The 133,776-nt window shown below is 32.0% G+C and overlaps 13 protein-coding genes and 2 long non-coding RNA genes across 27 annotated transcripts; 7 read left to right on the top strand and 8 right to left on the bottom strand.

The window, feature by feature from the left end:
- The first annotated feature begins 12,092 nt into the window (after positions 1–12,092).
- LOC126843542 (dual specificity protein phosphatase 10-like) lies at positions 12,093–47,794 on the top strand. 3 transcript variants are annotated; one of them, XM_050581131.1, is made up of 6 exons: positions 12,093–12,449; positions 17,236–17,334; positions 28,099–28,364; positions 28,833–29,187; positions 44,333–44,686; positions 46,641–47,794. In XM_050581131.1, the coding sequence occupies exons 1-6, from the start codon at positions 12,329–12,331 to the stop codon at positions 46,949–46,951; spliced, it is 1,506 nt and encodes a 501-aa protein (XP_050437088.1). In that variant the 5' UTR covers positions 12,093–12,328; the 3' UTR covers positions 46,952–47,794. The 3 variants fall into 3 exon arrangements, with proteins under 3 accessions (XP_050437088.1, XP_050437089.1, XP_050437090.1); XM_050581132.1 differs by lacking the exon at positions 12,093–12,449 and adding an exon at positions 15,375–15,516; XM_050581133.1 differs by lacking the exons at positions 12,093–12,449; positions 17,236–17,334 and adding an exon at positions 24,195–24,489.
- On the bottom strand, positions 21,465–31,742 carry LOC126843595 (uncharacterized). The gene is made up of 3 exons (XR_007686444.1): positions 31,377–31,742; positions 28,695–29,223; positions 21,465–21,720 (listed from the first exon to the last, which is right to left on the bottom strand). It is a non-coding gene; the product is annotated as an uncharacterized LOC126843595 (long non-coding RNA).
- A 2,145-nt stretch (positions 47,795–49,939) lies between the features above and the next one.
- LOC126843017 (uncharacterized) lies at positions 49,940–51,230 on the top strand. Its single transcript, XM_050580311.1, has 3 exons — positions 49,940–50,169; positions 50,330–50,498; positions 50,955–51,230. The coding sequence occupies exons 1-3, from the start codon at positions 49,940–49,942 to the stop codon at positions 51,228–51,230; spliced, it is 675 nt and encodes a 224-aa protein (XP_050436268.1).
- A 5,252-nt stretch (positions 51,231–56,482) lies between these two features.
- On the top strand, positions 56,483–63,858 carry LOC126843569 (retinol dehydrogenase 12-like). 2 transcript variants are annotated; one of them, XM_050581172.1, is made up of 6 exons: positions 56,483–56,727; positions 60,975–61,175; positions 61,318–61,476; positions 61,817–61,939; positions 63,156–63,363; positions 63,436–63,858. In XM_050581172.1, exons 1-6 carry the CDS (start codon positions 56,616–56,618, stop codon positions 63,584–63,586), a joined length of 954 nt encoding a protein of 317 aa, XP_050437129.1. In that variant the 5' UTR covers positions 56,483–56,615; the 3' UTR covers positions 63,587–63,858. The 2 variants fall into 2 exon arrangements, with proteins under 2 accessions (XP_050437129.1, XP_050437130.1); XM_050581173.1 differs by having other exon boundaries at positions 56,640–56,727; positions 60,954–61,175.
- Positions 63,859–64,423: 565 nt separating this feature from the next.
- Positions 64,424–65,343, top strand: LOC126843016 (V-type proton ATPase subunit E-like). Its single transcript, XM_050580309.1, has 4 exons — positions 64,424–64,453; positions 64,509–64,684; positions 64,750–64,918; positions 64,980–65,343. Exons 1-4 carry the CDS (start codon positions 64,424–64,426, stop codon positions 65,289–65,291), a joined length of 687 nt encoding a protein of 228 aa, XP_050436266.1. The 3' UTR covers positions 65,292–65,343.
- LOC126843552 (palmitoyltransferase ZDHHC2-like) lies at positions 65,334–70,363 on the bottom strand. 5 transcript variants are annotated; one of them, XM_050581146.1, is made up of 9 exons: positions 70,268–70,363; positions 69,940–70,132; positions 69,549–69,872; positions 69,234–69,487; positions 69,024–69,153; positions 68,833–68,959; positions 66,017–66,114; positions 65,879–65,915; positions 65,334–65,460 (listed from the first exon to the last, which is right to left on the bottom strand). In XM_050581146.1, exons 2-9 carry the CDS (start codon positions 70,067–70,069, stop codon positions 65,391–65,393), a joined length of 1,170 nt encoding a protein of 389 aa, XP_050437103.1. In that variant the 5' UTR covers positions 70,070–70,132; positions 70,268–70,363; the 3' UTR covers positions 65,334–65,390. The 5 variants fall into 5 exon arrangements, with proteins under 5 accessions (XP_050437103.1, XP_050437104.1, XP_050437105.1 ...); XM_050581148.1 differs by lacking the exon at positions 70,268–70,363 and having other exon boundaries at positions 65,342–65,460; positions 69,549–69,672; positions 69,751–69,872; positions 69,940–70,261; XM_050581149.1 differs by lacking the exon at positions 70,268–70,363 and having other exon boundaries at positions 65,347–65,460; positions 69,234–69,472; positions 69,549–69,672; positions 69,751–69,872; positions 69,940–70,261.
- Positions 70,364–71,600: 1,237 nt separating this feature from the next.
- LOC126842950 (cleavage stimulation factor subunit 1) lies at positions 71,601–75,775 on the bottom strand. The gene is made up of 9 exons (XM_050580193.1): positions 75,535–75,775; positions 75,253–75,452; positions 75,028–75,182; positions 74,734–74,964; positions 73,832–73,992; positions 73,442–73,592; positions 73,277–73,370; positions 72,663–72,794; positions 71,601–72,070 (listed from the first exon to the last, which is right to left on the bottom strand). The coding sequence occupies exons 1-9, from the start codon at positions 75,600–75,602 to the stop codon at positions 71,955–71,957; spliced, it is 1,308 nt and encodes a 435-aa protein (XP_050436150.1). The 5' UTR covers positions 75,603–75,775; the 3' UTR covers positions 71,601–71,954.
- Positions 75,776–76,508: 733 nt separating this feature from the next.
- Positions 76,509–79,034, bottom strand: LOC126843334 (uncharacterized). Its single transcript, XR_007686413.1, has 3 exons — positions 78,840–79,034; positions 77,134–77,211; positions 76,509–77,067 (listed from the first exon to the last, which is right to left on the bottom strand). It is a non-coding gene; the product is annotated as an uncharacterized LOC126843334 (long non-coding RNA).
- LOC126843332 (inhibitor of growth protein 1-like) lies at positions 77,631–78,833 on the bottom strand. The gene has a single exon (XM_050580775.1). The coding sequence runs from the start codon at positions 78,739–78,741 to the stop codon at positions 77,755–77,757; it is 987 nt and encodes a 328-aa protein (XP_050436732.1). The 5' UTR covers positions 78,742–78,833; the 3' UTR covers positions 77,631–77,754.
- A 1,327-nt stretch (positions 79,035–80,361) lies between the features above and the next one.
- On the top strand, positions 80,362–81,163 carry LOC126843333 (protein YIPF3-like). The gene has a single exon (XM_050580776.1). The coding sequence runs from the start codon at positions 80,474–80,476 to the stop codon at positions 81,095–81,097; it is 624 nt and encodes a 207-aa protein (XP_050436733.1). The 5' UTR covers positions 80,362–80,473; the 3' UTR covers positions 81,098–81,163.
- A 1,180-nt stretch (positions 81,164–82,343) lies between these two features.
- On the top strand, positions 82,344–86,561 carry LOC126843809 (tRNA pseudouridine(38/39) synthase). 2 transcript variants are annotated; one of them, XM_050581606.1, is made up of 9 exons: positions 82,344–82,362; positions 82,449–82,547; positions 82,754–82,854; positions 83,346–83,547; positions 84,205–84,399; positions 85,049–85,353; positions 85,411–85,554; positions 85,951–86,084; positions 86,466–86,561. In XM_050581606.1, the coding sequence occupies exons 2-9, from the start codon at positions 82,482–82,484 to the stop codon at positions 86,537–86,539; spliced, it is 1,221 nt and encodes a 406-aa protein (XP_050437563.1). In that variant the 5' UTR covers positions 82,344–82,362; positions 82,449–82,481; the 3' UTR covers positions 86,540–86,561. The 2 variants fall into 2 exon arrangements, with proteins under 2 accessions (XP_050437563.1, XP_050437562.1); XM_050581605.1 differs by lacking the exon at positions 82,344–82,362 and having other exon boundaries at positions 82,371–82,547.
- LOC126843808 (lethal(2)neighbour of Tid protein) lies at positions 85,742–88,124 on the bottom strand. Its single transcript, XM_050581604.1, has one exon. The coding sequence runs from the start codon at positions 87,834–87,836 to the stop codon at positions 86,571–86,573; it is 1,266 nt and encodes a 421-aa protein (XP_050437561.1). The 5' UTR covers positions 87,837–88,124; the 3' UTR covers positions 85,742–86,570.
- On the top strand, positions 86,680–95,988 carry LOC126843807 (cilia- and flagella-associated protein 206-like). 4 transcript variants are annotated; one of them, XM_050581601.1, is made up of 13 exons: positions 86,680–88,315; positions 91,607–91,750; positions 92,211–92,385; positions 92,459–92,647; positions 93,067–93,225; positions 93,465–93,699; positions 93,849–93,990; positions 94,048–94,167; positions 94,803–94,964; positions 95,052–95,200; positions 95,266–95,370; positions 95,437–95,560; positions 95,622–95,988. In XM_050581601.1, exons 2-13 carry the CDS (start codon positions 91,658–91,660, stop codon positions 95,862–95,864), a joined length of 1,896 nt encoding a protein of 631 aa, XP_050437558.1. In that variant the 5' UTR covers positions 86,680–88,315; positions 91,607–91,657; the 3' UTR covers positions 95,865–95,988. The 4 variants fall into 4 exon arrangements, with proteins under 4 accessions (XP_050437558.1, XP_050437557.1, XP_050437556.1 ...); XM_050581600.1 differs by lacking the exon at positions 86,680–88,315 and adding an exon at positions 90,879–91,421; XM_050581599.1 differs by lacking the exon at positions 86,680–88,315 and having other exon boundaries at positions 91,408–91,750.
- Positions 89,150–92,256, bottom strand: LOC126843811 (ADP-ribosylation factor-like protein 3). Its single transcript, XM_050581609.1, has 4 exons — positions 91,335–92,256; positions 90,975–91,235; positions 89,452–89,688; positions 89,150–89,361 (listed from the first exon to the last, which is right to left on the bottom strand). The coding sequence occupies exons 1-4, from the start codon at positions 91,335–91,337 to the stop codon at positions 89,320–89,322; spliced, it is 543 nt and encodes a 180-aa protein (XP_050437566.1). The 5' UTR covers positions 91,338–92,256; the 3' UTR covers positions 89,150–89,319.
- On the bottom strand, positions 95,861–102,140 carry LOC126843810 (uncharacterized). Of its 2 annotated transcripts, XM_050581607.1 has the most exons (7): positions 102,105–102,140; positions 101,990–102,038; positions 97,940–98,030; positions 97,654–97,879; positions 96,748–96,894; positions 96,528–96,671; positions 95,861–96,451 (listed from the first exon to the last, which is right to left on the bottom strand). In XM_050581607.1, the coding sequence occupies exons 1-7, from the start codon at positions 102,129–102,131 to the stop codon at positions 96,335–96,337; spliced, it is 801 nt and encodes a 266-aa protein (XP_050437564.1). In that variant the 5' UTR covers positions 102,132–102,140; the 3' UTR covers positions 95,861–96,334. The 2 variants fall into 2 exon arrangements, with proteins under 2 accessions (XP_050437564.1, XP_050437565.1); XM_050581608.1 differs by lacking the exons at positions 101,990–102,038; positions 102,105–102,140 and adding an exon at positions 99,783–100,038.
- Positions 102,141–133,776: the final 31,636 nt, after the last annotated feature.

The raw sequence follows: 133,776 nt of genomic DNA, 5'->3' as shown, positions 1-133,776 counted from the left end.
TAGTGTTTTTCCTAATTCTTAACTTGTTAAATAATAATAATTTATTGACCATCAGAGAATTACATTTTAAAAACATGTTTACTTTAACTTTACTATAAACCTAAATTAACAAAATGGCCCAATTCACCACTGAGAAAAACCTCTTTTCCGTGAAATTGGAGTACTATTGAAGACATATACGGATGAGTAAAAATAAAAAGATAATATTAATATTTGGTTAAATACCTTTTATGTACGATTTCTGATCTATACGCTTGTTGTATGAAAAAAATCGGTTTAGCGGTTTAAGAATTAAGATTTTACAATGATCATCAAAATATCATTTTTACAATGATATAGTTATCATTGTAAAAACAATATTTTCTCAACTCCTCCAATCGAATCTAAATATTACTAATAAACATAAATATTTATTTATTTGTTGCGATTTATGATCTTTATTTAACAACATCAAAGTGTAAACAAGTAGGCGGTTTGTATGTTTTTGTTATGTTTTTGGTTTCCATACATATACCGAGTTCAAAACAAATGAAATATTTATGCAGTGCTATCAACTGTAGATATAATTTAAGTTATAATACAGTTCACAGTGACATTTTATAAACTGTAGTATTTACATTATACTAAAATGTGTGTACGACCTCATATGCATTATCTTACTTAACGATTTGTTTTCGGTGATTATAAAATACAGTAAATAATATAGTAAGGCAATTAAATTTACTATTTCACACTTTATTTGTCAAATAGTTATTTTATTAAAAATACAAGTGAATAGCCTCAACTTCAGGTGTATAATAAAAGCTAATATTTTTATAAATTATTAAATATATTCTGTTTATTGAAATGGCAAAAACTTTCATTGTATTGACAAAATGGCACAAAGAATACGCTTTAATGTCAAATGTTTGAGAAACAAGCTTTTAGTATAAATTATTGTTTTCATTGTGTACTTTTTATTACCTAGTTAATACATAGATGATAAATATATAGCAATGTTAACCATTGTCTACAAACGTTTATTGTATGAAAACATGTTATTAACATTTAACGGTGTGTCAGACCATAGATTAAACATGCATAGGTATCTGTTTTATAGTCAATCTAACTACTAACCACATACATTTACTATATTTTTTATATCAACCGGTTTGCCAAAAAAGTAAACCGGGACAGACTATTGGTGCAGGTTTATCTAAGGCTAGGCTCCAATTAATTTTATTCAGTAGTTTTTTTTATACTAATGCAACTACAATTTTATTAATTTGTTTAATTTTAATAAATTGTTGTCGAGTATCAAACTAAAGGTTGACGCATAGATTAAATAAACATTTATGTATATTTAATCTATGGTTGACGTTTACTTATAATTAGTAATTTATGTTCGACTAACTGACATTCTGCGTGTGAGGTAAAATGGTTTATTTGTTATGATGTAAACGGATTCACTATTTATAAATACAACAAAAATATCTCCAGAGTTATTAATCTATAAGAGTACCTGCTGTATTATATCTCAATATAACATCTGATCGATGATTAAAGCGTTGGTTTCTGGTACGGATAACGGAAACAGCTCACCAAGGAAACTTACTATTCGGTGGGCGGAACGGATGTTTATGGCAATCCAATGGGACTCTTTTTATTTTGCCACCCTGTGTTTTGCACCCCCAAGTCCATCCCTTGATTTAACGCATTCGCGTTTCTCGCTTCAGCTCGTTGTTTTTTGTTACATTATTAAAACATTACTGACATGTTATTCGTGAGTTATGTAAAACGTTAAAACAAATAAAAAACCGCAAATGATTTACTTATAGTATTACTACTAATAAGTTAATTTATATAAGTATACTATATAGTATTTTTATAAAACGATGCAGCCTGCTAAACGTCACTGGCCTACCAAAAATATAAACTGATAAGCTGATGTTTTCTAATAAATTCTATTGGTTATTTTGTCAACTGTTTTGTTCTCATTGGACATTTCGACCTTTCTACTTTCTGCTTAAATCGTACCGCTATTATTCAATAACAAATAGTTAACAATAGCGTTATCCTGACATAACTGAAATAGGCAACAAAACATGCAGTTTAACATTTGAATATATTTTTTATGTTTAGCTGTGCGCTAATTAAAGCATCCATATATTACAAACATGTATGTATATAAAAAGGCAATAACTTTTTGCACTTGTTTAATAGTTATCTTAGTCTATTTAGAAACAAAACATAAATATTATTTCCTGAATAACAAAAAACAAAATAACACAATTTTTTATTAACAGAAAATAATTGTTAAAACTGTTTATAATATAAAGGATAAATACCAAAACGCTATAACTTACGCAATATGAAAATGTAAGTACTATTCGATTATATTAGGTACTCTTGTAATATTATTTAGGCGATTTATAAAAGTACAATCAATTTTCTATTGGAAGACTTGGCTACTTAGAACGGGTATTACTTGTTCCATAATGGATTTAGAGTAACATGAAGGAGTTTAAATCGAAGGAATATAACATACCTCCATATCGGAAGGAATTTTGTATCAGTTTTTAAAAATAATTCTTACAACAAAAGTTATTAATGTTGTTTTTCAATATATGTTAAGCGAATAAATGAATATAATATTGAAAAAAAGTATAACACTCCCTACAAAATGTTATCATGTTTCGATTTTAAAATTTCTATGTTTGTCCAAAAAACCTTCATGGACCGAGTAAAACGAAATCTGAAAAGCTATGTTTTGGTAAAAAATAATGAAAAACGTAGTCAACGGACGCTGAGATGGACCGACAAAAAAATTAACTAGCAATAAACAATCTTAATTATTGTACAAATAAATATACACAATAAATTCAGATTTAATTACAATATTTTCGAAAACTCTCCTATTTCGAAGTCCTTAATAAGTAAGTTGTATAACGTCTTCTTAAACGGTCTCCCTTGGGTCTTGTTTATTACATTATTCAGTGTAGGTATACGGTATTGTTTATGGTAGTTTTTTATAGCACAACCATTAATTACCGAAGACCCGGAATGTCCCTGTATATTATTTATTTAATTATGCACTTTAAAGGGATAAAAAAATACAATAATAATGCAAACACTAGGCTGTAATAAATTTACAACAAAATGCTAGGATTAAAATGGGTGAAAGTAAATCCCGGATGCGCGCAATCTCTACAAAATATAAATGGTATATTTCCCCAGGGACGAATCCGGCCGTTGGTTACACGCACTACGGCGGTCCTGTTCGTATATTAATGGAGTGTTTAAAAATTAGGCCTCAGTTGTTGGGGTTTCGTGGGTGTTAACATAGCCCATTAGTCATATAGACCGTGCAAGTGCACCCTTTTTGAGTTACACGCAGTAGCCCCGAGCAAATGGGGTGGATGACTTCATAATAGAATTATGACCCTCGGGGCGCAATAAAGATATGGTGGCTGTAAAAAAACCGTACAGCTTTTAAATTGCAAAAATCAACCGCAGGAACGTGATTAATTTACGGGAGCAAATAAAATAAACAAATACTATTAAAGGCAGGCATTTTATGGGTACTCAATATGAAAGTATCGCCGCATGTTGACGGTAAAGTAAGTTTCATAAGATGTAACTGTAAGTTGCTGCTGTTAAAAGCTATAACCAGTATGCCGCCATTATCGATTTTGCCTAAGCTGTACACTAATCATCTTTACTCGTCTCGTTAAAGAAATATATATTATATCAACCCAAGGTAATACTATAATCGCATTTTGTGTGCCAGTAGGACATTATCATTTGTGCAACTAACCTGAAAATCAACGTCTAAGTCTAGTACTGTCACTTGTCATGGTTGTATCGAATTTTTAAAAAAAGGTGTAAAAACGACCTTACAATATATCATATTATACTCTTAGAAGTCCTACAACGTTCTTCGTAGGTATACACCGTAATATATTACACTGTCTACTTAAAATCCAAAATACTTAGATAGAACATTTTTAAGTACGGTTGTCTTTTCATACCTTCGTATATTTACATTTGTTTGGGGTGGGTGAAAGAGAGCCGAAGTATTATATTTCGTTTTGATTAAAAATCAATAGCTCTAGAATTTTAAGTCATAAGTATATATAGGTTGCATGTGAAGTCATTTGAAGGAGCACAATAAGTCACCAGTCGTACAATACACAGATTTTTCTATTATCCCGGAAAATCCTTGACACCGATCGTCATTTACAATGTAAGTGTCAACCTAACTGGCATACAAAAGTTAAAAATAACTATGGCTGTTTTATGTTTGTTTGATCGAAAAATTCTAATTTTTTTTGTAATTTGTATTTACCTCTTTTTTGTTATTATTAAAAGGAAGATTTGTGCTAAAAATGTACTTTATAATCATAGAATAATGCACAAAAAAAAAAAAATAATAATACTTCACTCCATCTTTCCTCTCATCCTAAACTTTACACTTTGATAAATTTAAAAGTAATTATTCAAAACTGGTTGTCGACCAGTCAAAATTGTCAGCAAATTATTCTTATCTCAAAAAGTCCATTACCTATGTACTTTCCCATTAATGTGTCAAAATTGTATGGCCCCGTGTAAAATGCTAAACCTTTTTTTTAAAAACTTGGTTATTTTATAATATTGTACATTAATATAAGTACAAATAATTGGAAAAATAAAAAAAACTACAAATTTGTACAATTACTTTAGGAAAAAACGAGTGTCTTACGTTAAACGGATCACTCGGTATAATATGTTATATCAAATTAAAAAAAAGTCAATATCAAAATCGGGTTTTAGCGTCGAAGCTAAAAATCAAAATAGACAACCGTGTTATGACGGAAAGCGCGTTTTTTCGTCGACTCATATTATGCACACGTCACGTGTTTATGCCTAAGTGTGTGTGTGTGTGTGTTGTGTGTTTGTGTGTATATTTTTAAAAGGCGAACCTCCCTTGTTGCACACGCTTGATGAGTCATTATTGCGGCGGGTTGGCACTCTTCCTCGTTATTTGTCCTGCCGTTGGCGAGAAGAGCTTACACGTGCACCAGACAAACCGACACGTGCCGTCCGTGTATGTGTACGTTCATTCCGATTTGCGATAACCCAAACTGTCGGCTTGTCATAAATACTTTAATGTCTGACCGCAGATAAGTATAACACACACACACACACACAAAACAAATGACACTAACTGCGTTGTATCAAAGTCGCGGGCGATAACACCTAACGGCCGGATGCAATTGAATTTCGCAAAATATAATGTAATCTCGTTTCCCATTTTTGCCGGTCGGGGGACGTTGTCGAACCGACCACCCTCCCCGTGTAACGCGGTACCGAATGAGTTCAACAAACTAAAATGTGTCGACAGACACCCGTGTAGAATCATATACAGTACATACACGGTTTAGGCACCGGTCGTGCAGATAACTTTGAGAAAATAATGGGCCTGTCTTGCACAACGAGGAATCGCAAACGGTCTTGTAGCTTGGCGCATTTTCCTTATGAGGCATTGGCTTTTCGTTTTACTCATTAATTTAGATCCTAAAAAAGCAATTATCCCAGGGTTGACATCAATTGACATCAATGGTAATCTAACAAATGCTAAGAGGCCATAATATAGCCCCATTTGTTAAGGATTTTTTTTTGAAAAAATAGTATCCGTTTGGAATGTAAATAGCATTTAACGTGCAATTTATTTATACATTAAACTATTTCGCCAAGTATGTTAATACTAATAGATAATATGTAGTTTTTTTAAAAATATATAATATGTATGACATTTAAAAAAAAAAACTTATTTTAAGTCGTACGGTTTTAAAAACAAAACAATTGATCAGTTGTATATATACTTAGTTGTAGTATATATTTATTTACCAAATTGTTGCTGCAAGTAATGCATAATTAGTTAAAAATGAAAAACCATATTTTTTAACCCAATTATATTTTAATTTAATGGTTACTGTTTCGTCGCTTAATGTTTAACGTTTGGCGCCACACAAAAAGTATTTTCAGCTGTTTTAGGTACACTAGTTTAAATAATCCGCTGTACAGTTTGAAAACTTCTTAATATATTTTGTACTATTTACAAACTTATGCACACATTATTCCTAAACATGTGTTTAACGCCTGATATGTATATGTTATTATGTTTACAGTGTACATAAATACAGAGTACGTTCAAAACGGTATTATAGTGAATTAAAAAAAATGGGAAGACGATATTTCTGGGCATATCATTAATATTGCCTGGTTTTCAAAAATATTAACAAAAACATAACTATTGACCAATAAAGTTTTTTCAACAATTTTAAACGCAAATCTTTGCGTAAGCTTGATAATGAATTAACAAATTGCAACACATTTTGTTTAACTTTGACATAATTGTAATGTTGCTTAAAAATATTTACAACTTGGCAACCGAAAAGAATTGTAAATTAAAATGAATTACGACACATAAATTAATTGAGCAACAATTAATTAAAATAATATTATATGTTTAATATTTGCACTTACAACTATTTTGTGTTGTTGTGCTATAATGTTAATAGAAAATTGAAATATTTTCAATATTCTATAATAATGCAGTTTATTAAGTTGATAATGATTTACAACGTAAACTTAGTTGTTTTCGATCTATTTTAAAAAGTGTATGAAACCAAGCAAAATGCGTAAATAGTGTTTTTTTTTATATTTTTGCATACCTACAAATTATGTATAAATAGAAATTAAATTATGTAAAAACTCAGACTACAAGAACACGTTTCTACAGTACACTGTTGTTATGTAATGCAAAGTAACTGGCAAATTATGTTTTTAAGCAAATTAATATTATATACATATTATAAGACTTACTAACTAATATGATGAATTTTCCGTTTTTCAATTTTTTTATAAACGGTTATAGATTGTAAAACACACTTATGATCTTGCAATTTCAGGAAAGTGTTCAGCTCTACCTTCTACTGGTAAAAGTAAAATAATACCCAAAAGACCAATTGTGTTTTTGTATATAACATAAAATGAGCCCATTTACACGGGTTTTACTAGTAGAATAATAAATAAAAGTTAATTGGAAGTATGTCGTTGTGTTTAACTAACAAGCCATAAATCTACAATATTTATTTTCCCACTTCGAACACAAAGGTCTGTAAAAATTGCTGGTAGACTATTTGTTAACGTACAGAATGATACTTTCTGTATTTGTGTAGACATTAAGCCTGTTTTTATTCTTGTAAATCTCACAATTTACATTAATTTTCATGAGCATTGTAAAATGGAAAAACAAATTATTTCATGTGGCGCCATTGCCAGAATGTCGCATCAATGATATTTGCTTTTAAAATTATGTTAAAGAACTTGATATTTGAACTTGCTATTCGTACAATCGGTATAGTTTTTTTTTCACGATTTGAATGTTTCTTAGTGTTCACATACCATTTCGGAATTCAAAATAATTATCTAATATAATGATCAGCTTGATATTTTATTAAAATTTGCTTATATTTTAAGGAAAATTATACAATTATAATCATTTAGCGAGTATAGGCATAGTGGCGGGACGAGTTTAAATTAAATATGATGTTATGCGTTGTATCATATTTTTTTACAACTGGTTTTGGTATTTTAACTGAAAAAAACACAAATGGTCTCAATTCTTATAACATTATATACTTATATACATAGGTATTATGTTAAATCGAAATGATCGCTTCAAGAATACAAGGTATGTCCTTAGGACGTATTTGTTAAGAGTTTTAAATTCTTGTATCCGTGCAAACTATCAAAACATGTTTTAAATCATACAGACTTTATTTAGAGAAGACATAGTTATACTTATGAGTTATGACATATATTATTGTGTCACACAGAGAGAGGTGACTCTAATGAAATGGTTTAATACATTTTAATGATAAATGACACGGTATTTATATAAACCCAAAAAGTACTGTGTAGCATAAGTAAAACATTTATGCATTTTTTAAAAATATTTTATTGCCTGTCAATCTGACAACAATTATTTAATGAAAACTAAAATGTCGAAGCTAAGAAAATATCACAAATAAACCGTTGTTGGCTCATAGAATTAAGGAATCATTCATTACTAGTTATTTTTGTTGCTTGACGTAACACGTGATAACTGAATGTCGCCACTTTTATTTAAAAATATAAATTCTCCGGCAAGCTATCCATAACAAAAAGGACCCAGGGTACTCGATCGCTTTAAAAGCCGTAACAATTATGTATGCTCGTTTTACATTGAACGATTCAATTGAAAAAAAGGAAATTCTAAGTGCGTAACCGTGTCTCAATAGTTTTGGTTCGGTTATTTTTTACCCGACTGTAATCAATCATCATACAATAAACCTATAAGCACCCCACACTAAAGGTCCAAAATGTAATTTTCCACAGCATCAGGAAGGCGAAAAGCGTGCGAAGTCGCCCAACAAACATAATCGCTTCGCCATAACTTGTTTTATTCTGTGCATGACTTATAACCCCATTTTGGCGTATTAGTCAAGGATTATACGCTAAAGGAACGATGCATTTTCTTCTTTTGTACTTCTATACTTAATAAATTACACCCCAGCGATATTATAATATTCGACTTTGAATAGCATATTGCATTGCTGCTGTGTATAGCTTACAACATTCTATTACATTATGATGTTTTGTAGGTCATAGTTTGGGAACTGTAGCGCGTTTATTTATAACTTCATAACAAAAACAATTAATTTTGTAACAAACGTTTTCTTACATGCGTTACAACAAATCTATAGTATAGTCACAATAGTAATCATTGTACTGGCAACATTTTATCAAAAACTTGATTATTACAGATTCGTTATCACTTTACTTAAACGCATCATTTCACGTTAAAACGGCTTTAGTCCCATTACTATCAAATTAGATACAAAATTATTGATTTTTGTAAAAAGGGTCCAAGTCCACTATACTTAAATGCTAATAATCTGGACTGCATTTGAAAATAATAATATTGTTTTACAGAATGTAATTTTACTGTTTAATACCTATTAACTTTGATAAAGCCCTAATATGTTTATGCATTTTGAAACATATCAAAAGTTTTTTTCATTTTTCCAAAAGTTTAAAGTTAAGGATCAAGGCCCTTTTTGCATGAAGCAATTCAAATCAGGTTATCAAATCCATTTTTTCGACAAAACGCCATGGCGATACACATTTTCTTTATTGTAATAATAATTTATCACTGAATCGAAAAACTTTTTGAGAAATGAATCGGTCATTTCAAAAACGACACAAAATTGAAATTTTACACTAGCCACAAAAAAACTTCATAACATCATAACTTGTTTTTGCAGTTATGAGTCTGATGAAATTAGTTTTCACACAGACTATGTAACTAAGTATATAATTATCAAATTTGACAAAAAGTCATTTTTGAAAAATCGGTGACTTATGTCGTTTTTGAAATGACCGATTCAAATGTTTCCCAAGCCAATCATGCAAACGAGCACAACAAAATAATATTTTTGCAATGACTATACCACGGACCAGGCTACTATCAGGCTGTACCTAATAGTAAACAAACAAATTATTTTATTTTAGTTTTACATACATTTATCTCTGTGGGCGGCAATAGTTGATAATATTATGTCACATTTTGTCAATTTTCTTTAAGTCGTTTTCTCCCTTCTTTGGACATAGTATTAACCAAAATTAATTTTTGGTTCAATTTTAAATTGTTGGTGTCCTAAGTAATGTTTTGAATGGCATCATCATTTAACTTGCAATTTATCGAAAGTTGTGAAAAAAATGATATGCTATCAACTTTTGCCATCCTGCCACAGACATTTTTAGGGTGCGTTATAGACGATTTAGAGATGCGCGGTAATTACCGTTTTTGTCATGCGACAGGAAATTACTATAAAAAAAAAAACCCGACATCATATTCGTTGAGCTGCTATTGTTTCATATTTTACGGGAAGTCATCACATCGAACAGCACAACGTGTCAACGAACTGTCATAACATAACTGAATTACGTGATAACCTAAATCGGATTAATAATAAATAATAAAAAACCGACGTCGTCCGACTAGTTGTGCAATTATTGTAGGTAATTAAAATTACGGATGTTGGTACAATATCAAATAATATAACGTCGAGTTCTATCAGAACAGTGGAATTTTCTGAAGAGGCTAGGCGGCTTTGAAGGGACATAATATTATAACATGTACACAATACTTAACAATACCGCTTTGTCTGGGCGCAGAATTCTTTTTGTTTTTATTTTGTCATCACTACGAGGGATTGACCGGAAGAGGTCCATTTATGTACATGACATTTCCCGTGATGCGTGCTCACGTGGGAGGTCCCTTCGGGTTCACTCTATTAATACTTACCGGAGGAGACCAGGCGGCGACGGCAGCGACCGATGACTCACGATATTTCCGTCTTAATCTGGAACAGAACCCCCGGCTAAGTTTTTGCTGTTGCTGTTGGTGTTTTTTTATTGTAGGATTATAAACGTCCGTTAAAGTGCAACGGACGACTTCCCACCATCAGCAACCCTCTTCAAAAGCCCTACGTGCGGAAAACACGGGGCCGGAAAAACAACAACATCGCCGCCGCGCCGGTCTGGCCAAAGATAAACACCGGCATTAGGCTTAAATACGTTCCCCTCTTCGCGTTTACCATTCTAATTTTTAAACACCGCCTTAGGATCCAAAATGTTTTATTGCGTTCGACCCGCCTTTATTCAATGTAGTCTCGTAGACTAACGCCACGAGGATTATTACTTTATAATAATACAACATATTAATATGTTTAAAGTTGTTTTACGATCAAACGGTATCGTTCGGGGTGATCATTTGAAGGCTTTCTAATTTATTTGTCATTAACCGCAGCAACGGTCCAGGTTTTTAATTTATAATCGAGGTTATTTTTTAATTTGTAAAAGTCATTGTAATTTATAGTCCGTTGTATGCAAAATGTGTACACATTTCATATGTTCCTCTCTACTAAAGGACAGAACAACAAAAATTGGAATTTTTTACAAAAAATATTTTTCTAGTACTTATTCAAAATATTGTATGATGATACATATCTCTGGTTTTGCTATAATTTAATTACTAAGCGATAGTCATTAGTCATGACTGTTTTGAGCACCTAATTTTTTAATTGCAAACCGTTAAAAATAGGTTTAATGTGTTCACTATTTAATCTAAATTACCCTATAATTTGATATAGCTTGTTTAAAAACACGTATTTTATTAAATAAAAAGGTATATTTGTAATAAAACTTTTAGGTACTATAAAAAATCATTCTGCACTATGTCAGGTTTAATAAAAGGCATTAAAACATGTGTTTATCGAAAGCTAATAATTAATTAATTAAATTACATTCGTTAAAAACAAATAATATTAGAACAATTAAGTGCAAAAAAAACAAAAATGTTTCTACTAATTGGGTATTTTGATTATACTTTATACCACAACGAAAAATTATTATTGCTAATTGTATTGTTATCATTTTTAAAAAGTGTACTTATGAATATTACCTTGAATTTATATATATATATATTATATTTTGCATTAGATCATCAACCCTTTAGTTTTGTTTTTAGAGTCAACGGTAGTGTCATAACCAGAATTCTAGAGCAAGCGCTTGTTAGTATGTACTATCCCTGGGCATTGAAAAAGAAAATTATAAAAAAAGAAAAAAAAAATTGTACATCAGACACAATACATAGGGAAACATGGAGTACCTACTACTATTTTGTAATGATATAAAAACACTCGACTCTTATACCAAATATAATTGTATATTTATATCATAAATTATTTTACTATTATTGATAATTTTTTTTTTTCTACTTTTAGTAAAATCCAAGTGTTCTTAAAACATCCCGCATACAAGCCGTTCTATCTGACGTATTTTTAACATATTCTAGCGCAAACTTAAATAAGCTGGGTAAATTTCATTAAGACACAATACTTATATATTGTGTATATATCTGGCACACGCTTGTTATCTTATCGCCGATTCGTGGACAAGTAATTATGGTTTACGTGAAACGAAAGCGCTCATACAAGTGCGATACCTACAACATTGAGAGTCAGTGAATCATGCAGTTTTGTCTGCACGCACGTTATAGTTAAAGCATAACAAGTTATTATTATTTTTTTTTTTTTGGAAAAATTAATTTATACATAACTCTTTTTGTAATTTTCTACAAAGTTTGTTTAATTAACATTGTTGTTCTCATGACCGCTAAGCGTGCTTGTGCCGTTTAGCGTTAAACACAGATAAATATTTTCTATATTTGTTTTATATACCTACCTACCATTGAAAAATGCGTCGCGACGCTTCGTCCTATATTGTCCAAAAGAGACCCAGAAAGATTTGGGGAATGAAAACTCTGAAAATGTGCTTCGGCAAAGGCCGCATGAAACGGCACGAATCCGTCGATCAAGGTAAATTATTATGATTATGATGATTGTTGTCGGTATTAAATAAATAGGTTTAAGGATGTTGTTTGAAAAACCACCGAAAACCGGTTCAGAATTAAATTACGGAATAGTGTTTAAAATTCTAAAGAAACATTGGTAACCTGTAAAATATATTTAAATACAAATATGTTTTACCTACTGCTACTATTTAACATTGTAAAAACCATCTGCATTCCCCATTAAAGTCCGAGTTAAAATCTATTTATAGATTTTAATTTTTACCCATCTCGGTGATACTAATATATTAATATTATCGTAATGTTTTATTTGTTTAAAAGTGTAATATTTTGTTTAGGAAAGAAAAATATTTGTTTTATTGATATTTGATTTCTTGCTAAAACATAAATGTACAAATATTGTAGCAGTTATTATTGTATAATTATAATTATTGTGTTAATGAAATATTATTCAAATATTTAAAAAATACATTATTTCTGTTATTATTGTTTTTAGAATAATAACAATGATAATTTTTACGTTTTAAAATTAAATAATATAATTCTTTAAGTTGACTCTGATCTGTCTTTCTAACAGAGTAATGGTAGAAACCTGCCCAGAATGGCGCCTATTTTTGTATACTATTATTAAACTGTACAAACTGTAATTTTCCTAACATATTATCAATGTTTTGGCAGTTTCATAGCTAATAATTTAAATACCTAATCGACAATCCTAATATTTCATTTTTTATGGAGTGCATCATTATTACCAAGCAACGTGTTTTTTTTTTAGTAAAATACTAGAGACACTTGTAGCAGATAAATAAGGCTGAAACTATCCATATGCAATCCTTATACTTTTAACTGTAGAGTTTGAACGTGCTCATTATAAATGTAGGTATGAAAGCCATTAGTGGTATCTATATTAGTATATTTCCCGACAACATAGAACATTGAATGCTAGAATTATTATTACTCAATTGTTTAACGTTATTGTTTTAAATAGCCATTGCGTCACCGACTGATTTGTAACTAATATTTAGAGTTAGCATATTTTTTTAAATGATATAACTATACTTTTTTTTATCACGGTTTTTGAGTAATGGAGTATTGACAGTACTGTCAGCTTCGAAAAAAAAGTAGTAATAACAATAACAATCATTAACAATGTTTATTTTCTCTATGGTTAAATTGTGCAATGGACAAATGTCATTATTAGATGTTTGAATTTAATTTTCATTACTTACAAATTATAAACGTGCTAGAGTATCGGACAAAATATCCACATCAACATTTTGATTTTTATGAACATGTAAATATAAACAATGTTTTAAAGCGTTTAGCCTATATGGCTATGTATAAACATCGATCGTCGACGAAATTCATTTCCGGAATATCAGGTTTGAAAAGAATACTATAAAAAACCTAAATCATTTTTAGTTTACAAAATATTTTACACACACAACGAGTAAGTAAACATAACAAAAATCACAAATTTACATTACGGTATGAAAACTTTAGTTCCAAATTAAATTAGTTCTATTCAAACATGACAATGGCTTAAGCCGAACCCGGTAGTGTGGTAATAATTTACTCGGTAAAATTAACAATTAGGTATTCAAATTGTTTATGGTGATTATTGAATTATTTCAATAATTAGGATTTATTTTGAAAATTTTCAGAAGGTAAAGGATATTTTTTAAACATAAACACCACCCTCACTATAGTTTACCAATCAAACAGAAACACAGCAATTAAAAAGTTTTAAAGTGAACAATAAAATCACGAATTTCGCATATGTTCGTACAAATATTTATACAAGATAACTTATCTGAATTTTATTGGTATTAAAAATTGCTTATAGTAAATATTTGAAGAAGAAACACTAGTGTTGTGTTTTTTGTCAACGCGCTGTTTTGGTTACATGCAGGCGAGTGACACTAAGAATTTCGACAAAGTCCTTTTGATTTTTACACGAGCCATAGCGTTTTTCTGTATACTAATCGGAAATAAATGAGTCAAGCATTAATCATGATTCCATAGAGCTATGATGATTTACAGTATGAATAACACAATGATTACACTCTATTACGTAACGGTATTCCATTAAACGCGCTCAGTATATAACATTATCTATGTACCACACAAAAAAATAATTTAAAAAAAAATGATCTATTATAAAATAAAGTATATGGTCATAACATAGCAATTGAACCATTTATGCCGGTAGCGATTTCAACGTTCCCTGTCTGTTTTGTACCTCAACCAAACCTTCTCAATGTAAAAAATATGATGGCATAAGTTTTCTCATGGTCACGTTAATTTTTATGAGAATAGTGCGTAGTATACAATATTATAATACGATATAACATAATATTTACGGTATACACCATTAAAATATTTAAAAATTTAAAATTAACTATTGCCTGTAAAACTAGTACTTATCAAAAAAATGTGAACAATCAAACCTTTTCTGGACGTGGAGGGTTCATACTTAAGTGTTACAGTGACGTTATTAGAGGCCGATATTTTATTACCGCTGTATTCTTTTAAATTTTATATAACGTAGCAATCACAAAGTATCACATTTACAAAAAAAATAACGGTAAGGTTGATCTGTTGGGGAGTATAGTCTAACCATGAATTCAACTTCTCTTTCTTTAACTAAACACACCGCTGCTCTTTGGTTCTCCAACCAAACTTGAAAATTAAACGTTTTCACATAATTTTTAGTTTTTTTTTTTACATAATATGGATGCTCCGTTTATATAAAGCCTGTCCTTCCGCTTGAACCACGTTTTTTAGTATATATATATATATTTTTTTTTACTATTAATATTTTGTATTTTTACCACAATAAGGTCAATCATGATATAGTGAATAGTAGTGTCTCAAGGCTATTATAGTTCCGCTGCGATTATGTATACTACTCTGCACTGGTGACAGAAAAATGAGCGTCACTCTTACTTATACCGTTGAACCGTGCTGATCGGTCGGATTGATATTTTTCGCTTCTGCAATAGTTGTTACTCCGTCGTGAATCAAACAACTGCCGTTCTTCTGGTATTGGTTAGCCGTATTTTACTCTCAAAGTAAGAAAACTATATATTTTTAAAATTGTTAACATAGTTTTTCCTGTATATTAACAATAAATTTGAATATAGTACATTGAATAGCACACTAGCAACATTTTAATTTAACAACTAATATTGTGTGATTTCTAGTTTCCAAATAATCCATCACTATCGTACGGTTTTTTAGCATTTTAATTCTTTACTCTGTCTTACAAATTTTGTAGTTGATCAAACATTTAATAGAATACGAACCAGATTATAATTTTTTTTTCGAGATGATAACACGAAGTGCTGGAACATTTTCCCACGTTTATTTAATAAAAATATAATTTTTAATTCGTAAAAACTGGCTTACATTTTATCCATAAAAATCCTTTTTGTATAAAACGTCAGTGTCCTGCAGAAAATACCAAATTGCGTGCACGTACCTGTAGTCTTTCCTCACACACTAATGCAACTGGAATGTATGTGTATTGTTGTATGGAACTCATTTTGACACTTAAAAACAGTTTGAAAAAAATTCCATTCGGATTATATCACAGTATACAATGTATTTTTAAGGCGAACGTTTTGCGCTTATCAAATGTTTAGGTCTTCACTCTTCTTTCCAAATGTTCACCCCTGACAACATATGAGTAACATGACGCGTTTGCACCAAAATTACTACCCGTTGTTTTTATGCTTATATTTAAGTGTATTGCAAAATCCAGGCCAATTTTATTGTATCTATAGAATACGAAATCTAAATTTAACTGTACTTCATTATTTATTTGTGTGGTTGACCTCTCATAAGTATTATTAGACGTGTGATTAATTAATCATAACAACTTCACTAATAGTCTAGTGGATTTATTAACATTATAAATCTTTTTTAGCATACTTATTCCCATCATTATTACTTTATGCAAAATGACCAACCTACTTAAATCAAGTATTTTTAGAGTAGGTAAGTAGGTTCGTCTGTTTCTCGTATACTATTCGTTGTGCCTGGACAGTATGAAAAAAACACTTAAGCAACACTTGTGGCTATATATTATAAAATAATAAAATATTTAAATAAAAACTTAACCTCAAAAATAATTCTATAAAGCGCTATGGAGTATTTTTGTGGTTAATGCTTTATTTAAATATTTAATTATTTTACTGTACAGTATGCTCCTATTGAATTGCAGTTTTTGTTTTTTTTTTCAAAAAATGTTACTTGGTGTTTTTATAATTTTATATCATTTACAATTATTTACCGGTAATACTTAGTAATTTAAAGAGTTATAAAAAGTAACTTTTAAAAATTAAATAGTAAGAATGTTGATTGGCCAATAACTAGTTACTTTTAAGTTGTTAGTATTTAATAGTCGGGCAACTAAATCAAATAATAAGAAAAGAATGTGCTTACATAATGTCAACAAAAAAGCTTTAATTATTTTTAGTGAAAATAAGTGGATTACTTTATAATGATTTTACGGATAGTCTGATAGTTTAATTAGTCATCTAAAAACTTTACTAGCAACCACAACAGTCAATAACTCATTAGTTATGCTCTATAACATATATAATTTAAAATTGACATATATTTGAAATAATAAAGCATGACTTAGCTTCGCTATCGATAGATTGGTAAGGCTTCTAATGTGCCAAACTTTAAATTCGATTTTATATATTCCGCTTGTATACATCATAGATGTATTAAAATATGAAAATTACAGATGACCATAAATGTTGTTTTATTGTTTTCTCCAGACGTGAACATGATTGGAATAGCTATGCCAAGACTGGCCATTCAGACATCTTCTAGGAAACGATCTTTGTCCATCAATAACAGCAAAACGCATGATCGCTGTAAGTACATTTCGATTTATAACGTCTTATAATATATCATAATATCATTAACCTTAAGCACCGTGTAAACATATTCTATTCGTATTTTAATAAAATAACATAAAATATTTTCAACAAAAAGAGTACTCGAACCCGGCCGATAGAGTGATAGGAATTAATTATAACAATTACAATTTTGTGACCATGAACAGTGAAGAATATTGTTTTGCTCTGTCATTAACATCTCTTCCGCCATAATGTGTACCTATTCGTACATTCGTAGTATATATATATATATATATGTACATCATACATGATGAGATGAAATAATAGTTGACGCATTTTATTTTTACTAATTTAACAACAACTAATTGAGTTTAATTAAAGTGTTTAAGCCTTAACAAGAGGACAGGGGCGTTTAATCAAAAATATTATTTTGAGAAACTACGAAAATACACATTCTTACTACACAATTACAGAGTAACTTATCAACTTCAATTGTATGTATGGTTAATGCATCTAATATTTTCGGCCTTCCAATTAACGTTTTACAAATATGAGATAATACACATCTATTAATCTTTTTTTTTTTTTATTTGAAAATATTTACAATCTGTATTAGTATATAATATACAATAAATAAGTAAAATTTAGAGCTAATTTATTTACAACGCTGGACGACTTCCTTTTTTTCTGCGAAAAATTCCAACTAATAATTAAAATAAATTGATTTTATAAAACGGAAATTATTATTTTTTTATCATTGGGAACTATAATTATGAACTTCCCGTGATTTCACTTATCGGCTTTTAGCTTTACTTGTGATAAAATTATATTTAACATTTTATATTATAACCAATATTATATTTAAATTGCAGTACTAACGTCGATTCAGTTGTTCTACTAGTAGACTGTTAGTTTTCATTTAATACACGTTTTGGTATACTATCGTCTATCCAGATGATATGTTCAAGTTTATAAGTCGTTACTTTGTCTACGATTCGAATGTCGACACAACACTCAATTGTGATTCAGTTTTTTTATAACCTAATCCGTGATATATTTAAAAATAAAACCAAAGGTTAAGTCATGTTGTATTTCCACGCGCAGTCATAATATTTTAGCATTTTATTGACGCGAATTCAACTTTAGGCGGTGGTAATATTAATAACTTTGCTGTCGGTTCTATTTAAATACAAAATTAAATAAACGTCCTTGACTTCACAAACGTCGAAGAACGAGAATGGAAAATGTCATTCCTATGATCGCATCGGTATATTTATGGCTTTCCCAAATGGACATATTTCTACTTGGCAACGCACAACGGTTTCCGTTCGTATACAGTTTTCCCCTCGATGAATATGACCGAGGTGTTTGACCTTTTTCACAAACAATTAGCCGTACATCTGTTTTCATTGGCAATCGTTTAGCCAAAGTCTAAATTGTTGTCGTTTCGAAAGCTCTGGAAAATCGATACACAGACGTCATGTGCGTTAATAACCAACCGATGCACATTGTACTCACCGTGTAATATTTCACCATAATATGTATATTAAAATATATTGAACGATATTTTTGTTTTACATAATAATAACAACAGTACGCCGGTGTATTGCGCGTGCATTGGCTGGCAGATAGTGTAATACAATTGAATAATGAATTTTTTAACCGAATTTAGGCGAACAATCGTTGTTTTCGATAACGGATCCGGACGGAATAAATTAGTAAAAGTATACAACACTAAATTACACCGCATTTTCTCAAACATAATGCATAACAATATACTAGTCGGGCATGTATTGCCTATTTTTTCATTAGTTTTTTTGCCCGGGGTCAACATGTACGACGCAACTAATCGTAATAATAAATAATCGGCCATCGCATGCTTGCAAGATGATACTATAATTATAATACTATTTAGCGTCAAGACGTACACCTACACCGACGTTATTAGCGTTCCGACATTATTGTTATTGTTCGAGCTTAACGGTGTACGCATTTTTTTTTTAAGTTGTGTACTCGACGAGTTGACCAACCAGAGGTCTCTCTCGGTTTGCCTGACGGTTCTTGACGTGAGTCATCAGCGTTTTTAAATTCGTACAAACGAGATTTGCACATACTCATTATAATGTGTACGGCTACGGTGGCACATGAGCGTAATGCAAAATCGGACCTTGAAAAGTTTGCTTCAGTATTTTCTCGCATATGTTCCTCTATATCAGCAAAGTGCAGATGTGTATGAAGTGACCTTTTCGGACCGCGTGCGCCTGTGTGTTTGTCCTTTTGTTATTATTTTATCATCGATTCGAAGAGACCTGATATACCACCTAATATAAATGGTCGTTTTCCGCACCCCGCGTTTTTGTACATGCCAGTGTAATGTTTTATGTGTTATTGTGATTTTTTTCAAACCGACCAAACTACCGGCAATAGAAAAGCTCCATGGGAGAGCCCCTACACAACAACTTCGTCCCCGTGATGAAAGATCAATATGTAGTCACAGGTGAGTCATCCGTCAGATTATCTTACCCCTTTGCTACCCGTCGTATTATCCTAATACGATATGTTAGTATGTATAATTATTGGTCGTAAAATTAAATAAAATAACATTCGTCCGGCCGTTGCGTTCTATGACATTATAATGACTTAATTAAGCAATTTAATATATAACATGTAGGTATGTGTATATTTGAGCTAATCATATATTTTGTTGAACGGCTTAAATTGCCTACCTACTTGAAAATTTCTTTTGTGCGCACAATGTGGTGGAGTTGTTAAGTAATTGATTTGTATGTGCACTTTTCTTAGTATCGAAATCAACTCGATCTGTTACCACTTATCAGAATGAAATATGAATAGCAGATGTTTACTATGTTAATACGCAACCGAAATTTTACACTCAAAGGTCACTATTAACTTATTTATATGACCGATTCATCTGTGAAAAATGAATATATAATGTTATTTAATATTTTTCAAATTTTTTAACGTAATACTAACGGATAATAATAATCGCAGTAATAAAAATAATATAGTATAAATTATCGCACTATGCGTCAGTTAAGACTAATCACACCTAGAATAAATTATTACTCCAAAGTATATTAATTCATTAGTCGTCCGTGACTCACAAACAGTAATAGTTTTATAATAATATTTTTTATAAATTATGATAATAATAATAATAATAATAATATAGTCAAAACAATCGGGGGTTTCTTTTAATGATTTTCTTTTTTAAAAATGGAGGTCCTTGGACCTTGGGTGTATTTAGGTTTCCCGACAATCGTCTATCGCAGTTTCCAACAACTAGTTTATTCGCACATAGATTTTCAACAATGAAAAATATTGGGCCTATATAATTAAATCTTGGTTTAGGTATAGATAATCGTTAGGCTGTATATATTGCATCTAAAAGGTGGAACTTAAATTGTTAATGTCGCCCATGTTGACCGTATTTATTGAGGTTTATTGCTGTGCGTGATAATTTAACAATATTAAAACCTAAGCGAGAAAAATACAATTATCTATGTTATATAACTGTAAAACTATAAATTATTATTTTAAGGTTGATCTGTGTACATTTTATTTTTATACAACGCGGATCTCTCGGCAATAATCTCGAGGGTATTACCGAGTCCCAAGTAATTAGAAATTAAAATTACTATTCAGATAAATATCAAAAGGTAACACAAATGAATTACTTTTTCGTGTTTACTATGTATGCACGCTTTAATATTATCCCCTGAGACTTGACCGAAATAAGCTTCCGTATTGTGTGATATAGTTAAAGTAGGATACAAGTTGAAAAATCGCATTTGTCCAGTTTTTATTTTACACGACATTTCACAGAGTTTAAACCGAAATATAGTATGTTCTGTGTAATACTACACAGCGTATAGGTGTTTAGGCCTAAGAGTAGTATAATATGTACACACGTGATCCGAAAAACGATTGGCCGAAACTTTCTCAGACGCATTAACGTCACCTTCGTCGTCTGTGAACTTTGGCCTTTGATAAGAACGACACGGAACGATCGTGGAAACGCATAATTTACATTACAAATGCCGTTGAGTAATTTTAAATTTATAATCATTAATACATATTGTATACAAGTATAATTATCACAAATGTCTATATATTTGAGTCACAATAGTTAAAAATATATTATGTGTACAGAAGTCGTGAACTACTATCACTGTATTATTATCTCTATACATAGTACAGAATTTTCGCAAATGTATATGACAGAGAAAATATTGTCGGCACACAAAACGATACAGATTTTGTTAGGCTTAAAAAAAACAACCATTACTACTTGTATAATATGGTCTGTAATCACTAAGTAAACCGTACCTCGCCTGGGCTTATATTTACTTTATTCAGCGTCCCACGTTATATTCTGTCCTGTTAAAATAATAACAAAAAAAATATTATTAGTTTGTTACGCTAACCTAGTGGTAGGTTTACTACATAGTACATAAGTACAACAACCGGTGTACGACGGGCTTGAACAAACTGCACGAAGCAGCTGATGCACACTATTGTGTGTTGGATTGTAAAACAGAAATGAGTAAAGTCAATAGTTCATTAAAATTTAATGGATCGATCGCAGGTCACTGTAATATTATTTGACGTTTAATCAGCCACTAAACGTTTAATAATTCGTTAAACGCTTGTGTTGTGCAAACCTGGGTGTCCATTAGATGGGTAGTTGACGTGTCTCTATTTAGTCACATACATTTTTATTGAAGACCACGGGGCGGCGTCTTCTGGACCTTCTAGTGGACGCCCAGGTTAACACTATGTGTAAAATAATTGAAGGGTCACGAAGAAAAAAGATCAATGTCCATTTTTGAAATTTACTAACTTATAAAATGACATTTCAGCAAGGGTTTGAGCAAGAGAAAAACAGATGTTGTCGGTAAACTAAATATATTTGAGTAAAAAAAAAAAAAATTTACTTATACAAAAAGTGAAAAATAAAATAGTATCTCATGTTCACAAAAAAATTGACATTGATCTTTTTTCCCCGTCACCCTTTAATTAAATAAGTTATACACTATGCATAAATACATGGATACATCATTAAAATTATTATTACATTTTAGAACAACTAAGATATTGAATGGTTATATTTTATTGTATTATAAAATAATTGAGTTTGGAGCTATCAAAAGAATAACATATCGATTGTAGGCGGTTAGGCATTGAAGGTTCGTGATAAGCTAGATACCATTAAAATTCGCCTTAAGTTGTGAATTTACATGTAAGAGCTGATGATTTTTTGCCACTATTCATTGAACGCGACTAGAGAAGTTAAATAGGGTTTCAGGTAAATTAATTATTGCATTAAATAGCTTTTAAACAAATAAGTGACCATTTATAGGTCTACGACTTTTTTGTTTATAGATTCAATCTTCTAATTATATCGTCGTTACTGTAACTTGTTACTTCAGTTACGTTACTACCAAAAACTTCAAATTAGTGTTTTAACCTATATTTTATGCGGACTCACAATTGTTAAAAACAAAATAAATACATATTTTTTTGAATCATCTAAATAAATAAGTGTAGGGTAACATATTTGTTCGGTCTTCTATGCAAAAAGCTGTAAGTAACTCGCAATTTTTCAAAAATGAGATGATTGCAAACTGTTGTTTATAACAAAGTATTTTGTGTTAAAATACAGTAAAACATCATTTAGACCCTCAAAATACGTTTTTTATATGGAATATTTACCCGTTGAAAACCCGTAAAATTAGTATTTACTAAATGATAAAGTAGTGTATACTTTGAAGTTACTGCACAAACGTTTAATACATTTATTTCGCGACACATAATATACTGTATACATTTTACTTAGTAATCCTAAACTAACTAATACAACAGTATCTACACAATATTAATATTTATTTTTTAACACACGATGTTCTAACACACGATTAGCGTTAAACACTTCAAATTAAATTTATTTTTCAATTAGTTCCTAACTTTGATGAAATACTCTTATGGTAAGTCGTCATTGAAACTATGTTATTAGTAGATAACTGTAACGCAGTATCCCGAAATTTATTTTGCTAAATTTTGGTGTTAATAATTGTTTTAGACAAAAAAAAAAAAAATTACCAAAAAAATGTTTTGAAGTAGATTATTACACGTCATTACAATTAAATTATTGTTATTGTATTATGTTGATATCGGCCGAACAACATTTGTGTAGGTTAAGCTCATCATTTCAGAAGGGCAATATAGTGTAAAAATATTCATAACATTGATTGTTTAATCAATGTTATTGTTTGTTTGTTTTTTTTTTTTTACTTTTTTACCTACCCGGCGTACATAAAAACGTACACGGGAGTTCGTGAGCAAGGTTGTGCTCGTCTCCCCTCCGCTTCCTCCCCCCCCCCAGGCCGGTGTTCCTGATCACGCAGACCGGTGGAGGCGCATGCCGCCGCTTCTACGGTTATGTGCCACCGAGTCGGTTTCGTAAGGTCGATTCGGGCCGCGTGCGTACCGTTCGCTTGGTTGTGTATAGGCATGTGATCGCATGACTCATCGCCGCCGCCGCCGCCGCGCCGTTCACCTCCACTGCCTGTAGGTACTATACAATAATAATAATAATAATACAACGCCTCTCTCCTGCCGGCCACTATCGATGGCGCTAAAATCGATGTTACCCGACTCCGGCGTTTCGGGATCGACTGACGGACAGTATTAAACATTGACACGAAAAAACGAAACGAGCGAAATCGGCGGCAAGACTTTTTATGGCTTTTGGTTAAAAAAAATATATGTACACCGGCAAACTCGACGGACGAACGGCCCGAACCCGGCGCGGAGGGGAAGTCGGCGGCTATCGATTGTTGTTGCGGGACTCGGGCGACGGCTGTGTACGACGGCCAGCAACACACGGCTGACTTCTGAAGCCAACGCGCGCGCTCGGCTACGGCGGCTCTATACACCTCACACGGGTTCATCCGTCTTACGCGTGCGGTTCGTGTGTACTGTGTGTCAGAAATAATCTATAATTAATAGTACAACAAAAAATAACTGTGCACCGGCCCGTTAAAAGTGTGTGTGTGTGTTTGTTATGATGGGTGCCGGTTACCGGAAATTTCGATCCAGAAAAGGATTAATGGAAAAACGAAAAAAATCTGTAGCTTAACTACCGTGGTAAGTGTTCGACTTGGTAAAACGATTAATTATTTTGTTTATTCATCGTCGATTTTTTAAGTTTTTTTTACAAAAAATGTATTAATATTTTTCGGACGACTCGCCGACTTTCACCGGTATAACGAGGCGACGGCGCGGTTGTTTCGGTTTTGTTTAAATATTATTGTACGTTTAACGAAAAAACGCATTTTAAAATAAAACTAACAATACTATTAAAATAAAACATTACCGTTTTTCTGTGTAGGTATATGCAATATTATGTAAATAGACACAGGGCATGTCTATAGTGTGTAATAAAGTATCCGTGGGTAAGATTACGAGATCGGAATTTTGGCGATAACGTAGCGTACGCTCGGTGTGGATAAATAATTTGATATATTGCGTAGATTATGTCTCATACACTAATTTGATAATTTTAAAGAGATTATGCGGTGTGTTATCAAGCAAGCATCTCCGAAAACTTTTTTTCGTGGTCGTCGAGTTTATTATTTTTTAGATCGTAAAAAACCTATGCGAGTAATTATTTCTTCGACGTCGCCTTATTTGCTATTTTAATATAATTAAATTATTTTTTTCTTTTAACCGTTTTTTATCAACTCTTTCGCCACAGTCGTGTGTTGGCGCGTCGACGTTATTGATTATATCGGGTTCGTGACGTTGTTGTTTTTTTTTGTACCTCATCGTCCGACTGCATTTGTCAGAGCACAATAACAATACATTATTTTGATAACAAATGACTCACACCGTTGTTTTAGGCGTAGGTGTTAAACTAGCGGCGGCGCGCGTTGAAGAGTCCGCTTGTTCGGTGGCACGACCCGTAAGCTTAATGCCGTTGGTTATCCGAAATAATTGTACTCCAGGCTTGGCAAATAAGTATCGTTGACGTGTCAGATGTTCATAGGGTCGTCAGGCGTATTCATTGCAAACAAACGGTGCAAAAGTAATTGCAATTTTTTTTTTTCGAGCACAAACATTTCAGCGAATAATTTAATTTAAATTCACAATTCTTAAGTTTTAATATTTTATAAACATGGCTTTAAACAAGTGATTAGAATTTTGGAGGGAGCTAAAATCAATACGAGGGGATGAGCTGTCCTCCCTCCACCTTGTTGCTTGTATGATAGCGGTTAAATAAAAATGAAAGCGTTTGTTGTTTATCTTACGTTTTCTCATTATATTGACAATCGCTCTACGTAATCCCGTTACGTAATGTTTACGTATATTCACCCTAACGATGAACCGTTTTCACGGAATGAGGGACGAGGCATAGTACCAATAATATTCATATTAATACGATTATAACAGTTCAGATTTTTTCGTTTATTCATATTTTTTTCTCAGGGCCAGTTCAATCCGGACAGGCTGTCGGTTGGGAAATTTCATGGCGGTCCACAAAATTTAAAACAAAAATATTTCACCAAAACCGCCCAACTTTACTGTAAACTTAACTAAACCTAAAACGCGAGTGACCCGGTTGGGCTTTGAAGTTTAAATGGCAGTCCATAAATTGAACATGTTGTTTAAAAATCACCTATTAAACCTAATGACTGGCCGATGACCAGTTTTGAATAATTTAAATTAAAAGTAGTAAGTACATGACGTTTAAAAAAAGTCCTTACAAATAACAATAGTACTGCGCTCCACCTACACGTATGTAGATGTTCAATGAAAATAACCCAAATGTAGTAATAATTATTCAAGTTATCGGCCAGTCATTAAATTTAGCAGATGATGGTTTTTTTAATCATCGCCGTTTTCAATGTTGGTATTATTGTTTAGTTTAGTTGATTAAGAAGGCATGAATAACACAAACATAAATTGATAATAGAATAACTATAGGTACGTAACAAAAGGTACACGAAAGCAAAAATATAAAATCATAAGTATTTCCAGAGAAAATCAGGGCCTTATTCTTGGTGAATATATATTTGTTTGAAGCCATATTTTCTCTCTGGTGTGTAAAATGTAAATACGCTGAAACGCTGAATTTACTAAATTGACTATTTTGGCTGATGTCGTGAGAACGTTTTCGAGAAATGCGTAACGCTAACGCCAGAGATTTAATCCCTTGCCTTCCTCTCTCCATCGAACGACCGGCTTAGTGTATACATTGCATACAGGCCGGTCAAACGCGTTTGAACGGAATTCGACCATTATTCGTTTTAAGGCCCATAACAAGTAGGTAGTTTGTGATGATGGCTATGTTTCCAAATTTTATGTTAAAACTATTCGATTCGTTAGAAACCAACCAAAAAGCTTTTCAGCTGTGATACTACAACTATTTACTAAGAAAAATATGCTAAAGTATGCTATGTAAGTGTTACGTTATTTTGCAAACAGATATTCGTATTGTAACTAAAATGATTATACATAATAAAATATAAGTAAAAAACGATATCTAAACGGTGTCCTGGCTCGTGATAGTAACAAGTTAAACAAAAGGCAAACGCTCGACGTTCTTATAATATAGTAGGTATACGTGAAATCGAATATTATTACCGAAACGCGTTATATAATCATTTGATTTCATTATACACATATACCTACATGATACGCGTAGTCATCTGCTTGGCCTGCGCTAGTAATTTTCGAGGTTGCGTTGAATTATTATTATACGTGTTTATTTATACTGCAAAATATACATAAAAATATGAAGGTAGGTATATAGTAGCTGTACAGTGTGTGTACTGTGTAGTGTGTACACATAAATAAATTTACGGACGGAGAACGGTTAAAAAAAACTAACAGACAAAATTATTATTGCGCGTTTGAAGTAGTTGCAGTAAAAAATTAATAATTCCAAACCTGTAATCAAACAATGATTATTTTTTATATTAAATACCCAATAGTGATTATATATTTATAACTATATTTGTATAATAGGCGACCTCGTTAGCGAATTCCGTCATTATATATTTATATTATTCCCCCCAAAAAACGAGTTTAATAAATAATAGGTAAATAAATCAGATACGCGTTTTCCGTGGGAAGTCGGTTTTATTCAACAGTAATTAAATCAAAACAGCTGTCATTTTAATAATTATTTAAAGCGCAGTTTTTATTTTGTTTTCATTAAATCAGTCTTTAATGCTCAATTTGGACTTCGTCGATTAAAGTCAAATAACGAAACCCTAAATTTAAGGAAACGCAACAGCGTTAGTTTACTTTTTTGTATCGTTCGTCAATTAACAGTTCCAGACTTTTATCACAAAGTTACCATCAAAAATTGTATCATATCCCATTATAATTACCAGTTATGTTTGCTATAAATTCTGGTTGGCCGACGTAATCACGCATTAAAAATTATTAAAACGCGCATTAGAGCATACCTATTTATATACATAATACATTAACAATACACTGTGTGAGTTGTCGATAATAATCCGTATCGATGATGATAATATAATAATAATAAAATATAATAAAAACGAAATTCATCAACCGACGAGTTCTGATAGCACATTACACCTTTGTCTGTTATTGAATATACCTCACTGTCCGTTTATTGTGTTGGCATTTAGTAATAGACAAGTGCATTTGTCCATCAAAGTCACAGGAGTGAACATTATTAGTATTTTGTTTTAAAAAGAAAAATGTGTATTTTTCCAGTGTGTCATTTGAGGACGCATCAGCAACGCTGCCCCATGTCGGCCGTTTGCTACGAAGGCGGCGTCGGCGGCAGATCCAGAGCAGGGCTCAGGCTCAGCCTGAACAGAAGCATCAGCGAACCCGGTCCGACGGTGCCAATCACCGTCACCACCCCGACCAACCCCAAACGGTTTCGGCTGGAACCCATACCCAGTTTGGCGGCCAGTTTACCGGCCAGTCCGAATTCCGACGGCTCCACTCTGAGCAGTGCGCTCGTACTCAACAAGGTATTTACACATAAAAAAAAAAAAAAAAAAACATATAACGACTTGCCCAGTGTAGACGTTACGAAATCTTACGTCAAATATTGGCTTATCAGTCGAGGAAATCATTACTCGAATCAATGAGAGTGCGTTTATAAAAATAAAACCGTACCAGAATGACATCACCGGGTAGATATAGGCACCGGCGTTTATCGAGCAGTAAGGTCGTAGGGTTCAACCGTTAATAATAATAATCGTATCGACCGACATTGATTGTATTGACATTACCTCTACCTATATTATATAGTGATCGATAGCGAGGTTTGGAATATGTTAAAACTTTGGGTCAATTACCTTATATGGGACACGTTCAAAGGGGGTTTTCGCACCTTTTTTCGAGTACACGTAGCCACAATTGTGTTTACAGATCCGGACATTCAGTTGGTCGTGCCATATCTCTAGTAGTTGTTTAAAAAAATATCTCATTTCCAGGTCAAGAGAATCGACGCGGATACACTGAGGCAAAAGCTGGAACTCCACGGGCCGGCCGTGTTGACCGTGGACTGTCGGTCGTTTGTGTGTTACAACACTGGTCACATCAGAGGGGCCGTCAACGTCAACGTGGCTGACCGGATCAACCGGAGGCGCCTGCAGAGCGGCAAAGCCACGCTGGTGGAGTTGGCGTCGTCAAGGGATGCCAAGGAAGCCCTGCGGAGACGCGGTTACCGGGAAGTGGTGGTCTACGACGACTCCACCGAAGATCTGGACCGAGTGGCCCACAACCACCCGCTGATGCTGATTCTTGCCTCTTTGGTTGAAGACGAAAGGGAGCCTTCGTTTCTCATAGGTAAGTCTGCACGCGAATTCAATTAATCCACGAGACCTGCGCATACAAAGCAAGTACAGGTTACCGTAGGGGAATGATACGGAGAATAAATATCGGCTATTCAAAATCCATAGGATGTGTTTTCTCGGACGAAATCTGACGACGGATGTGGAATTGGCTGCAATAGATTATGTTCGAGACTTGTGATTTGTGCGCAATTTAATCGGAGCGGATTAGAAATGTGTACGGGACGATTAAAATGATTTTACCGGAAAGAATTGCAATTTTTTTAATTACACTGCGTTTCTTAAGGTGTTTTTTGGGGAAAGTTCCTCGACCTAGTTCTACTCTCTCTGCTAGTGCGTTGTAACTTGTGCGGTATAGTGCTAGATTTTGGCTCTGTTCGACCGCTGTACATTGTGACAGCGGGTCCTCTACATTGTACTCCGGTTACTGGTTAGGTAAATTCATCAACTTTACTATAAATCCGAAAGTTAAAAATATAAATGTTGGACATTAGCTGTCTATAACATAACCTACTCTTATTAGGGTCGTCTCATAAACGTGTTTTTTTATTATAAAAAATATTATGTAATAACAATGACAAAATTATAAATATTTGTTTATGGAGTTTGAAGAGTAAATTTTAAATACAAATAGTGTAAATAAGATATGACTAATAGAAAAAACAAAATACTCGTCGACAACCAGTTTTGAATAAAATATTTAAGTTATTACTCATAAAGCTAAACAGGAATATAAGTGCGGTTAATTGGATAAAAGTAATATTTACTGCACCATTATTTTAGTGGTACATCCTTGAAAGGGGTCAAGGGTTGTAACTTGTATCCTACTCTTTTCTTAAAAGATATTTTGTTTTTATTCCTACTTTTTAAAATTGTATTTTGGCTTGACAATTGTCGTATATTTTTATTTTTAATTACTTTTACAATTTTTGTATCAAACGGTTTTTGTTAAAAAACATTGGTTTATGCATTTTGTTAGGCTCTGTTTGTATTTACGGTATCGATTTATAAATCTTGTGGGGGGAAATGGCAAATATTTATAGTTATAAAAAAACTAGTATAAATATTGTAATTTTAGGCAAGTTTTTGGATGGATATAAGTGTTTTTAACACTAACCGTTGAATCTCATATAAACTTTTTAGTAGTTTTAAAATTTAATGCTACCTTCAAACCTCTGGTGGTTTAATTACACTTCACGTCCTTGATGTGCCCGAAATAATTCTATTATTAGTAGACACACTATGAAGTGTCAACATAGTATGTTTAACAATAAATTTAAACAAACATATACCGAAATTTTATATACAACCGTATGTATGTTAATGAGTGTCGTGTCATATGTTGACGATGTTTATCGGTCGACGAGGGGGGAGACTTGTGCTTTCAGTTTCGTCTAGCGTTTTGTATATTATACGAGCTATTAACTCGATGTAAATAATATTATGCAAATCGACCAGTTGCGCATTTAACTTAATTTAGACACACTTAAAAACGCCATGAAACTGTTTTGGGCAGTAATCAATTAGGGTAGTAATGGGTTTTTTTTCTCGAGAAAGTTACTATCCAGATTAAAGTGAACATATTAATATATTATACTTACCAGCTTCATTTTTTTTTTGTCTTTACGGAGCGTTTCGAATGGGTATTTTCGCGAAGAAGTAGGGGAGGCTGTAACCCCGGTTAGGTCTCGTGACAGTTGCTCGTGTTAACGTTGACTGTGTAAATTTGAATGTAAACTCTTAATATAACCGATTGGAAGTGTATGATCTTTCGCACGTTGTAATTAAGCAATTATTATAATTACTGTCGACATTTATCCGAATGGCGTCGGTATTTTAATAACTCTATAGTAAACGGTCCATTTACTATACTCATCAGTCATCGGTTATTAATAAATGACGTTAAGCGTGTGAATAAGTGGTCGTCGAAACGTATAGCGCACAGGCCATCATCATCATCATCATCATCATCATATTAATATGTACACAAATAATATTTAGGACGTTGGACAACAAAGAGAGCCGAGTAGAAATAAAGAAAGAAAGACCACGTGCATGACGCAAAGACTGTTATTCAAATAATTATGCTTGAAGTTTTTCAATCGTTTTCGTCTCATTGGAAAGGGTAAAGTTGAAAAGCGATATCAATACATTCCCCCCCCCCCATCATACTATTATTATTACCTCGTACCTTCCGCGTGACGGACTTGGATCTCTGACTCGGCTGGGCAATCGTCATGACTATTATTTCCACTCGTTATCACCGCGTGTCTGTCGTTCAATATTGGTAGGTACACAATGTTATACATTAACAGTACAACTTTTGAAGCAGTCAAGTTTAGGATCGGCACGGCTTGTCGAGCGATCAAACAGAAACACACAATGTTTGGCTGGCCCCAAACGACATGCGATCGTTATCGACAATCAATCAGTCGCAGTATAACGAAAACAGCCATACATTGTTTCACAAATAATGGATGATTAAAAAACAGTAGCTGTTATATTTTTAGTCAGTGTTACTAGCCGGGTGTCGCTTGACTGTATGTATATAAATTAAAAGATTGTTGAACGTCGTCGACACACCAATCGATAAGGTTTATTTTCAGAGACCATTGGCACGGTAGCAGCTGTCCCATTTACGGGCAAACATCCCTTCCAGGTGAAGTGCATGTGTACACGACGACGCATAAATATACGTCGTTCGTAAGCACAAAGGAATTTCTTTTGGAGACAGACTACTAGGTCCTCACTCTTTTGTACATAATAGCATATCCGGCACGACCGAGATCAGCTGCTGTGTGTCGTCATAATATCTTCTGGAAAAATCTAGGAGGCTTTAAAAGACAAAAGGGAATTTTAATTATTTTTACTGGTCTTGAAGACGGAAAGAACGGTCCCGGTCGTGGCTATTTATTAAGGGGCAAAATATAGGCAATATTTTACAAAAACTCATTTAAATTGTCTATTGTTATGTATCTATTATGTAAATTTAATTTAATATTTATTTTTATTTGTTATACAAAAAAACAGACATAATAATACTTTTTCAACTTTGTATCGAAGCTAAAAATCAATCAATTAGTAGCTAATTTTTAGCAATGTTTTTAAGTCTAGTTTTCAGTTTTTATTTAGTTCTGCGAAGAAGATAAGCGCTTTTGCCTAAGCCTAACTCCTCAATAAACAGTGTTAAACATAGGGTGTGTAACGTCATGATTCTGTGGCCCAAATTTTTTTTAGCTATAAAACTAAAATTATAACCGTTATTTGAAGGTAATTTTGGAAAAGTTTAAAACTTCCTTTGATATTTGCAATAATAATAAAAAATAACATGAACTACCACAATAACTCAAACCATTTTATTAAAATATTTTATAAATAACAAAACAACAGCTATTTGACGTTTATCGTTTTACCTTTGTTTTTACAGACCAGGTGACTGTATTTTTTTTATTAGAAATAAATTACTTTTCCACACTGATTCATTGCTAAATAATTAATTACCTTCAACAGGAATAACTACTCAGTTTTCGCGTGTCAATGGTTGTTTATTTATGCGATGATTTTTTTTTAATTGAGGAAAACCCTTTCTTGGAAACAGATGAAACATGACTAACGATTTTTACTGCAAAAAACCTTGAAAGTGAATCATCCTTTTTCCAGACGGACGGTAATTGGTTGCTTTTAAAAATATTAATCTGCGAAATGTCCCAACTTTCATCTGCGAAAGGATCGAGGGGAAAAATCAATTGGTTATTAGTATTACGCTTTTAGGGTGGCCGTTTTTCTGGTGTAGGGTTTCTCCTAGTCGACACAAACGCATAGTTTGCTTTACAAACAATAAACAATAGTATTATAGCCAACCCTTCTACGATTTTCTAACTAAACTATATTTAGGGGAACGGTCGGACGCATCTCTTAGTTATTTCAATGTCATTTGCGCTAATGCACATCGAGTTATTTCCCGTTTGGATTCGATGAATAGTCGATTGAGTAATTGGACATTTGTGCCGTCCAGCAATACAATACCAATAATCGCTGTTAACTGCTGAAACGGTAAATCGCTGAATCATTTATTTAACGGCCTAAAACTATACAAACAGAATGTCGTGTCGCTACAATATAATTTACAAACGGACGAGACAATAAAAGTAAGTTTTCTAAACTATCCGACTTGTTTATACACAACCCGAATAAAAAGAATGTAGCTGTTATAACAGTCGGTGACAAAATGCATATTATTACTGCAATCATCAATATTGAATTAAATAGTATTATTATTATTATTATTATTATTATTATTATTATTACTGTTGTTATTTAATATGTAATATTTTTAAGGAAGTCGTTCGTTTGTTATGCTAACATGCGGTAAACGTCTATAGCGCAATTCGTGGTGTTTTTTATTTTTTCATTCGCATTAAACAAATATTATGCACTTCAAACGACCACTCCTTGTAAGCGATAAATGTGCATTTAATTTTTTTTTTTATTCGAATACGGTGACATAATATAATAGTATTATTGTTATTAATACGGCTTTTCGCGGAGGTTGTAAAACGACGGCAAGGGAAAGAAATCGGTTGGCCAAAATAAATTATTCAAAATAGATCGGCTTTTATAAAACATCTGGTTTGACGTCGGAGGGTTGTTAGACCGTCCGCGGTGTGTGTCCCTCCTAATTGAAAAATCCCTGTGGATTATACACTCATATACACACACACACGCCACCGGATACACAACGATGACTAACTATAAGCCTATATATCCCTTTTGTATTCGCCCGCACCCTTAGTCGATCCGTGTGGTAAAACTAGTAACGACATCTCAATGTAGTGTGTATAATAATATATTTATATCAATAGGGCCAATTAATAATTTCCGCACGCCTACGGCCACTGTACGTTATTCAATCAATAACGTTCCAAATAGAATGTGATCTAAATCGAATCTAAACGCCACACTGATGTGTCCCTTCCTGGCTTTGTCAATGCAGTTTATTATATTTTGTATCGTTTCTATCGTGTATATTATTATGTACCTATACTCTGGTTGACGCCTACTACGAGACAAACATAATCCGAATCCCGAAATCAAATTATACGCACAACTTTGGTCACAACAAAATTCAATGAGTTAATAAGCTAGGGATTTTTTTAATAACAAATACAATTTAAAAAAACCACTCATACGTCACTTATCGCACTGCTACAACGTTAGCCATAGACTGTTTTACTATTAATCGATTAAAATTCTGTGCTTAAGTATCTATATAGTACGGTCGCCTGTCCGAGTATGTATATTTCTACGAAATGCCCAATTTATTGCATACGCGGTTATCATCAGTATATAAAAAAATCAATGTCGAATTAAAACTACACTGTGTTCTAAGGAGTGTATGGGCGCTTTTAATCGATCCGCTTTATTCGTTTATTATAATATTACGAGTCGTTTAATGTTAAATTAATGGCGTCCACGCTGTGTGTTAATATTGTCTCTGAAATTGATTTCTCAAACGGATGAAACAAACGCAATCCTCAAGAAAAGCATTCACAATAGCAATGTAAAATAAAATCCATATAATTATTCTCTTAAAAATGCAATTAAGCACGTGTGTTGTGCGCAGTGGCGCCTTTGGAGGAAGAGATATAAGGGCCACGGGCCTCTTCCATAAACGGTCGAACCTTGTTTTCATCTTTTAAAATGTAGTAGAGACTAGAGTACATAAAATTGCTTAGTCACATTTTGTTAAGCTATAATAAGAAATGTTACGCAGCCACACGTTTTTGTTTGCACCTAAGCTACGAACAATTTAGTGAACCGATTATATAAAAAAAAAAAAAATGTTTGCGCGATGGATTAAAGCATTGAGAGAAAAACAACTTTTATTCATAACGGGTTGCCCACCATGTGGGGGTTGCCAAACTATACGGCATACTATAATACATAAAATAGGCTAATTTTCAATTTACAATACAAATAAACACCATTAACGGCGTAAAATTCAATAATATATCAGATTGCATAAATATGATTGTTTTATTTTTCTGTTTTAATAGAAAAGTGTTATATTTTTTGATTGGTTCAATTTTTTTTTTCGATTGACCAAAGCCACCGTTCTACTCGCATTAGATTCGATGAAACAAATGACGCGGTACCGGTTTTTGGCGGTTTATTCGCCCTGACCATGATCAGTTGTGCGTACTTAGGCCTTTGTTGTTATCGTTGCGTTCATGAGCCGATCGAAAGGGTTATCCGACCGATGATATCGCTCGTAGCTTAATTGTTATTATAATCATGGATACATTAACGTGCGGCGAGTGAGTCATTCGGATTTGAAATTTATCGGACTTTTATTGTTGTCAACAAATGCCGCCTGACGCCTGTGGTTGACTCATTGGTTCGCGGTGTTCTGTTTTCCAGATCGTGCACAATATAGTCAGCGCACCGAACAAACAAGTTCATGTGTTTATTCTAATATTTTAATATGTATATAATAATATATGTATTGTTGTATTGTTGCGCTTTATGTGTTGGCCAACAAAACAGACGTTTTTATATTGTGTATATTCGGCTAAAAATGTAACTCGACGCGAAAACATGACACACGAACCGACTCATTTGAAATTCATTTTTTAACCCCTACACCGAACAGACACAGCGTCGGACGACCTGTGCCACACATGGGTTGGGTTTAAGCAATAGTATTATTATTACTATTTTGCTCGTTTCCGTCCACTGTCTGCTCGCGTTCGGGTTGATACAATGTACTAAATGTAGATGTAATAAGTTACACCGTGAATCACTTGAGCGTTATTATATTATTTTCTTCTTTGGACTCGAATGATTCATGTCGCGACGCAGGATAGGCACTCCATCCATATACATAGGTGTGACCGAGGACGGAAGGAATCTGATACATATTATTACTGTTAGGACATTCGTCGGCGTGTGTGTAATTTTGTTTATCTTTGTCCAAGGTCGCACGGATCGATTAAAACAACAATAGTGTACAATAATAATTATTAATTATGTAAAATAAAATAAAAAGTGTATCGATTTTATCTCCGTTGTAGGTATAGGTACAGCGATTTTTTTAAATAATATTATATAGCTGCTAGCGGGGTCGACCGCGATGGTTGAAGGAGAATTTGAGGAATAATACCGCAGTTTCCAATCGAGCATTGTCTACACGGTACGGAGACTGCGAAACCGGGTGAAAGGCTGCTTTCGAGGAAGGATAATAACAACAATAATTGTTCTACAGTTACAAAACTATCCTTGCAACAATGGCGAGTAGCCGTGAAAGCGGTTCCGACGGGGTATCGGTGAAGCCGTACTCACCGCAACTGGCACACTGCGTGTGTGAAAATCTTGAACAAAAAAACTATTGTCTTATCGAGCTAAACCCGATCCTTAGTAAAGAAATTGCTCGCTTGACGCCTTACTGGGAAAATACCAGGAAAACAACGCCATCGGACATGTATTCATGGTCAGGTGATTCATTCGCATAATATAAACGCAAAACGGTCTAAACGCTTCTTGCAACAATTTTATTATAAAAAAAATCACTTCTTCACACAATCTCGTCGTCTTTGCGCCAAGGGTAGAAAATTTGATTTTGAGAGAGAGCTTAAATTAGTTATGGCAGTGCTCTAAGTTAACGATTTGCTTACTATTCTTTTTTAAATTTTTATCTACTCTGCGAGGCACCGCCGGTATTTAAGTATCTTTTTTTTTTTTTATGTACTCAGGCATCGCGCACTTAACGTTTTGGACACGCGACAATCAATCTCCGATGCGTAGAAATAAATAATAATCCGACCACGCCTTTACGCTATGTCTACTACTCATGCAATATCATGTTTACAATGAGTAGTTCGGTTTTCAGCGGAAAAGAATGTCTCATTAGATTCCACAGATTAAACGACTTGTCGGTGAATTTTAAATTGCATCGCCAAGGTGAAGTAAACACAACAATTTTTTTCGTTTGGTCGAGCAATTTAATTAAATAACATGATAAAATATTAGGTACCTACGGTTTAAGTATGCAACATTTTGTCGTGAAAAACATGTTATTAACGTTAGAGTTCCATCAAATCATCGAAAAAAATACGATTTCTCATCATGAGACTGTCGTTAATAAGATGTAATTAGTAAAATAACCAGTAGGGTAAGCCGGGTCAAGGGGTTCACCTGTACCGAAATCATCCTGCAGCAGCACAACCAGTTTTCTTTTTTTCTTAGGGCGGGGGGGGGGCGATGGAGTTAATACTTAATAGATGCTGACCTTTTGGTTGAAAGAGCGCTGGTAACTTGGCTAATAAAAGTTCACCACTAAGTATTAGTTCCCCGAAAAAAAAAAATAATAATAATGACACTTTAGGAGGTAATTGTCTGTTGTGACATCCACAGCATCCCTCTCAGTGGGGCCACTGGGTACTTTATGCCAGAAGTATATTATCCTTGTTGCGCCACAATTAAAAAATCGAACTGCCGGGCCATTTAATGGTTATTAGATTAGAATTTTTTTTGAATTTTCTATTGTCGGACGGTGACTCAGTCGTGGCTTCTCAAATCGGTTGTCTTCATTATATGTTGTAATCTCTTCAATCGGTACGGGTTGTGCATCCTAATCGACGTGTTATAAAAATATAAAGTACAGACACGGGTGGTATTTGTGCGCTTTATGACGGAATGGCGTTAACGCTGTACTACTTGGATAATAATTGTATTTATTATGCGGGTAAACTTCCGACGAGGACTTCGACAAGGCTACAGTGGAAGGTACTCGGTAAATGGGCCGCCGGTGATAATCGTGTACGTGTAATAGTAACAGCTAATACTTAAAACTTATAACTACCTAGTAATGTATAATTATTATTGTCCGCTGTAAACGGCACCCATACAATAGTGCTGTCACGTTGTGTGTGTGCACAATGACGAGCACGGTAAATAATGAAATACAGTAACGGTGTAAAAATAGTGAACATGATATCATGCTGGAAATATTACGTCATATTATGATGGAAGTCTTCGGTGGTGAGTCGCCGGGCACCGAGAAGAACACCCGGCAGGGAGGGTCTAAGCGTTTTTGTTCTTTTACTATTTGTGCTCTACGACTCGGCAGTTTAATATAAACTGCGAATCAGACGAACATTGTTACATAGTGACGCATTGTTGATTTTTCGAGAAATAAAACAGGTGGTTTTTAGAAAAATCTAAACCGTCCGCGAAAGCACTCGACACAGTCGGGCAAGTGGGTAACGACTTGCATGGGATTGCCGTTATCTAGTGTATCTATGCATAAAATGCCAACCTACAATATAGTGTCTAATATTAAATGGTACTATTGTTTACTCTTGCCAGTCATGAGTAATCCGTGATAACGTTTGTTCTTTTAAACTTCGACGCGGCAATCGCGTATATAATAATAATAAGAAGAAAGAAAAACAATATTGTATAATCAGTTGTAAATATTGTACTACGGTCGATAACTGATAACAGCAGCAGCTGTCCGTTTTCCGTACAGCACGTAAACCATGAGTATTAAATTTCTAATCGGTTTTAATCGGTATATATATTATATACATATATTTATTTATTATGTCTTTATATATTATTAAATGAAAGTATAGAATGTTTAGGAAATAGTGTGAGTAGATAGTTAAAACACCTAGAGGAAAATACAACTATAATCGTTTTCAATTTTAAATCAAATTTACAAAATTATATATATATGTATAATATTATCATCTCGTTTTTCCGGATCTGAAGGTCAAAGTTTCTGTACACAACTTGGGCGGTTCCTTTACAAAAACCGTATACCATAAGTGTACCTATCCCGAGTAATTCTACGACGTTTTTTTTTTGGTTTAAGGAGTGGCAACGGCGGACTCGCTTAAGTATTTTGTCCTGGTCGTGATTCACTTGTAACGTTATAATACATTAATGTTTGTAATACAGTGTACGTTTGGCAATTATATAATATAAATTGTCTCTCGACTCTCCTCGAACACTGGTCATTCCGATTCAGTGAGAAAGAAATGAGGAAACGTGTTTAAAGTCTTGCGGCCCTATCAAGGTCAAATAATTTTGTCATTCCACCATAACCGGTTTGCCGCCGTCGGTATAACGAAATCCTCTATTTTTTATATTTATATACATATATGTTATACACTAGCCGGTGACCGGTCATAGCTGTTGTACCACGGATTTTGCACACGAGAAGAAACATGTATTATATACAATTATATGTACCGTAGAAAACTCTAAAACTTTAGAACTCTTAAATTCCGAATGTTCTGTGTATGTAGTTCAACTTGTCTGCCGACAGCTCATAATCATATGTTTAATGTATATTCAATGACTCACCAAATCGTTTACAAGTCGCACGATAAAGAAGTGCCAGTTGAATTTAAAGGTCTGTTCGATTATTGTGGTATCTTTAAAAAAAAACCTTTTCTTAGTAGTATAATATTGATCACATGTGTAGTATTATGGTATTTGTCTCGTTGGGTCATCAAAAATAATTTCCAGCGATAAAAACAAAAATCGTTCTGATATATATAATATGGTAATACTAATCGCCGCTTACAAATTTTCATTTGTCAAACAAAAAAAAAATCATTCTTCGCGAAATGCCATCAATTGTCTGTGTCTCGCGCACTAAACTATTCGCTCCAATTATTGACATAATATAATTATGTGCTCCGCGTATGTATATAATATACTGTAAGTAGTATGTAAAGACCGTCGGAACTATTTACAAATATGCGCTGTAAAACTATTCGTATAGATTATCGGCCACAGCCGCCAATTGACAGACAATTCAAATATTATAATATTATTATGCTGTACAAAATATTATGGTCTAGACTGTCGTTTTAGTTCGTCAAGACATTACATAAATTGATTTTTATACTTGCAGTTTTAGTTTACTGACCATCGCATCGGTCGCACGTTGTCAGATAGTACTGGAATTTAAAAAAAAAATCCTTTTTTTTCCCCAAATCCTTTTATTACTGTCACAATCTTTTTTTTTTAATTACGCAGACCAACAATTATATTACTTTTTATTTGCTACCTTAGAAAATAGGCCGTACTATTATGCAACTATTTACAATTATGTATTTATTCGTAATCGCTCAAGTGCAATGAATACGTTGATTAAGCTTTTGGCTTTTTTAATGTACTTAAGCACTTGCTCGGATAGCCCTCTGCAAGGTCCAATAGCTCTGCTTTAATGGTTAACTTATACCAAACATTTAGTAACATTAGTAATCAATAATTCATCAACAAAATATCTCCAAATGAAACAAAAAAGCCATTTTTTGAGCCGAAGTCGTTATTTTGGTAAAAACAAAGTCATCTCGTAAGACAACAAAACGTGTGATTACCTGTATTATTTGTTATTTGTATAAATGTACTATGTAGTATGTTAAACATAATGGAGCAATATTAGTAATTTTACTATCTTAACGACGCATTCAAACCGTTACAAATACTTAAAAAATAATATTCAATGACTTGTTACGTTTTTAATAAATTCCATTTGGTTTTTGTGTCTAATCTGCATTTGTAATTTTTAATATGAAAACTAAAAAAAAATTTACATTAATTATTATTAATTGCATTTACATATAGATAGTTAGATGTTCCTACTTAACAAAGGGCATTCCAAATTCTGCCGATTGCAATACAGATATTATTACGAAATATTATGATAAGTCGATGGTTTTGATAATTAATTTTTTTCTTTTAATTGTTACAAATAATCGATTTTAACGCGCGGTTTTAACCTTGCGGAATAATCGTCCGAATTTCCACAACATGCACAGTGCAAATTTCATTCATAATCATTTTTACATTGTTAATATTATTATTGTTACCGAAAATTGCCGTGTAAACCGTGTCTTTGACGGTGATTATTTTTAACAATCGTTGTCGATTAAGCAGAAAACGATCTTGGCCATTAGAATTAATTTAACGGTATAACATCCGGAGTTGGAATCGCGAAATCCGACTCTGTCGGTTAGGTCCTAATCGAAAAAATACTTGTGTAATTTTTGTTTTTTATGCTGGAAATGACGTCGTTTGTAAACCATTTTGAATAAAAAACAAAAACTGTTTACCTAAACATGTTTACCGGCCGAAAGTAGTAATTATTTATTATTATTGGTCAACACCCCTCAAATAATAATATTGTAATGCGTATGGTCGATGACGTGTCTTAAAAGTAACGCCGCCGCTTGTTCTGCGACGTCAACAAATGTAGCATTTATCATTCATGAAGTGGTCTAAAAAAAATAAAAAAACAAATTATTAGTCGCAAAAAAAATGTATTATAGTAACAATGAAAATAACAACAACAATATTACACATATCTACTATGGTGTCCATTTAAGGATTCCGCAAAGAGGATAATATTATCCTTTTATGATTTTTTATTCACATAATATTATAATATTTTGTAAATAGGTATATAACTATTTACAAAATAGCGTTTATCAACAATTGCTAAATTCGTTTCTACACTCCACCTGACCCACTATTAGGTCGGAAATAATAGCAGTATTGACCATTCTTTTTTGTAATTTTAACTAGGATATTATATTTCCATATAGCGAAAAAAAAATGTTTATATTTTTAAAATGAAGTAGAAGTATTATTTGAATGTATTAAACCGCTTATGGAAAAATAAAAAAATAGCTTCAAATCGGGCAAATGTAAAATTATATTTATTTAATAAAATAGTTAATAATTTTCAATTTTTTATTTTAACTGCACAGTTTAAATTGTAAGATAGTTAACTGTTAATAAGGGATGTTAACTGTTTATACATTAAATACACTACAAACATTGTCGGTTCTTTGTTCGTTTACAACATATCTTTAGAAAAGTTTTGAAATATGTATTTCTTTTATAATTTGCTGGCTGTGTGTGTACCACAACCATTAATTGTTGAACATCAATTTATAGTGGTAATGATTTTTGATTCAGTCGTTAAGTCGTGATAATTGCTGAGCCCAGCCCCGACTCAGAAGACAATAAACAGTTCTGAGCTGGCTTGATATGGGTCCTTGTCATTTTTTTAATAATATCATCTTGACAAACCGCTACCGGTCGGGGTTCGTGCGGTTACACAATATGATACATAATATAGTATAGTATATACACATAGTATGATTGCCCGGAAGTGAGGGTGTTGATTTTTGTTAGATTTTCCCAAAACGAGAGGTGTTAAATCGAATCGTTTCCGATTAGCCGGCCCGAACGTCTAATGCGTATTATTATAAATGTTTTAAATATATTATTATTATTAAAATAATTATACTATGAGAAAACCGGCTTTGTTGTGTATAGTATGTTTATGATGGCTTACTCGCGGGGGTTGTATACACACTCATTCACGGTGTACGTGCGGCGGAAGCGGCGGCGGAGGGAGACAAGGTCGGATGACTAATACGAGAGGTTACGATACCCGCAGCCGGTTTGGCAGTATAATAATAATAATAATAGTAGTATAATATATGTATGTTTGTACATATATATTATGATGTGTTGATCCTCCCCACCACCGGCTCTCTATATCGCCCGGCTGCTCCGGAGGACCGCGTGCGACGTTCGCCGCCGCCACAGATTCGTTACTCGACTCATAGTTGTCGTCGAACCGTGTTGTCAGGCGCTTAAGTGGATTTTTATTTTCAAATGAACATTTTTCGTGTACGATTTTTTGGACTACCGACTGATTGGCCGTGCTCGTTCGCATTTTTGTGTCGTGTAATTGGATAGACAAAAATAAAACACTAGGCTTATACAGTATTATTTGTTTTATGTACGTTTTTGTTTTATCCTAGTAGTATATTACCGTTACTGCAATAGAAAAAATAAATAAAAAATATGACTGCCGCAATTGGACATAAAAAATTAACGTTGAAACTCAAGCTTTCTCTGGACCCTTGCCCCACATGGAGCAGAACTCGTTCAGGTACTTGTCCTTCGTTATTTATTATTTTTTCGCACCGTCGTCCTCAGTTTTAGGTTTTTATTATTATTGTTTTGTTTTCGAAATCTAACGCTCCATTGTGTTTTGTATTTAATCGTCCGTGTTTACCGTTTACAAGCACGGTTTTTTGTTTCAAACGCCAAAATATACACTAAAGTGTCCACTCTACAAATAATATGTAGAATTCGGAATGTATAACAGAGTGTCACTATTTCACCAAAGAAGTGTCGTTGATGTAGCGTTCATTTTTTTATCTTTGAAATTGTCCAAAATACAAATAAAATTTCGGTGAAGTCTTAAATGATGTTCTGCAGGGTTGTGTAGCTAATTGGGATGTTGCGAATAGGGAAAGGCGGTTATAGAGTTCTTATCTAAGTTCTATCGAATAATATTATTATTTTCCCCTGTACTATTATTATTGCTATTATTATTGTTGTGATAATTTAAAAGTATTACCTACTTAGAATCTAATACAAAATGAAAGTAGTTTTAAAAACACGAACTTTTATTTATACAAAGTGTATTATTTGATTTTTCAATCAAATGGTATCGTCACGGTGACAATTGGGTGACAAAATTCAGTGGCCCATAGCAAGTGGTTTTATGCTAAACTGGCAAGTTATTATCACTGTTTTTTTTCTAATTCGCGTTAGGTTTGTTTTCATTCTATAATATTTTTTCGGATTTACTACCGAATCCGAGATTGTTTACAAAACACGAGTCGCCCACTCGCGGTACTATTTACGCTCAAGAATTGAACTGGTTTCTAATTCAAACAGCGTACATTGGATGAAATGCTCTTGCAATGACTCACGTCCATTGCCGTCCCATACCTATATTATTAATTTAAGATTAACGCGAATTGTCTTGCCGACGTTGTGTTGGCTGCCATTCGCCAATTAATTAGCTGTAATTAGCGCGCGTTTCTTCCCGGACGATTAAGTCTAATCCATCCTATCATCAGACCTTCCGAGTCGGCTGTGAAGTCCCTTCGAGTTAGCTGCAAATTCTTTTTCATTGGTATCACATTGATGTAGGGGTATTGTTGATATTTTGTACCGTACTGCCTATAATCGAGTCCGAGTCCCCGGTAAATCTGACGGTGGTATTAATTATTTCTCGGTGTGTCTTGCAGGTGGTCACAAGGAGTTCCATTCGCGACACAAAGACCTATGCGACAACTCTCTGTTGCCGTCGCCTCTGGACGCCGGCTGTCCACCCGACTCCAACCGCGAGATGATGGACCAACATCCCCTGACCAAAGTGTTGCCTTTCCTATACTTGGGCAACAGCAAGGACGCTGACGACCACGAAGGTCTTTCCGCCATGGGAGTCACCCGAGTGCTGAACGTTACCACCAGTCAACAGTCTCCGTCTCCTCAGGCCGGCGACCACCGGACCGCAGGGATCCTGTACAAAAGGCTGTCCGCCCTGGACAACGGTCACGCCAACCTCAAACAGTACTTCGAGGAAGCTTTCGAGTTTATCGGTAAATTGATAAACCGTTTCTATAATAATTCGACGGCATTGTGCACGGGTGTCATAAGTGCATATTTTTTGAGAAATCGAGCTGTATATACCGACAGATAACTAAATAATATATCCTTGCACACAGATTTTAGCTACCGGAGATTAGTTCTGGTAAAATTAGAAAAGAAAACTGCACCTAATACGTCCGTGTACTACGTCATCGATATATTTATACATGCCGCGTTTTGTAATTCAATTATCCCGCAGTTTCTCTGCTAAACGACGCACCAATTATTGGTATTATTATATTATATATTACCGTTAGGTATTATTGTTATTGGCCGTTATTAAACCGTGTTACTCACCCGACCTTCCCCGTCGGGTCGGCGCTTACTACACACAAACCGTCAATCGCGTTAAACGATAGTGATCGTTTTGTTTGGTGTATACAACCTCATTTATATTACGTGTAATGCGATCGTTTCTGGAACGGGGAAAACGGCGGACGTGTATGGAAAAGAGCGGGAAAACGGTTCCGAACCTCCCCATTTTGGGCTGTGAGTCACACCGCGACAGCTGTATCGCGCGTTCGTTGACGTCATCCGTTTGACCGAGTTTCATTGTTGGTATTGTTTTCGAAAACTAGTCCCTCCCGTCCGGAAACGCCGTCGCAGCCCTTCCAGCCCTTTTCGGTGGAAACAACAATAACGTTTGTCCGACCGGTATTTAAAAAAAGAGCTTCACTACCGAAATCTATTAGGCCCGAACGGGGTGGTTCCAACTCGAGTGTACCAATAGGCATATACTTACTTTGAACCGCATCAAGTTAACGGGGAAACGTTTGTAGACGGTGTACACTGTAAACACACTCTATAAGCGGATCTCCGGACGAGCACGCCGCGGTCGCGTTTACCCATTTATAGCTCATCGGCGCACGACCTCTCGCCGTGAGTCATGTATGTACTACGCAGTGCTGTTCACACCAAGACGACCTGACGGGTTAGGTTGTTTTTTTTCAAAAACATATTATAGAAATCACTACCCGTGTACTCAAGTGTTGTCCTCTTTGGAAATTCGGTTAAAAAATGACTCATGCGCGCGACACTCGGTAATTATTGTCCCCGTGATTGTCGCACAACCCCTTTCGGCGCCGACAAGGCCCCTATTCCTATATGTAGACAATGTGTCTGTAATATTATTTTTGTGTATACATCGTGCACACGTGACCCGCGGCCGTCGTAGGACCCGCACAACGCCACGATGACGTCACGGAAGCTCCTGTTTCCAGGCCTATTAATTTGCCCGTGGGATCCCTTTTGTCCCGAATTAGAATTTTACGATCCGGTGTTGATAATATAACATCGGCGTAGCTCCCGAAATAGACACACGCGCGCCAAGCCAAGCCGAAATAAAAAAAAAAACCATTTATCAGTTCGGACGCCACACGCGCGTTCGATCTCAAAAACTCTGGACGTCTACCAGATCAGACCACGGCCGCGGTATACTTTTAACCAAATTCGGGCGACTCGTTTATTTCTGGCCCGTTGGTCCGCTATAATTATCCATACAAAACATACACACACAAACACGAGTCGCAGCTCGTATCAAAAACGCCGTTATTGATGTGACGGCGACACACCGCGGATGAGTCACTTGTAGGAACCGTTTTTAAATGTTTATGTACAGATGGCCGAGAGCGGCTGTTCGAGCTCCATCAATATTGATTCGGGATTAAACGAGAATACCGCCGTTCCAATTGTGTACGCCTGTATTCGGTACGATACAATACAAATATTGTGTACACACACTACGAAACGGCAACGGGGTCGCGTAAAGTGTGTAAAGTGATTTCTATATTTTCTGTACGAAAAAATTGTTTAAGTCTGGTTCAGAATGTCGGTAGAAATTAAAAACGTCACTTCAGAGCTATATTTGACTGGTTTTAATTTATTTTTAAAAATTTTGTTTTGCAGAAGGTGCTAGGAAAACTGGCGGAAGCGTGCTGATCCACTGTCAGGCCGGCATATCCCGTTCGCCGACTATAGCCATAGCGTACGTGATGCGCCACCACAAGTTGTCGATGGTAGACGCGTACAAGACGGTCAAGGCGGCCCGGCCCATCATCTCGCCCAATCTTAACTTTATGGGTCAACTCCTGGAACTGGAGCAGAGTCTGCAGCAGTACGAACAGCAGCAACAGCACCAGCCCAGGTGCGGCCAGTCTTGGGCGGCCGCCCAACAACAGTCCGCGGCAGACGAACTGTCGCCTGGATGCAGTACATGATAAGCCGCCGCCGCCGCTACCTCCCACCCTCCCTTGGGAATGCGCCCGGGAGGGGCCGGGTTCGCGTTTGTGTGTGTTTTTTTATAATATATATTTATACATATATGTATGTATACATATATATGTATAAATTATATGATATGTATACAACAGGACAGAGACAAGGTATCGTCCCCGCTTAGGGCATGTTAAGATAAAACTGCATCGAGATATTCCAACCTATTAATGTGTTCCTATAAATTAGTTAATGTAATAATATTATATAAATATATATATATATATATATATCATCCTCTCACGCGCAAATTTGTAAAATAACTAATAAAAAAAAGGCAAAAAAAATGTTTTTAACGAATGTACAAGAAAGTAAATGCGGAAATATTATATATTACGATGATAACATAACTATATAAATGTACTGTACACCCCTCCCCCCCCCATTCTCCATTAGAAAACTCAAGAGAAGTCTTCAGTTGGACACAATGGTAGACTTGACACGATTCGAGAAAAACGAGCATTATCTAGTCTTGCAAATTGTACATAAAATATACCGCTGAGACTATTATTATAATTTTTTTTTTTAATCACACCATTATTATTATAATATATACGTTAATATTGTCATTGTCGAGAAGTAAAAAAGAAGAAAGCAAGTGTGTACATATATATCTTTTTTTTTAACAAAAATTAAAGGCTGTGTTTATAGATATTAGAATTATGATGTATCCCAACTTATTATTATTACTATTTTTTTAAGTTCGAGTCAATGTAGTGATTTGTATTTTATATTTTACCATCAGAATACAAATATATAATAATAATGATAATATATGTATAATGAAACGACGTGTACTTTTTTTTTGATTATTTACAACCGCAGTTCTCTTCGCCCAAGGCTTTTATGTGCAGTTAAAAATCTTCAGGCGCAGGAAGTGCTGGACGGGAAGTGGACGTCCGGCTTGGAGCGTTGATAATGGTTGATGAAAAAGGGCCCGGCGTAGGCGGGAATCGGATGTTTTGATTGTCGACAGATAAATGATTGTAATAATGTTATTATTATGTTGTTGCGAGTAACCTCGCTGCTACGGTGTAATCGATCCGGAAACAATTTATCACACATAATAAAATATCCTACATTGATTGGTCTAGGTGTGTGTTGTCGATACACTACCGTGTGTGTGTCGATTGACCGCTAGTTGCTAATATAATATATATTACGAATCTCGCATAAGACATCATAAATACGTACAAACTAAATTTAGCTGCCATTAGTAATTATATCCCAAGTGTCGAGAACCAAATGGTACTTTTTTAAAAAACAATTTTTTGATTATACGCCATTCTCAAAGATACTTTTTTCCAGAGCAAAGACCTCAATATATGGCCTGTACACCTGCCACATTCACTTTTATTGAGTATAGCATGATTCACTATTTTATGAGAAGTATGGCTATAATTTTGTATAGTTACCCGCCATCATTCATAAGACAATACTAATTAAGAAATTTGAATATAAAATGAGGTGGCCATAGATTGGGAAAATACAATTTTAAGGTTGCTATAGGTAGGCTCGCCATCCTAACTTTACTCGTGTAATAAATACATTAATTAAAGATAAACCATAAGAACATATCGCACACCTACATCAAAACTGTATTATCTCAAAAAAGAAGTTTTTTCAACATTCCTAAAAAAAATTATTTTTGATATAATACGCAATTTTGATGTAGGTGTACGACATTGGAAATTGAGGATAGAACTTTAAAACTCCAGGTTTGCAAAAAACAATAAATATTAATATTTTCAAGTCTTGAAAATATACACTAGTAATAAACAAAATAGGGCCAAATAAAAATATAATAAAAACAAATTATGTAAAAAAAGTTTTAAATGAGAAAAACGATAAAATTTTTTATTTAAAATACATTGTAAATTTTATAGATTTTTATCAATCAGTTTTGACACGTGAGTAACTTTTTTAGTGAATATTTTAAATTTAGTTATCTACAAACTCTAGGTACATAAAATGGGTATTAAGTATTAACAAAACTAATATATACGGCTATATACTAACGAGTTATTTGTTTTGAAAATTTATTTGAATGATTTTATGAAGGTAAAATTTTTGTTTTGTTCCCCCTAGAAATTTTCAAATAGAAAATCATTTACTCTTTTGATTTGCATTAGTTGATTTACTAATCCATGTGAACGCCAACCCATTTCGAGTGGTTAATGTCTCTCGTCGCGTCGCGTCGGAGTCATTTCGTCACAGAGGCCGAGGAATAATTACTTATCTCACGAGATATGGTTTTCCTATCATGTAATTGTACTAACAGCTGTAAATGCAAGACGTGTAGGACAAGGATCCGAGTATTGTTTGCGCCTCCAGCCGCACTATTGTCGTTTACCCGTTGACAACTAGTTGTTTTCCCTCGTTCCTGTATTGTTTATTGGCCCTCAAAGTGTTTCCACAGCGGATTTGGGCGTCGGTCGCCGGCGATTGATTCTCGACAGGTTTTAATCCTGCGTTTACAGCCCGGTGCGCCGTACTCGCCAAGGGGGTCTGCGCCAAATGGGGGAGATGATGAGTCAAACCAAAAATCCCTTTCCAAACAACCGTGCGAGCGTGCGGCGTTCACCCATTCATACACTTTTTTACCCTTTGTGCCGGCTATTAGTCATCTCTCCTCTTTATTATTATTATTATGAGTACTGTACTCTAAACAGCAGCAGTCGGTTACGCCGCGGATTGCATCAATGACATCATCCGATAGGGAACGAGCGGGCGAAATTATGACTAATGGCGATAAATCGCGGAAAAGCCGAATTATCATTATTATTATTATTATTATTATTATCACCATATATACATCGAGAAATTGATTGATGTTGCTGAGAGTAGGAAATAATTCGACGTTACTTAGCGACCGCTTTGGCGTTGTGTTGGTTAAGTAATTAAGCGCATGCGATATTTTTCATACCGTCAAAATGTCTGATCGATTCTCGCCGTTCCTGACCAGCCTCGACGACATGGAAGCCGAAGCCAGGATACAGCAAATGATAGAGCACATCAACAAGGAATCCGATGCTCAGGTCAGGGAAATCTACAACGAAGGACTTAGCGACAGCAGCGCGGCCATTATACTGAGTAAAGGCCGGGAGAACGTCGACCGATATTACAAGGACAAGATCGTACAGTTGGAAAAGGAGACCGTCAGGCGAGTGTCTGAAACCTAACCTAACAGATTCGTGTTAGAAATTATAACCGAAGAACATTTCTTTTGGCATTTGATTGTACAGTAGGCTTGAAGCGCCAACAAACCGTACCGTGTGTGTTGTGCACGAGCCTTTTTTTAACGGGTTGTTATTTATTTACAGCGCAATAAGTGCGATGGCGCATGAGGGTAAAATGCGAATACTAAATGCTAAGAACGACCACGTCAAAGAGTTGGTGGACGAAGTTTACGAACGACTGCTCGGGTTGCAAAACAACAGCAAGAAGTACACATCTATCCTCGAGTCTCTGATAATGCAATCCTTATGCCGAGTAATCATATAATTCCATAATTTTTTGGTAATTTCACAGCTTCACATGATTCTGCAATTTATATATTATTTCTGGAAATTTTTTTATTTAAAAGCCCATATTACTTTACCAACTATTGTGAATAATATTTTTACTCTACCACCAAAACCACCTACTTTTTTACATGGGCTAACTTATGATATCATCGAAATTTTTGGACGACCGAAAGAATTATGTCCCAAAGAAGAACTGTGACGGTGACTATATAGCAAACTTAATTTTAAAAACTATCGAGTTACTGCTTTTTCCCGATTACCTCCATAGTGGCGAAATTCAACAAGTTGCATGCTAGATTGGGAACTTTACGGTTAATTGTTTTTGCCTGCCCTTGGAGTTGCCTTATCTGTTGACACTTACAGAATAACTTAATTACCTGAGAACTTTATGGAACTGTCTATGTGGTTGTTCTATTCACAGTTGCTGGAAAAGCGAGTGAACTTGGTGTTACGCCAAAAGGACGTGAAACTCGTCCAAACTTTCCTGGCCTCTCTCGAAAAAAATTACCAAAAAATGACCGGGTTGGAAGTGACCATTAAAGTAGACCCTGACATCACCTTACCGGAAAACCACGCCGGAGGTGTTTTAGTAAACGCAAAAAAGAAAACCATATTTGTCGATAACTCGCTGCTCATTCGACTACAGCACTTGACCACCGTCCGATTTCCGTTCGTGCACCGTAATCTGTTCCACTGAGAATATATTAATAAATACAGACAATACAGATGTTTCATCGTAGAAGATTTGGTAATGAATACAAAACTTATCAAAACAAAAAATTAACGTCGTACAAGTTTTTTATAGAATTAAATTGTTGACAAAGTGTTGATTGCCATGTAATTTTCTTAATAGTAATATATTATATATTTTTGTTAGTAAATAGGTAATATACTAACAAACACACTAGTAATTAAATTAACTCTTAACGAAATAAAATGTGTGATTTCCCGTGTAATTAACTGCATATACTAATACGTAATTTATATATATATGACATATACCTACAGCATATAGGTTTATATATATACTTATACACAAACGAATATTCCAAACAATTGTGAACCCGCGATATCGTAAAAAAAAATAATATATTTCATATTTTCCATATTGTAATAATTGTAGTTCGTTTGGCTTTACTCCAACTTCTAAACTAGAGCTACCGATTACAATATGTGTAAGTAAATACACGTGTAATACGTGTAGTTCGAATTGACGTGTAGAAGTTCGTGTAATTATAAACACGTGTAGAAGTTCGTGTAGTTATAAGTACACGTGTACCTGCAACTACACGTATTCTTACAACTGTATGTTTTTATAAGACTTCTAATTTTACGTGATACTATTCTTTAATTAATGGTTGTCACTAAGATAAAGTATTATAGCCATTGGATCAAGTTAGTTGAATCTCGGGTCCTACACGTGTATTAAATACACGAACTTCTACACGTCAGTTCGAACTACACGAACCTTGTCCTACACGTGTATTTAAAATACACGTGTAGAATCTTCGGCTCTATTTTAAACGGCCATATTTTATAATCATAAAAAAAAAACTACAATTGAGTGGCTAAAAAATACCACAAAAAAATGATGATAAAGTGTCACAAAACATAATTAAAATTAAAACCTCTAAAGGAATAATAAAATAAATAGCCAACAGTTGGTTCGTTTTTATACTTTATTTAATGATAATTGTACATCAATAGAGCAAAGGATATTTTGTATTGTAGGTAAAAAGGTGTAAATTTGGCTGTAGGTGAGTTGCGGCCCGAGGTGTTGTTTACAATGTTGGAGACCGGTGAATTGCGGCCCGGCAATTTTCGATGGACGTATGAGTTGCGGCCCGTGCAATCTTTTTTATCTTAAAACTTTTATCACCAATTTAGTTATACAGGATGATTTTTTTAAAGAGATCCACTCAATATCTTATAGTATTTAATTAGTTTAACTACATTTCACCAGACGCGACGTTCCCCCCCCAACATTTGGGCATAGTTTACTGGCAGCTATACAACCGTACCACAAACAGCTGTGAAAGTTTTCATTCAAAATTAAACGGTTCATTCTATACTAGCCTTCCAAATATTTATAACTTTGTTGATGTGCTACTTGAAATCAATCTGAAACGTATATAAAATTTAGAAGTAAATTATTAAGGGGGCTCCATGCGGACCATTTTTAAGGAGTTTTGTATAGGCAATATTTATGAAAAAATTGGTTTAAATAAATTTCGACCATGTCAATAAATTTACCGGTTAATTTGTATAAGCTTCAAGGTATTATTTTTAATTTAAATCATTTTGTCTATGAGTAAAAGCCATTTTAGTTAATATAATATACATTTTTTGTTCCATCCCACAGGCTCAACCAGTGATCCGATAAGTAATATAAAAACAGATTTGAATTCGTCATGAAATTTACTTGAGATCGGTCGACGTACTTTTTTGATATATTATTCCTACTATGTATAAAACACGTTTGAACATTTTATAAAATTTCAACATTTTAAATAAAATTTAGAAAGGGTTAAAATTAAAAATTGAAAAAAGTGCCTCGACCGATCCTAAGTAAACTTCATGACAAATTCAAATCTGTTTTTAGATTGCTTATCGGATCACTCGTTAGGCCTGTGCGATGGAATGAAAATTATGTGTTTTGAATGAAAAAAATGGTCTGTATGGAGCCCCCTTAAGAAAATGTGCGAGAAAGAAGCGTTTATTAGAAAACAAATGACAAAGCTAGAAAAAAAAGAGATCGGACAGTTTGAATTAGACAAAATTTTCCGAAAATTTGGTCTAGGTATGAAGATGACATTTTAGTTATAGTAGAAAAGGATTTCAATATTATAAGTTTTCCTTCGAGACACAAATTTTCATTATCCTTCCATTATGTATGAAATACAAATCTATGAAAATGACCTCTTCTTGATTTAATAATTAAAAGAATCGACAATAATTTAGATTTTGAGATTTACCGCAAAAAAACGCCCCCGTTTAGGTACATCCCTAAAGATTCAAATTACTTCTGGTAACATAAAATTCCAGATTAGTTAATCATAGCTTAAAAATAAGTAAAATAAAATAAAATTACTTAAAAATGAAAATAGTTCTAAAAAGCTTAATATTAGAGAAGCAATAGATATGTAAAAAATATGAACAATTTGTTAAACTAGGACTTAACCAAATATTTTAAGTTTATAAAAACCTGTATTGATGATGAGTCATCACTTCCGGTATAAAGCTTCTACATAAGTAAAGGCAGTTGTTTGCCCATAATCGGTCTCAGTCTGTTGTGAGCGCTGATGATGGATTGTTACCGAAAATATACGCTTAAGTGTATTGTTTTTTGTGGTTAAGGTTTTTTTTATATTATTATTCACTGTACAACCACAAGTATTTTTCCTTGATTAAATACAACACACAATCATTTTAAAACTTATACGTGTTATTTGAACAAATTAATTATATTTTGTTTATCATTTATGTTATAACTTATAAATATAGTTACTAACAAGCAACAAGCGTAATTATCATTAAGTCATCACTCATTTTATAGAGATAACGTCACTGTAATCATAGGCGGAGATTTCATTAACTTTTTGGACCCGAATTTTCGTTTAGAAGCCTTCTAATTTTAAATGATATAATTTAGTTATAGGACCTATGCCTACTGACGAATATTCATGTTAATAATATCTAACTAGTGAATATGAAATACATGCACTATAATATATTTAAAGATGATAACCAAATTAAAAATAACTAATTACAATTTTAAAATTATAAATACTTAATTTTTTTGCCGTTTTATAAGTGTAAGAGCCGTAAGCTACAAATTAGACTCAACATAACATAATGACAAATCAAAAACTATGAATATTTAAAACTTTTTATGTATGCAGCACACATTAAAGGCCTTTTATAAATGGGTTATAACTTATATCCATATAACTTATTACAATATAAAATAAGAGGGGTTGAACACCCATCACGCAATATCTGACCTGCCACAAACATTTGAATATATATTAGATAAGTTATCATAAGTCGTAAATTATAATTGTTCAAATACAATTTTAGTACATTCAAACCCCAGAATATATAACAACTATAACAATAAGTATAATCTAAAATTCTAAAGAAATAATATCTACTTATTCTACATTACCATTGATTATAAACTAATATTATACAGCAACGTAAACTGCAGGTAAATAAATGTATTTAAAATATAACTTTAAACCGACAAACGTATTTTAACAAAAACCACAATTATTCAATTTGTTTTTCAATAAATTAATATAATGGTTGAAAGTTTGATAAAAAAAACAGACCAGTATTATATATGGGGCATTCTGACCTCCTCAAATTTGTTTTTCAAACTTCTTTTAGTCTAATATAATACCCTTATTTTTGGGAAATTTTTATCACTAATTTTTGCCCCAAAATAGAGGTTTTTTAAGTTATTTTTCAAAAAAATCGATTTCGACCAGTTTTAAATTTCTGAAATTTTTATCATAAAATCAGAGACTTAAATCAAATCTTTTCGTCTAATAACTGGAGTGGGCTGAGATTTATTTTTTTTTTTTTTAATAAAAACATTTTCCCGGGTGGTCACCCATCCTGGATCAAGCAGCAACGGACACAGCTTAACCTCAGATGACGCGTGGCAGCTGAGGTCTCCACTGCGCCCACAGGCTCCACACTATGCCCTTGCGTATTATTTTTAATGTTATTCGTAAGGAACATTTTTCACTTTTTACTCCTAAAATATGCAAAAAATCAAAATTTACCATGACATGTTTTATTTTTTTAATAAGAAACTGAAATTAAAAAATTTTTTTTCAGATCTTGAAAAAAAAAATTTTTGTTGAAAATAAAATTGAAATAACGGGCCCACTCCCGTTATTAGACTAAAAGATTTGATTTTATGATAAAAATTTAAAAAATTTAAAACTGGTCGAAATCGATTTTTTTTGAAAAATAACTTAAAAAAACCTCTATTTTTGGGGCAAAAATTAGTGATAAAAATTTCCAAAAAATAAAGGTCTTATATTAGACTAAAGGAAGTTTGAAAAAAAAATTTGAGGAGGTCAGGCCGATGACCGCGTGATTTGACTCAGAATGCCCCATATATATATATATATTATTATTATCCATAAATGTAGATTTTTCTTTTAAATTAAACGATTGAATCAACCAATTCCAAGTATATTTTGTTATTATATAAAAGTTTAAAATAATATAAAACAATTATTCTTTTGCAGTATATTTTACTTATCATACGTTTTGTAATACTTCAGTTTTTAGTTCCCGTATTCTAAACACGTTTATTGCCATGGTGATCAAGCCTGTATTTACATATTATATTAATATGACATTCCACGTTCAGTAAAACATGGCCATCTGTACGCATGTGGTTGTATAGTAGTCAGTATATAGGTAGCGTTTGAAATACCTTCATGTTCCACGTAAGAACTATGAACTTAACGTTATTAAGATTTATGGTAATGAACGAATGGCCGGTGATCATTGATAAAATATATAAATAGGAAAATAAATTGCGTGATAATTTAGAATCGGTTCCGAAGTGGGATGACATTTTTCACGAGACACAAACCTACAAGGGCTTGGGCTACGAGTCCTCCTCCTTTTTAAAAAAATTAGTAAATAATATTACGATTTTAGAAAAAGTGTTATGCTCAATCGCGGTTGTCTCTTAAATAATTCGTTTATTAGATCCAGAGGGTTTCTGTGTTTAGACGACTTTGTAAGCCTGTATGGGTAAAGGTAACGGTTTGCCATCTTATTCCCCCTTCCCTCCCAGCTCTCTTCAGATGAATATTGTCCAATATTGTCGATAAAAGGAGGTAGTGCCGGTCGATGGTTAACCTTGAGACGGCACAGAGAAGTAATTGTCTACGGTGCACGTAGTACAGACGAATAATATCAAATATGGTGTATGGCGTCCAGTCGTACTGAGAGGTTCACCGTGTAAACGTCGAGTGTCCGAGGAAATTGTCGACTTCCTGAAAAGTTGGTTTTTTTGTTCGTTTCAATTTAAATACTTATAGTTTTAACAATGTTCAGCGTCAAATGCCAGAGCAAGGCGAGGTTGGACGACAAAGTAGCTGTGATAACCGGCTGCAACACTGGAATAGGAAAAATCACGGCTAGAGAATTCTACAAATTAGGTAAGGGTTGACATAGTTCCTGCCGCCCGGGGCGTATTAACGGGGTGGGTCCAGAGATATTGGTCACTGAACTTCCCGAGATACAAGAATTAATACAAGTAAATTATGGCATTATGCAGAGAGCAACCGTCCAACAAAAACATGAAAAATGACATTTCGATACTACTTGATAGAAAATGTCTTATTGTGCATTTTGCAAAATGCACAATAAAAAGTTTGATTGTGTCGCTGTTTGATAATGTTTCAAATATTAACAGAATGATATGCATTCAAAAAAAAAACTGTACAAAATCAAATTATTCCCAAACAGAGATTTATGGCATGGCTGATTCCACCCCTTAACGCCCTTCATTTGATAATATTGTTAGTTATTTTACGGTTTTCATCATTTTGACCCTCCATCCGAAAAAGTTTGAAAATAAGCCATCGAGGTCCGAGCTGTCCCCGCCTTAAAAGCTTTTGAAATTATTAGAAGTAAAAAAAATTACTTCATGCTCAAAGCGATTTTATTGGAGGCGGCACCACTTTTTCGGCCAAAAACCGGTAACTGCGATTCTCTTTCCGGCCTCACCAATTTAAACGCTAAACCAATAATAAAATATTTGAGCACCAATTAATAAATATATATTAAAAGTATGCAGCAGTAAAAAATATAATTACATGTGAATACTCCTCGTTTATATAACCTTAATAATGATTTATGATATTCAATTAAGCCCGATGGGAAATTGTTTCCCGCCGGTCAACTGATAATGGTTTGAAATGCAAGAACAAAGTTCAGTACCGCTATCGTTGCGTATGCGTTTATTTTGTTAAAACTATATTTTGTGTTTGTTATTAATGCCACTAACAGCGTATCGCAGAGACATTCATAGAAATTATCAACGAGATGATGTTGACATTTATTCGTTTTTAGTATTTTATTTAAAAAGAAAAACTTTAGTTATATAATAATAGGACATAGAATCTTTCCTTGGAATTTTAAATTATAATATATATATATATATATATATTTTTTTTTTTTAATTCATTACTTCCTAAATATTTTATTATCGGTTTAATGGTAAAACTGAAGTGGCCGAAAAGGTGTAGGTTTATTTTGGATGAATAGATTTCCGTCCATTATTGGCATGTCTGTTGTCCGATTAAGTACTCGATAAACAAACGTGCATAAAAATGTTAATGTTACATTAAGACAAAATCACTTATCCTTTTAGATTTTTAAGCGCAGGTACGATTTCTACTCGAGGAATTTTACTTTAGGACTAGCAGCTATGCTCCACTATGCATTTTAACGGTACCCTTTTAATGTCTTAAATATAATTGCTTATGATGAACGCTAGTCCATCGTAGTAAATAATTGATCGTTACACTTCTATTATGTATAAATTCAGACATACTATAACCTACACTAGGTATGTATAGGTATGTTATTAATTATTATTAATGAAACGCATTAAATCGCCCTAAAATGTATCGTTTCTAATTATTAAACGTTTTATTGGCACTACATAAATACCTACACCGAAAACAAGGAGATCGACTATCGAGTAGAAGCCGATCATTATATTATATTATTATAGTTCAAAGGTGGAAATTATGAAAATGTATTGTATATAATAAACGCCACCCCTCTTAAAGCGACTTAAGGGCTTTATGCAATTCTTAAAAAAGCATTTTGCACAATAGCAGTCGCGCTCTTAGTATAGGGCGTTAAGGTGGGCCCACTCTGCACTTTTGTAGAGTTTACACTTTAAGTTTAAAATTTACACAAGTTAAACATTGTTCAATATTCACTTTTTTTCACCGTCTCTATGGCGATGTTAGGGAAACGACCTTTTATGCAAACACATAAAATGTATTATTAAAAACGTTTTCTTTTGATTATACTGTATACATTGTTTCCTTTTCTTTACAATAATAACACTCTTGACGTTTAAACTATTCATACGTATTACCTCTAAACATGAATTATAAATTAAGTACTTATTAAAATTTGTTTGGCTTCAAATCACCTCACATATGCTTGGCGTTAGCTATACATTATCCTTGAATACGACCAAAAATAAATATGTACTATTTTGATTCACCTTGATACCAACAATACTGAAAACTGGTTATTTAATTCTAGGTCGGTTTATCACTTGGTTATTCAGACACTAAAATATGGCAACCAAAATAAATTGCACGTTTAAAGTTTATAATTATTGTAATGTACTTTTTACAAGATTTTCAAATATTAAGTACTTCTTTTTTTTCTACTCTTTTTATAAAACATATGATTTTACTGGTTTTATAATAAAGTAAAACGCATATTTGTATGCACACACATAATTACGCTAATTACCGCTCTCGCTAATTAAGTTAAAAATGAAGTACTGTTTAGCCTTTTATAATTTTAATATTGTAAAACTAAACTTAATTTTAAGCTAAACTGGAAACACACCTACTTGATTTTTGAAATAAATGCATTTTGTTCTACATTATATTATGAATAATAGGTATAGAAAATAGGAATCTAATTTTGTTTATAATGTTTCATTTTTTACAGTTTGTTTAGATACTAATATCTAAGTCTGTATAGGTATTTCATTGGAATAGTTATATAATATTATATATATTGTATTAAGCCAAAGGTCATTAGCCTGCAAACATTGTATTATAATCATTTGAAATTTGATACATCATGCTGTATTTATATTTAAACTATTTTGACTCGTTTAAACATAACTAATGGACCCATTGGATCAATTATTTTATTTGTGTCTGATTTCTAGGTAAAATTTTTGTATTATTATGTTAGACAAACATTTTAAAAACATTCTGGTAATCTTAAAAAATAATAAAAGCCGATTTTTTATAATGTTTTTGCTGTTAAGATATAAATTATGAATACATAAATCGTTTGCCAACCCTTGGCCATTACTATTGGTCACTGCGAGCTTCTGAGAAGTTTCAAATTTTAAAAGTCCGGTCAAAAGCAAATAAATAATTTAATAAAAATAGCAAAGACGTACTTAATTAATCGTCCATTGTTGTTTCTTTCTAAGTTCTACCATTAAATATATATTAATTGCTGATGGACTTTTAATAAGTTTATTATTTATTTTTAACGTTACAGTAATTTACAACTTTCAACAGTTAACTTTATTGCAAAATAAAAAAAATGGAACATATGTACTTTACCGGGCACCCTTTTTTTTCGTTTTTTTTTTTTTTTTAATCGATATTACGTTTAATGCTGATGAAATTTCGCTAATGAATTTTTTGCCGGACGAACTTAGTTTCAGAGTTACAGACGTTTTAAGTTCGCGATTACGGCCGGGCGCGCACTATACAATAACACGGTTACAGCGGGGTCGACTACCTGTTCTCGCCCGTAATGCAAGGCGACGCGATCAGAAATATAGTATAAATATTAATATTCTACTTGATTTAACTTAAAATCGCGAATAAGGACGGCAGGTCACCGAGTATTTTGGCACTCGCTTCGCTGCGCTAAACCAAAAATATCCTAGGTTTGCAGGCTACAGTCTAGGAGGAGGTCACAGTTTTAAATTTAAGTAAAACATGGTATGATATTAACAGTGGCGAGGCATGGGTCTTTAGATCGGGGAGGCATTGAAAAAAAATGGTGTTACGTGACTTGACAGGGGGACTGCGCCCCCTTGGATCCCCTGTATATTTTATTTTATCTATACTGTAAAAAATAAATGTTCAAAAACTAATAAACTAAATGGCATAGGCATATTTGAAAACGTAGACAACACGACGTACATCGATAACGGATAACTGATACCGTCTACCAAAACTAATAATATGAACGGCGGTCGGTGAGACATGTCTCATAGCGCAACGATAAACCCCCGCCGTTTTCCATTTCCCCCTGCATACCGCGCCCGGCAAAAGAGACAATTTTGAAATTGTCTCATTTATTTTTATACTAAATTTGGATAGACCCGGCGGCCGGCCGTAATCGCGAACTTTAAACGTCTGTAACTCCGAAACTAAGTTCGTCCGGCAAAAAATTCATTAGCAAAATTTCATCAGCATTAAACGTAATATCGATTAAAAAAAAAAAAAAAATCGAAAAAAAGGGTGCCCGGTAAAGTACACTTATACCAAAAAAATATATGAAAGTAAATGAGTTAATGTCATACTTAGTTTCTACGAGAAAAACAATGCGGATTTTTTTTGTTAACCTTCCTTTTATTTAACACTTTTATTGTTGTATTGACAAATTCCAGGCGCAAAAGTCATAATGGCTTGTCGGGACGTCAATAAGGCCAAACAAGCCGTGGATGATATCGTTGGAGAAGTAAAAGGCGAAAAATTGGGCCAGTTGGTCGTCGAAGAGTTGGATCTATCGTCGTTCGCTTCCATCAAACGTTGCGCTAAAAGAATATTGGAAAAAGAAACCCAAATCAATCTACTCGTCAACAACGCCGGTGAGTTGATCTTACACACTAATTCAATATAACTCGAACAGTTTTGGGGATGCTAAGCCCCCCCCCCCCCGTGAAGTTAGTTATTATAACACAGTTCCTTGTCCTACACATATGTCTAACACCGTAGTTTGACAAATTTCAGGTGTGATGATGTGCCCAAAAAGCAAGACCAAAGAAGATTTCGAAACTCATTTCGGAGTGAATCACATGGGACACTTTTTGCTTACCTTACTTCTGTTGCCGAAAATACTGAATTCGGCACCTGCTCGTATAGTCAACGTTGGATCGTTAGCTCACATATGCAAGTTGAATTATATTTTCAATACCTATATTAATACAACGTAATAACTAATAGTCCCCATGAGAAGTGAACATATTGACTGTAGTCGGCGTATTTAGGTAGGCAACTCCAAAATGCAATGGTTTATAGAAGGAAAGTTAAAAAATTTAGAATAAACGTATAATCGTTTATGGGAGTTTCCAGTTCCTGAAAGAGTATACAATGATATGGTGACATCTTGATTTTTAAACCAATCTACGTATTTGGTTTTTCTCTATAAATTCATGCAAAACAAATAATATATACATAGGCTGACGCACTTAAGCATACTTAAGTATGTTTTGTTTTTTAATTTTTATAGTTGGGAACATTAATTTCGACGATATCAATTACGAAAAACGCACTTACTTCTCCGCCTTCGCGTACTGTCAGAGTAAACTAGCCAACGTGCTGTTTTCAAAGGAATTGGCGAACCGGCTTAAAGGTAATGTTGAAAATAACGATATGCTTTAAATTTGCGATACTTATGATGTTATATTTTGTGCAGCCTACTTAAATATCCTTTATAAAAATAAGCTTTGTTAATTGTTATTTTACATTGGTCAAAAGCCACGTGGCTTAGAATAGTAATGCGTTTAACTAGGTAACGTCTGAATTATCTAGTTTACGCCTTAAATAATATCCTAAACAAAGAAAATAGTAATACCTAATAGATTTCAATATTTCATTCAATATGGACGAGGAAAAACATACGAATGGCCGACATACAACTCGTTTGATTTACAATTAATATACCTATATTACCTGTTAATGTTTTTACAGTATATTACTCGCTTAATATAACTTGAAGTAACGAGTCTTTGTGCGTGATGCGAATTAGACCAATGATTATGTAACACAAAATTGTCCAATATAAATAATAATAATTTCCTAATTTAATTAGAAAATTGATATTTGTTTTGCATGTTGTTTACAATTGTAGAAGACGGTTAAAAAAAAAATGCACGCAACCTACTAAACTAGGTTTGAAGGCTGATTGAAATTCAGCGAAAAAAATCCTATAAAATGTATTGTTTTCGATTAGGTTTTGTTATGAAAAATATGTCAAATATTAGATAGATCTTTAATTTTGTATAGATGTACATTTACGCTAAACCCGCTCAGTTCTTCTTAAAAGTGCCTCGACTTAGACATATTTTACGCGCCGAAAAAAAGTGGTTTGATGCCCTCTAAGAAGACCACATAACCCATAAATTTAGGAGTAATGTGTAGGCAATTTTTCACAATATCTTAGTTTAAAGCTTACAAGTTACACCACTGAATATATTAAATGTAGTCTATTCTGTGCTTGAGCCTTGAACTATAGTTTACCTATACTAACTTTTCAATACAGCAATGAGGAATTTGATTGGTTATTGATGTTTTCTATCAGGTCATCACAGCATAGTGAAAATTACAATTTTTTCAACAAAACCGATTTGCGCGGGACAACAAAATGATGAGGACAGTACCTATTCACAGTAACTTTACCAAATGTTTACAATAATACATAGAAGATAGTTTTATCTGTTGTAGCTGTTTGTGTTTGATTAATTACAACAAAATTTCGTCTTTTATTTGGAACAAAAATGAAAATATATATATTTTAAAGGTACTCTAGTGCCAACGGTATTCAATACATAACTTATAATATATTATAGGCACGGGTGTGAACGTCTACTGCTTACATCCTGGAGTCATAAACACGGACTTGGGTAGGACTGTAGACCAAGTGTTCTTTCCGGGGACATGGTTCCTATTCAAGATATTCAGCTATCCGATCATGAAGTCGCCCGAACAAGGTGCACAGACAACGTTGCATTGTGCCATAGACGAAACGGCCGGCGAACAGACGGGACTATATTATAGGTATGGTTGTGTGCTAAAATCACAGCTAAACGAAAGGATTCTTATTTATTTGTGTATTTTCTCGTTGTCTAGTGACTGCAAAGTAAAGTCACCGTCCGGTCGGGCAAGAGATCCGGAACTGGCGAAAAAGTTTTGGGAAAAGAGTATAGAAATGGCCGGTTTGGCGGACTACGACATGTTCAAAGCCAGCGACACGATTCCAGAACCGTTAAGAGACGTTTGAATTTAATATCATGTAATTTTGTGTTTTTGTAGTTTGTATTTTTAGCTTTGACGAAAAGCTGTTTTTTTTCTATACTTTATTGCTACTACCTACTCATTACCATTTACCTACTTATACGAGTATAATATTATAGACTGTATTAAGTTAAATCGCCCATGTGGCAAAGCCTAAACTATTAAGTCTCTTACTTATTTTTACTATAGCTTAGTCGTTATAATACATTACCATATTACACCCATTGAACTGTGCTATTATACTATCTATTGATGAATATTAATTACATTATATGTCATATTTAAACTATGATTTTTCGCGTTGTTTTATCAGTACCCTCTAATTTACAGCAAACCTTTATACTTTAAGACTGTAACCATACAGACATTTTTTTGGTATGTTTATTTTTTCAACAGACATCATTTCATTTCTTTAAAAGGACGCCACACATAATATGTACTACGTTCAAAAGTTTTCGGTAAAGGCAATTTTTTACAAAAACCTAATTCAGTTAGTATGAATATTAGGATGGTATTGAGATTTGAGCACCTTATTAGACTAGTTAACCGTTTTATCAGACTATCGCGGATTTTGGTAATAAATAATAATGTTATTGTGAATACAGCCTCTCTAATTCGTAGCACAACTTTCCCAAAAATACAATTATTTAAAAAAAACAGTTGAATTGTGTGAATGTAAATTTATAGTTAGGTATTATAATATTTAAACATCAATATGATTGTCTAGTAACCTAAGCCAAATTTACAAATAAACAATAACATTTATCAAGTGTTAGGCACTTTTGTATAGTACCTATTACAAAAGCCATTATTTATCTCTGGCATGAATTTTAAAGAGCACAATAATCAGCAGGCGAGTAACTTAACTTAAAATCGTTATGAAATAGTTGTACATTTGTTTGGTTTAGTTGGCCAGGATGACTGAGTTTATGGATCAAGAAGCAGAGCAAATAGTGCAGGATATCAATGACATGGCTGAAGAAGAGTATCATATTCAAAAAGGCGAACTGATACATAAAGGCATAGAGGCCATAAAACAGGCGTACAACAAGAAAATGGTACGCATCGACAGGGAAAAAGCGACGTGAGTTTTATCACGCTTTGACGTATTTTCTAAATGAATCTATATTACGTGTTCGATGGGATCAGAATGATACCTACTCACATGACCAAAGCCAAATTGGAGATACTGTTGAACAGAGATGAATACATCAAGTCGGTGTTGGCAGCCGTCAATGAAGAGCTCGTTGAATTACGCAAAGATCAAAACTCACATAAACCGATCCTTAAGAAGTTAATACTTCAGGCAATGTATCAAGTAGTGTAGAATGAAGTATTATTTGCAAACTGATAAACTGGCATAGCTGTTTTTTATAAAGATGTTGGAAAGAAAAATAGATTTGATTGTGATACCCACTGATGTCAATATGGTGAAGTCGATGATTGGAGAATTACAAAAAGATTATCTGGTCGGCACAGGGTTGAACGTGGATATCAATATTGACAACTGCTTAAAGTTGTCTGAACAAGAGATTGGCGGCGTGATGGTGACTACCCAAAAACGTAGGAAATTTGTAGACAACACACTGGTGATGCGGTTAATATATTTAGCTATACAAGCGGTACCACTCATTCGCAGTGGACTGTTTGGGCCAAAACCTACTAGAAAACACCAATACACAGACTTATGAAATCTTTTATTCAAAATATCTATAAGGAATTAAATTTAGGAAAAGTTATCACAGAAATAATATTGAATTAAAATAAAATACACAAACATATGAATTGTGCTAAATTTCTATAAGATCTTGACATTTTACATGGTTTCTGATATTTTGTTCTGCACTGCTATTACTGTATCTAAAAGTAAACACATTATCAAATAAAACAATATTCGTATTTTTAACTTTGATGCGAAGCTGAGAGGTATTATTTTTAACAATGATGTGTCATTATTACACAACATTATTTTTTATTTCTTATTGTGTCTGGCCCATAATATTTTCAAAGCAATAAAAAAAATCGTAAGTCACGCAATTTCATCAAGGAATACACAGCACACCCACATTTTATCAACTACTAAATCAAAACATAATTATAAACACATTTATTGCCAATAGAATACAAAATTATTTATATTTATTTTAAAATAGTTTTTCATCTACAGTTTCGCATCAAAATATTTATTTGGTTAACTAATATCTTTGACTCCAATAAGTAACGTCCTCCTCAACTGTGCTGGCTTTTTAAAATATATTATTAAGAACTTATTACTTACGCAGATAAAACTGATGTCATCTGGGACGATTCCATATCTAATCATAATAATAAGATATTAAAACTCAATTATTGTCAACCACTAGTACACAGTTTAAAATTATACTTAATACTCAAAATAAAAACCATAATGTATTACCAATTGATGTTTTATGGTCGTATATACTCGTCGAGTGCAAAAGACTTTGTGCTTCTGGTATCTTTTTGTTGATTGGAAATGATACACCATTACCAAGGCTGTGGGAGAACCACAAATATTAATACATGCAGTTAAGTGAAAAAAAATTATTAAGTGTTAGTTTGAAACAGAAAGTTTTCACAATACATTTTAAAACTAAAAAATATTGTTCAAAAGGTTAAAAAAGGAAAAAAGTTATGTAGATATTAAATTGTTGATATACTTTTAGCATATATTTTGTTTAAAAAAAGTTATAATGTCATGTGTCAATAAAAAAAAATAAAACATTTAAAAAAAACAAGTGTTACCAAAAATATACAAATTGTCAAAAAATATCAAATAGCTCACCTTAATAAATAAGTTTAAAAATAGCGTGCTTAAAAGGCTAACAATATCAATATTATTTATTGAATATAATTTACTTTTTCAAGTACAATTTTAAATTCATGAACACAATACAATACTGACTTGAGCCTAAAGACATCTTTATTTTAAATGAATAGTTAATTCAAATTAAGCGCTGTAGGCATTTAAAGTACATAAGTTTTTAGACAGAAAACGGACTTCTGGCTTTGTTGGGTGTTTGCCTAATTCTATCATTGGATGTTGGGTTGCTCGCCAATGGGAAACTCACTCCATCCCCCAAACTAAAACAAAAAAAAATCATAGTTCAGGCAACATAGCAGGGACATCTATGTTGCAAAAAAATTCTAGAAAGCAAGTATGGGCTTTACTTATTACTTATTAGTGTTATTATTTTATTTTATTTTTTATTTATTAAGAAGACACCACACCTGCCACGTTTTTCAATTTATGAAGGGCATCGATATAGGCAATTTTTATGGAAATATTAATTTAAAAATAATCTTTAGTGTACTTTTATTAGTATATACAGGGTCTGGCAAAAAAACCTCTCTTATTTAGAAATGGCACTGTGTGAGTTGTGGTGGTGGTAAAACGGTGGAGGGGGTATCGATCGATAGCGGTATACATGCCATTTTCTTCTGACCTAACCTAAACCAGTTTCCTAGAAACCATGATGAGGGAGAAGCTGGTTTCAACAAGACGGTGCCACAGGTGACACTTTGCAGCGTTCACTTTTAACTTTCGGGAAAGGCCATAGCTCTTCGTGTCATTTCCGGTGTAATGGCAGCCACTGCCTGGGTGATTGCCTTCTTAAGTCCCCAAAGAAAAAAACCACAAGGCGATAAATCGGGTGACCTTTGCGGTCAGGTGATGTCTCCTCGCAAAGTGAGAAGACGTCCAAGAAACAACTATCTCAAGATTGCTAGGGAGCGCCGCGAAGTATGACCTGTGGCACCGTCTTGTTGGAACCAGACTTCTCCCTCATCATGGTTCCTAGCAAACTGGTTTAGAATAGGTCAGAAGAAAATGGCTTGTATACAGCTATCGATCGATACCCCTCCACCATTGCACCACCACCACAACTCACACAGTGCCCTTTCTAAATAAGGGAGGTTTTTTGCCAGACCCTGTACATGAAGATTCTGTGTAGGTAATTTTTTTTTCTTTGTTTGACAACATAAGTATTGATTTTCAGTTTTTAACAATTTTTTTTCTTCGTCAATCTGATATTACTAAAATATTTTGTTATGTAGTGATCGCAAAAGCTTAAAATATTAATGAAACCTAAAAATCAATATATTAAGACATACATTATGGGGATTTTTTTTGGTATTGTAATTGAAAACAATAAATGTAATTTTTTAACTATTAAACTAATAGTTTACTGACAATTAACTTATCGTTTTTAAAAATTTAACTGTTGAGATAATAACAAAAACTGACAATATTTGGTGTACATACAGTTTTTTATATCATGTTACCAACATATTAATACTTTGTTGATTATAAAACAAAATAGGACTGGTTAATAAATAGTTATTTAGTAACAAACTGAAGTGTGGTGTCTTCTTAAAATAACTGCCAGAACAGCTCATTCAATAATTTTTTTTTTTTTTAATGTTAATTAAAGAACAAACACATTGCTTTTTTTTAAATTCAAATTTTCTTATGACAGATAATACTAAACATGTTTTTATATAGCTACAACATTATAAAATACTTAGAAAACATTCTGTCATTATCAAAATAAAACCATATACCAAAAAATGAATCATTTTTGTTTTAAAACAAAACCTTAAAAAGTTTTTTTTTATAAAAGACCACAATCTGTTTAAGTTTAGAAAATGATTTCATTTTTTTTATGTATTTCAAATATAAGAATGGTATTCACTAAAATAAATTTGATATAAAAATGTTAGTTACCCAAGAAAAACTATAAAGTGTTATTCCACTTTACGTTTCTATTTAAAACTAGTTCTGCTTACTCGGGAAATAATATTAAAAATAAAATTTAATATTAAAAATTTTTTTTGTAAATACATTACATTTTACTCAGTTTTTTTTTTTAATTAGGACAATGTTTATACTATACACATTATCAGTGATCTGAATCAATTTTGAAACTAATGCCTAATTAACTTCTTTGTAATCGTTCAATATGAATAATTAAAATATATTTGTTCCTTAGTTTACTCGTTCCCGAATAAAACAAATACTTTATTTATTTTGTTCCAAATAATCACTTAATAGGACATAAATAGGCATTAGCTCCAGAGAACTATATACTGAATTATAAATATTTTAAGTTTTCATTTTTACAGCGATTATCCAAATTTGTCGATAAACATATATTACATTTATAATGATGAAGTGCATTTTATTTTTAAATAAGTAACGGCTATTTATCTCACCTTGTATTTAGAGGAAAAGGCCATAATAAAATTTCTCTGCCAAAAACTTCTTGAATATTATTAAAGCACCCTAAGTTGAATCCGTTTTTATCATAACGCTCCATGAATTTTGGAGGGCGAAAGGATTCTGAGAACCAATTACAAAAACAGATTAATAATAATAATAATTAATAAAAATCAAACTGATTTACCTAAGGTAGTACGATTTTTAGAAACCAAGTAAATGTGATAGGCAAGCAATGAGAACAGACTGATTGAAAACATTGAAGCAATAAAAAATAAAAATATAATATGAATTTTATACGAAGCGCCTTGTAATCTCTGAAAAAAAAATACAAAACACAATAGTTTTTAAGATCGTTTAACACTGCATAAAAATAATATGTTAAATATAATTTTACCATATCAGATGTGGCGTCCCAAAACTTCAATACAAATTGTACTGTGGTGGATGCAACATAAATACACATAAGTAGTCCATACGCTAAGAATAATATGAAATATTTGTAGTTTGAATACGAGACACAATTGTTAACCCACGGGCAGTGATGATCCATTTTTAATACACATTTTCTACACACGCTACAATGGTGAGCTCGATCGGGCTTTACTATTCTACATTTATCACAGTATCTGATGTCTGAAAAGTAGTTTTCTACATTTTGCATATACATTACTTTGTTAAGGTAAAACGAGGAAGAAATATGATAATTTACCATCAGAATTTGTGAATGTCATGATTGGTAGATCTTTCGAAAATTCACGTAGGACAATGCTTTGTCTGGCTAAATCAATTGGATGATTATTAAATTCTTCGAAAACTTCGTCAGAGAGCTTGAACTGTATTGAAATATAGATAAGTTTGCGAATGAGTATAATCAATACGGGTATTAAAATAAGACGGGGAATGGAAATTACTTTTTGTGGTGCACCACCAGGTTCCGTGAAAATGGTTTTGAAGTAAGACCATAGGAAAAATACAAGTATAATATGGTATATCAGAAGAAATGGCACTCTAATCTCTAGAGACTTGATTTGATCTGGAAAAAACAATAACAATATAATATGGTGTAATATTTTACAGACACCATTGTATTGAACGCTTACTAAGGCACAGATGATATACGTATGCATAGTATGACCACGCAAGTATACATAATATGAATATCACAGGAATACTCTTTGCCATCGTAACACAGCAAGAGCAACAGAATTTTTTCGATTTAGGAACGTCCATTATTGAAGATATTTTTGTTTAGTTACTATCAAAACGATTTATTCATTATTTTTGCGTTCTTTACTAAATGTAAAATAGAATTGGTTAAAAGTTTTAAACTTAAAACAATAAAACTAAATCAAACATAAGACATTTTTATATAATTAGACGAGAAATTTCCGAGTTATGTAAAATTATGTTTTAATAATTATTAATCACTTGTTACGACCAAAAAGTTGTAGTTGGTGTTCGAAATCTGAGATAGTGTCTAGTCTAGATGTAAAACTCAGTGTGGCCACATTTAATACAAACAATATAACTACAGAATAGATAAATCTATTTCTAATTTCATATAATCTGAGATAAAACTTGGAAATAATTATAATAGGTATGAAGTAACAACATTTTAATTTTAAATCGTCAATCGCCATTCGTCAGCCAATGATTCAATTGTTACTTGTCACTCGTGATGGGTCTGGACAATGAAAAAAATATATAAACAGGTACAATAATTGTCTATGCCCTATGGCCTGAGGATAATAGACACGTTTGTCAAACGTTAATTATTTTTAAAATATATATTAATTAAATAGAAAATAAAAAACTAAAAAGCGATACGAGGCACTGGCTATGGTCAGGCGCAGGCCGCGGGACGACGGGACTACAAGCCGCGATAATTCCGCCATCGGGTATACTGTAATTCTATTTATAAAAGCAAATAAATAAGCAGCAACCAGTTTCCGCTTTCCTGTTAATAAATGATAAACATAAATGTATCATACATGACTTGTGCAATGTCAGATAATATTAATTATTATATTACTTGCAATGATAAAATATTGTTTTTGATGGCAAACAAACATCAATATGTACATTTTGACGTCATACCCCGGTACCCCTATTTATTGAGGATTTAGGTGTACGCAATTTTTTGAGAGATCTTGATTTAAAGGTTAAACTGTAATATGTAATTATATGTTCAGTAATTAGGACTCTTTTTTTTGAGTTAGGTATTATTAATTTTTGGACTATCAGCATTCTTGTCAGCAATTTAAATAAAAGTTTCATCGAAACGTAGCTACGCATATTCTCTACATTAAATTAATGAGAAGGTTCTCGGGTCGACTTTTTTTTTATTATTAACCCAATATTCATAATTTATATTATAATTTTGAAATATTTTTTTTATACTCTTAAATAATACTTTTGAAAAATAAAATACATGTAATAGAAATTTAGATACAATGTACTAAATTACTTTTTGAAATTTCTTGTTTTGTTTTTGTGGACTGTGCTAATAAACAAAAATATTAAATAAAAATACCATTAACCTCTGAGGGATCAATAGCAATAATTTTACTCCAGTAGACAGTACTGTATACTATTTCATTAATGAATAATGAGTAATATTCATAATTCAATAACAATAATAATTATTAAACACGTATATTTTTATTTTATAGATAAAATGTACATTTTTAGAAATTCATAAGAAAAATAAAACATGTTGCTTTGTATTACTGGTATAATTATAATTATCGAATAAATTATTATGTACAATGATAAGATTATTTTGAGTCTGTTGAATTGTCGTAAACATATTTTTCATTTGAAAAAAGTTATTTTTGAGGTAGATTTATAACTTTTTTGATTACAGAATAATTGTATCATAGTGGTTACAATGATTTAGAAATTATTATAACAATATCTAGGAAAAATTCAAATGGTAAATAAATGAAATCATTAATACTGTTATATAATTACTAAGAAAAATTGATATCATTTGATTGAAAATTTTTTTAACAAAACGATGTATACTCCTGCCCACAAGAGAAGGAACCTGAGCAGGAACTGCTGGAACGTGGGCCGGACTATAGTAATATTACTTTAAACACATACACATCATTTATGCTCCGATTAAATGTTTTCTATACCAAAAGCGTGCTCTAAAGTCATCCGAACATGTCAAAAATGCTGCTGAATTGGGCGAATGCACTATTGATCTTATTGGTCCATTGTGTCCTGAAACATGTACGAATGTGACGTTACATTACTGAAGCGTTCATATAAAAAACACAGTGAGGTCTGGGCATATAGGAGACGGAGAGGTCACAGATATACAAGAACTTTAATAACCAAGTGTGATAAAATCACTTAATGCAAAATTATTACATATAAAAATAAATAGTTTTTATAGACAATAAAATATAAATAATACCCTACGTTAATTGATTTATTGAGGCTATCTCGACAAAAAAAAAATAATAAAAATTGTTCAAATGAAATAGGTTTGGCGGTTTTAAGTATTTGTGGGTACAGATAAAACAAAACACATTATTGTATTTAAAAATACCTTCTCAGTTCCACATCAAAGGCCAAAACTTAAAAATATTGTATGACAATTTTATAAAAATGGGGTCCCCTCATCATAGAATAAGCATGTGAGATATGGATGACACTAATCATCTATCTAAATCATAACTCATAAGAAACAGACAGTTAGTTGCATAGGGCTACTATATTTAATGCAACAGCTCATTTAAGTGATTTTGTGATAACTGATCAAAACACTGCATATTTGTACATACTAAATTAAATAAGATGACAATATTACCTAGTGATAAAAGTTGCTGGCGAGAAGCATTACGAGCGTTCCATGCACACAACGAAGTAGTAGCTTCATCGGGAAACATCACATACTCTTCAGTATGATTAAACAACGCTTGAGTTCGGTGTTCTTGTTTTCCTATTGAACAATTTTTTTACAAAAAAATTTGAAATAATATAATGGTGATAATACACTTGTAGACAATATATATGTATAAACATTTAGATGGAACATTTGGTATTATAAAGCATGTTCGTAGGTGGAGATTACAAAGGTTAGTATCATCATTTTACTTCAGCATAAGTCTTATCGTTTTAAATACAAGACCCTCTAATTAACTGTCGTATTGGAGAGTCAAGACCGATATAGTGAAAGAAATAAGTGTAACGTAAAATAGGGAAAAAACAAAAATAAGTGAATCTAAAAATTGAGTTTGATTATATATTATGCCCTATTTAGTAATAACTTACTAATTTCACTTATTTTATGTTGTGCTTATTACTTTTGCGGTTTTGCTTTAAGATTTCTCTCCTCATTATATGGCATTTCTGGCTACCCGTAAGGGAAATGCCCCATATTAATTATATTTTATAGAATATTAAGAATATTTTATATAATACCTGTAGTTCCGGCGCCAGTGTAAGCGATCAAACATCTGCTAGTTGACAGTTCCCAAAGTTTTATTAATGAGTCTTTTCCCGATGATAATATATACTAATACACAAGATGAATACATACATTTTACAAAAAACAATATTTTATAAATTAACTATCTAGTTGTTTACCTTGCCATTTCTTGAAAAAGTTACAGAACAAACTTGACTACCGTCGTGGGCTTTTTCGAATGTGTTGACACACTTATTTGATACAGCATCCCACAGTTTTATCGAACCGTCTCTGCTTGCAGACACAAAATATCTGGCACTTGGCTCATACCTAATAATTAAAAACAAACAATTTAATAATGCATCAAATCGTAACAATATTGGCCATGCCTAAGTTTTTTTTTTTTCAAAAAACCCAACCTTGTTTGGTATTTTTAGAGTATGCATAAACCCAATGAAGCCTATATTTTCGAGTAAATACCAAACAATTGCTGGTCTGAAACAAAATAAACCTAGGGTTTTTTTTTTTTGGCCAACCGAATTGTAATTTCGAAATTAATTTAAGTTTACTTGATTGATGTTAGAGGACCCGTGTGCTGATGACTTGGAAGACAACAAACGTAGCATTGTACAGTGTTTATGTCGTACAGTCTTATTATAGGACTATTAGTGCCCATTACTAAAAAATCGCCTTGCGGATGAAAACTTAGACAAGTTATTGGTTCGACGTCCTAGAAAATAAATATGTCATGTTTTAGTAGTATTTAATACTTATTAACAGAATTGAATATGAAAAAATGAAACATTTTAATAACCAACACGTTTTTAGAAAAGTTTATAATATTTGTTCAATAATAAAAACAAGTAAGCAGGGTCACCGAATTGTAATATATTGAGGCTATTGAATGCAGCTAAGTTTGCAGAGGCAGGGCCTCTTTCTACAATTAAAGAAACAATAATTCTTTTAAAAAAAGTTAATTAAATATATACGTTCCCAAAAGTTAATAGACCTCTGGAAAATACTCTTAAAGGTAAAATATGTTTATTAGTTTTATAATATTGTAAAATAACAAAAACAAAAATGTTTTCAAAAAGAAAAACTATAAAATTGCAATTATTTTAGAATATTTGAGTGTCTTATCCTTAATGAATCACCCTGTATATATCAATGTAAATGTCATAACAGGAAATTGATCAAAGCAAGAAATCAGGCAAATCAGAGATTGTTACACCGATATAGTTAAATAATAATTATAAACTTAAATTTTATAGTTAATATAATTTTATACTGTTTAGAGGGTACTAAGAAGCAGGGCACTATGCAAGGGCAGTCTTCAAGCCGGCTCTGCATATAAGGATAAGCCTACCCTACACTATGAATAAAATGTGATTATTATGAAACCCTACTTATCACTAACAAGAGATTAGATGAAATATCCAATTAATAGAAGTAAAATATATAAAATAATTACATTAATAGTCTTGAAAGCTTTTTTAACAGACGTTTTCGAATAATCAAACAGTTTAACGTGACAATCGCGAGATCCGGATGCCAAAATTGGTTTGTTTGGATGGAATTCTAAACACGTCACTTCTTCCAAATGATCGTATAAAGTACGAATCACAGGATGTCCTTGTCCTTCTTGATTGTCAGTACTACCGATATCGTGAGCTTTTGCTAACATTCTTTCTACGTCCAAAATCTAAATTTGCCAAAAATCAAATGTAATTATATAATTACTTTACAAGTTTGTGTACGCTAGTACTTTAATTGACGCATCACTACTTCCTGTAGCAATCAGTTGGCCCTCTGGACTAAAAGCACCTGCTCTACAAGCTCCTTTATGAGATGTTACATAGACAGTTTCATACAAAGCTGGCTCTGGGGCGGAACAACTTACATTGGTCTCAAACTCCAAATCTAAATATAAATATTGATTTATAAGGTAAACCACCATCTCTGTCTAATGATAATAACAATATATTTATACCGATTCCTGGTCCAATTAACATTTGCTGTATTGGATTTAAATGTATTACTTCTTCAGACTCTTTTTGTCTATCGGTTTCGTGTTGAAGTCCTTTTGCTACTACACTCATTAATCGGTCCGAAGGAGAACATGGAGGATCGGCATTTACTTGAGCAGCCAAACTCGACGCAATTGTTGAATGACCGTCATAAAATAATTGGCTAAAACAACAAAAAGTTTTTATTAAATATTGATTTATTCAGCACGGTGGAATAATTGAAAAACTATTTATTAGTTGCCCACCTTATAATGAGTCTATACAAGTTGTCCCTATTTTTAATGCACGTCTCTGGTTTAGTTTCACCTTTCATTATGATAATTGATTTTGCCTCCTCACATACAGTTCACTGTATTCAATTATAATATATAGTTTTTTGAAATACCAAAACTTAAATATTTATTTATTAACTAAATTGCCGGAACCGACGAAATTTGAAATGTGATAAAAGATAACGCGAGAACTGAACATTTATAACGAAATAAATAGGTGTAGCATTAGCTGCAACTTGTTATCAATTTTCTTTTACAATATCACAGAATAAACAGAAGAGAATCTTAGAGTTATCAAAAAACGGTTAGACATACTGAGTTTTAGCCAGTGATGTGAAAAAGTTTTAAAATATATCACCAATTACAATTTATATTAAAGCACATAAATTTAAAAAATTACATTTATTCAATTCAATGCATTTTAAGATATGTAATTGATTAACAATATTATGATCTCCTTTATTTTTTATTGTACGTATTTTTTTAAAATTAAAAAACCGCAATCTATAAATTTGTTGTTTCATATATCTTTTCGGCCATTGTTTTAATAAATAAATTCACCTACTTGACAATAACATATTAATGCATGAATTATTTAAATTTGTAGTCCTAATTTCTTATTAACAGTAAAAATGTATACTAACTATACAAATAATAAATACCGATTGTTTGGCCTTTTTATGCTAACATTTTTTATGGCATCCGACATATTTTATAGAAATAACATCTGGCCATGTTTAAGTCAATTTGTAAGGACAACTTTTTCCAAGTTATGTGAAACTATTGATACTTTTAATTCAGAACACTTTAACAAACTACTTTTTATTTTCTAAAAATGATACATAATATATTAATGCTGAATGATAAATAGATAAATTGTGTAGACTGAAAATACTAATTTAAAATTTATTATGAAATCATATTCATAATGTAATCAATAATGTCTTTCCAATTTAACACCTCCAATATATTTTTGCATTAATAATAACAAAAGTATATACAATGAAATTGGTCTGGGCAAAATAACATGAAACCCAAGTGTATCATTTTACTAGGCAGTTATATGGTTCATTTAATAAATAAACTAGGACCCAGCACTGAACTATATACAGTTACTGTTTACAGTTCAGTGGGACCCAGTATTATAGAAAAATGTTGACTTGTAAAATTTTCTAAGGTCATCTTAAACAGGTTTTGTGGTATTAAAAAGGTTATAAATTTAAATAAAAACATATTAACTTAAAAATGTTGTTAATAATATTATGTAGTCACAACCAAGTGATTGTATTTTTACTTATAATACAGTCAAGTGTGAAATTTTCATAAAAAAAAAAAATATATATAAATACATTTGTAAATAAGAAAAAATTAAAAAGTTCATTTTATTTAGAGTTAATACTATTTATTGCAGATTTTTCATGTCGACTTTTGTATTTAGCTATTTCACGGCAGACTTTTCTGATAGTGGATGGAGAGTAGCCTAAGATTAGCAATTCTAACATTGCGCTGTGAATAAATAAAAATAATATTAATACAAGGTAATAATTAAAACAAAAATTTTAGTTTGCTTACCTTACAACATTTGGCGCAATTCTGATGCCAGCCAATTGGCCAAGCTCAACAAAGTCTGATACGTCGCTGCTTTCCATTCTAATAAGAAGAAGAGTTTAAAAGAAAAAAATATTGCTACATAACATAGTACTACACACATTACAACAACAACAACAACAACAATAATAATAAATCTTACAAAATGTTACTAGTTTGCTATTCAAAATATTCAAATATTGTCTTTTTTTCAAATGTACAAATATATAATAAAATAAAATTTTAAGTTATAATATATTAAATGGTGATAGATTATATAATTATTTATACTTAAAATATTTTTTAAGAAAACACTAATTCACATAAAGATAATAATAAAAATAATAATTTATAAATTATTATCGTACATTTTTCAAAAATAATATAAAAATTGTCTAAATAAAAATTCAATACATTGGCATGTATCATACAAACAATTGTTGGGTAATTATAAAAATATACATATGTTATATATACATGTATATATAAAGATATATTATTATACATTTATAAAAAGTACAAGCAAAATGTTTTATTATATAATTTTATTTATAAGTACGTACGAGAACTAAATTAAGTAGATTGTCAATAATGTCAAACAAAATCTTAAGCTTTATCTTCTTTCTCTTTATTATAACGCTCTAATTCTTTGAGGAATTGGGCTTTAGGTTTCATTATATTCGGTCGATCGCCACGACATTTAGGGCAAAACCATTTTCCTTTAGGTTTTGTCGATAATGAAACACATGAGAAATGGAACCATTCAATAGGACATAGATCATTGTCACAGCAAATCATTTCGCCATAAGATATTTGATCGCACAGACAATAAGTCGGTTCATCTGGGTCTACAGCTATGTCATCCTCATCATCCAGAGATGGAGAGTTGTCCTTTTGCTGTTTCTTGTACTTGCCTTTTTTCTTAGTTTTAGTATCAGTTTTTTGAGTGGATTTTTTCACAGCTACTTGAGATTGCATTTGTGCTGTTGCAGTTGCTCTAGGCAAAGGAGTATGGGAATGTTGCAAAACTGACAGTGCTACAACATCATCAGATATTTCTTTATAATCCGGCTCATCAGTTCTATTTCGGCGAGGTCGTTTTGTAACTTTAACGTCGTTGTTGGATTCATTACTATCATTATCAGTATTACGCTTTTTTAGTTCTTTAGTTACAGTACTTGAACTAGCACTAGGCAAACTACGTTCTTTAGAACAATTTCCACTATCAGATTTTTCTTTAATACTTAATTTAGGAGTGTCAGATTCTTTAACAGATGTTAAACCTTTTTTTCCCAATTCTAAACGTCTGACTTTATCATCAACCAAGTCGGATATTTGTTGTACCATTTGAACTTTACGATCTCCTAAATCCAGACCAGCCACTAAGAATTTTGTTAATTTACCAGGACTCAGCAATGATGAAGTTCCATCTAAATTCTTTGATAATTCCTGAATTTTAGAAACCATTTCTTGGTATTCTAAATCACATTCCCGCATTTGAGTAACATGACGTTGTACGTCCAATGGCATATTTTGAGCACAATCAATGAAATCATTATAATAATCTATAACTCTATTTGTTCGATTTGTCATTTTCAAGATTTAATAGAATTCACAGACCACAAGAAGACTCAATAGTGATATTGTGATAGTTTAAACAATTAGAAAATAAGTATTTAAACCGAACTTACTTCTGCAGAACCATGTCGAGGTGTTTTGAGTATCTTCACCGACGATTTTTGCCAACAACCGAGTTTTTAATAAATGCAATATTTTATAATAAATTAATTAACCATTAATTTATCCAACGGCCATTGAAATAACAACAACAATGATATGGATACACGTCTACTGATAGCATACTGGCGAATGGCGAAAATGATTACTCAATTACAGCCCTCTTCAATTTAGCGTCTGCAATAGCAGCTGCTGCAGCCTTCCCATTAACCACAAAAACTATATGTAACCATTGTGGTTGCAACATTGTGCCTTGTGGTATCAACTATCAAGTTGTATTACCACGGAATATTAACGATTTAACAATTTAACATATTATGTTATACTGGCTCATTAAATTCATATAGTAGATATATACAGAAATTATAAGAATTGATTTATCGGTCTATCTACTGACTAAATAGTATAATTTGTACATTTACTTTAATATGTCAAGTATGTATTTAATTAATATTTAACAATATATATTTTAATCTATTCTGACAACTGTCTCAGAAGCATAGACATATTATATAGTACCTAGTAAGCAAACTTGCTCGTATTATTAAAGCCTGTAGCCCAAACGTACAGTGGGGCAAAAACGATAGTGAAGTCAAATTTTCGTTGAGCGATTATACAGAGTTTGTTATCTAGCTACTATGTATGTCTATGATCGGAAGTAGTTAATTGAAGCCGAAGTAAAGTAATCAAAACGCTAGCTTGAAATTACAACAAAATTGACCAAATCGTGTATGGATAACGAACTACGGTTGAGACTTGGGGTTTTTTTAAGAAGTATATTGTAATATTGGTTTTTATAACCTTTGTATTAATATTATTCATTTTATTAGTTTAATGATGCGTTTTAAATATGGATATCAAAGCTGTAAGGATTTAAAATGTCTTAGATTATTATTTATTTGTACATTGCAACAAGAGGGAAATGTTAACGAGATATATTTGAATTTTATTGGAACCTACTGTTTGCTGTCAAAAAAATAATTAAATTTATCATAAACATCTGTGTGCTGAAATACAATAGTCGATAGAATTTAACAAAAATAATAGTTGTGTACTTGTATTCATATCTATTCATTTTGTCATGAGATTTTTTATCGAGAGTGGATAACCGTGGTCGAGACAAGGAAATATAATATTTGATAAGACAATTCTATTATCTATAGTGGTAACACAAAATAGATTAAACTTAGTATAATATTGACTATTCTGTCATCTGTGGACTGACTGTGTTGGTAGGTCAACTCATAATTGGATATTCGATTTTGAAATCCGTACTTTAAATTTGGTTTTTGCTGGTTTTTTACGAAATGAAAAATATTTTTTAAGGTTTATCAATTTTTAAACATGGTATTTAGATTTTTAGCGCAGTATTTTATAAACAACCATCAAATTGTGGATAAATTAGCTGATTCTAATGTAATGAGAAAAGTGGCAAGATTTATTGTTCATAAAGCTATACGTGCTAAATCCTTGACAGAAGACTTGAAAATTGAAAACGCACTGAAAAATTTGTCAGAAAAATTAAAGGACACCAAGGACAAAATGGATGGTAAAAAGTAGAGCTCGTTAAAATTAAAACCTAATAAACATGAAGGACCATTCAATTATATTTTTGGGGTCGGAACCTTTAAAGGACAAAGACACTATTGCACGTGTTTTATCATATTTTACGATGCCTCCCAATGATTTACCAAATCGAATACTACAATCATTTACTCCTCCTGTTTGGTCAAGACATGTTCGCGTCGACTTCTTAGGGCCATGTTTAGCTTTTATACTATTAGCTACTGTACTCGGTTACGGCCATGCTTATAAAGTGTCATCTGCTGTATATCATAGATCACCTTCAGAAGTTTTGGTTATGTATTGTGTTTTAATGCCAGCAATATGCTTTGTACTGACAAATTTAGGACAGTCAAGCATATCCTTTGTGCAAATACTATCGTTATTGGGATATGGATTGTATGGTTACGTTTTTACCCTTTTTACCAGCTTTGTTTCAGATGAGACTAACAATATAGTATTCTACCTAGCCATGATACTATTTACTGGTGCCAGTGTTTTGCGAATATGTTTAATAATATTATTAACTATTAAACTACCCGCTGTCAGACTATTAGTGTGTAGTATTATTGCTATTTTACAAGTGCTGTTTGTTGTATTTTTGTATTTTACGTATGTTCACTCTAGTTTTGTGTTTATAAAACATTAGTGTAATAAATGTTGTAATAAATATGATGTTAAATTTGTTGAGATCAATAAATTAAATTTATTAGCAGTTGTATTATTATTGTATTCTACACTACATCTTATTATGTTTTAAAATTTATATGCTAGAGTTTTAATAATCATTATTTATAAAACAACCAAATTTTATGTTTGATGAAATTACATTTTTAGGAATGTAGTAATAATAGTATATAAAGGAATAATAGTATTTTGAAAAAATAAATGTTTCAAACATTGCTTTGGTTATGAATTGTATTCTTAGGGATATGCGTTTACACACTAACAGATGTGAAATATTGGTCAATAGAATAAAACATCACTTTTTCTAACCCTTGATAAAAAACGAAAATTGAATGAAAAATGTTTACTAATCAGTATATTGCATAAAACATAATATAGTCTATATTAAATTGGTTTATTTCTTGAGTCATTTCTAGAATTGAAACACTGGACATTTGGAAATGTTTTATTGATCCCTCTTGTAATTTCAATAAATAATTTTATTAGAATTAAAGAGCTTTTATACAGTTAACTATAACATTGTAATCCCAAATTGGTTAGGCTAAAAATGTAACAAATTTATTAAAATGTCTTTTTTTCATTAAACTATTTTAATAAGTATTTGATTAAGGCACTATAAAGTATATCAATAATTAATGCTAGTACATTATAATATATTATGCGCACAGTGCAATCCTTTATATTAAATATTTCTGGATATTATTTATAATCAATGGTACTAGTAACATGACAAAATAAATATCCATGTCAGAAACTTATATCAAAAAATTGCTGCTGGTTCATTCTCTTTTCTATAGGTTTTTCTGGGCGACTGTGTATTTACTTTAATAATATTTACTAGATATAATTACTATTTCTTACAAGAGATAATCGACTTTTATAGTCTACTGACTAGTTCATGCTAGTGACTACCATATTGTAAAAACTGATAACGCAGATGTTGCTAACAACTACCTATATTTTATTGCTCGTGGTTTATACAAATTTCACTTGACCATTGATTATATACATTTAAATATTTAATTAATGACTTGACTTTCTTTGGTTCTTACGTTCAGCGATTATACATATTTATTTATTTATATTTATAATCAATGGTTTTAGTTTCTTAGTTCTTTGATAATAATTTAATATTAAGAAATGGTTGATAAAACGTTTATCAGTTTAAGCGAATATGAAAATTAAATAATGTAAACTAAAATACTTTTATTATAAATCATAATATAGGTACGGAAACTATTCATTAATCATGTAAAATTTCCAAAAATATTTATTCTTAATAAATTTACGGTAAATCTAATCCCAAAAACCAGGTCTCTTCATTAAATATTATATATTTTTGAGAAATGTCAAGAGAATTAGATTTGAAATCGGAAAAATCAATTGAGGATCTTAAAAAATTATCTAAAGAAGTATGTATATTCGTAGAGTTTATTTATCAAAAGAAAATTATGAAAATTATACTTTATCTTGGCTTCCATTTGATATAAATAATTAATAAATGTTGCATTGTTGCAACATTACAATTTACATGTCAATTTTGTAGTCAGTGTTAATAATAAGTTACAGATTTTAAAATTTTATACATTTAAATTCTTTAATGTTATTTTAATTTTAGGAACTCATCATTAAAATACTAGAGCTTGAGAAACTAAGAATCAATAAAAATGAATTAGTAAATGAAGGCAAAAAGATCAAACGAGTTTTTGATTTTACTAAGTAATTATGAACTTTAAAACACTTCTTCTTCTTCTCATCTTTAATATATCTTATTTTTTATTATTATACATAAGTATGTCTAAATCATTCACTCGGTTACCTACTTAAAATATTGATAACCACTAAATTGTGACATAATTTTTTTAAATAAAATATTATTAGTGCATCTTTATTTTACTTGTTGCTTATATTACATCATTATTTCTAGATTTAATTGTTAAAATATTGCATGTTATCTAATGTTTTATATCAACTATTTTCATCAATTATTTTTAGTTAAATTCTATATGCCTACTCAATCTATTGCTGGGTATTAACATTTATGTGCTCACATATTTAACCTTTATATGCAAAATAGTGGGATAATGTGGGACGCAGTGTATTCTAGCATGCATTTAAAGCTTAGTAGTTAATTATGTAAATTATTTTAGTAATATAAATAGTTTAAAATTTAAAGTAAAATAATAATTATTTGAATTTTTTTTTTAAAGATGCCAAAAGAGACATGTGGCTTTTAAATTATTGTATTTAGGATGGGATTACCAAGGGTTCGCTAAACAAGATGACACAGAAAAGACTATAGAACATGAATTATTTCATGCTTTAACCAAATGCTGCTTGATTGAAAGTCGTCAGACATCTAATTACCATAGGTGCGGCCGAACTGATAAAGGAGTCAGCTCATTTAGCCAAGTAAATAGATTGCTATAAATTCATAAAGTACTTTGAGAAAGTCTAATAGGAAATGAAACAGAAAAATTACATTCTGAAAATAAATATGTATCAGCTTTTTTTGTACAATATGTTAACCTATATTTTTGAAATTTTAACACAAGTTTAAAGTATATATATATATACCTAAACATTGTTACCAACAGCATTTTTTTTATAGTATAAATTTTGTCATTGTTATAGAGTTATTAGCATAATTGCTTCTTCAAATTTGTTGCTAACTGTGGGTAATTTGTAGCATTAATTGTTTTAATAAAAAAATTAGCTAATTTCATATATTTCGCATTAGGTTAAATAAAATAAAAATGTTTTGTGATAATATAAAAAATGGTCCTCGATGGCTGCCTAATCTTCAGTCTACATGCGCAAACCCGGCATGCTCTTTCAGCAAACAGGGTATAGTTTGATTACCAACCATTGTAATCGAATATATTCTCGTTGTTGATGGGTTAATATATATGACTATTAGACGTGTACTTTTTGTGATAAAAACTAAATTTGTAAATCAAGTTTTTCTTAAAATTCTTTATTAATTTTAAGTTGTATTTATAAGCAATTATATTCTCTTTATTAATAAAATAAACTAAATATGTTTTTCTGAAGTTATATCTTTTACAGGTTATATCTTTGACAGTACGAAGTAATGGTAATAACAGTAAAGAGCTTAATTACTGCAAAATGCTCAACAGATTACTGCCAAAAGATATACGTGTGATAGCTTGGAGTCCAGTAATAGACAACTTTAGTGCAAGGTTTGATTGTACTTCTAGAACATATAAATACTGGTTTCCTCGTGGTAATCTTGACATAGATGTATGTATTGTCTTAATATATGCTTTTTAATTATAAAGACACTGTTTAAATACTCTAGATAGAATTATTAACAATTTTTATGAACCTGTCTGCAAAACATGCTTACAACCTAAGTGGTAATTTGCCCACTTATCTGTGCCTTAAAAATTTAAGTAAAATTCTATGATCATTTATGTTTTAAAAAATATTTTAAGAACATTTTTCCATTTCTTTTTAATATTATTAAAATATCATCGTTTTGATAAGTATTCAAGAATACTAGGGAATCACATAAAATATATATTTTTTATCAATACAGTGTTAAGTAAAACATGTTGCACAAACTACATTACTATATAATAAATTAAGTCCAAGATCTGTATTTTTGAAGTTTATATAAAATTTTAACAAATTATATATGAAGTTTTAATACCATTTTTTTCATTTTGTTATTGAAGCAGTTCTACTATCAGTTCAACACTTTGGTCAGGGGGAATTAAGTAAATTATGTCAACACAAGGGTTGTAGTAGACATAAAAGGCTTTATTTTCAACTACGAAATTGATAATTATAATATTATAAGTATAAATATATTATAAACACAATGATTTATAGAGTGGCATTTATTTATATTATGTGACATATATTAACATTTTCAATTGTATTTCAGATAATGAATAATGCCGTACAGCATGTGGTGGGTACACATGATTTTCGTAATTTATGTAAAATGGATGTCGCCAATGGTGTTACTAATTTCACGAGACGTATAATCAGCGCTAATGTTAAATTATGCTCCAATAATGATCAGTTTTCAAAAAGTAGAGGTTACGATATGTGTGAGTTAACAATTGTAGGACAAGCATTTTTGTGGCACCAAATTCGATGTATAGTTGCAGTACTCGTATTGATTGGGCAACATAAAGAAAATGAATGTGTAATAACAAATTTATTAAATATTGATAATTGTCCAAGGTATGTATTTATATTTTAATTAAAAATTATTTTATTTAATTGCTGTGTTTTTTTTAGGAAACCTCAGTACTCTTTAGCTAGTGATTTGCCTTTAAATTTATTTTATTGTCAATTTGAAAACGTTAATTGGATTATTGATAATGAATCTGTAACAGAAGTGATTTCTACATTGCAGCATAATTGGGCTTCCCACATGATAAAGTGAGTAAAACAAAATTGACGTATTATATCAGAAATGGGCATTATTCAACAAATTTTTATTTATTTATAAAAAATAAAAAATGATTTATGCGTTTTATTCATGAGTAGTTTTATTATTCATAATTTATTATTTTATCATTCATTGATATTAATATTTTAAAAGTACAATTATTTAAATTGTTTAAAGCTACAAGATTTTTCAATGCTATGTTAAAAATAAGTTTAAATGTTGTTCTATAGTCCAAATTCCAAAATAATTCAATTAAATAGGTAATGAGATTTTTACTTAAAACTAACTTAATTTTGGTCATTATAAGACATATACTTATTTTGTATTTACTACCTCACAATTAATTATAAAAAAATGTATTCGTTATTGTTAACAATTTATTTCAGAACGACTATGCTGGGTGAAATGTTAAAAAATATTGAAGATCTAGTTCCTGACTCTATTAACAAACAAAGTGATTGCTTATTACAAGGTGTAAAATCTAAAATATACCAACCTCTTATGAAGCGGCCTGCTAGTGGTAATTTTAACATTTTAACTATAAATATATACAATTTTGCTAAAAAAAATTGTTTGAGTATAATTGTTTTTTATCTAATATTATCAGTCAATAAATCAAACTATTTTTACACTTTAAAAAACTATAACTAAAACGTGAATAAAATATATGGAAGAAAATATAAATGTTTTTAAAACAGTTACTTGTTATATTATTGAACAAAAAAAAATCTTCTATATAAAAAAGCATCTTATACATTTTTGATTTATAATATAACAATATTTAGCAATATTTTGATAAAATATTATCCATGAATAATAAATTGAAAAAATGTTTTACATTACTAAATATAACTTATATATATTTAAAGTTATAACTAATATATGTTTGTATTTGTTTTAGAGAGTTTAGAAAACAGAATCAAACATTATACAAAAAAAGGAAGGCTTAAAATCGAGAACAATGAAAAAAATTAAAAAGTTTTTTTTTTAAATTATATATATTTTTTTATCTTTTCTTTATTGATCCGTACCTGTATCTGTACCTATGTAATCCATATAAGATAATACAATGGCAAACGTGTAACAAAGCACTACTAAATGCTGTAGCTGGGTATGTATTCCAGCAGATTTCTATCAATCCGAGTACTATTAACCTAAATTTATTGCCATATGGCGTTGACCATAACAAAAACGGCAGTGTGTGATAATACCATACGTAGAATTGATAATGTAGCGATCGACTGAACATTATTCCAATGAAATTTGCAGAAAACATTGGCAGAAGAAACAGATTAGCACTTATATCCATATTGATGTTGATCTTTTTTTTCTTCAACTGTGGTTTCAAGTCGTGTTCAATTTGCTTCATTTTTGCATACGAGTTCAAATATTTTATCCATGTTGCCGTAAAACACAGCAATACTGTTATATGGATTGCTAGCAAAAGTACGTGGAAATATCCACTAACAAATATGTTGGGTGGAATAAATTTCCAGTTGACAGACCATTTGTACATAAAAACTCTGGACAAATCAAATGCACCTTTAATATAATTTTTTGGGTTGCTGATTAAAAATGGTAAACCCAATATTAGCTGTACAGCAGCGCAGTATGTTATATGTTTAATAGTTCCATAGGCTCCAAATTTAGTTATATATGCTGTTAAAAGTGCAGGCGAGTAAAGTAAAATATTCATTTTGATCGAAACTGCTAGGCTGTATAAAATACTACCAATTGTCCATTTGTTCTTTAAAAACATGTAAACTGATAAGTATAATAGGATAACTGCAATGGGATCGTTAAATAGACGCAACACATAAATAGAATGAATACGATATGAAGAGAAACACTGTAATACTATCACAAAAGGAGGCACTTTTTTGCTGCGTTCGTGAATTTTGAACACCAAGTAAATGTTTATTAAATAGAAAGCCATGAATATGTACTGACCTGTCACAATATTCTTACCGTAACCGGTTAAATAATATAGCACCGAGAATATATAAACAAACCCAGCTGGGTAAACTAGCGGACCTGTATCGCCTTTGAGTTCGCCGTAATCAAATGTACCGTTGACCACAACGCCTTCTACTTCTTGCATGTATGCTTTCCAGTCGATTTCGGTGTATCTGACTGTTTGAATAACGTAAATATTTAACACAAATTCGATGGCCATAACAATCCATTTTATCGACGACGTAAACGAGGGGTCGAATAGATATGATTTGATGTGTTCCGGCGAACCGTAAGTTTTCAGGCATTTTTTCCACATTACAAACCAACACCTAGTTAAACGTCTCCCAGAATAGCCAAACGCATCGACATTAGATACGATTTTTTTTTATTTGAAATTCAGAGGACTCGAGATTGAGATTATAGAATTCCGAGAATTAATGTAAAAATTGATATTAAAATCCACGCAGAGATCTAATAAGTAGTATAATAATCAAATACCTTTAATCTCACGTGTAAACTGCATACAGACCGCAGACGGCTGCAGCATAGGAATATACGGTTTTGATAACAATATTTTGGTACTTAATGATAGGACGAATAGATACACTTTTCCCAAATTACCAATTGACGATTTTCTTATCAAAAAGCGGAATTTGTACTGATACGGACGGCAGATTACCGAGTGTTGACACTCGCTCGTCCCGTTTACCCATAGAATAACCCAAAAATATTTTAGGTTTGCAGACTACAGTCGAGAAGGAAGATACAGTCTTTATGTTCAATTAAAAATAACTGGTAAGAAACTGTCCATTGGGGAAAGTGTTGTTATCCCGGCCCATCGCCGCTTCTATTACACCCCGCGTCTCGCCTGCATCTCTATCAATAGTCATTGACTAAATACTAATGTAATGCCATAGCTAATAACATTTCTCTAACCACGTGTTTTTCTGCCTCATTCCTGTAAACGCAATATTGTAAATTTTTCAACATAGACAGTAAAATAAATTGAAATAAAGTACACATTTAAAAAAATTGTAAATTGTTTCATTTATAGCAAAAAGCTATCTCACTAAAACAGTCATACATTGTATGTGAAAAACAATTGAATGCAATTGTAAATGCATGACCTCACATGGTTTTAATCGTAAACGGTTACTTTAACGATCCATAGTTTTTATTGCAAAACGGCGGGCACTTTGTACTGTCAAAGGAAAATGTAGTTTGCAGAACGCGGACAATTTTGTACGATCCGAATATTGATTATATATTTTATTTAGATCGTTTAAAAAAAAAAAAATAATAATTCTCATCGAAGTTAAGCAATATCATTAAAAAAAAAAATATCGTTTAAACTTTAAATCAATTTCACTAAGACGAGAATAGTGACGATAGCCACAACAGCTTCCACCAAATTAAGATCAAAACTTGTAAAATATGGTTTTGATCATACCTACTATACTGAGACTCAATTTAAATTATATTATTTTAGTTAAAGGTCCAATATTATACTTTAAAAAATCCGTTTAAATCAATAGTCATCTATTTGTATATCAATTCACAATATTATGTATGTATTTATTTTATTATATATTCTTATTTCTTATTAAATTATACTATTTCATCCATTGAAATCTGGTCAGACTTTAGAAGAATATAATATAATGGTAACAATTTAAACTACATTTAAGATCTAATTTTTGTTTTATACATCGTTGAAAACATATTAATAATACAAATACTATATAATAGTAGGCGCGTGTACACAGTAATAATATTAGTATGATAATAGTGTTTATTCGCTACTTCTTCTTGACATTCTGACTGATCCATTCCAAACCCTCCTGAAATACAATCATAAGTAGATAATACTAATAATAATAGACGTGGAATATTAGCAGTAAAAGTTCATTTTTTTTTCTCGAATTACTCACTTTTATTCCTTCGCCTCGGATTCCTGAACAAGCTTGTATTTGCCACGGCCGGTCTCGTATCAGGTGCAAGTTCAACTCTTGAGCTATCTCCGACGCTTTGGCAGCCAAAGCTAAATCTTGTTTGTTAGCATAAACCAAAACGGGCACACCTGATAACTTGTCGTCGTTGAGCAACTCGTTAAGCTCGAACCCTGTCTCGTCCACACGTTTTCTATCCGCGCTGTCCACTACATAAATCTGTACATGGAACACAAACCCATTTTTGTATAAATTATGCTAATTTGTATATCTAATTGATATTTGGACGGTGTTAGTGAGAAAGAAGTAAAGGACATAAGGATATAAAATCAATATTTTTCCGGTGATACACAAATTTATAAGTAAAATTTTTTTTTTAAAACTAATTATTTAATATTTTTTTAGATTTTTAAAAACCTATGTGAATCTTTAAACTAATTATAAAATTATTTTTAAGTAAAAATGTGTAATCACTTATACCCCAGACTGTCCTTTTGAACAAAAAAAAAAAAAAATATGGATTGTGCCTATTTCTATTGAACATGAAAATACCCTTCATTAAATAAAATTCTTCTAAGAATAAAACTAGAAAGAATAATTCTTAGAATAAAACCCTCTTTAAAACAGAAAATAATATTAATTTTACCTATATTATTCTGAAATTAATTAATTTTATTTAAAAAAATTGTATAGTAACATTTAGTGATTAACTTAAAACCCACTTATTTTAATATGGCTCGTTAAATATATTTAAAAATTATGCCTTAAATTCAAGCTCATTTAGCTTAAATAGAAAAGTGTATTTTATTTTGTTATGCATGTCGCTTATTTCTAAGAAACTGAAAAACTAAAACAGGACAGTTTTCCCATAAAATTAAATTTTTACAACATTAAAGATGGAGAATTTATCTAGAGTTTATCCAAAGTTATAAACCTCGGAAAATGTGAAAACAAATTTATAACTTACAAGGAATCTCTTTGCATAGTTTGGTAGAATGTAACTTGGCCACTAAAACGACCACCTATAATGCTAATTACGGAGTACTTAAACAAAGTATTGTTACAAGTACAATACAAACATTGTATTGTTTAAAATAAGTCCTAACCAGAGAATAGGTTTTTGAGAATAGGTACAAACTACAAAATCCCATTAAGTAGGCAAACTCCAATCCAAAAAAACCTACTGTTTTTTCAAGCCCAGTAAATTGTTGGCATTTACCCAAAAATAAGAGTTTTATTGGATTATAGATACTCTAAAACCTGAACTAATTCGGGCTTTTTGTAAAAAAAAACCCACGCATTATTGCCAATTGTGAAAACCCATATTTTTGAGTAAACAAAAAACATTTTTTGTGCTCGAACAAAATTGATGATTCCCTGGAAATTGTTGCCAACTGATATTGGTCGGTTTAGACTAGGATACAATCTGGTACAAGGTTTGGGTGAAAAACATTTTTGAAAAATAATTATTATTCTTACGTTACCAAGATATAATAAAAACTCACCAATATGTCAGTGAATTCGAAATAGTTTCGCCAATAAGGTCTTATTTTCCTCTGGCCTCCTATGTCCCACACGTTTAACTTCATGCCGTCCGCTTGCACAGACTTAATGTTGAACCCTTGAGTGGGTGTGATGTGCGACACGTCTTCCGAAGCGAGCTTTTTCATCAGTGTCGTTTTGCCAGCGTTATCTAGTCCTAGCAGCAGAATCCGAAGCTCCTTGTCTGGCGACGATCTTAACCTCTTGAGCATGGACAACAGCCCCTGTTCGATGGCAGACAAGTGACAACAATGTGATTATCGTACCGAAACACTGTCAACGTCGTCATAACGACAAGTCCTTAGGATAGTTTTCCTACTCACCATAGTATATTATACGTTCAGTCTTGTGCTAAACCGCGGATTACTGTGCATGCAGTTACCAGTACTCCAAGTGACGTTTTCCTAAAGGTAAGATTACATTCACAGTACACACTAATAGACTATCGATTTTCCATTTTGTGTACGAGGGTTTTATTTTGATTTTTGTATACAGTCAACGTTGTGTTGCTATGGAGATGATGGTCTGTGTCTCTTAAATACAATACTTTATCAACGCCCCTTTCGACTGTAACAATCATTTTTATTTCGTGTAGATCGTATTTACACAACGATAGAACATATTGCTAATCCAAAGAGTAGAAGACATGTCACCAAAAGAAGAAGAGAACATTCGGGCTGTGGTCAATCAATGTGCCGGACGCGGCGTACAAGTCTCCGAACAATTGGCTTCCATCGTCGTGAGTGTCCCCGGTGTTATAGACACCCAAGTACCTACATTTTTGCCAAAAAAGCTCTAACTTACTCTTTATTTTAAACACTGTTAATGGCAATATCATTGTTGTTCACGTTATTTTAGTACACTCAAATAGGCATTTCAATATATTGTTCTAACTGTCGACTGAATTAATTTCAATTTTACTTTCAGCCCATTTTTATAAAGTATACACCCAGATATTTATTAGGTACATAATAAAGTAGGTATTAAATTCACCTAATTTACTCACATCAATTAATTTTTTCTTCCGAACACCTTCTTAAGACCTTTGTGAGACGTAGGCTTGAAAGCTAAGAAGGAAGTATTTTTATCACCTATTGTAACGTTCACAAGTCACGAGTGGCGTTACATTTTTACAAAATAGATCATTGCTAGTCGCTACAACTCGTATTCGCATTATTGTTGTTTAACTATACTTGCAGTACAACGGCACGTTATTGAACCCTCACGTGAACACCAGCTTAAACCAAAAACCGACCGACAACAAAGTGGTACGGTTCGTGGACCAATGCGTGGACCGCCTATGCGATCTCGACGATACGGGCGTCATGTGTATAAAAGCGTATTTACTTGTCTACGACACATACAAAAGCAGGGGTGGGTATCAAACAGGGCAGCCTTTGAAAATCTTCCGGCAATATATTTTTAGCATACAGTATGTATTTTACAGAACACGTGGTCAGCACCGTGCACACTGATAGCGAGCAACGGATTAAACCTTTAATCGAAGAAATCGTGCAATCCGTTTGCACGACAGAAGACGAAGCCGGCGCCTTTTACCGCAGGATAGTACAGTACATCATATTGGTCAACTACATGGGAAATCCAGTTTCGCCGTCGTGCATTAAGGAAACTGCAGGTACATAGGCAATAAGGCATATATATATATATATATATTCTAGGAGTTATACGACTAGAAAGTCTAAAAAAACATAATGTTCATCGTGGGTCCGAATAAAATCCACACATTACCTACTCTTTAACTAAAAAAAATGTTTAGTAGAGTCTGGAGAGTACCTAAGTTTTGCCCGAAACGTTATCCAACCCTTTGCTGTTAATGATATCGACTGCCGTCTGGGCAAAAAAAACACGAATAGATACTTATATATTTTTTGTTTGAATCAACTTTTTACATGCTTGTAACACGACAAAACCATTTAGGTAGTTATATTTTTTGACTAATTTGACTCATTTGTAATATCGTCTGGTCTGTAAAATGCCATTCGTCTTGACATAATAGTTTTATCAACAACGCCAATTTTTGTTTGTCCAAACCAGACGCACTAAATATTGTCTTTAAACAAAGCGACGTACGGAATTTTGAAAACTTGCCAACTACGGCGAAACAATACAAATTAAACGAACTTACAAGAATGGTGTGCGGCATCAGACTATACGAATCGGATCGGAAAGCCAGCAAAGAAGGAATACTGGATTGTACATACGATTTTCTTAGAACGAACAAAGTTGGCAATAAAACCCGGGGTATTTAAAAAAATTAAGGTCTAACGACCAACCCAGTTGTTTTTTTTTTTTTGGGAATGTCAATAAACCGAATAAAGCCTAATTTTTTTCCCCAATTAATACCAAAGAACCCATCGGGTATTTTTGCCAATTCTGATTTGAACGGGAAATATTTAGCTATTTGATGGTATTTTTTCTTTCGCTAATTTTAGTGGTCGAGACGTTACCAAAAGCGGTAGATTTACTTCTGCGGCACTTAGATCAGAGCGATTGCGGCAAAGCTATAGCGACATTGACAAGTCGTATAAGACAATGCTACAGGGTGGACGACGACACTCTAGCTCCGCTGTTTAGCGTCAGAACTAGCCTAACGACCGTCGGCAATGCGGATCTTTTAAAGTACAAAATGATTTTGGCGTTTTACCATCAATACGCTACCGGTTTAAAGTAAGTGCGCATGTAAATCTAGAGTTGGCAATAAAAAGCACAACCAGTTACGTTTTTGGGATATGCGCATAAGCCCAATGAAATCGATATTTTCGAATAAACTATTTATTGCCAACTTTGATCTCAACCGTTTTAACAATGGTTTCCAGAATTATCGAATCGGATTTAGTCAGGTGCCAAGAGCAATTGCCGGCGTTGATAAACGAATACAACGCGACTATGGAGAAAATAAACACTAATATGAAGAACGCTACGACTATGGGGACGGACTTGTCCAAGTTTAATATAAAGGTAAACGCAAGAGAATCTTTTCATTTCATTTAATCTCACGAGCTCCATTGATTTCAGACCGAATTAATGGCGGTATCCAAGGTATGGGACGAGATGATCGCAACGATGAACTATTTAAGTGTCACGACCAACATTATTATGACCATGAAATGCTTAGCACGTAAAATAAACGATAAGGTAGGTAGGTCATGTATCCTTAATAAAACAGCTTACAAATCGCTATTTATTACCGCCATTCAAATGGGCCGCTTTTTATTTAAAGTTAAATAATCTTTATAAAAACTGAAAAGAAATGAATTCCATTCCAGGTAGATAATTCAACTTAACTGAAATTGTTTCTGGTAACATTGATCATTTTTAAAGTGACCTAATTGTTTATAGATTTCGTAATTAATAAAAATTAAAAAAAAAACAAATTGTGTTTTACACATCAAGACTTCTAAATTTTAAATCCGACAAATAGGAACTCGGAGCCTGGTTTTATAAAACTGTGTTGAGTAAAAACTAAAAAATGATTAAATACTGTACCACATTTGATGATTTTGCAAATTGCACATCAAAATTTTCTAAATATTTATTTCTCACTTAGTTAATATTTACCAGCAAAAAAAGCTTCCATGGTTAAAACAAAATGAATTTTTTTTTTTTAATTTAAATATTTGTAATTACCTACGTTTTTCAATCACGAGTAACTTACTGGAAGTGTATCTAACGGTATCAACATGTTTGTTTTAACGTAAAAAGCGACTTGTTATAACACAAATTATGTATAAATATGAATACTATTAGTCCTGTTGAACATTTTTGTTTAGACGGCTAGACTAAATGTAACCGAATCAAGCCAATCGGTTGTCAATGAATTGTTCCCCGTTGTTGGCGAACAACGCCAACGGGAAATGGTGGAAAAACACTCTTTGCACCCAATGTGTACGTGGTATCCACCGTCATCGAACGTGGACAGGACAAGCTTATTTGTACGCCAATACACAGTTTAATATCATTATAAATTAGCACCTCCTGACAATGTCCATACCAACGTTGTTATTTTTATGGGTTAACAGGCCGACGGATACTGTATAGTAATGCTGGTGGAAACGGACGGCACACTGATGAAACACGACCGACGAATAGGTTTTATAAATTACTGCGACGAATTATTCGGATTTACTTGTATCCAAGCGGCACTTCACTTCGGCACCAAACCAGAGCAGTAAATTGAGTTAACAAAAAATTATCAAACCAACCCTAAAATTTGCAATTTTTTTTTTTTTTAAGTTACAAAAACTGTTTTGTTAATTTGCTGAGATCACAGACACATTTATTGTTATTTTTTCATATGTACGAACAAGTAGTAAATTTACCTTACACGACTGCAGAACAGTTAAGTAAAAATTTACCAAAAGGATTTGGAAAAAATGGTGTACCCAAGACAGTATAATTTTACAGGATGCATTACAATTATCGCACTGCCAAGTACAAAAATGCCCAAGTGCAGTACGACATGACCATTGTACAAAGTTTCCCTCTGGGAAAACCAGAAATATGTCAAAACCGTCGGGCGCCAAAACTAGTAAGTCAGGTTCACGATAGGTGTCCAGATCAGATTATACATAGTTTGTCTTGTAATATAGATTAGCATAGCAGAAATGACCACCCGTAGCGTACAGACTCAAGATACAGTTCAGGTGCAGACAGTTTCGTGTACAGACGTTGGAGTGAACACAATGAAAGAAAAAAGTACAAACACAAAACCCTACGGAACGGCCATGTACGATGATACAGACGACCTAGCGTACTCGTCCAGGATTGTACTGCCGAGTAAAAATTGGATGCACAAGTTCAAGGATGAAAAACAAATAACAATGATACATTAAAGTATTTAGTTTAATTATAATTGCATTTATAATGTAAATTGTTGTCTTAAAATTATTGTAAAGTACTCTAAAACACAAAAATGTTTGTAAATATAATTGTTTACAAATACAATTTTACATTCAAAGATCCATAGAGCTAGAAATTAATAGCTAACAAATGCGGAGAGTATGAAACAATTATAATTTCACACAATAAACATTTGAGTTATGCCTATACCGTTTTATTATTACATATACATATATATATATTTTTTTTTTAGGAATGGAAAATTATTATAATACTCGAGTCAACAAATTATCTTACCATAAAAAAAAAAAAATTAGCATGAATTTCCACAAATACATGAAGAAACATAAAGGGTGTCATAATTATAAGATAAAAGAAATTATGGGTAGAGGAGGGGAATAATCATTCCAGTAAAAAATTGTTTGTTTTTTTTTGTCTAGTAAGAAGGTAAAAAAAAAAAAAATTAAGGTATAAAATGAGTTTTTAAATATTTCATCATACCAAATGTCCTAAAACGTTTAACTCCGATGACCTTCATTAAATCATCATCGCAAATAGCGTACTGCTTGTTAGAAGGATCCTGAAACATTCAAAATATAAATACATTAATTTCTACTCCTAAAGTGGAGCAGCAGCAGTCAAATTAATTAACTTACATAGAGATTTTTTTCTTTGATGATAGCCCAGATTTTCTTAACGACTTCGTGACGTGGAAGAGCTTCAGCTCCCATCAGAGAAGAAAGTTCAGGACTCAATTTAATTGCTTTAGTGTAAGCGCTATTACCTCGTTTAGCACCACTCTGGAAATATTTATTATTAAATATTTTCTTGTATTGGATACAAATATTTTTTTTTTTTTAACATTCATTTACATACTTTCTTAGCGGCTTTTTTGGCAGTCTTCCAGTCGTCGTCACTGTCACTATCATCCTTCTTCTTGCGACCTCGTTTACCAGCTGGTGCCTTCTTTTTGGCTGCTCCTTTTTTCGGACTATAATCACCATCATTTTTGTCACCGTCATCCTATTAAAAATATTGTAGAAATAAAATAAATTTTTTTTTTTTTAATGCATTTTATCTTAAATGACAATTATTAATTTCTTCAGTCTGGTGCAAGTGACAAAGAGGGAAGAATTGAGGGAAAAAATTGTGACCAGTTCGTAACCGAGTGATGGCAACTATAGGAATTCGGAAGATGTCAAGACCTTAGAGCTACGGGTGAATTGCATTGTAGGAAATATATACTTAGGAAGCATAACTAGGTGGGAGAGAGAGGACCATTTGATTTGTCATGCATGATGCAGTGAATGCTGCTTAGAAAGAAGGTCAGAAAAAGGTATTTTAAAATGTGAATAGTGAATGCAATTTTAACCTTTATTTACCATATGACTTAGAACTCTGAGGAACTTTACGACTACACTAGGATATATATATAGGGTAAGCCAATAGACTAGGGATTTGATAACAAGAACAAGAGGAGGAAGTGAGGAATTGAAAGGATTAGAAGAAATAGCTAGAAGACAGGATTGCGAATCAGAAGTAATAAGGACATTGCATTGGTCAAGGGAAATAATAAACTGTAGGGCACTTATGATTACATAGCATTTCGTAGAAAATAAGTAACGAGTTAGGAAAGTTCAATGAAATAAAATCATTGAACAAATATTCAACTAAAGAATGGGGCAGACGGGAAAGTTCCTCAGATGTATATTTAAGAAAAACAGGAGAATGGTAATATCTGGCATGTACATAAAAATTATTATTAAAAATGTATTTCCTTACATCGTCAGATCCACCACTTTCTTCACTGGTATCTCTCTTCTTGCGCTTAGGAGGGGCAGCTTTTTTGGCTGGTTTTACTTCTTCTTCCTCTTCTTCGTCTTCATCTTCTTCGTCCTCAGCTTCTTCATCCTCATCGTTTTCATCATCACTATCGCCTTTGCCGTTTTTCTTGTTAGCTTTAGCTTTCTTAATAGCATCCATTACTAGTACGTCTATTTCTTTCTTTCTGTAAAGACAAAGTTATTTTATTTTTAACTAACAATTTTAGTTTGTTTTATGAAGGTACCTGTCATCAAGATCAGCATCCAATTTCTTTTCAAGTTCTTGACGGATTTTCTTTGCAGATGTTTTGGTTAAATCGGCACTTTTTAAAAGTGCTAAAAAAAAAAATGTATTATAACAAGTGAAATTGCATTACAGGTAGGTACACTAAGATAAAAAATGTTATGCTCCACTTTTCCTAATTCCTAAACATTTATTCAATATATAATATTGAATACTATCTAACGACTTATATTTTGTAGATTCTAATCAAACACAAATGTATTATTTTTTAAACTATTATTAATGTTAAAAACTTCTTATCTCTAAAATTAAATTATGATAAATAAATGTTAAGTCCTAAAGATAAATATGTTAAGCATACATATTATTTATTAATTGTAAAGCAAATTATCAATACTGAAAAATTATTACGGAAATTAGGATTACATTTTTTTATAAATTGATTTGCAAAATTAAGAACTAAAAGTAAGTAATGATTTACAACAAAAATTGTAAGTTTGTTTTATTTAACTAAACATTAATTATAGTTAAGGCACTTATATAATATGTTTTTATTTTATAGGTAAGCGAGTTTGTGAACTGATCCAATTTAATTTTACCACTTTACTTTAAACATTTAAATTTATTCAAAGTACACATGAAAACGTAATAAAATGAAATTATCAAATTGTCATCAAACATTAAAATATTGTATAAGTTACTTATTTGATTGTCTTTTTAAGTATTAGAGATATTGTCGTCAATATGGTAAATTTAATTAATCTATAAACTTTACACCTACGGACACTATTCAATTATAGAAACCTTTACTCTCCATAGAAATAAATTGATAATAATGACATTCTGATAATTCTTTTAACAAAACTTTTTTTGTAAGTAATAATTAAACATATTTTTTATCCATATTTATTTATTATTTCATTTTCGGTGGATGGCCTAAAAAACGATGCCAATACAAGACTCCAATGAGGTCTAATAAGTGTGTGAATTTGGTGAGAATAAGTCTGTAGAGCTGGTAACTGTAGAGTTTTGTCTAGGAAAAACTGTAAACCCTCCTCCATTATAGTTTTATGTCCTTTGATTATTATAATTTCCAACATTGTACCTATACAAAATTACATGGCTATTCATATTGTATGTGAGCCGTGCGCGTAGACAAAGGTGATCATGAAAATTTACACATCGAGTAACCAAAATATTATGCAATTATTGAATATTACTTTTTTCCAAGTCGGAAAAAATATAGCATGACAAATGTTTTATACAACTCGAGGGCTTGGTTGAAATTAATGCGAAAAAATAATCATAACAATCGAGGTGGGTTCATTTCAAAAGGACGCTTCGTCGAACGGTACAATTGATGTTTACAATGACCGACAGTGCCATCTAACCGGCGGGATTGGAAACGCGCGAACGGACGTCATAATAATAAATATTATGCTGTATCTACTTGTGGAAAACACAGAAACCGGACGGGCCCAAAATAATTAGGGAAAAATGAACGACCACCAAAACCGCGTAAACCGGTCAATATGGTGGAAGAAAATAATTACAAACGGCCCACACTATGGCCGTTACTAACGACGCCATTTGCGTACCAATTCAGCGGGACGCGGCGCGCCAGCCGATAAAATGCCGGTCGCCCGCGCCAGAGCATGGTGGCGACAACGGCGTTACGGTCGAACCGACTTTAAACGTAAAGTACACGATGCGAAAGGCGAAAACCCGCCACAACGGACGGGCATTAGTTTGTGGACGCGGCCAAATCGAAGACGGCAAGCGGCTTACGCGAAATTCGAACGTTACACCATCAGAATATTTCATTGTATACAAATAATAATTACCTGCGATTTCTTTCTTCAGAGTTTCCTTGGAAATGTCCGACATGTTTAAGAGAGTTGGTTAAATTATTAAAAAAAAAATAGAATAGAATGTATAATATTGAAATCGACAGTAAGTACTCAAAAATAGTGTCGGCGTACTAGTACAACAACGTATTGCCGTACGACGGTGACGAAATGGAATCGTTGTCTATGTGTGTGTGCTATAGTAAGTAGTGTACACCGCGCAGTGTTGTGACTTGTGTGCAGCGCGGCGATAGGAGTATAGGACGAGAGGCGAGTGGCGGGACCAACACCAACGATAGAAGGTAAAGCGCCCGGCGAGTACGGCGCGGGGCGATGGCGAGAAAACGGTAATGCGACGTTGCCGTCGGCGGCCGGCTGTGGGCGCTACGCACGGGTAGGACGCGGTCGGCGTCCTCGTCGATCAGGCAACGTCGACAAATTTCGTCAACGGCCCGGGTCCTTCCGCACCCGCCTAAAATATACCTAAACGCCGTTCGACACAAATCACTGGATGACGTTATTACGGAAAATTCGAATTAACACATTTTGGGCCGTTCGAAAATTCCACGGAATGCCGGTTCGCGGACAATGCGGCCGCGGACGTCGTCGGCTCGGCGGCCGAAATGGTCACACTGTTAATCCGTGAAAAGGGCGCGACAAATTTCATTGGGGTTCTAACTTCTAATAATTTTTGGTGCACCGGTGAAGGGTGTACCGTGTAGATTCGATGCAAAGCAAAGCAAAAAGATATTGATTTTATTTCAGTAGTGCTGTAACCGACTGAACAATGTTGATCACTGTGATCAGCCGCTACTGTGATTAAAATGTAACACAGTAAAATAACGGTTGTTATTAAATAACTACTAATAAATGTAAATACCATGTTAACGGTGCAAATCAATAATGATACAGCTGCATGCTATATAGTAGGTGAGAATTGAGAATAACAAATATGTCAACATATTGTTGGGGGAGGGGGAGGAAAGGCCCAAGTTCCACATTACATTATTTGTCAATAATAGTATTATGAAATGTTGGTCAACTGTTGAGGTTGAGGATGTAGAATGTTGTTTTTTAAAGGAAAAGGAGACAGTAGCGCAATAATGATATTTTATAAAAGGCATTAATGTACACTTATTTAGTTTTATGAGGAATGTATGTCCAACCATTTTAAAGAAAAAATGATACGTTTAGATGTCATGCTACTTTAACTACAGCAGTTAACTACTATAATATGTTGTTCGCGCGTATAAATAATTTTATACTCCAAATAATAATAATAAAGTTGTCGTTTAACGGATATATCATTATGCATTGAGAGAACTTGGCTCCTTAGCGGTTAGCCGTCAAACATATTTTGTTTTATACACATCGTGTAGGTATTTTTTAAATTAACTTGATATCAAATCATATATATTTTAGCCTCTCTCTTCCTAGTTCCCTCCTTTAAAAAAAAAGAAAAAACAATCTGACTTATTACAATTTATCTATTTTGGAGTAAAATAATATGTATATCATGTATTTATTTTTCTTATCATCATAAAGAAAACATCTGCGTTATGTTTTGTCTGACTTGCGTTAACAACTAGATGTCGCTAGTGTTATATCATTTCATACGCGATAAAATTTTTAAATACCTAGTTTTGAAGTAAAACTTGATGAATTAGTTTATAGTTTATTCTAAAAAATATATAAAAATGGCTTTTTATGAAAGTAGAATTAATTTCTACTATTATATATATATATATATGATAGTATGGTGTAATATAATATAATATTATAATATAATTAAACATTATAATTTATAGTTTAAGTTGGTATTCGTAAATTGAAAATGTAGGTAGCTAAAAATGATACCAAAAATATATTAAAAGGTTTAGGGAATATCTTTATTATTATTATTAAAAACAAAAATAAAACGAAGGAAAAAAATTTTGTTTCAACTAGTTTTGCTTTGATTTTTGAATTGAAAATTACTACCGTACCTTAAAGTATAATTAGATACACGTATAATGTCATATTCATTTTATTGCGCAATATTTTTCATTTAGAAAAAAATGAAATAACAAGATAGATATTTAAAAATATAAAACGTATCCATGACTTGAACTGTTGAAAAATTCTAGTATTTTAATTTTTTTATTATTAAAATGTATTGATATTATTATCAAGTATAGTAAAAATTGCTAGGATTTTATACTTACAAATAACACGACAAGCGTGAAACCAACAAATGGAATCATCTTGGATGGTCTAAAAAATAAATAAAGTATTATGATCAGAGACTGAAGATGAGTTTTTGGTGTTATATTTACCTACTTGTGTTTGGTAAACGAACATGAACATACACGTCTGGGTGTTTTGAAAGTTTGTGATAGCATTGAGGTATGTCTTGAATGAGACTCTAAGTATGCATTTATATTACATACATATCATACACACACAAGTATTTGTGCGTGCGAGTGTACAGGGTGCCCGATAGTATAACACAAATACTTTCCGTATCGGTTATTGACGTGGAAAACATTTTTATCGGTTTACTTTTTTCCACTTTTATATTTTAATATTTTTTAAGGGTTAGGTACATGTTGTGTGATAGTGTGTTAAATAATTTTCTGCCTAATAGTCAAACGTATCACATCGCGCGATTTTCCATTATCAAGAAAAACATAAAAAAAATTAGTTGGTACTAGAATGAGCGACATTGAGTTGAACCAAGTCCATAAGTTTTATGTTTAATACTATAATTAATATCTTACGTCGAAACGTGCCTAAAATATGTAAAAATTAAAACAGTATTCTGGTCGTGGGGCGAAATCATGTGGAATTTTTAAAAAAATTTGTGTAATTTTTTTTTTGTTGAGGTAGAAATTTACAAGACTAAATTGGAAATCTGTACTTCAAGTTCCGATACCTAAAACTGTTCTACTGCTGTAAGGCATCCTGTATTATCTCCGTACTAAGAAGCACATGAGATAGTATGCATAAAATCTTAATCTCATCTAATAATTTTGTTTTCGTCACAATATCAAGAACTATTATTGTATTAGGACAGAAGGGGATAACGTTAAAATTGCGACATTATAAGGTTAAGTGTCAAATGAAATGTGGAAAGGCATCCTTTGTGTTTTGGACACAACTATATTAAACAACACTATGTATAGTTAAATATATTATTAACATTAGAGTATTTAGGTTTTTTTTTTTAAATACTATTGATTATTATGTGTTTTGTAAAGCGTTTCAATACAATGTTTTAAAATTGTTTGTTTGCACCCGCACAGATACTGAAGTCTAATTATATTTATAGAACAGCTGTCTTGAAAAATTGATTCTTGGCACTTACCTAATTATGTTTCGACTCTCCGTTCTTGCGAATACAGAACTAAGACTTCAGAAAAAAATTCACTTTAGGTGTTAGATAAATTCCAACAAATGAATTATTAGCTCAAATAGTATTTGTGTATTTAAAAAAAAGGAAATTTAAATTTATTAGGTATTTTGTTTGCATTAAAGACTTAACGAACACTTCTGAAGATAGGTCTACACATAACTACAACATGTGTAAAAAAAATAATAACATTTAAGAGAATTGCATGCGGTAGGTATTTAGTAAAAATAAGTATGTATTTAATGAAACGTTCAAAATTTTTGTTGCAGTTTTGAATGTGAATAATTTAATTACATAATATATTAATCAAATAACATAAGTAGGTATTTAATTAAATTAGTGTTTGTAAATAGAGATTAATATTTTCTTTTTGAATAACAAACGCAAAATTATTTTTTTATCGTTCTTTAAAAATGTATTGTTATCATTTTATTTTATTCGTCCTTTTTTTATTTAAATTTAATTTTCTCAATACTGATCACATGTGCCATGTAACTCGTTATCAGCGAGTCAAAAAATCTTTTTTTTTTTAAAACATTTTAGAAAGTTAGCAAACTTTTTTATAATCCCAAATTTGACTATTAGATACTATCGTGAAAAATGTATTATGATTTCGATGGATCATTTTGTTTTAAAATTTATCATACAAATTTTAATACACTATACCTACTTTATCTTGTTGGAAATTCATTTTGTACCATAATTGATTTGTACATGCTAAGTTTAAAACACATTGATTTTAGTCCCTGGCCTTGTCAATATACTTTTTTATACATTCCGTTTTTTTTTGGCTAAAATATGCCCAATAATACTATAAATTTTTGGTTTTGTTTTCGGCAGCAATGTGTTTTTATACACATACATATCATTTACACGCATACTAATTGAATTTAGTCAACGGCTACCAGAAAAAATAGATTCATTACATTGTTAGTTAACAATGATAGAAAGGGACAGACAATCAACCCTAATCGTATCTCCATGAAACTACAAATTTAGTTTAAAACACATGATATTGTCCTTTACAATTGTTTTTATCGATATTGACAAGTGTCACTTGTTTCAGTCTTAAGAGATCTAGTGACAAGGTGGGTACGCCAATAAAAGCACACGGACGTTTCCACGACCAACTTCATACTGGCGATATGCCCTACCAATGTGACTAGTGCCAAAAGTGCTTCTGTCATTAAGCCACTCCAACACAACACAAACGCGTGCACATTGGTGTGAAGCCCTACGAATGTGACTAGTGCCAAACCGGAGTGGCTTTACGAGAAAAGTACTTTTGCCACTCATAAAGCCACTCCGATATAACACAAATGCGTGCACACTGGTGAGAAGCCAATGTGGCGTTTGTTCGGTGGTTTGCAAAGAAAATCCCATATGGTGCGGCACATACGCTTACACTGGTAAAAATTCGTTTTTAATTTTCTAAATAATATATGTTATATCGTAAATGAATTTTCTTAATATGTTATAATACAAAAAGATTTAAAACATTTTACTCAGTTTCGGTAAGATTGTTTCAATTTCCAAGTACGCGCAACTACTGTGGTAACTGCCAACTGGTAACTAAAAGCCAATAATGTATTATATTAACAGTGATATTATAAACCAAACCTTATGCTTAAGCAATATGTACATTTTTTTTTAAATTTTGTGAAAAAGTTGTTTTTTCTGATTAAGATGATGATGACTTTTGTTCTTCAAAAAATGGTACTGCGCGTAGCCAACACCGTCGTGTTCCTCGAAAGAAAATTTGTAAATATAGTAATTTTTAAATCAAATATAGGTAATTTTTTTTTTAATAATAATATTATTGAGAAACGTCCTCCCTCAGCCGTTGACGATAACAACGACATAAAACTGCCACTAATGAACTGAATACGTATTAAGAAAACAGATTACAATTACCCCAAAACAAAAAATAATTTAGAATAATATCTAATGGCAGTTAAAGGCTAGAAATATTATTCTAAAATACATATATTTTTTTTTTGGGGGGTAATTTTCGTCGATTAATCTGTTTTTTTAATACCTACCTAACTGAATTCGATACAAAATCTCTAAACGGACTTCTGCCGACGATCTTACTGGTTTGCATTAGATATTAGTTAACTATTTGTTTGCAATTAAATTTTATAATACAAGCCACCTTTCTTAATTTACTATAGACCCGCAAGCCATATTGTTCGTTAATGATGAATGAGACTTTTTGAATGGAATGTTCATCTTATGATACGCATAAGACCTTTAAGTCAATATAATTACAGACCTACTTGAATATCCTTACACCGTATAAGCATAGTCTTTTAAGTGCAGTTTTAATTCTATGACGAATAAGGTGATATCATAAGTAAATACTATAACACTACTTAACCCTTCAATGCCCATTTTTTTTAATGTAGATTAAATTATCAGGAATTTGGTAAAAAAAAAAAATACGTTTATAACATTTGATAGATAGCAATTTCTTAAATAACTAATAGGTGCCACCTACATTAAATGTATTTTTTCTAACAAAATAAAATGATATAATAAAAATGTTTCACGTTTTCTGCTATAATGGGCACTGCAGGTTTAATAAAACAGGGGCATAGATATGCATCTTCTAGTACACGAGTGTCTGCTGTGAACGTCTATTAAGTTTTTCTTAGGAGTTTGTGTCATTATACGTACTTTTTTAGTATTAACTAAACTAATCTACATTGATATGTTAATATTAAATTACCGTCCAACTACTAAAGGCCAACTAGGACTAGCTTTGGTCATCAATACGTGATATAATCTACATTGAATTTAACGGAGATGTATAAAGTATAGCAAGTATATTATCATTTAGTGACTGGAAATTGAAAAAAAAATTACATTTCATTTTTGCCTATATTTGGTAATATGTATTATTGTAGTTAAATATGTAACACATTTTATAAGTAATATTCAAGTCGTTCTGTAATTTAAAAATAAAATGTAGGTGTTAATTTGTTTTGTTTACACCGAGTAGGCATGTAGTATGTAGGAATTACAATCGAACACCTTCAATGACTATAAACGGATCATAGATTGTTGGATTGTATATAATCGTACAGTCACAACATTGACGACCGGCTATATAGGTAATATAATTTATTTGAGTTATTCAATCGTGTTAGCATAAAGGCCAACACTGCCATTGGACGTTTACCTTCGTTTTATTTATGCATTAAAAATGTTGCATATTTAAAATTAATTATTTGGATGCGGAGCTAAAAAATAGTTTGTAATGTTTTCAGATAAACATACAATAAGTATTACTTACAGTACAGTTTAAAACTCAATCGTGTATTCGCGTGCAGTAGTCTGCATTTGTAAAATTCAAAGTGTAGAAAATAAAACGGTAAATTATTTTTCAGATATATTTTTCGCATAATTTCTCACGTATAAATAATTTATCACAAAAAAAAAAAAGTTTCACACGTGCTAGGTATAATAATTATTATCTCTTCCTCACACTCACTTACATTATGAATCTAGCGAAATCAAAATACGTTTTTTTATGACGTGTTAATTTAGACAATTTTACACGAAATATTATAATGTTTTATTTATTTTCATAAAAATTACAAACAATGTAAACAAAATTAGTTTATAAAAATGATTTATTTGTCCATTATGCAATTGTGCCCTTATACAGTTAGACGTTCAATGCAGATACACTTTGTATATACTATAAGTTAAAATTATATAATAGATGTAGTTGTGTATCCTACATAGAACACAAGGAAAACTACATCTGAAACGTATTCAATATTAATATATACGTATGTATTTTAATTTATTCAAAAACTACCTATACATAAGGAAAATAATAAAAATCTGTTCGACCTTAAGTTAAAAAGAACCATTTAAAATTTAATTGAATGTATTGAATTTCACTACGACGAAATGAACATGATATCCAGTCTAAAAAAAACATTTTCAATCAGACAGTAACGTTGCATGGCGGAAAGTAAAAAAGTTTATGACACAATTCTATGGAAATATTAAGTTACATTAAAATGTCTACCTATCTAGATATCACTGGACCCTTAGAGTAATAATATAAAGAGATTATTTAACATATACTAGCTGGTATGCGACAGTGAAGTAAATAGTAGGACCAAAACCAGTATGGTTAAAAACAATACTGACTAATGGCCATCTCTTGGTTTGCTTCTATATGAACAATTAGTGTGCCAATGTAAAATATAAACTATAATTTATAATGTATATAAGTGGAATAATTTTTTTAATTTTTTTTTATTATTGAAATATCAGCATAAACTATTTATTTCTACAATTACGGATGTTAAATTAAAGTGCAATGATTAGTGTTGAATATTATATAGTATATAATATATACTACCACCCACTATTTATTTGTAGAGATGTAAAGGCCGTACATTTTTTTTTCCAATTTGCTTTTTTTAGTGCATTTATATTGTATTAATGTTAACAACTGTATAAATACTCACCGAACTCAATTATTTTGTTTTATATAGAAGCCCAGTTTTACGGCTGACCCAATAAAATCCCGCACAGATACCCTCGTTGTATATAACTTGCACGTATTTACTTACACAAATATAAATGGCATGCCGTTTCGCGTTCAATAAATGCGTAGGTAGGTATACATTTGTGCATGTACACATAAACGTCCTTATTTTTACTTTAAATTAAGCGCTTGCAGACACTGTCGCACAAAACGAAAAACCCAATTTTTCGTCGTAAAACTCTAAATCGAAATTCGTTTTATATGCTCTGGCATCGAGAGACCCGCAGAGTTTTATTGCAAGCGCAGCAGCACCAACAACAACAACAGCTACACTGACTATATCATTTGAATGGGTTATTATGCAATGGCGAAAATCCATTTGGCGACGGTGAAATCGTTAACAACAACCGTTGAAGCGTTTTGTATAGTATGTTTTCAGAATATTCACCGTACAACAGTGTGCCGATTAATTGGAAATCCAAATGATTTAATTTGAGGTAAGTCGCGAAAAACGTAATGCGGTCTCTTCGAAGTCGTGTACGAACAATATTCTTTATGTCGACATGATGTCCTTATAAAAACGCATTTTGAATTTTTTTTTTCTTTATTACAAAACTGAATATTTTTTTAAATTTAAAAAATGACAATTTTTGTGGACTTGTTTATATTTTTTATTAAAAAAAATAAAAACAAGTCTGTTTAATACTGACTGAATGCGATCAGTTTGTGTATTGAAAATCAATTGTATAGTTTCGACCTCGCGTTTTTTAATGTTTAATAAATAAGTGAAAAAATGTCTAATTTACTTTATTTGTGTAAAATTTTAATTTGCTTTCAATAGATCAACAATACTGAGAGGACGGTACCCACGGCGTTACTAGTGTAACGGGTATTATTCTCAATATTATCTATTCTAATAATTGTACTAATTTTAGGGCTGTATTAAGTTTTTGATTTTAGCGTTGGGACTTCAAGGTAAGGTACATCATGGAGATCATTCTTATGCAAAATATTGCCTATACCGAACGCCTTTAAAAGTAGTAAGCAAGTAATAATATAAATATTAGTATGTTTGTTTGTGTTGTAGTTTATAAGATTCTTCTAACTATAAATGTACATTTTACACATTATACATTGTAATGTAAATCTCAAATTTTTAAACTTAAGTATCTCTTTGGCGGAAGTGCAAAGCTATAGAGCCAATAACTCTATAAACGTATTTATTGTACATACCTAAGTATTCGGATATCGTGTAAGTGTTTCGTCCTATGTAAAATGTAAATGTTGAAATCATTAAAATTGAATCTAATAATAAATTATACTAAATATACAAAAAAAAAAAATTATAACCTTGGGTCGTTACACACGTTAGTTGCACTATACTGACCCTTTTCCTGTGCAGTCGGATAAAAGCTATTCGTTAAATCGTATGTAGTATGTACGCTATTTACCGGTAAGTATAGATACAGGTATACATTTAATTTATATCGACCGACATATTATATCTTTAAAACAGCGACTTTGAATCTAAACACAAAGAAATCTCGGCGTTCTAGAAAAAATAATAAATAGATTGACTTTTTTCGATATCGTTGTTACAAGTCATAAACAGAACAGTTTGATTTATTAAGTTTTGTCGAGTAAACAAAACTACATTCTTGAATTGATATTAAGCAAACGTTATTTAATTAATGCTTGCTCACTGCTAGTTACACTTTGTGATTGACAACAAGGAATATCCGGCCAAGATATATCATTGTTGTTGGTAGAAAACACCATTTGTTTTTCCGCTTTCAAATAAAACTTAAGTCTGTTTTGCTGAGCTTTTTTATTTCAACACGCAGCCGTTATGCAAACTTCAAACATCTCATAAGCCCAGTGGAAACTATAAGTTCAAACTTAAATTAAATACAATATTTGTATATGCATTGCCAATTCAAAACATCTAATTAGAAAAAAATACTATTGTTTTGTCTAATCTAATCTAATGGGACCACTTTTTGATTATTTTTTTCAGTCAAGTCAGTCAAATTATTATGGAATCCAAAAAAGTGTAAGTCGATTACTTCGGAGTCCGCCTCCACTACTTAATATAATAATTTTATAATTGTATAATTCAATTTAAAGGAACGGCCTTCACAGTTAACTATAATAGGTATCAAATTAACATTTATTTATGTAAGCCGTATTTTTCAAATTCCCGCAAACAGCTTGTTTTCGTCATAAATATAATTTTGCAAAAGTATTCAACGAAACTTTATTACATGACCTTGATAAATTTTGTTCTATACATTGAATTAATTAAAACCAGAGTATTGTTTATTGTCGAGTGGCATAGTATTACTATGATAACGCTGACTCTGTTTAATTTTTAACCTTTAAAATTATTTGTATTAATACTTCTGTTTGAGTTGTTTATGTCTAGAAATTAGTATTCATTATAATGAGTATTTTTGTAATACTCGAATAACGATGATTAGATTTTGAATTATTCTACTACAACTACATTATGAACGCGCCAGATTAAACGATTATAAACACCACTGGTCTGGTAGTTCGGTTGCATGCGCGGAATGCGTAAGGGAGTATTTTCTTTTAGATTCAAATCGTTTTAAAAATTATTTATATAATTAGAATTTAAAAAAAAAAAAAGCATCTTAATTTCACCATTGTTTACAATTATTAGCGCCTACGCGTTTGTGAAACAACAATTATGGCTCTCTACTACTTTATAAATTCTTACTAATCGTACAAGAGTTGAACCAAATATACACTGCACATATTTGTAATGGTCTGCGCCAATGAGAAATGCGAGTTGGTTTCTTAATTAATGCCGTTTGGCGTGTATACTGATTTATTCGAGCTAATTGTTAATTATTATTGATATAGACACTGCGATAGAAAAATGCGTATGAAAAAGAACTAATAAAAAAAAAAATTTTTTTTTTAAAAAATTGCAGTCTGCGGCCGATAGTATACAATTACCGACGATAATCGCTTTGGAAAGTCTATCGGGTGTAGCGAAAAGGCAAAGAAAAATTATTATACGTACTTAAGTGTACGGACGATGACTCGGTGTAGAGTTACATACGACCAACACAGGAAAGACAAAACGATGAGCGCTTGGTTGATAAATTAAAAAAAAAAAAATGGGAGCAAATTGTGTTATTACTTATTAGTGTTCTACGAAGGTACATGAAAATAACAATATTACAGTAGGTATATACATACACATATAAATAATTGTTCGGTTTACTTGGCTGACGTTTCCTGTTATGGCGTTCCTAAGGACCATGGTTAAACGGCAAGAATGTATTTAAGAAAATATAAAAAAAAAGTACAGAGTACACTAATTTCTGTTTGTAAATTCAAATATTAATAAGACATGTATTTATTGCAAAGAAATATGTAATATCGCAACGGTGCAAGCCCAAAGGGAAAACAATAAATACATATTATGGTACATGCATTGAACAAATATACCTTCGAAACGTATCATGTTTTTATTTTGTATAAAAAAAAGGATACGAATTTCAGGTTAATAAGAAAAAAAAATATTGACGGAGATAAAGGTCTCATAAAATGGTTTTATTTTTTAAATACTAATAAAACACACCTATTACTTCTATCGGTATTAAATTAGCAACTTCTAGTTTTTTGTAAAAACCTGAAAAAGTTAGGACATTTATTTTTATTCAATTGAACATATTATTGCAAAAAGAAGAAAAAAAGAATTTTTTTTTTGGTTCACCTTAATATGCATGCATGTTAATTTGGAAAGTTATTTTACTCAAGCAAAAAACATTTGGCAATTAAATATTTTTAATGTTTTATATATATATATATATAAATCGCCCGTAATCTGTACACGTTAATGTTATGGTATTTTGCAGTATTTTTTGTTTTTACCTTTAAACAGATGATTGTTTATGACCATATCTGAAATCGAAGATTAACCGGAATATAGTGAGAAACGTTTTTCAATAATTAAACGACCGGGCTATTATTTTCTAAGCTAAACTCCGTGGAAGTACTATACGTGAGATCCAACTTGGCGACGAAGTTCATTGAACTCTACATACCGCAATAGGGGATGGGAATGATTTTGTTCTCTCTAATGTGAAGCTGTTAAAATTGAGAGAAGGGGGACCATAACCGCGAGTGCTCTTCCGGTTTGTACACACATCTATATAGACTGTATTAGTACTGTGCAAACAATTTTCTTTCAACAGTTGCCGCCCTACCGCACAAACATGCGTTTGAAAACAAAACAAAAAACCACAAGGGAAATACTAAAAGCGCGTAACACCCTATAGCATTGCCCCGTTTGTGAGCCGTGGGGGTCGCGGATTCCACGGGTGCAGTAAGTGAATGTTCCATTAGGGTCCTTGATCGCTTGTTGTATACCCCATCCTTTGTATATACCGCGCCGTTGGTATTCATCAATGGAAAATAACACAGGTGTGACGTTTGATAAGAACATAGGAAAATTCAAATTTCAAAATGGAACCCAAATCGATAGCATGCACTAAAAATATCTACGGTTCTAATAATGGACAAAATATATCATTTTTGGCTGCGTTACTTGTATTTTATACAATAGACTATGTACATTGTTAATTAGCACCTTATTGTGTTTGTTAGTACAACTATTATTTTGGGACGAACTGTACATAAATAATACATAAATGGCAGTAACAAAGGCTGCGAAGGAGAAGATATAATTACAAGAAATTAGCACAGCTTTTTTTCTTTAGATGTAATCATTAATGTAACTGTAAATAGTTTGACTGCAATTTAGTTAGTGCTCCGTCTGTAACGTTCTACACCTTTCGACGTTATGATATAATATAATTCATAAAAAATTGATTAAGGTGTTGATTAAGGTAGGTCAAGTTAAATAAAAATGCATCCGTGCACTTTAGTTAAAACGTACCCATATCTGTGTAATGTTTAATGATTTACTTGTTATTTGTATATTATATTAAACCTATTTATAGTAATGTAATCATTATTTTCAAGTGAACATTGTAATTATCGAAAATACCTCATTTTACAGCATTTCGTTTGTAACGGCGGTGACCTATATTTTTTCGAAATACAATAATATTGAATTAAATCCACGGTTATTTTCTTAATAGGTCTTCCACCTAAGTGAATAGACACTGATTTGTGAATGTGAATTCTACCAGTCACATTATTATTTCTGCCAATAATATATTTTTATTGTCTCATGGAACTGCGTGCGGTAGTCGATTGATTCTATTACCAGTTATTAGTCGTGTACGCCTTGGCCAAGTTAATGTTTAATTACAAACTTTAAAGTGGCATATTAAACCAAAAGGTATCATTACACACCGATTATCGTGAAAAAAAATAAAAACACTATCATTTTCATATGACCCGAGAAAATATACGAGTACTGTATAAACAGGTTTGCTGTACGAATCATTTTTATCAGACTTCGGTATAGTATTTATAAATTGACCTAACGCAACAACAAGTTTGTTAAATGAAGATGAATGCAAGAAATAGGTATTACTTGCAAGTATATTAGCGCTTATTGCCGTTCAATATTACTTCTCACATAACATTTTAGAGTAAAAGTTTACTTACGGTGTGTTGTGTGCACTATAAAACTATAAATATTTCACGATAATACTTTTAACTATTTAGAAAAAACTTACATAAAACCTTAAAGTTGTTGGTAACCTACATTTTAGCATCTAGTCATATAATTACAGTTGTTGACAGTTTGTTGATTATACAATAATAAATAAATTACGGTGCTTTAACGGTGATTGGCACAGCTAAATGACATTTTTTTCTGACGGTTTTCTTCATTGTTCACCGACGACTATTCGTTTTATTGGTAATAGATATTTTATTGAACAAATGACATTTTTTATCAAACAAAACAAAACCTCATTAACAAATGTTTTATATTAAATATCATAACGGTTAATAATAGGAAATTTCGTGATTTATGTACTGTTAAGAGCAGCAAGGTCGAATTATACTCGAAAAAAACAAATTTGTACGACCGTCAGTCAATTTGGACTACTTCAATAAATCTTAACCTAAACATTTTTTTTTGCATATATTTTTAACTATTTTCATCAAGTTTTCAAGTATAAAAAAAAATTGTATTTTGAATAATTTAAGTCAAAATAGCAGCGATGATAAAACGCGTGATTAACGAATAAAGTTTATATTTTACATTAATTTAATATATCATGTAATAACATATCATCTATAAATAATTTCGGCCTTTGAACAATTTATAACTATATTATTACTTTGATTTGCAGAGGACGTTTAATAGCATAACGTTTTTGAGGATTTTTTTAAATTCATAATTATAAAATAATATTAATAATTTGTTATCTTATATTAGAAATAATAATAACCTTATAAGACCATGGAAATAGTTTATTATAAATTATAATACCATAAAATGATAAATAATAAAAACTATTTTATTGATAATTATATAGTTAAATATTTTTTCATATACCTAAATAACTTAAGTAGGCATAACAAGTAGGTAGATATTAAAACCCCTATTAATGACAAAAAATGTTTAGCTATAAACTGTAAAAAATGCGTTAATTACACGCTGTAAACAAATGTAAAGTAATGCTTTATAAGCTGCTCTCCTGTAAAATCATAATTTTGTATTTGCAACATTTTTTAATAAAAATAAATTTAATTGTTACTAAAAAATGGGTAGAAGTCATATTGTCAATATTATCGATTAATTGTAAAATATACTAGTCTATTTGTTTATTTATCCTATGTTAGATTATTCTTTAAAAAATGTGAACTGAGTTCACTTTTTTCAGTAAACGTTCAATTTGCATTATTTTGATGCTTGTAGGTGTAACATTAAACCAGGACATGTTTGTCGGCAACCAAACTTAATAACTTCTACTTGTCCCTTTTTAAAGACTATGCCTACTATACTAGTTATTACTAATATTTAAATTAGAACTCGCGTCTTACGAACACACGAAGACTACCTTACTCTGCGAATAAACGGAAAAAAAAACATAAGCCAACAAGCAAAAATGGTCATAGTTGCCAAATATGTTTTTTTTTAATATATAGTAGGTGGTGCCCATTCAATAAGGACCCCCCGTTGTATTAAGAGCGATCTGAAATTAGGAGTAAAAATAGATAAGGTTGATAGGGGTCAAAGATCCTCAGCAATTTAACATGAATACATGTTTAAACAAATCGTTAGTGTTGCACATTTTCAACGTTATACTTATTCACATAACCTCATACATGAAAATGATATGTACCTACCGGCTACCCATCAGCCGTATGCTGTTTGCGCGATCTCCGATACACGGCACCCTTACCATTTAGGGGCGTACTTTGGGAGCCGCCATAGGGTACGATGACACTCGAAGAGGTACACAAAGAACATATAGGTAGGTATATATATATATATAGGTACATGGAATCGGCGGTCGACAATCCGGTTTGCTCGCTTACAAAAAAAAAAAATAAATAAATAAATAAAAAACTGGACAAATACCATCGCGGGCGGCTGAGGCTATCGCCGTTGTTGTTGTTGCGAGAGGGTTTGACACACGGGAAGAAAAAGGAGAACGACAGTCGGCCGGGTTTATGCCCTCCCGTACAATGAGACTGGTTTATTTTTTAGCTTTTTTTTTTTTTTTTCTACTTTTACCGTCGGCCTATGGTTTTGTTTTTTAAACCGAACGGACTTCGAAGCCGTCGCCGGCGGTGGAGGAGGAGAGCGAGAGAAAAAATTAACGGCAGACCATCGGCGTGTGCCTTGGCGTGCGTGTGTGTAAGTATGTGTGTGTGTGTGTGTGTTAGGTTAGGAGGATTGCTCAACGGTGGACGACGACGACGAAAACAACTTTTGTGGACCGGTTGTTGTTTCCACATTGGACCAATACAAAAAATATATATATATAAATATATCTATATATAAATTACCTCCGGGTTAACATGCTCTCGGCTGTCGTAGGTCATGTATTCGCTGTCGTCGTCGGTAACCCGCAAGGTATATCTGCGAAAACCACGGTCTTCCTATACCTCCTGTGTTGCAGTCGGCCAATGACAAGTTATGTGTAGTAGTGCCTACACACGTTATTGTAAATATTTTATTATTCTGGCGTAGGCACCTGAACCGATCCAAATAAAATTATTCTGTCAAAACTTGTGTTGGACGATTTTGAATTCGACGCAAAATAATATGGTAATTATCGATTTATTTTTCTACCCGGTCGTGACGTCGATGCCTTTACAGGACCGTACGTTATATATTATATATATATATATATATATATATTATTATTATTACTGTGATGATACCTACTCAATGGTCGGTGCGGGTAATGAGGAAAAAAACAGCTACCATAGGATCACGACTTTCGGCGTGCTCGCACGATTAGTTATCTCATACGGTTCCCGCGCACTCATCAATGAGTAACAAAAATACCAGATATGCTTAGGCTGAAAACATTGTGTAACACCAAAACTAAACCATATAGGTATACTTTATGTAGGTATTTGGTGTACGACGGCTTTACTGACACAAAAAATAGAGTTACCCTGATTCAAGGCACTGTTGTCTTTTCAATATTTGTATTACTATTCAGTCATTAAAATAGAATGAAGGAAAACTTGAGTATGACAATCATACTTGTGACATTGAGCGAATTTTAGTTGGGAGGAGTTGAGTTGAAAATTAAAATTTGTTAAAAAATATTACCATTTCCGGAAAATCAAAGTTGAAACAAAAAGTTAGCAAAACCGCCAATACCAGGAATACTATACTTATCCCTTACACTTATTATATAAAATGATACACTTGAGATAGGCGTATGATATGTACCCTTGCAAGAATTCTAAAATATAACGCTTTTTTAAAAATTTAAAAATGTTTTTTTTTTCGTTTATCTAACATAATAGTTGTACAAGTTGTAACTTGGGGTCCTGTAATTGTTTGTATGTTTTGTTGGCCATGTAATATTTATTAATGTCTAAGAAATCATTTAAACGCTCGAGTTACTCGTCATTAGTATGTAGAAGAGTTAACTTTGAACATTTAAGTTTAGGCTAAAATAAATCTAAATCTAATGCACACAGTACAAGTTTATAGATACAAAATAAAAATGTTTGTTTATAATCACATTATGTACAAGTATGTATAGTGCTTTAATAAACATTTACTTGTTCATACAAATTTTCAATTTGAAGCGAGACAAGTATTCATTGCACTAAACTGAAAAGATGCTCATTAATTTATAACCGATCAAAAATGTCGAAAATTATTCTAATGCCATATAGATGACGTTATAACAACCATATAAACGCCCTTCGAAATCAATTGAACTATACTAATTATAATAATAATAATTGTCTAAAGCGTTTTATCATAACATAGCATTGTTTAATACAATTCGTTCACATTAATGTTAATATTTTTTATATAATGTACTATTTCTGTAGCAGAACAAGCGCATTAAATATTGTCTGAGATAATGAGTTTTTAAATGAGGTAATGAGATTAGCGAGTTTTAAAAATAAATTATTATTATAATAATTTACAGACGAGAAATAAAAATTACTCGCCTTCTACTAAATTTTAAGCAGCTAAATTGTTTTAAACCCAAACTTGCAAACAACGGGTAAAGCGCTAAGTATAATAGTAGGTATTTTAAGAATTATTTATTTCAAAACGGATCATGCCTTCAACAGGCAATATTGATCATTAATACATATAATATAATTCACGATATAATCTCCATTCATTTTAATCAGTTTTGTTCCTTTGTAGAGGATTTTTAAAAACTAAACTATTGACAACCTTGTAAGTAGAATATGAATAATGCGTTATTTTAATTCAATACTTTTATTGCAAACCCGATTGAGTAACATACATTTTAATAATATAATATACTGATTCCACGTGGTTTATACAGTTTTCAAGAATAAATAAATATTTTTTTTTATATTTCAAAGACAAATCTGCTCGTAGTCCATTAAATAGTTGCCGATTAAAATAATTAACAATATAATATTCTGATAGCTTAACTGAGTTTGAACTAGTAAGACAAAAACAGTCAAAAACATTTGAAAGTTATGCCTCTTGTAACGACTAACATAAAATTGTTCCTGGACCGAAACGTTATATCTGTAAAAATCAGTTAAACTATCTTAATATGATATTTTACACTATATTTACACAACTTGAGGTTACTTCCACTTGAGTTGATTGAGCCTTGACTGCTACTCATGATATTTTATTTATTATTTTATTCAACTTTTGTATTTTTTATTATTATTAATATCAATTTTGGCTTGGTAACGTTTTTAATTCATGCTATAAATAGTAAACTAATAATTAAAAATAAAATATATTCTAGTTAATCTAGTTTCGTTTCATAATTGTTTTTCTATAAACTAATAAAACTACTCATAATTATTAGTTTATTTCGTGTAAATAGATTATTTATCGCATAGAGCAATAATATTTAATTAGATATATCCAGTTTATTATTTTTGTATGTGTATGTATAATAAATACATATTACCAGTTCTTTAGTGTAGTATTAAATGACATAGCTAAGGTTTTACTCCACCCGAGGTTTTCATACAGATGTGATGGATAGTAAATTACATGGATAATGTCGGTCGACTGTTTATATAAAATGAATAAGATTAAATCCAGCGGTGCTTCATTAAGAGGGCCCGAAACTTGAAATGCATTTTAATGCAATTAAATATATTTTTTCTAATACGTTTTGTACAATGTTCGTCTACAAAAATTTTATTTATGAAAAAAAAAAATGTTAAAAATGCATATTTTATTTCTCATTTTTCTAAAAATCTAGCTACATGGTCCATTTTTAGCAATTTTATTTGGTACTTTTAAATTCTAAAAAAACTATAAGCATTTTTTTTTGTTTCAATCAATTTTATATTTATTGTAAATAAATAAGTATTTATTTACAAATTGAGATTAAATTTAAATGGTAATTTATAACTTTCTAAGTAATATTTTACCACAATTTTGTTCATAGAATAATTAATTAGAAGAGAAAACATTTGTTAATCATTTCTATGTAAATGATTAAACATATCGATTTTTAATTTTAGTCAATTTTTCTGCTTCAGGTCATTTTCACATTTTTAAAGGATTTTTAGGCCATAAAGTTTCCGGGTCCTATTCATTAATCATTAGCTTCAATTTTCTTAGGTGGACCGACTCAAGTGAGGGGGGTTCTTAGCATATGTGAACATAAAAAGAGATATTGTACTACACTTATTAAACAAGAATAACCATAGTTACACGATTAATTAATTATTATTTAGTTTTTAAATCAAGTGAAAAATCCGAAGTAATTTTAACGAGCAATGGCTAATTTATATTTTATTACGGTTTTTAAGATTGGTAAAACTCAGCGACGCGACGCGACGCCCAAGGTTGTGCCAAAAGATTTTTAAGTGACCAAAATAAAAAAAATTGTGCAGTGCTATTTGCGTCATTATATCTCCAACAATCCGGTCGTAAAAATGTATTTACCTTCGACATCTGTTGTGTTAAGTACGGCGTCGGTGGGTTTCGGTTAGGAATGCATTGCGGTTGGTTATTTAATTTTAACGTACTTGGATTACTCGCAAAAATATTCGTTTTTCACTTCATGTTTAATGGCTTTAAATGCAATCATTTTTTACATTTTTTATTTAGGTTTGCCCGCAGCGTATTGTATATATTGCTTCCATAAAATAAAAAAATATATATAAAGAGCCGTCAAACCAGCTCAATGTTACGAGAAACAGCTATTTCTCGATTATTTTAACGAGAAAAAAAGACACCCGAGTAGTTTAAGTTTCTTCCTTTTGTTTTATTTGATATTATAAATTACAAAGTTTTGGTTTCCACGAGAACAACGCACAATGTTTTCTTCGCTTAGAACACGCTCTGGTGGTGATTTTTTTATAAGATATCGTCACGCCAAGGGTAACCAAAAATAGACACTTGTATACAAGGAGGTCGCCTTAATTGATTCGGCCAAGAAAAACCTGGAGCCGCGCTTCACTTTATTATTTTTTGGAACGTGTAACAAGCTGTACTTGTCTTTCTATTGCAACCAAATAAAATGCAGTAAAATATACGTTATTAAAAAAATAAATCATAAGCGTATTCGATGAACTTTGAAACTAAGATTGTCGATAGAATTCTCCATAGAAAATATATAACACTTTCAAGAGATGATGTCGTTGGCTATAACAAAAGCTATGAAGCTCTTGTATTGAAAACAAAATAATAATAATAAAACGAACTGCAGCAACACGCACATGGTTATTTTCAAAAAAAAAAAAAAAGTATAAAACAGCCAACTATTTTAAAAACCACAGCACAGGTTTACAGGATTTCCAATTGAAAAGAAAAACGTTTGTGGGTCTTAAACATAAAAAATAAAATCGGGATTAAGGTTAGATTTCTAGCAATAACTAAACTCAAAATGTATCCCATTGTACAAAAATAACAAGTACCGTAGTCTTAGGCAAAATCTGATAATGTAATTTGCCTAAACGAGCGCCGCAAAAAATCAAATAACATTGTGTTGTAGAAGTAAATGTTTCAATAAGTCTTAGCTAACCTAATGCATACATGGAAAAAATGAAATTTATGTGTACGAATTACATTTAAAGGGAATCAAAAATTTAACTCATTGTGCAGTTGTAATTAAGTTTTCTATCACAAGCGAAATGATTTACTTCAGCTTGATTAGCGTTCACTTATCATATTATTTTGCAAGTACTATTATTTTATGTCAAAACCAACTTCAATTCTCATTTACTATTTTACAGTGCATGTATTCGTCAAATAATTATTGTAATTATTTTGAAATTCTAGTGACTATATAATTACGGCGCATTTTGAAAGAAGGTTCGTGTGTCTATAATCAATTTTATATAAATAAGAAAGTCAACGAGTTTCTTTTTATGAAATTTATATTTTGTGGAATACATGTTTAAACCACAGAACAGATATCAAACATGGTAACCATTCATGACTCATTTACTAAGATATATTTGGAAGGAAATGACCCTTATTAAATTGTTTAAAGTTAACAAAATATGTCAATTATTTTGTCTAATATTATTAATATTCTAATATTATTAGAATAATAATTCTCTCTGTAAAATAGACTTTAAATAATAACAGAAATTATACTAATAAATTTATATTGCAAAAACATGTAAAAACTATCCATTCAAAAATAGTTGTTGCTGTCACAAAAAAGTGACAACTTTTTTATTCAATAGGCATTTCTTTTAATGCAAATATATTATAATTGTTTATAATTTGATAGGCGTTTTAATAGTAAGTATTTTGTAGTAAGTGGTATATTATGTCCGGTTGTAGCATCTCTTTATATATAAATAATTTGACTTTTAAGACATTTTCTATCATAAAAATTAAAAATACTGTTTTCAAAATATAATAAGCGGTTAGCCTGAATTGAGAAAACGTGAGTAAAAAAACGTGTTTTAATGTATGTAATTTTCTGCAAGAGTAAAATAACAGTACAAAAATGCATATAAAATGTTTTTTTTTAATACAGAATAGGTATACTACATTACAAAAAAGCAAATTTCGAAAATTTATTCTGTTTTTAAACTCAATTATACATAGGAAATTGTTAACATTGATTAAAACTGGTAATTTAACAATTTAACTGATATTTTAAAACCGTTTTATTTCTCCTTTTTCTTTTAAACTTCAACCGTTTGTTATCTATACCTACAATTCTAGCCTGCCTTAGAATACATTTTCAGTTTTTTTTTAGCTTGAAGCCGTCAAACCCCGTAAATAGGACGCCTCTCTTACTTGTCCCCTTAAATCTTCAACTACTAGAGAAAAAAGTAAATGGCGTCAGTGTCTAGCCTCCCTATGATCTACCCTTTGGTACTATGATATTGTATTCAGTGCTTAAAAAACGCATTATATATTTATTCTTAATCCTTCAAACACTTTTAAAAATCATTTTTTCTTGCTTAATAGGCGAGTTTTTTCTTTGCAAAACTTTTAAACAAAAAAGCTTCTCTTCAGAACCAGGGGTTGATCTATCCTACGCCCACAAACGCTTTTAAAGGGGTTTTTTTTTTAATATTCTTTTGATTTCTATTGATTAAAAGAAAAAAATTTTATTAACCTTTCGATCAAAAACTCCTCGGTTTTAACTTTTAAACCACAAATTATCTTGCAGCTTCTTATCAATTTTAAAAATGTTTTAATTAGATCATAAAGACGTGATGAGTGTTTTTGATAAGGCAGAAGGCTAATTGTTATAACCTTGCACATTCATTTGTTATACGTTTTTTGAAATTGACAAAATAATTAATAGAGTTTACTTGAACAAGAACTACAAAGTTAAAAAATCATTCAAAATTAAAAAAGTAGGGTTCAGTGGGGTAAACAAATGGACTAAAAGCACTAAATGCATTTTCTTAAAAATAATCAATAATAATAAAAAAGTTAGTCAAGTTGAAATTTGCATGGTACATTTATTACATAGGTACGCCTCTAAAGATAGCCCTAAGCCTGAATTTTTTTGAACTCCTTCCCTCTCGAGGAAGAGCAAGTTTTGAAACTATTAGTTTGAAAACTTTTCCCGTGAGAATATTTGCGTAGTCAATGGAGTTTGACATTCTAAAAATGTAATGAAATAATTTCCTTCTAATTATTTGTCTAGTAAAAAAATGAATTCCGTGGATAACTAACTGAATTGTTTCAATCTTCTTTTAAATCGAACAATAATTTTACACATTACAATAAACGTTTAAAACAAAATGTGTTTGGAAAAAAAAATGGATACATTTTTAAAATTTTGATTCTTTCCAGAATTAAAACCGGAACGAATGGATTTTATTTGTTTTGGAATTATTGTTCGCTGTTAATGCAAGTGTGGCGCAAATCTGTATTATTGTCAACGTCATCCGCCACTCATGGGCGGCGGCTGCAACGATTCGGCCGAACGCACTGGCAAACAGACACGAGACGGCGCACGTGCATTTTTCTTTTATTCTAAGCGTATTTTTAGGCTGTTCCCCTCGGTCTTACGTTCGACGGTTGCCGACGGTAGACGGAAAGCTGGGTCGTTGTACCTCGCGGGGGAGGGGGTGCAGAGGCGGGTAGTGCACGTAATAATATTATGCAAAAGCGCAAGAAAAAGCCTCCGCGGACGCCGACGACAACCAGACGGCGGCGGCGCATAGATTAAAAAAAATGTTTTCGCGTGCGGCGGCCGTGTGAAATATTTTTGGCGCACAAAAAAAAAAATTGCCCCAAAGCCGCGGAGGGGAAGGGGACGACGATAACATATTATTATCGTAAGTCTGGGCGGAAGAAGGGGATCAGACGTCGGCGGCGGCGGCGGCGGCAACAGACGGGTTAATGACCCGTCACCATGGCGATGTGCGCGCGCGCCGTTTGTACAATAGTCTTCTGCGGCGGCGGCGGCGGCACAAGCAGACTGGTAGTAGTACCAACCGTCTTTGATGTGTGTGTGTGTGTGCGTATGGTGGCCCGGTCGTCCGGACCTACGCCAATACACCAAATGTTGACCTTACATAACCACGATGCTCTGCCGCCGCAGCCGCCTCCTCGTACCGACGGACGACGGCGGCGGCCACGCCGATATCGCGACGCGTTTTGGCCGTCTTGACGTCACACGTGGGCCGCCACCGTCGACGCAATGTGTTACAACATTATACCAAGTGGCATCGCCATTTTCGGTCAAATACACAATGTAGAATAATAATGGGAAAAGTCGGAATCGGCCGTTTAAAACGGACGCCACAATAGTCTAATAAAAAAATAAAATACTTATATTTGTAGATTATTTTTTTATTTTTAAGTATGATTTTTGACAAAAATGTCCAACGTAGAATGCCTTACTAAATGAAAAAATACTGCTAGTGTGTCGTGTGCGCTCTGAAGGAATAAATCTGCTTTCAACCTAATCGTGCCTGTTATATATATATATATATATTTACAGTATTTTTCGCACCAATTAAATATTTATTATGTCGTTTTGCGAAAAAAAATCAAGAAGTTCAACCAATAAAATCACGTTTTCAGCTGGGATTATATTTTATACGGTTTATTAATAAAGTTCGCCGAACCAATCATGTGTCATTATAATATTTTATGTTTCAGGATTAGTTTAAACGCTCAATTCACGATCAATTATTCACTTTTTTAAAAATTGCAATACATTTTTTTTATTGCTTTAAAATTGAATAATGTGCGAAAGTAAACGGTTCAACCAAAAAGGACTATTCATTAGAGTATTGCGATTGTTGGGTTTCTAAATGATAATAGATCACATCATTTAATTCAGTTATTATTAAGATGCAGAAAACGCAATTTGAGAATAAGTATACTCGTTGCCATCACCAGTTTACAATAATTGCATTTGATAATTAAATCATTTAAATTCATATTTTCATTTAAATTGTACGCGTTTTGTAAAGAAATTTTGTTTACGCACACACCGATCACGTTGAAACTAATTGTTTGTGTAGTTACATTTTATTTAATAGCATCGATAAGTAGCGCAGGAGGTGTTTCATACTAGAAGTTATATATATATATATATATATAATTTGCATCACAACAATATGGGAGTTCATTAATCTGTTAATGACCGAGTTTTTCCTATAGATTATCTATGGGTTTTTGTTTGTCATTATAGTTGATATTACTGTGCTGAAGTCGTGTCAACCTTCACCGCCGCATATAGTCTGTGCGGCATCATGCATGCAATTTGATTTGAGATGAGATTTGAAAAAAATTTGCGTTGTATTGATATGCGAGATTGCGTTGTAGACATGAATAATGTAATAATAATTATGGTCCGGCGGCAGACAAGTCCGGGTTAGAATAAAAAAAAAAAAAAAAAAATGATCCATATCGTTTCGACCGAGCAGACTTGTGTAAAACCGGTAATTTTCTTGGAGGATCATTCGCCGAACACGAAGCCATGAAACTATTATATTATTATGGAAGCCGCCTAAATGTTGACCGTTTCGCGGAAACCAACTAGCAGTAACTATCTCGAGATTGCCTTCTCTCGGGCTGCAATTTCGTTCAATTTCGCGCACACAACACGGGTACAAGACATTAAGGTATAGGCCAATGATTATTCTCAACGACAATAAACGGCTTGAATGGGACGGGTTTACTTCGCATTGACTCCACTATCGCACACTGTACGAGCATTGCGCCGAGTGGTTGTACTTTTATCAGACAAGACGGTGAAACTCATATTAGTCGAATGCAAATAATTTTACAAATTAATATTGACAACGCAAACCACATAGTGTTACCGTTATGTCTTTTTTTCCGGGAAAAACACTCGAGAAACCTGCTTTCCGTCCATATTGGAATTATATATATATATATTGATAATAATTTGGTAAATGGATGAAACGCGAATTAATATAGTCTCAATTGGATATTCTCTAATGCATTTCGTGCCTAGCAACGTGTCTGTTGATATGTTTGACGTACATATATAATGACTATACAATACATAATATACCAACACTATTAAGTATTAGACATAAAGCAATGTAAGTTTTGTCACGGTTTTGGCTAGTCGTGCTAATGTGCATGCTCGTGCACACACTAATATCTACTTAGTTTGCGCCAAATAAATAATAAATGCCGGAAATTATAACCACGAATATAATAAAACTATAGCGAATAGAAGTTTCGAGTTTTACTTGATTTCCTCGTCCAGAAATATAAACTTACCGTATAGTTATTGTAATTAAGAGCAGTTTTTAATTTAATAATTTTCGAAAACGTTATTTAAATTCTAACCATGTAGTCAAGCGGATACAATAACTAGCATGCATTCTAATTTGTTTTTAATAACCATTATGCGCGATAATATATTCTAGATAAATTTAGTATATAGGTCATGATATTAAACGTGTAGTATTTATTATATATATGTATGTATTGTTTATGTGTTTGTGACAATGCCAATGTACAATGACATTATTGCGATACGCTTTTAAAACAAGACAGATTAGAATGACCAGAATTCGCATGACCTGTTATCATGTGGATTTTCACTCCATTGCAAAGTAATAATCTATACCAAATAACTTAACGCGGTCAATAATACACATTCCGCTTCTTTTTATTTTATTTAATAAAAAAAAAAAATTGTATAAACCAATACCTTCTCAGGTCTATAGACTTAATAATAACTTTGACTCAACTTTGCTAACTTTTTCTGTACTCCTGATTATACTATACTTGGTTTTCGTGTTAATTTCTATTTGTTAAGTCAAATATAGTTTGGTCGCTGAAACTTGAGGAGATCTAGAGATATAACATAAAATATCTTCCCTGTGGGTAGATATTTGGAGAAAAAATATATTCTTACTCCACCGTGCAGATACAAACTGATAAAATGATATGACCCGATGACTATACGTATGTTGCGGCCAATATTATTTATGAAGGAAATTAATTAAAAAATTGATATACATCTGAAAATAGTGCAGACATGGTTTTAAATTATCACTGGGACGATCACATAATAATATTATTCGCGGTCTGTCCCTCTGGATCGGTCGTTAGCTCATTAAATTTAACTCATTCGGTTGGAATGTACATGAAACAAAATTGTATGTTATCGACTGATGTATTGTAGTAGTGAATTCGGAAGTCGTTCCATGTCGAAATGATAATGGTCGTTAAAGTCTCTATTTTTTTTTGTTCTGTCGAAAATAATTTCCGGCACGTTATCCGTTACGGCCGTTCTAGTTTTTTTCGGTTAAGTACATAATATCATTTTTATCATACCATTAATAACAATAACGTTGCTGGTGCGGTGTACAGCGCTTCGACACGAAAACTAGACAACTCTTATCTAAGTCAAGGCTGTTGTTCCGTTGAAAACACGAACAGGTATCATACGTGACGTGCCTGCTTATTAACAATTTTATGAATAATTTTTTTTTTTTTTTCATTTTTACATTCGACAGCAGGCATCGAAAGTGTAATTATATTATATATATATATATTACTTCTGTCCAGTCGAATAAAGGGAAAGGTGTACTAAATAAGTAATCGAAAAACAAAAGATGTCCAAGTATTTCTATGAAATATAATTTTAAAACGTTTACAAATTCGCTGGCCGTTATTCATTTTTGCTGATAAATTCAAACGTTAACCTAATTTTCATCAAAGGTGTGAGTACATTATGTGTAGGCAATTGGAGTGGAAACGCAGTGTAGGCACTGCGTGCACAATCGTAGGACTAAATTCATTAAATACTACAACATAAATATTTGATAAATTCACACAGTCATCCGTCCTCTGATTAACATTTAGCGCCATGTTATAATTTTGTGATACAGCAAATTATATGGAGTTTATAATATAATTGGAATCTATTTAGTATTTTGTAATATTATAATCTAACAATATATAATAATATATACTCTATGCGTATAGTTGTATAATACATAATATGGGTTGAAAAAACATATTTCCCATCACATTTGAACTTCGAAGCCTTAGAACATATAGTTTTTTTTTTTTTTTAAGTGGCTTACGGTAAAAACACTATAATATCGACTTCATTTAAATAAAAAAAAAGAAAAAGGAACTTATCTGGAAAACCTGAAATTAATAGTTTTCAAACATTTTCAACGGAGTATCATAATTCTGTAACAACTGTGAATAAGTGTGTAAGTCGAATTTTGGTCAAATTTGACAAGTACGCTAGCATCTGGTCCGAGGCGTCTAGCACACCTTGAACAAATGTCTAACTCGTTGGACCAACAAGAAAACCTCGAGAGAGATGTGAGTTATTGGCTAAGTTGAGATTTATGGCAGCTGATCAAAGTTTAAAATCGCTCCCCTGTAAAATCACTGAAATCGACTTTTTCACAGTTGTTACAGAATTATTATTATAGTTATATAAGCATGCGCACGGAGTAGGTATGCAGGTGTATATAAAGCATACTTATATAGTTTATATATACATATAAAGTATACACAGTGGCTTCAGATAGAACACCAAAGCGGTGAAATCAACGCACTGATTATCCGACGGAGATGTCATTTTCGTTTAATTTTAAAATATTGAACCTGGCCCGTTTATCGTGTTCAACGTGTATAAGAGCCAATCGACGGCACTCGTTGCTTGATTCAAAGATACTGTGCATGATTGTTTGGACGAAAAAACACAGTATGACTTATGAATTTCAAACGCCTTGTCAAAGAAGTTGTTGCCGGCCGTCAACCGTCTCGTCGGCTGGGTAAACGCTCCTATACGATAATGGAAACTGCATATTAGCAATTTCATGCGCTTGTCGTTTTTTCATATAATATTTTGTTGTTATGATAATATCATACATTGTTGTCGGCGATATATATATATATTTTTTTTTGTACTAAAAAAACGTTCTGCGGTCTGTCTAACTCCCGTTGGCGGGGAAACCGCTCAAGACATTTGAATATTTTGATCGTTTCGACGATTTGAACTCGGCAACACAATGCAATATACATAAATTAGACTTTTTAACAATTTTAAAATTTTAATTTTTTTTTTTTACAATTCGGACATTAGTCGACTGCTCGAGGATTTGCGTCGCCCTATTTGGCTACTATATACATATAATATATTTATATATATATATACACTTAAAATGTATAATATTATACTATTAATATAACATATCATAGTTTGTGTGTGTGTGTGTGTGTGTATTGGCGAGAACCGGTTATCCGATCCGGTCGAAGCGCAGAGGGGAAACCGTACAAAAAAAAAATTCACATTCGGCCTGTCAATTGGCCGGTACCAAAGTCCACGAGGGAAAGGCAATAAAAAAACACTGCACACTCGTTTACTTAGGTTTTTTAGAACAGCACACGTACAGCAATTATACAGTAACGTTAACGACCGTCTTATCGAATCCCGTACGGCGGCGGTAGACGCAACGTTACTGACCTACGGCAACATTCGACCGCTGTTGATAAAAATACCATTAAAAAAAAATATAAACACACATTTTTATAAATATATATATATATATATATATCAAACGAGCACAGAAATGATATTATTTTGTTGGTCACAAAGGAGTCCTTTTGTGCAAAACACAACGACCGCTCGTGTATGTATAATAATATTATATGTATTCGAGACGCGTTTCAGATCTCTTATTCGCCAATTATTTGATTTTTTGTTATTCCACATTTAGCCACAACAAACATGACCACCGTGCCGAGATAATGAAAATTTTATATAAACTGAGTACATTTTTTTTTATTTGTCGTGTAGAGTATGCGCAAAAAAATAAACAATATACTAAAATCATAGTTCAGTATAATTCAATGTTTTCTTTCCGCCTACTCCGCTATAGGTTTGTTGAACTTTCGACTTAGATCGGTGGCGATTATAATAATATATTTCTTTCTTGTTTTTCCTTATTACAATTTTTTTGTTACTGTCGTTTTGGCCGATCACGGTATAACTTATTATAATGAACCGTTTTTTTACTTGGCCGCCATTATTTACTTTAATGAACACAAAAAACTTTACAACAGAACAGTATTATTTTGAATTATACTATTCATTATAATATTTTCGCATAACGTATGCATTTTTTTATAGTTGAAATAAATGTGATCGGCCGTAACGATTTAGCAAATTGCAATAATAATATCAGCACAACCAAGGGCGAAGTGAGAACTACGAGTTCAGGCGGGAAAATAACACTTCTAACTTCACCCAAGCCGCTTAATAATATTTAACTTGTGTGATCTCAAAAAAAAATTAATATATATATATATGCATCCTTGTTGTACCCTAGCTTAGTTTAGGCAACTACCGTAGCAGACATCTTAATAAATGTATCCATTAATAATAAACATACAATGTATTGTAAATAGTATTACCTACAATGATTTTACTATAAGAACCAAAATTCAATCATTTCTTTGCAGCAAAATGTTGATGTTAGACATTGTGATTTGTGTGCAACAATAGTCAAGTTAAACAATCTTAACTATGAAAAAATCAGTTTTTATACATTTATACAGTGAGTTTGCGTACTAAAAAAAGTAATTGAAATCTGATTTGTAAACACAATTTCAAAGATAAACGTAAAAGTTGTACATACAAAAATGTTTGAAGCCACAGCTTGGAAAATCAGCATTTCCAGACTGGCGGCCATTTCACCCCTAACTCAACTCTATGATACATTATAGAATAGAATATTCTCGGTTGTCCATCTAATATAATTTGTATATTATGTCATATTGTCATATGTACAACACAATATATGTGTGTGTGTGTTTTTTTATAATATCAATTTGATGACAGTGAAACTGAATATTCCTGTCACATCTGACTGTAGAACAGGGTACAATCATTACGATAATCTAAAAGAATTGCGTTAATTAAATTGTATGTATATTTGTTAGATCATGGTAAGACACCCTATACAGTTCGTTTTTGCATAACCCGTCCTAGGCGGTCGCACAACTCAACGAGCAACCATAATAATATGTGTACAAATAAAACACCAAGGTATAAAAAGAATAACGGCATTTTATAGTTTTAAAATAATGGGATTTATTTTATTTTGTGCACACCATTACAGATTACTGGATCGATTTCTTCGTGGACTGCAGTCCTTTTGGTCACAAATTGTGTAACTAGTACCTATTGTTTAAGTAAAAAAAGTATAAGCAATCCATTATAAATCCCCTAAAAATATAAACATTTTTTGCATAAATATTCTTGTCAAGTTATAAAAACTGCATAACACGCTTTTAAAGGCGCCAAAAATTAGAAGTACCACGTGCGTTATGTTTAGATTTTGTTTACTGAGGGCAGCCCATAATATAATGAATACACTTGTAAAATATTAACTAGTTTTGCTTTTTAAAAATACCTCACATTTTTAATTTATATAAAAAAGATTGTCAATTTAGACACACACTAGCATTATAATTATTAAACTCGATAACTATTGGACAAAGTTTATATAATATGTTACAACTGTATAAATACGCTGAAAAAAATACATAGTCGGCCCAACTATGTACACAATACATTTCTAGTTGGAGTAACTTATTGAACAGTTGAGTCAATTAAATTTTTAGTTAGGCCAACTATATATTTAGTTTTTTAACTAGAAATGTTTTGTGTATTAACTATAATTTTAGTTAGACCAACTATGTATTTTTTTCCGTGTAGGTATTATTATTTTTCTGTGACTTCATAGCGTATGTCAGCGGCATTTTTATAAGCAAACAGATTATTCGAGACCGGATTAACCACAGTACAAGCCTTAAGTTTCTACTATTTTTTTGTAGATACCAAAGGCACAGCGTCTAGGGCCTAGGGCCTGCGGCCGCTGTACCGAACCCCATCGCCCAGGACGTTGTCAAAAAAAAAAAAATTTGTCATATTTGATAAAAATAATGTATTGGTGATATTTAAGATGACATAGAATGCTCTATAAATTAACAAAAGTAATTTCATCCTTTATAAAACAAAAGTGTTAATTATTAATTGGCATAAAAGTCCCATATGCTTCCACGATAAATTATGCCACTATATTGTTAACAGAATATTTTATTTTGCATAAATATTCTCTTTTAAGACATATTTTTTAAAAAGTCGGCGATATAAAGGAATAATCACACTGTGTTCTTAGATAATAAAACATGTAATACCTATTTAAGTTGATTTGATTTTCATTATAAACAAAAATGATTATAAAAAAAAACTGTAAGGAAAAAACACGTTTTTAAAGACAATTTTCTCAAAATTACTCTCAGTACAGCCCTTGAATTTTACTATAGAGATTTATAAAAAATAAAAATTGTTGTATACAATTTACAACACGCACGTTTATACCGTATAAATTAAATCTCTTCTAATACTATTTTTTTACGGCTACATGTTTTATGTATATTATATAACTAATTCATTACCAACTAAAAACGCTGTTTAGTCGTTTGTACGTTATTATTCATTATAATAATAATTAATCTCTAACGTAATGATTTACTTAAATATTTTTGAAAAATAATAAATAACCTATTTTGTATGGGCAACTAATCGACAACAATTGTTTTTGTGTGAGGGTACATGTATTTTTATTATTATTACACAATTTGATAACGCGTTGTAATAAAGAAAAAACATTACAATGCTTGAGCTTAATTGGTATTTTAATTGCTTTTAAAATCTATTTTGTTGCCGATAATAATAATAATTATTGTTAATTATTGTTATTATCGTTTTGCGTCCGTATTGGATAGCAACTCGCATTTATATATATTAACAGTATAAATAAAAAACAAAGATAACTGTGAAAAAAAAATTGTGTGATTCATTCAAGAGAAATGGAAAAACGGTCTGAATTCCGCTGTTTTGTGTCTGCTTGAGAGCTATGGGCACATAAAAAAGACCTTTCATTCCCACGTTTTAAACGCATTCATATAGTTGCCTTTTTATGTTAAACGCCGGTCGTTTCTCCAAAGCAATTTTATGCTTCCTATTATTTTCGGAGGCCTTTTTGCAGTGATCATTTTGCTGCCGTTCAGACTTAATCACCTCGTTCCAAAATGGAATAAAGTGTAATAATGGCGGGGTACAAATAAAAAATAAAAATGCTTTCAACTGTAGGTCTAACAGAATGGCTTAAGTAACAGCTCGCAATAATAACAAGGAACTACCCTCTAAAATAATTCTTTTAAATACTCTGTCCTGTCCTGTCTCCCATTTTCAGCGCTAGTTTCTGTAATTCACTTTTTCAATATTATAAACTCATTAATTTCGCCATTTAATGCTACGGAAATGGCTTACGGAAAAAATCCATTTTTACTCCAATTAAAACTATAGTTAATATAGAGACACAATACATTTCTAGTTGGAATAATACAATTTCACTTGGGTCAACTAAACATTCAGTTAACCGAACTAAATGTACTGTTGTTTTAACAAAAAGTTTAGTTGGGCCAACCATGAATTTTTTTCCGTGTTGTGTTGTCATATTCTATACATAAGAGCTATGGCCGACGAATGGAGTAGCTATATGACTCTAAGACTGTTATCTTATATAAATGTTTACAGAGTAGGTACATAATATGTTTGACAAACTTTGACTACTAGCTCTAAAAGATGAAGTATTTTTCATCAAAGAAAAAAGTCAAAAAGTCGTGACATTTATAATACATTAGTGTTTTAGTAGGTATGTTAGTTTATTAAAATTTTAAGTGACATACTCGAGTACTTTTTAGTTTTAAATTATTGCAGGTATAATCGGTACTACCTACGTACTAAGGCGTTATATTCTAACAAATCCAATAATCAGGTTTATGACACTTAAAAAATATATATATTATACTGAAATGGGATTTAATATTTTAGTAAGAATTATTTTTTTTCCTAGAAAAATTTGCATTTTTTTCGTAATACAGCCGTATTTTTGTACAAAATTTACTAACTCGAACCATAAAAATAAAAACAAGTCTTGGTTGCACTTCCTTATGTCATAAAAAAAAAAGATAATTTAAAATTTGGCAAAACATCCTAAACTGGATTTAATTTAGTAAGGTTAATAAACGTACACACGTGCCCAAATAGTTACTGAACCGTGCGTGTGTGGTGCAATTATGTTGTAAAATATTCATTGCAGCTGTAATTTCCTGACTTATAATATTATGGTCGGTTTAGTCAAATTTTGTTTTTTTTAGTGTGTGCATCGACCCTGCACAGGTTAATGAAACGCATAATATTTTGGTCGATGAATTTTACATACAATTATATTTTTATTTTCCTGCATATTTTATGATGCTTAACGTTTCACACAAATATAACCGATCAAGTTGTAATAGCGTTTTATAATACAGCATAAATAGTAATAATACTTTTTTATTATTCAACAGTAGTTGAATAATAAAAAAAAAACCTTCACATGATCGTTTCCAAATAATTTTTGTTTTCGATTCCCAATATTTGAGAAATGTTAACTTT

This window comes from Adelges cooleyi, unplaced genomic scaffold, assembly GCF_023614345.1.
Source record: "Adelges cooleyi isolate 19-005CV unplaced genomic scaffold, UGA_ACOO_1.1 ACOO_flye_CR_arks_rails_tigmint_CR_PRNA_574, whole genome shotgun sequence".
Lineage (NCBI taxonomy): Eukaryota > Metazoa > Arthropoda > Insecta > Hemiptera > Adelgidae > Adelges > Adelges cooleyi.
This window is presented reverse-complemented; position numbering and strand designations above follow the sequence as displayed.

Bases quoted from the DNA above. Each gene is read 5' to 3' on its own strand.
- LOC126843808 (XM_050581604.1), bottom strand. From the start codon at position 87,836: ATGTGGAAAAAATGCCTGAAAACTTACGGTTCGCCGGAACACATCAAA.
- LOC126843017 (XM_050580311.1), top strand. From the start codon at position 49,940: ATGTCTGATCGATTCTCGCCGTTCCTGACCAGCCTCGACGACATGGAA. The intron at 50,170-50,329 runs GCGAGTGTCTGA...ATTTATTTACAG, and splicing joins TTGGAAAAGGAGACCGTCAG to CGCAATAAGTGCGATGGCGC. The intron at 50,499-50,954 runs GTAATCATATAA...TTCTATTCACAG, and splicing joins TAATGCAATCCTTATGCCGA to TTGCTGGAAAAGCGAGTGAA.
- LOC126843333 (XM_050580776.1), top strand. From the start codon at position 80,474: ATGAAGGACCATTCAATTATATTTTTGGGGTCGGAACCTTTAAAGGAC.
- LOC126842950 (XM_050580193.1), bottom strand. From the start codon at position 75,602: ATGAAAGGTGAAACTAAACCAGAGACGTGCATTAAAAATAGGGACAAC. The intron at 74,965-75,027 runs GTACTAGCGTAC...TGGCAAATTTAG, and splicing joins GTAGTGATGCGTCAATTAAA to ATTTTGGACGTAGAAAGAAT. The intron at 72,795-73,276 runs GTATTATATAAA...ATTGTTCAATAG, and splicing joins CACTGGCGCCGGAACTACAG to GAAAACAAGAACACCGAACT.
- LOC126843569 (XM_050581172.1), top strand. From the start codon at position 56,616: ATGTTCAGCGTCAAATGCCAGAGCAAGGCGAGGTTGGACGACAAAGTA. The intron at 56,728-60,974 runs GTAAGGGTTGAC...GACAAATTCCAG, and splicing joins TAGAGAATTCTACAAATTAG to GCGCAAAAGTCATAATGGCT. The intron at 61,477-61,816 runs GCAAGTTGAATT...TAATTTTTATAG, and splicing joins TGGATCGTTAGCTCACATAT to TTGGGAACATTAATTTCGAC.
- LOC126843807 (XM_050581601.1), top strand. From the start codon at position 91,658: ATGTCACCAAAAGAAGAAGAGAACATTCGGGCTGTGGTCAATCAATGT. The intron at 93,700-93,848 runs GTAAGTGCGCAT...AATGGTTTCCAG, and splicing joins CAATACGCTACCGGTTTAAA to AATTATCGAATCGGATTTAG. The intron at 95,561-95,621 runs GTAAGTCAGGTT...CTTGTAATATAG, and splicing joins ACCGTCGGGCGCCAAAACTA to ATTAGCATAGCAGAAATGAC.
- LOC126843542 (XM_050581131.1), top strand. From the start codon at position 12,329: ATGCGTCGCGACGCTTCGTCCTATATTGTCCAAAAGAGACCCAGAAAG. The intron at 17,335-28,098 runs GTAAGTACATTT...GTATTTTTCCAG, and splicing joins CAGCAAAACGCATGATCGCT to TGTGTCATTTGAGGACGCAT. The intron at 28,365-28,832 runs GTATTTACACAT...TCTCATTTCCAG, and splicing joins GTGCGCTCGTACTCAACAAG to GTCAAGAGAATCGACGCGGA.
- LOC126843811 (XM_050581609.1), bottom strand. The intron at 89,689-90,974 runs GTGAGTTTTTAT...TTCCATGTACAG, and splicing joins TCGAATTCACTGACATATTG to ATTTATGTAGTGGACAGCGC. The intron at 89,362-89,451 runs GTGAGTAATTCG...ATTGTATTTCAG, and splicing joins TCCGAGGCGAAGGAATAAAA to GAGGGTTTGGAATGGATCAG.
- LOC126843810 (XM_050581607.1), bottom strand. From the start codon at position 102,131: ATGTTCATGTTCGTTTACCAAACACAA. The intron at 96,895-97,653 runs GTAAGGAAATAC...TATTTTTAATAG, and splicing joins AAAGTGGTGGATCTGACGAT to GATGACGGTGACAAAAATGA. The intron at 96,672-96,747 runs GTATGTAAATGA...AAATATTTCCAG, and splicing joins CCAAAAAAGCCGCTAAGAAA to AGTGGTGCTAAACGAGGTAA.
- LOC126843809 (XM_050581606.1), top strand. From the start codon at position 82,482: ATGTCAAGAGAATTAGATTTGAAATCGGAAAAATCAATTGAGGATCTT. The intron at 82,548-82,753 runs GTATGTATATTC...TTTTAATTTTAG, and splicing joins TTAAAAAATTATCTAAAGAA to GAACTCATCATTAAAATACT. The intron at 83,548-84,204 runs GTAAATAGATTG...TATCTTTTACAG, and splicing joins GAGTCAGCTCATTTAGCCAA to GTTATATCTTTGACAGTACG.
- LOC126843016 (XM_050580309.1), top strand. From the start codon at position 64,424: ATGAATTTTAAAGAGCACAATAATCAGCAG. The intron at 64,685-64,749 runs GTGAGTTTTATC...CGATGGGATCAG, and splicing joins ATCGACAGGGAAAAAGCGAC to AATGATACCTACTCACATGA. The intron at 64,919-64,979 runs GTAGTGTAGAAT...TTTTTTATAAAG, and splicing joins TACTTCAGGCAATGTATCAA to ATGTTGGAAAGAAAAATAGA.
- LOC126843552 (XM_050581146.1), bottom strand. From the start codon at position 70,069: ATGGACGTTCCTAAATCGAAAAAATTCTGTTGCTCTTGCTGTGTTACG. The intron at 69,154-69,233 runs GTAAAATTATAT...TTTTTTTTTCAG, and splicing joins GGGACGCCACATCTGATATG to AGATTACAAGGCGCTTCGTA. The intron at 65,461-65,878 runs GTAAGTAATAAG...GTTTACTTTTAG, and splicing joins ATGACATCAGTTTTATCTGC to ATACAGTAATAGCAGTGCAG.
- LOC126843332 (XM_050580775.1), bottom strand. From the start codon at position 78,741: ATGACAAATCGAACAAATAGAGTTATAGATTATTATAATGATTTCATT.